Here is a 144,179-nt window from a genome sequence, read left to right as displayed (position 1 = left end):
ATATTGCAACTTTTCCAAACCGTTCTCTTGTTGAGTGGAAGTGGAATGTTCCAACAGGTCCAGTTAAAATAGAATCATGTGTAGATAGTGATAAACTTTCAACACAGGGATTGTCTGTTCATCTCCAGCAAAATGTTTAAGCATTGGACCCATGTCTCTTGAACATTCCAGGTAGGAGAAGAGACATTGACAAAGGAAATATTATATCAATGCCAAGAAATTTTGTGTATTTTTTTGTGGAAATAATATTTTCTTTTTGTTTCTATCAAAGTCTTGTGTTGGTCATTTGTGAATGAAAACACAGAGCACGAGTCTGGACACGATGTAGTGTCTAGTCATCGAGGATGTGGAATGGCGTCTTACAGTGAAGACTTTCCCAAGCACTCACTGTGGAAACGTGAATTGCTAGATTTTTTTTTTCAAAAAGCGTATTTATTTACAAAAGTACAGAGTATAAACGGGAACAAGAGCAAAGAAAATAAAGCCATAGGCATTCCTATTTACACAGAAGTCGGCAAAACTTATCAATAAGATTCTTTAAGTATTTCTACTTCCAACAATCAAAATCAATGTCTGAGAATAATTTTTGATCACCTTGGGAAGGATTTTTAGGAGACTCAATCTGAATGATTCAAACTTTAACCTTTTTTTTTTTTTTAAGATTTTATTTATTTACTTATCAGAGAGAGAGAGCACAACCAGGAGAAGCGGCAGGCAGAGGGAAAAGCAGGCTCCCCACTGAGCAAGGAGTCTGATGCGGGACTCTACCCCAGGACCCTGAGACCATGACCTGAGCGCAAGGCAGATGCCCAACCCTGAGCCACCCAGGCATCCCCAAACTTTAACAATTGTAATGAAAAAATACTTTGTATTCTTTGAAAATCTCCAAGTCCCTCCAGACCAAGTAAACCAGATCACTACCAATTTTTAAAAGACTCTGAAATTAGGAAGTCATAATTGTTTTAAGAAATTATTTTCAAGGGGCGCCTGGGTGGCTCAGTCGGTTAAGCATCCGCCCTGACTCAGGCCCTGGGATCAACCTCCTCCTCCGGCTCCCTGCTCATCAGGGATCCAGCCTCTCCCTCTCCCTCTGCCTGCCACTCTGCCTATGTGTGCTCTGTTGAATAAATAAAATCTTTTAAAAAAATTGTTTTAAAAAATCCAAAAATGTTATCATTAGCTGAGTAATGCAATATATTGTTTCTAAATCCATTAGAATGATTTCTGTTATCCTCTAGTGAGACCTTACTGCTCTCTAATGACCCACCTTAAGTCATTTACTGCTTAGCTCTTAGGACAATCTTATGTACTCAGTATTTAATAACATGATTATACATGAAAAGAGAAATTCATACACCTATTGCTAGTTAAATCCCTTTCACTTACGACACATCTCACTGCATATTTTACAGTAAACTACATGTTCTTTAGTGCAAATATTGTTATTACATCATACTTATACTTCAATCAAATCTCCCATACTGCATTTCATTCAGCAGATGTTAATGAGCATTTTGTTTATTATTATCAAAATATTTTGTCAAATATTTTAAATATTTCAAAATTATATTACAGGATCCTGAGACCTGTTGAAATGCCCTGAGAAGGAAAGAAACTGTTATTTAATTGTTCCTTATTCTTGGCTAAGTCATATTTCATTTTGGAGCCTTAATTTCCTTTTGTGTAAAATTATTTGCCTTGCCCTAGATCAGTCTCGGGAAACTCCATGGGAGAATGTTTAAAACTAGGCGCTTACAAGTCAAATCTCTTGGTCTTGAAGTCTGAATCTGCCCTTTATTAACTGTGAAGTTGGGTAAGTTTTTTAAGCTTTCCGTCACATCTGTGACAGGGATGCTTGAGTGCTAAGTGCTAAATGGCTGTGAGTGCACCTGGAATGAAAGTATATCTCTATTATTATCATGAATTGTTGAATATAAATAATTAAACATAAATAGTTAATAACTAGACTTAAAATTTTAGAAGAAATTACCTATAGGGTCAATTACCAGATAAAATATTTACAAAATAGTTCACATCAGCATATAACATAGGAAGCAACATAATCTAGAACATAAGATAAACTTATTTATTCAACGATCTAAATTGCTTTAAAGTGACACAAACCACTGCAGTTAAAAACCTTTTACTAACATCTTCAGCTTTTTGAATTTTTTCCTTAATAAATGGATTGTATCCTGCAAACCTATCCATTTGGTGAAGTCGATTTCCATGCATTTTTTCAGAAGATCCGAATACATTTTTCTATTTAACAACAGGAAGTTGAGAAAGCAGATGAAACATGAAATTGAATCTTACAAGAGATAAGGGGAACAATTATGGTAAAATTACTTTAAGGTGGTTCTAGCATCCAATCCCTCAAACAGCATTAACAAGAAAATCTTAGGAGAACTATGAAAAAAATATACTGACAATTAATGGAGGAAAAATACGTTGTAATCAAAAACTTCTTAACAAAGATTTTTGTATTTGGATTTCCTAGTGTGAACTTTAATGATATTTGTGTGTTGAATTTCTTTTCCCACCAAGGACTGTGAGGACTCCTATTTTTAGTTTATTTACAAGTGTAATGCTACATATTTTCACTTTGGTTGCTATATCAAACTCTGGCTTTCATTGTTCACTCTGGGCTAAATGGGACTGCCTGTGTTTTCCTATCTGTAGTGCTCCTGTAGAACATTTTGGGCACACATCCAAAATCAAAATGTGTGCATATGATCAAGTTCGCATTAAGAAATGTGGCCCTGTGGTAGAGAAACCGTACTTGGTGCACGCTTACCATTAATCAGTTCTTTCATCTAATGCTAACGTCACCCACTGATCCAAGAATCCAGCGATGAAACTATTGTTTGACATACAATCATATCATAAGATTTACTCTTTGTTTTCCTATAATCTGCTGTTTTTATGTTATAGTAGTGAAGGAGTGCTAAGCTACTTTGACATGAGATACTCAAACAACTTAGTGGCTTAATAGCCGTTCATTTCAGGGGTGCCTGGGTGGCTCAGTGGGTTAAAGCCTCTGCCTTTGGCTCGGGTCATGCTCTCAGGGTCCTGGGATCAAGCCCCACATCGGGCTCTCTGCTCAGCGGGGAGCCTGCTTCCCCCTCTCTCTCTGCCTGCCTCTCTGCCTACTTGTGATCTCTCTCTCTCTCCCTCTGTCAAATCAATAAATAAATAAAAATATTTTTTAAAAAATAGGCATTCATTTTTCTTACACATAATGCCTCAGCGTGAATGTTCTCTATCTGTGGGCAATTCCTTCTCATTTGTGGATGAAGACTCAGGACCTTTCTACAGGTACTCCATACTCTCCTAGGGCTTACTCGCTATTTACATGGTTAAGACCTGGTTGCCTTGTCTAGGCTACAGGAGGCAAAATGGAAATGATGTGGAGGTAGCCTGCCGCTGATGTCAAAGTCCTCGGTCAGAAACAAACACTTCTGCCCACACTCTGTGTCCTTCTCCAATAGTCACACCTGCATGGCAGGGTGTCTGAGGAACGAAGTCCATCTCCGTGCCCATTATGAAGGGGTGGGCAAACAATTCTGATGGACAGCTAACAGTCTCTACCACTCCATTAATTTTCTTGATTTCTAATGTGACAAATGTTCTCGTTTGGTATTTCACGTATTAGTGGAATTTCTTAGAAAGGGAAAATACCATCCCAACATATTTCATTGCATTAATTACTTAATACGTTCATGTCAAAATGAAGTGATACAGATGTTATTCATTCATGTCCTCATCCTGCGCTCACCTGACAACTCCCAGAGGACAGATTGTGCCTGTGACCTCAGCAGGTAGCACAGGTCTGGAGCAGACTATGAATGCGTTCAACACCATGATTATGGTATGAAGAGCTGTGGCCAGCCAAAATCATTGACATGATAATGACCAATTATCTTGGGGGGGGGGGGACAAAGGATTAAGTGAGGACATGAAAGTGGTTTCAAAGAGACATATATTGTGTTTCTGTGCCTTCAAAGAAAATATACACTTTTTAATCAGAAGTTCTTTGTTCAATTTAAATAAGTACATTCTTAGATATAACACGGAGTCAACCAAGATCGTGACAGAAGACTCTTTGCTCTCTTCCTGCCAGGAACATATTAAATGTATAGCCACATGAGGAGCAATTTCCTCTGAAGGGAGCCACTCCTATAAACCCACATCTAGGAAGCAGGGGAAGCTGAGGACACACACTTTCCATAAACCCCATTGCTGACACAGCACTGTGCCCTTAGGAGGGACCCCCCCCACCCAGCTCCAAGCTTCTCCCTGAGGAGTGGAGAGTTTGAATCCTGCATCTGTGTTTCAACTTTTAGGATTCCCACTGAAGGGACAGGCTTCTAAAACACCTAGTTTGACATCACTAATCATCAGGGAAACACCAATAAAAATCCACAGTAAGATATCACTTCATACTGGTTAAGAACAATTTTTATCAAAAAGACAGGAGTTAATAAATGCTGGTGAGGCTGTTCAAAAAGAGAGCACTTTTGCCCTGTTGGTGGGAATGTAAATTGACACAGTCACTATGAAAAACAGTATGGGGGTTCCTTGGGAAATTAAAAAGAGAACTACCATATTATTTAGTAACCTCACTTCTGGGTAGCCAAAGGAAATGAAATCAGTACCCTCAAGAACTATCAGCTTTCTGTCTTCATTGCAGCACTACTCACAGTAGCCAAGATACGGAAACAACTTAAGTGCCCATCTGTGGATAAACAGAAAAAGAATATGTGGTATACATAAACAATGGAATGTTATTTAGCCATTAAAAAAAGTAAATCCTGCCATTTGCAACAACATGGATAGAACTTGAAGACATTATGCTAAGTTAGGCTAAGTGAAATATGACAGAAAAAGACAAATACCACATACACCACATAGGATCATTTATATGTAGAATCTAAAAATAAAATAAAATACAGTTCAACTTATAGAAAGAGAAAGCAGCAGAGTATGGAAGGTAGGGGGGGATAGGGAGAAGTTGGTAAAAGGGTACAAACTTCCAGTTATAAAATGAATTAAGTTGGAGGATCTAATGTATAACATAATAGCTATAGTTGACAACATTGTATGATTGAAATTTGCTAAGAGAGTAGAGCTTAAATGTTCTCACAAAAAATGATCAGCCAATCAATCCCCAGTCATTTGAAGGTGTCATAAAATAGCTTTTGAGTGTCTCATAGACAACATCCCTGCATTCTGTTTGTTGTAGGATAATGACACTTCTAGCACAGGTGGAAATCTTAAAATTCTAGATCAAAGGATCAAAGCCAATGTAAATATTTAAATACTTTTACTATAAAGGTGAACTTCAGTGTGAAGTCTGTATCAACCTAAATGCTAGCTTCCTAGACAATTTTTCAAAGGAAAATGATATTTAAATAATTTCTAAAATGTTTCTACTAATTAATAAAAAGAATACATTGCCTCAGCTTCTGGATATGAACTGTGGGAATATTTATTTTTAATATAGAGAGAGTGAAAGTATATAATACACACACTATAACATAATATATGTATCTATAATGGATATCAATGTGCACATATATTCATATACATATACACAGTTGACCTTTGCCCAACACAGGTTTGATTTGCATGGGTCCACTCATATGCATATTCTTTAAAATATAGTACAGTACTATTCATGATTTTCTCTTCCTTATGACTTTCTGAATAACATTTTCTTCTCTCTAGATGAGTTTTTTGTAAGAACATGGTGTATAATACATATAACATACAAAATGTGTACTAATACACAATGTTATCAGTAAGGCTTCCAGTCAAAAGTAGGCTGTTAGGAGTTAAGTTTAGAGGGAGTCAGAATTTTTATGTGGGTCTGCAACTCCACAGGGGGTTAGTGCCCCTAGTCCTTGCGATGCTCAAAAGTACAAGAGAGATAGAACAGAAACGAGAATCAGTTCATTCTTAGAATTTTAGGCTGCAACATGATTGTTAGGCTAACATAGATTGTGCCACAAAGAGTATGAATGGGATCATGAAGAAAATAAAAGTTTATGTATGAGAAATTAATTTTGCCCGTTGAAGAAAAAAATTAGGGGGCTGAGCACAACAATTACTTTTATTTAGTTTTTTTAAAGATTTTATTTATTTATTTGACAGACAGAGATCACAAGTAGGCAGAGAGCCAGGCAGAGAGACAGAGGGGGAAGCAGGCTCCCTGCTGAGCAGAGTCCAATATGGGGCTTGATCCCGAGACCCTGAGATCATAACCTGAGCCAAAGGCAGAGGCTTTAACTCACTGAGCCACCCAGGCACCCAGGCACCCCACAACAATTGCTTTTAAGTAATCAAAAGGGTAGTCTTGCGAGAGCTATTAGATGTGTAGAATAAAATCCCAGATGGGAGAGCTAAAATTAATGGATAGAAATTGTGGTGTGGAAGATTCTGTATCAAAATAATATTCTAAAAACTACAGAAAAAAATGGACTAAAACTTTTCTAAGCAATTAACTTTTGATTATGAGTTCCTAGTATTTTATCAAACCCCATTATAAGTTGTAATTAATTCATGATTATATTTAATGGAATATTCAGGAACAAGAAATATTCATATACATAATATGTATTTCTTTATTCAAATGATTTGTACCATAATACATGTAACACTTTCATTTAGAAAAAATAATTACTGACAAATTCAAAACAGCCTAGAGGTATGGATTCATTTATAAAAATAAATACAAAATGTTACAATACTTCCTCACACTCAGTACTGCTGAAAGTCATGGCTAAGATGTATTGATGTTTTCTTCATTTTGCCTTTTATTTATTAGGGTTTTATTTTCCTACCATTAGTCAGTGTTAAAGTAACTTAAATAAACTAAACTAACATTGTTTATTTTGTTCTGTTTTTATGAAAGTTGGCTTTGCTATTTATAATAGTGATTAAAATTTTACACAAAATGCCATTTGTAAAATGCCAAGAAAAAAATGAAGACTTTAAATATTTATTTCAAATTTTCTAAATGAATTGGGTACCCAGGAAGCTTTCATCAACTTTAATTCTGTTATACTGCCAGTTAGTAAATATATTAAATTTGTATTGGCAAATATAAATTTCATCAATTTCACAATGTACCTATCTGTAAGCAACCTGCAGCATATGGGATACATAATTATTAGAAACCTAAAATAATTATCTCTCAATCTAAATATTTATAGCTTTCTTTCATTTTTAACAAATATGCTTCTTCGAATAATGCCTCAAACAATTTCCCAAGAAACCAATGATATATGACAACATTGAACATGAAAGTGTTACTCTATGTGAATGGTTAATTTTATGTGTCAGTTTGGCCAGACCATGGTACCCAGACACGAGGTCAAACATTATTCTAGATAGTTCTATTTAATTAGTTTTTTTTTATTAAGTTAAGATTAACATTTAAGTCAGTAGACTTTGAGTGAAGTGGACTATCCCCCATAATATGAGTTGACCTCATCAATCAGTATAATAAAGACTGATGTTCTGAGGAAGAGAGAATTCTACTAGCAGACGGGCAGACGGCCGTCAGACTAGAATGGGAGCACCAACTCCTCCCTGGGTCTCCAGCCTGTTGGCCTATCTTGCAGAATTTGAATTGACAGATACACACTCCTTGCCCTCTGTACAGTATGGTAACTTTGCCCTCAACCATGCCTGGGAGCTCCAATCCAGAGGCTGCTTTTTGTGTTCTGTGAGAAAAACCTGCTGGTCCTCAGACAGGGTACAGGGAAGTGACCTTAGGGTGCCGAATGGGACAAGGGATCTGAGGCCCTGAACTCTACTTTCAGAGATATTTGCCTTATCTTTCTGCACAATTTTAGCCTCAAGTATAGGGAAACCTGTGGCCACCAATTCCAAAGCCTTTTGTGAGTTTTCTCATTCACTGAGGTAGCACCTTGACCTTGTTTCTCTATGAATTTTAGGTTCTACTTTCTTGCATCTGCTAGGTCATTTGTCACTATTACATCACCTCCCAACTTTTGAAAATTTTTAGAAGATTTATTTATTTATTTTTAGAAAGAGAGAGAGAGCGAGCAAGCGCACAAGGGGGAGGGCAAAGGGAGAGAGGGAATCCCAAACAGCTCTGTGCTGAATGTGGAGTCTGATGGGGGCTTGACCCTATGACCTGAGCTGAAACCAGGGTCAGATACTCATTTGACTGAGCCACCCAGGCATCCCCCAACTTCTGGTCTTTTATTGTTTTCTTCATTTATATTCTCCATTTATTTGTGGAGACATCTCTTTAAATTCCCCAATATTGTCATTTTAAAAGGGGCTTCTTTTTTTTTTTTTTAAAGTTTATTTATTTTAAGAGCCGTAGAGAGAAGGAGTGGGAAGGGCAGAGGAGAGGGAAGAAGACAATCTGAAGCCGACTCTGTGCGGAGAGTAGAGTCCTACTCAGGCTCCGTCTCAATCCTGACCATAACCTGAGCTGAAATAAAGAGTGGGACGCTGAGCTGACTACACTACCCCATGAAGGGGATTTTCTGAGGCAAGAGCGATAATCCATATATTCAGTCCAGTGGTTTATATGAAATGATCATAAGGTTTTGAAAAGAGCATTTTTATAGCATTGCCTATCTATCCTTTATCTATATCCTTGAGGTGCTCAATACTAGAGGAGGAAAAAAAGAACTGGTAATCATGATGGTGGACAGAGAAACAGAATACTGTTAGAAAGTGACATTTCACACACAAGCTCCCTGATGTTAAAGTGCTTGAAGAAGACGTTTCTTTCCGAACTATTTGCTCCTACAGTCATATTCTATTAATCACACATATGAAAATAATTATGTAAGTTTTACCTCAATTGAAGTATACTATCAAAGCCAGAAAAGAAAAAGTAAGAGAACACACAAAGTCCAAAATATTTATGGGGCCCTAGATCATCTGGTACTTTCAATACTGTCAATTTTCTCTTCATGGTATATGAACTGTTCAAAGACGCATTGGCACGGGTGCCCTAGACTTATACTCAGTAAACAAACCTAAGTGTAATTGACTGGTAGGTCTCAAATATATTGAAATTGACTTGCCTTGTTTTAAACTAATATTTTAAAGTTCTTTTTCCAAATGTGGTTTTTTGGGGAGGAGGTATAAAAGTTGAATCTTCAAGAGACAAAATATGCTCTTTCAGTAATTAATGTTTTCATCTGAGAGAATTAGGATGTGTAAGTCAATTCAAATTTCATCATTTGGAACTATTGACCCTGCTGAATAACATAAAACCTCGCTTACAAATAATGAACCCCATAACTAAAAATTATACAATTTTCAGTAGTATGTAAACATTTCTTTTAGCTTTTCATTTGTTTATCATATGGGATGGAATCAAATAGGTGTATTAAGGAACTAGTGTTATTAATTATCTGGTAATTTTCTTGCAATTAACTAAAAGGCTTTTGTTGCTATGAAGGAGGCAATATAATATGGGAATAATATAAATATGAACTAAGGGTCAGCATCAGAATTCTGGGTAAAAGAAACTAAGTGTACCCGAAAAGCACTATTATTTCACCATCTTATCCCACAAGGTAATAAATTGAAATATCTACTCTATGACCTGCCGAGAGAGGGAATCCTCTTCCTTTCTGCTGAAGGCAAACATGACCTCTATCTCATTGAAACAAGGTCACCCAGTTTGGAGAAGAAATAAAACTTTGTGACTATTTTTCCTTATATACACTATCACACCCTTCACACACTCACCCCCCCCCCACACACACACACATACACAGATACAGAGTGAGTTAATTCTGAGGAAGAGAAGAAAGCTCAAATATAAACTCAGGAGTATGAGAATGCAGCAATATGGAGAAATCGCTGGATATCTTTAATTTACATCATTACATGTTTTTGGAATTAAGGGGATATCAAAACACATAGAGAAAAGTTTGGTCCCTTATGCAGATTTTAAAAATTAGGAATACATATACTGGGGCAAACATAAATCAAGTGTGATCCATCCACATGTATGCAGTTTCATTTACCCAATTTTATCCAGATAGTGTTTTAAAAGACTAGCATTTTGAACCCAAATCCCAAGATATATTTTTTTTTATTTCAAGGAAGATTAATTTCTTAATTTAGAATGAGACATGTTTCTGTTAATTCATGGTACTGTCTCCCAGAAGAAAATTCTTGATAGAGACTAAATTATAGACAAGAATGGTGCTAAATAAGGGGGAAAAATTAGACCAACAAGGAATATTTCCACAAAACAATGGTATACGTATTACTGCCATACACTAAGGCTTACTGTTGAGTTAAAATACAAACAATAACAACAAACACGAAGAAACTATTTCCTTTGTTATTTTTCAGTGATTTCCTTCTTTTTTACACAAAACATACCAATCTCTTTAAAAACACTGTTATTTCAACTACATTCCAATTTGAAGACATTATTATGTGAACTTAAATGCTCAGTTTTAGTCGTCATTTTTTAGCCATAAGCATAAAATGGACTATTGATAACAGTTTCTCCAAATGCTACTCCCATTTCTAAGATGATGATTTCTACTTGTAACATTTCAGAGGAAAAGGCATTCTATCTGGGGTATGTCACCTCCTACTCAGGGGCATTCAGGACGTAGCTCACCTCCTCAGTAGTGATTGATTTTTTTTTTCTTTTAAAGATTTTATTTATTTATTTGACAGACAGAGATCACAAGTAGGCAGAGAGGCAGGCAGAGAGAGAGGAGGAAGCAGGCTCCCTGCTGAGCAGAGAGCCCGATGTGGGTCTCCATCCCAGGACCCTGGGACCATGACCAGAGCCGAAGGCAGAGGCTTTAACCCACTGAGCCACCCAGGTGCCCCACTGCTTGATTTTCTAAAAACCTTAGCAATATGGATGAATCACAAACACACACAAAGCATATTACTCCTTTAGGAGAAAGAAATGTAATTTTTTGCATTTTTTTCAAAGTGAGAAAGTTGGATCCCACCTTAGGAAGGAAGAAATGAAGGAATAAAAGCAGGAAGAAGAAAAGAGATTACACATACCATGCCAAATTAAAAGTAAATTCTCTTCTTGGACTATATAACACCATGAGAGCAAGCCTTTTGAGGTTTACCAAACCTCCCTACACCTAAAAATTCAAAATAATAATAAAAAAAAATAATGATGATGCGGGGCGCCTCAGTGGGTTAAAGCCTCTGACTTTGGCTCAGGTCATGGTCTCAGGGTCCTGGGATCGAGCCCCACATTGGGCTCTCTGCTCAGCAGGGAGCCTGCTTCCTCCTCTGTCTCTGCCTGCCTCTCTGCCTACTTGTGATCTCTGTTCAATAAATAAATAAAATCTTAAAAAAAATAATGATAATGATAATAATAAATGTTAAGCAAGAATGGGCAATGGAGGTACAGAACAATATTTGATCAATGAACTTGTCTTCAAAGTTCAACATTCCAAAATCTGTTATTCAAAATTCTGGTGGCCATATATTTTTTCATCACTAATTTTATCCAAATAAAAATTATTTTATTGATACATAATGGCGAGATATTCTGATCCCTGGATACAAGACTGAAGAAATGACATATATTTCCATCTGCCAAGGACTGAGTGTTCATATCCTCATAAAATCCTTATGTTAAAATCCTAACTCCTAAGGTGATGGTATTAAGATGTAGAATCTTTGGGAGGTGATTAGAGCCTTGGTGGAGCCCTCATTATTGGAATTAGGGCCCTTACAAGACCCCTGAGAGTTGGCTTGCCCTTTCTGCCACCTGAGGGTAGAGTAAGACAGCTATCCATGAAGGAGTGCTGATCAGACATTGAATCTGCCAGCACCTTGATCTTGGACGTCCCAAACCTCCAGAGCTGAGAGAAATAAGTTTTTGTCATTTGTAATTCATGTCAACTGTGATATTTTGTTAGAGCAGCCTGAACAGACTAAGATACCAACATATATCTCATTTTAATTGTTACATATTTGACACCTTAATAGTACTGATCTTTTGATCCATTAATAGGACACATCTGCTTAAATGACACAGATCACCTTTAGTATTTCTCAGCACTAGTGTTCACTCTTGTCAGAGTTTTCCTACAAATTTGATTTTTGATATCATAAATTATTTTGATTTAGTAACAATTTCTGTTTCTTCATGGCTATATATAGAATATAACTGATTGTGTGTATTAATCTTGTATTTTACAGCTTTACCTAACTCAGTTTCAGTAGCTTTTTTTGTAGATTTCATAGGTCTTTCCACCTGAAATGCCACACCATTTGCAAATAGAAACAGTTTTATGATGACTGCCTTCATTTTCATTTTCCTGTATCATCTAAAAAGGAAGATACTGAAAATTTCCTGAGGACAAGGTGTCTGAAGGGATTTAAAAATATATTGAATAAAATAATAAGAAAGGGATTATATTTAAGGGTATTAAGAATATTAATAGAAATGACTCTAACTCCCTTTAATTACCGTCCTACAACTAAATGTGTCATGTGTTTTAGGTGTGCTACCAGGAATAATAATAGATAGTGCTTTTCCTTGTCATGCACAACAAAATAATTGACAATAAGTCTGACTCTACAAAGTAAAATGATTTTTGTCTGCCTTCGTCTTTGTATTAGAATGAAGCTACTTCCATTTCTCCTTCCACACATGAGATTATACCTGTGCTGCATGTTTCATTTTTTACAATACACTGTAGAGAAAGAGGATCACAGTTCATTTACAGGAGTCAGAGGGGTATCAAAACACTCGTCTGTGAGAAATGATTGGAGAAGGAGACCCACTTAATTAGCAGGAAAGAAAACTTGATCTGAAGAGAAAATTGCATATGATAGCTGACAGTGGAACCTACATATCTGAAGGGCAAGGACGTACCAAAAATCTGCCCCAGCCCACCTACTTGCCTTCCTGTTCCTTTAAGTAAATCAGGTAGTACTGGGTTTTATTAACTCAGTTGGCCTTCAAAGTTTTAACATGGTGACATTTGTCTGATTACCACCTTGCTTCTGAAAGTCCCAAATCCAAACTTCACGTGTTGGTACTGGTGACAATATTTTGGCTCTATTCTTCATAATTAGAAGAAAGATAATCATTAATGTTGTTGTTTCTTGAATTTGTATTTGGCAGAGGTAGAATTTTTCAAACTTTTCAGCATCTTGGCAAATAAATTCGAGATAAAGGACAATTACTGAAAGTTGGCAGGGTTGATACCATGAATTATTTACTAGTTTTTATTAGAAATACTTGAATAACACCACCAAAATTTATCACATTCAGAGGAAGGGAATGTGTGCCTATTTAGACAGTATTTTCAGAACAGACCTCAATTAAATTTTTATATGAAATAAATAATACAACTTTTAAAAGTTTTTTTTGTCTTTATTATAATTTTTCTACAAACCTAAGAAACTTTTATATTAAATATTCTATATCACTGAAAGAAATAGCCGTAAGATCTAAAAAATACTCAGATTCCATCCCCATGTTTTTCTAGTTCTCTTTTTCCCTATTTATGTGTACATCTCTCACTTTTAATATTATTTTCACTAGAAAAGTGGTTCTGATTAATTTTCATGTGGGCTTACATATTTTGGTAAGTATCACAGATAATTAAAACTGAGTGTTCTTTCAAGCTGTTAGTCTCTATGAATATTTAGTTTAAATCAACATAGTCCAATCATGTTTATGAAATATGCTCCATTACTGAGTAAATTTGGAGTATAGTCCCTTATGTACAATATTCAAACAATGTACACAAATAAAATAATAATATAGGTGAATTTAAACATAAATCATTTTCAAGACTCCATCAAATAACCAAGGCTCATAAAACATTGTTTTAGCCCCAGGAACTATTTGTTTTACATACATTAAGTCACTAAATGATTGCAGATTTATTATTAGTTCCCTCCTACGTAGAGAAAACCAGGACACAGAGAAGCTCAGAATCGCTCAAGCCAGAAATAGTTGAGCTGGGTTCACACTCAGGCTATGAGGTTTCACAGATGGCCTAGAAAGTATTTCCAATTTGCATCTTGTGGAATGCTTCTTGTTGAAATTAAGAAATATGTTTGTTGACTTTGCATTTTATGCAATGCCTTTTATATGATTAAAGTAGGGACTCATGTGCGTTAAAGTTTTGAATATGAGAAATTTATAAAGATCGACTCCAAGTTTCAACTGTTTTTCCACTTCACTGCAAATATGAAAAAAAACTACTCACTAATGTAAATCATTTCAATATCCATAACATACTACGGTATAAGGAATGTGCTCATCCTGCTAAATAAGTCACAAATTTTTCATTAATTTGCATATCATACTTCTGATAAACTTCAAACTTCAAACTGAAATCCCAATTTAAATATGAATCGTCAGCACTACTACTGTACAAACCAGGTAGCACTTTTAGAAGCTTTCTAAAGTCAGGCCACTTCCCAACGCTTTCAGTCATGTGTGCCATGGTAATACTTAATAAATTATAGAAAGAGTGTTCAACTCTCACGGAGATAACCTCATATAATTTTGAGAAGAAAAGGAATAAATCTAAATTATTAGGTTAAAGGGGAAAACCTTGCTGCAGTGTAAGTTTATTGATTCATTACTTATCCAGCATTTATTTCACATCTATTTTAAAGCTCACATCCATGTTATCCATGATGACGGACCATTGGTGGTATATCTAAATCGTCCAGGGAGAGTCCACAGTCTCCTTTTAGTCTATGTGTCATAGAAACTCTGCTACCAAGCTGCTCAGAAATACTTTTGTCTCTCTTCCTGAATGTCAGTGAGATCTGCCTTCTGCCGAAGGATGGTTCTTCTGTGGGAGTCCGCTACAATGGCCATATGTCATGTTATCTCTTCTCCTGTCGCTCTTTTGGTGTTTTTTTGTTTGTTTGTTTGTTTGTTTGTTTTTCTCATCCTGCTCATACCAGGTTCCTCTCTGGAGTGGAGATTTGACTTATTTACCTCTCTCGCCTTTTTTTCACTGTTGTCTATCAAACGTGGTCATTTTCCCCCATTTTTCATTGCATGTCTCTCTCTCTCTACCCAAATCTTACCTTCTTTATAGATGTCTAAGATCTTAATACAGATGATTGATCCTCTGCACTTTGCCTACCCACTCTCAGGATCATACCCTGAAGCCTGTCACTAATAAGTAATTATTTTCCCTGTTAAAAAAAAAAAAAAAAAAAGGAAATTTAGCTATCTCATGAAATAAACACCACCATAAAGTCTCCTTGCAGTGAATACGGACACCTATTTCCTAAGAGATTCTCAAACTAACTCATCTCTAGATCTGTCCCCTACAAAAACACAGCACACTCTCTACAGCTGAAATGATGGCTCTAGAAGGTACATATGGCTATAAAATACATATATCAAATATTGCACCTAATAAATGTTTAAGAAGTGTTCTTATTATGGGCACTTTTTTAAGGAGTTTGATTTTATATCTGAAATGCAAAGGCAGGCATGACATATTTTCAGCAGTGGTGGGACATGATGCAGCAAGCACTTGAGGACAAGGACTCTGCCAGCTGAGCAACTCTGAAGGAGACAGAGTCTGTATTAGAAGTGTTTAGAGACTAGATAAGAATAGTTGTCACAGTCCAGGTAAGAACAATGGCTGGGAACAGGCAGATAATGATAAATGTGGAGATAAGTGAATACATTTGAGATCTGTTTAAGAAGTAGAATCAACAGAACTTGATGATGGCCCATTGTGGATGAGTAAGAAATGGGAAAGATGATATATTACAACTAACAATAACCCTCATCATCTTCCTTCGCTCCCCGAATTAGGACTGAAATCACTGACAGTGCAATTCTGGTTTGAGGTTTTGCCAATGAGAAACTTTGAAAGGCAGAAAAGCAAAGGCAATTTGGAAGGCAAAAGACGATTAAAATCCATATTTCTCCCCTAGTGGTCTCAGGCATAAGCCAGGGCTTTGGCAAGCATAATTTGCAAAGCTCTTCTGGTGTTCCCCTAAAAATTCCCCTGCATGCTGCTATCGGCAATTACTATTATTGTCACAAGTTTCCTTGCATTTCTGCAAATTACTGATTTTTCTAAAAAGTTAGATGGAAATTGAGAGTCAGGAATGCTTTTCCAGGCCTTGTCCTCTCTGGCACTCGAAAGGAATTTTAAGAATGACATTGTCTGCTCTAAAGACTCATCTGCAGAAAAGAACGATTTCTTTTCTTTTTTCTCTCTCTTTGACTTACTTAGAGTGATACAAATGAAACCTCCATAGACTCATCACTTAGTCCTATAAATTGTATTTAACGATTACAAGATTAGGACATAGAGTCAGTAAATAAGCATTTGGATATTAACAACAAAACAACCACAAACTCGACAGTGTTTCTTATGATAGTCTTATGAGTTCCTCTGAATGATATGGGTGTTGTGCCTTTGTTGTTAGATGTTTGTTTACCTGTTAAGGAGAGTTTCTAAATAGAGTTCACAAGTTGAGACTTTAACGTGTGATAGTAGTGATTTTTCATAGATGACCATTGAACCCCAAACTTCTAAAATGTTTGCCCAGGACTTTAATTAAAAGGTAGTTTTGGGTTTTTGTTGTTGTTTTGTTTTGTTTTGTTTGTTTGTTTTAATATCATCAGATGCCACAAAACCGAGAGTCTGAAGGAATAAATTGTATACCGTTAAAAATTGTCTTTGCCTTGTGATTTTAGCCAGTTTACTACTTACATTTATTTTGACACTTGTCAAATGCAAAACTTTAATTTACAAGAAGTCACAGGAGATCTTTCACCTGCTTGGCACTTTTCTTATGTCTGACATAAGACTATATAAAAATAATATTGGTGTAAATCTATGTAATATAAATGCATGAGAGCATCCGGGCTGCAGCAGTTCATTTAATTCTTATTAACTTGAAATAGGAGGCATCTATGACCCAAAAAGAGCAATCATCTCTCTTAGCCCAGCTTTAACCATTCTTCCTATCGAATAAGTGAGCTTTGTAAGGATAATTTATACCTATCCTAAGAGCCTAATTTATGATTTCATTGATGACCTATTAAGCACTCAACTCTGTACTCTGCCCCGTGATTATTAAAGAGATAACTTTTTGGTGTGATAAATTAGGATCAATTCAGAAAGGAGTAACAGATATGAATAAAAAAATATAAGTGAACTAGAAATAAAAAGATAAGTAACCACTATATCTTCCTATGTCCTGTGAAGTGTCGCTATGGGACTTTGCAAATGAAGTGACTTGCATTTAATCCCTTTTCTAAATGTACTCTCTATGCATTTACAAGTTTCTCAAAAAGTGAATATGGATGGAAACAGGGCTTTAAAACCGTTTTGGAATATGCTCCACTGGTGTTAATTCTGAGATTGTTAAGAAGGCTGATTCACCCCGGACTATGCTTCAAAATAAAATTGCCCATAAATATACTATAGCTCTATCCTGGCAAATTCATGTTTTAGAAAAGTTTCCATAATTCTTTAGTAAAGCATTAAACTCACTTCACTGTTAAATTATAAAAGAACAAAATGATCTACAGGCTTTTGCTTTAAAGAAATGACAGGGAGGGTCACTACTGAAAGAAGATCACTTTCTTATGGGAAGTACTGTATATGATAATCACTCTACCAAAAGTGTCCATTCAAAAGAATGGCTGTATTGGGAGAAATTATCGATGAAATGTGGAGTTCTATGTGAAAATGTAGGTTATTTCAAAGTCATACAATCTTCTTTGAACCAAGCCAAGTTAAAGCAAAGCTGACCAATGAAGCCAGTGCTATAAGAGCATCTCCATCAAGGGATGAAAATACCAGAGAACCAACAATAAAAAGTAATTGCGAATCAATAAATAGACCAAGTAGTGGACCAATCCCTTTGAATATGTCCAATTCCAAGCTTAGATAATACTCACCTGGATATAAAGGACATAATCTGTTTGCTATTATAATTATAATAAATCTCAAGCATCCAGTATCTTATAATTACAGTATATTTTCAGATACATTTTCTGATTTGATCTTAAAATAACCAACTATGGAAAGTAGAGGTGTTTAATGAATTCCTACAAAGAACTGGAATTGGCACAGAAAAGTTATGACGATCTAATTTGTTTTTCTCCATCCTGTCCTCTTCTCTCAGAGAGATAGGGCTATATTTGATTTTGCACACGAATAAACTGAAGTAGAGAATTTAAATTACTTGTTCATACATGATAGAACCCATACAAACCCTGCTCTGCCATCATAATCCAGGCAAATTCCACATATTGTTTAACTCTTAGGACATTGAAAAGAAATCACTACATAAAGCAGTCAAGTATTAATAATAGCTGAAACCCTGGTGGGTTTCAAAAGACTACCTAAAAACAAAAGTTGGAAAACTTTGGCCTGTGCGCCAGCTAACTGATTTTACAAATAACATTTTCTTTTTTCTGTTCCCCCCCCCAATATTTTATTTATTTATTTGACAGAGAGAAACACAATGAGAGAGGAACACAAGCAGGGGGAGTGGGAGTGGGCGAAGCAGGCTTCTCGCTGAGCACGGAGCCCGATGCAATCCCAGAACCCTGGGATCATGACCTGAGCTGAAGGCAGACGCTTAGCGACTGAGCCACCCAGGCTCCCCTAAATAGGGTTTTTTAGAACATAGCAACACCCACTAATTTATGTATTGTCTATGACTGTTTTACTCTACGAAAGCGAATGTTGAAAGTAGCAATAGAAACCATACTGACAGCAAGCCTGCTGTGTTTACTCTTGGGTCTTTTAAGGAAAGATTTGCTGACCTAGGACTATAGGACTATTGGCTGTGCCTAGGACTCTAAGAGCCACAGACAATTTCAAATTACAACACAACAGTAGTGAAAAGCAGAAACTCAGAATGAGGAAGCTCAAAACCGAGAGCTTCTCCCCGAACAGTGAATGGCTTAAACCGCATATTGAGCACCCCAACATTTAAGATCTGCACCTAAGAAATAAGCCCCCCAAACATCTAGCTTTGAAAACCACCATAAGACCCACAAAATAGCAGTGAACTGAGAAGCCTCTCTTAAAGGGCCTAGACGCCCCAGGGCCCAGCCAGAGAATCCTTTGAAAAGCACCCAAAATTTACATGAAAGAAACCCATTTGCTAACCTTAAAGCGTTGGCTTGAGGGTCAGGGCCTGTGGACATGCTCCGAAGAGGGAAGCCGGTGGGCACCACCATTTTTTCTTTCTTCTTCTTTCCAGCTGGTGCCAATTTTATGCTCCCCGCTGCCTTGCTAAAAATTGGGCAGGGGGGTGGGATTCTGGCACAAGCAGCAAAGTATAAAGAGTTTCAAAGATATCACTCCTATTCTTACAATAATAGCAACAAAAGCAGAACAAATTAAAAATCACTGAATTCTCTTCAACACAGAGAACTGACCCCATGGCCGGGAATGTTGCAGGACAGACTGCCACGCTGAGAATCTGCAGACAGGTGAATCCAATAAGGCACAGCTTGATCTGCTCGCCTGGAGGATTGACTAGGTAAGGGGAAAGATTGCCGAGCAGAGACAAAGCCCCGGGAGCCGCATTCTTTTGTGGATTTGCTCTTTGGAATTCCAGCAGGTTCTCCTGGTAAAGGGCCAAAGCACCAGAAGAGGAAAGGAAGAGGGGAGGAAAGAAAAAAAAGTTTTCTTGTATTTCTGGCAGTAGGAAATGTGAACATATACCCAGAATGTTCTCTGTGGGTCCACAGAACGGCCTAGCTCCATGTTTACTCTCTAGGGGAGCGACCTTACCAGAGACATACCCACCTGGAGACAAGGGCATTTCTGTCACTCTAGCTCCCACTAGGTTTCTCTCTCACCTGAGGGGAGAGAGGAGCTAAGAAATACTTGTGAGGGTCAAAGAATAGGGACACAGTGTCATGAAAAGAGATTAATCACACACTGGAATTTAATCATAGCATTACAGAACGCTTACCCGCCTTCACACCTTATCACCACATCACCAAACACCAGTAAATGAAAGTGCGTTATAGATGAAATAATCACAAAGCATGGGCTCTATGCAAGGTAACAAAAAGACAGTAGAAGAATTTGAAGCAATAAATAGAAACCAACGACTAACATGATAGCTATTATTCATACATATGCATAATCACTTTGAAGGTGAATGGTATAAATATAATCATTAAAACATTGTAAGAGTGGATATAAAAATAACTCACTATATAGTTAATTGTAAAGACTCCAATAAATTAAAAGTAAAGGCATGGGAAAGATGTACTATGTTAATATTAATAATAAAAAAACTTTAATTAGTATATAAATTCCAGAAGAAGTGGATTTTAGAACAGAGGAAAGCATCAGATGTACAGAGGGAGATACAGATAAATATGTCTATATCCATAGATAGGGATATATATCTACATATGTATCTGTACATTTATCTGCATTTCTGTATATAGATAATAATAAATCTTTGTATCTATATTTTTATCTATCAAATCTATAAATCTATACAAAATCTTTACATCTATAGGTAGATTGATAAAGTAATGGATTCCCCATGAAAACATAATTTTCTAATATGTGTGGATCTAACAAAAAAGCACAAACATATGAGGGGGAAAAAAGCTTATAGAACTTAGAGAATAAATTGAGAAGTCCATTATTTAGTTTGAGGTTTCAACACCCTCTTTCAGTAATTGACAGTTCAAGCAGGCAGTAAATCAGAAATGATATAGTTGGCCTGACCAGCACTATCTTTCAATCAAATTGACATTTATAGAATATTCTATCCAACAAGAGTGGAATACATATTCTTCTCAAACTCCCGTGGAACACTCATTAAGGCGGACAATTGTCCCAGTGATCAGAATGCCTTGACAAGTTTTAAGGAATAGAAATCCCACAAAGTATATTTTCTTACCAAAATGGAATTAAAGGACAAGTATAAATGAAAGATACCTGAAAAATCCTCAAATATTTGGAGGCCATGGAACACACATCCAAGTAATATATGGGGCAAGGTTTATTTTGAGAATAAATCTCAAAAAATTTTAAAAATTAAAGCAAGTGTAATAAAATCACGATTTTAATTAAATTTAAATTTAAGTTAAAGTGTTATAAAAAACATGATCTAAAAACAATAATCTAAGTTTCCATCTTAGAAAACTAGAGAAAGGACAATTTAAGACAAAAGCAAGCAAAGGAGAACAAATCATAAAATCAGATAAAAAAAATCAATGGAATTGAAAAAAAAACATAAAAACAATTGACAAACTCAATAAGACCAAAAGGTGATTTCTTAAAAGGATCAGTACAATTAATACAAGTTTAAGCAGGACAACCAAGAGGGGAAAAACAGTGGAAACACAAATTATAACTATTAGAAATAAAGGGGGGTTATCAATATTAATTCATGAACATTAAGAGGGTGATAAGTGAGCACCGTGAACAACTGACCACAAATCTGATAAATTAGATAAAACAGGCCGATTCATTGTGACACAAACTGCCAACTCGCCCAAGAAATCTTACAAAAAGGAAAACACCAAGACCAGATTATTTCATATATGAATTTTATCAAATATTTAAGAAAAAATCAAATTAAAACATTGAAAGAAAGGAAAGCTACCAATCAATATGAATGTGAATACGAAATTCCTTAAACATACATCAGCAAGCCAATGTGCAAAGCAAGCATTAGCAAAAACAACGTATAAAAAAGAATTATACACCATGACCATGCAGGTTTACTCTGCTAAAAATGCAAATCTGGCTGAATACTTGAAAATCAGTAAATGCAATGCACAACATCAACAAAGTTAAACAAGAAAAATCAAATGATCATACAAGTTATTGCTTAAAAATAGCAAAATCCAACACCTATTCATGATTTTTAAAAAAGAAAAACTCAACAATAAATAAATAAAATCTTTTAAAAATACCCAGCAAACTAAGACTAGAGCAGAAATCCATTACATCTACAAAAAACTTATAGCTAACATCATATTTAATGTTAGAGCTTGACTCTTTTACTCAAGATGGGGAAAGGGAAGGATGTTCCTTCTCACCACTCCCATTCAACATCATATTGGAATTCCTATCTACTGCAATTAGACCAAAGAAAGAAAGAAAGAAAGAAAGAAAAGAAAAAAACAAAACTATAGTTTGGAAAGGAAAGGAAGAAGTAAAAATAGGTTTGCTTGCTGGTGACATGATTGCCTGTGTAGAAAGTCCCAAGCAGTTAAAAAAACAAACAAATCTGGAACTAATGAGTGAGCATAGCAAAGTTGCAGGATACATGGGAAAAAAAAAAAAAAAAAGTCAATTGCTATCCTATACACCTGTACTAAACAATTAGAATTTGAAATTGAAACTGGAGTGCATTACAATTTAAATTAGCACAAAAATACCCTTACATGTAAATCTTATAAAATTTGTGGAAATCCACAAAATCTGATGAAAGAAATCAAAGATCTAAGTAAATGGATATTCCTTGCTCATGGAATAGAAGGCATAATGTTAAAAAGGCAATTCTTTCCAACTTGATTTATAGATTCAGTGCCATCCCAGTACAAACCCAAGTAAGCTATTTTGTAGATGTAGGCACACTAATTCTAAGCTTTACATGAAAAGAAAGAGATCTAGGATAGTCAATACATACTGCAGAAAAATAACTAAGTTGGGGAATTCACACTACCAATTTCAAGCCTTGCTTTAAAGCTGTTGTAATTAAGACAGCATGGTATTGTCATAGATCAATGGAACCAAATAGAGAGCCCAGGAGAAAGAAATACACACAGACTCAACTTATGTTTGAAAAAGGAGCAAAGGGAAGTCAATGCAGAGAGGATAGTCTTCTTAGCAAATGGTGTTAGAACAACTGGATGTACGCATGAGAAAAAATAAACCTAGACAAAGACATCATGACTTTCCAAAATTCACTCCAAAATGGATATGGATAAATATGGAACAAAAAACTATCTCAGAGGAAAACTTTGCAGAAAATCCATGTGACCTTGAATCATTTAATGAGTTTTCTCAATACATCAAAAGCATGATCCATTAAAAAGATTGATAAAATACTTTATTAAAATAAAATCTTCTACTCTGCAAAAAAACACTGTTAAGAAAATAAAAGGCAAGTCACAGACAGAAATAAAATACTTGAAAAACATATCTGGAAAAAATATTTTATCCAAAATGCAGAAAGAGCTCTTCTTTTTTTTTTTTCCTGTATTTTATCCGAAATATAGCAGAAAGACTTAAAACTCAACAAAACACACAACCTAATTAAAATATGGGCCACTGGTCTGAGCAGTCACCTCACCAAAGATATACAGCCGGCAAATAAGAATATGAAAAGAAGCTCATGATCATTTGTAATTAGGGAGATGCAAATTAAAATGAGATACAACTGCAAACCTATTTGAATGGCTAAAATCCAAGAAGTTCCCAACACCAAATGCTTGTGAAGGTGTGAAGCAACAGGAACTTTCATTCACTGTTAATGGGGATTCCGTGGTATAGATATTTGGGAGCACAGTTTGGTATCTTTTTATTGAGCTAAACACAGTCTTACCATATGATCAAGCAATCACTCTCCTCCGTTTTTACACAAGTGATATGAACACTTATGTTCACACAAAAACCTGTACAGGAATATCTGCATGAGCTTTATTCGTGACTGCCAAAAAGGAGGGCAACGAAGAGGTCCTGCTATGGACAGTGGTGAATGGTGAATGGATAAACAATTAGTACCAGAAGTGGTACATCCTTATAATGCAATTCTATGCAGCAATAAAATAAATGAGTTATCAAATCACAAAAATATCTAAGGATGTCTTAAAAGCACTCTGCTGTGTGAAAGGAGACAGTCTAAAGGGCTGCCTGTTGTATAATTCAAATTATAAGATATTCTAGAGAAGGCAAAACTATAAAGAAAATAAATGACCAATAGCTACCAGATTTGGGGGGAGAGAAAGGGAAGAAGGGTTAAATAGGAAAAGCACAGGGACATTTATAGGACAAAGAAACCATTCTGTATGATAATGTGATTGAGGTTATATAACACGATGCTTTTTTTTTTTTTTCCCCCAAATCTGTTGAACTTATAGCACAGAATGAACTTGAGTATATGCAAATAGAAATATTTAGGAGGTTGAGGGAATCTCAGAATTGAATGCAGAATGTGACCAAACAGTATAACTGTACAGTATAACCACATAAATCCATAAAACAACCTCACTGAAAGATGGCGGGGGAGAAAGATGCTGACTTAAGTAACTTTGGAAATAACTAGAGTCTGTAAAAACTAAGGTAAAAGAAATTGTTCTTAATCCCTGTAATCTAGGGGATAAAGTTTTGTCTCAAAGGGGAGACTGGCCATAGCTTGACACTGGCTCATAGCTTGACACTGCCACAGATGTACATAGAATTGAATAATTAAATAAATGTCAGATATGAGAAGATAGGTTGCCTATTTGGGGAGCCGAGTTAAATATAATAATCGAGTGTAGAAGGCCAGGATGATCCTTGGGCTAGTGGATTAGTGTGGGAAACATGAGCATAAACTCATATTTTGCTTAATGCAGATGCAGGTGGTAATGTGTGGAAATATTTATGATATGATTAAGATCTGTGTATATACAAGTAACAGTAAACACACGCATATATTCCCTTGCTCTGTCAGCTGAAAGGACCTAATAGGAAAGAAATAATATCCCTGCAGCAATAACAACACCTATTGCCCAAACTTGGTTTCTAACATCATTCTCCAATAACATTTACCATGACTCTTTGGAGAAATGGCTGCTTCTGGGAGTGGAGCAGGGAATATACAGGACAAGCCTAGAGCATGTTATAGTGCTGAGAACTGAGGGAATGCTACACACACACAGACACACAGAGACACACACACACACACACACACACAGACACACACACACACACACACACACACACACACACACACAGGGGTATGTCATAAGGACACAAAAGCCAAATATAAGTACTCCCAGTGACCAAAGATGGAACACTTTGAGCAACAAAACAAAGTAATATTGTCTTAATCTCACAAAACAAACTGAGGGTTGCTGGGGGGAGGGGGTTTGGGAGAAGGGGGGTGGGGTTATGGACATTGGGGAGGGTATGTGCTTTGGTGAGTGCTGTGAAGTCTGTAAACCTGGCGATTCACAGACCTGTACCCCTGGGGATAAAAATATATGTTCATAAGAAATAAAAAATTAAAAAAAAAAGTAATATTGTTTTGTAACCCAAAATAGAACAGAAAGGTCTGTAAGTACATACTGATATAAATGAATGAATAAATAAGGGAATAAATTGGGAGAATAGACTCATATTCCAAACAAAATAATCCTAAAAATTATGTACTTACTCTGTCCTCAGTGAGGGGAAGCCTAACTTTCCATGCCCTAGGTGTGGGCTACACATAGGTACTTCCTTCCAAAAAGTATAGTATGGAAAGGAAGAAAAAAAGAGTAACTTCAGAGTGGAGAAAACTGGCAAACCCTACCTCAAGCAGGTAATCAGGGCCGACTTCAGCAGCAATAATCCATGCTGATAGTATGAACCCTTGAGTTACCATGTAATGAACATGGCGATTTACCTCAGTGATATTCCTCCCCCAAACCCATAACCCATGAACTTCTGATCATTAGGAAGGCACTAGTCAAAATCCAGAAGAGGGACATTCTACAAAGTACCCAACCAGAGCTACTCAAAATTGTCAAGGTCATCAAAAACAATGAAATCCTGAGAAACTGTCACAGCTAAGAGCAGCCTAAGGAGAGTGAAAACAAAGTAATGGAGTAGGTACCCCGGCTAGGACACTGAAACAAGAGAGACTTCAGGTAAAATCTAAAGAAATTTTGAATAAATTGTGAGTTTTAGTAATGATGTATCATTATTGGTTCATTAATTATAATAAATGTGTTGCACTAATGGAAAAATGTTAATACTAGGGGGAACTGGACATGTGTTTTTGTTTTTTTAAAGAATTTATTTATTTATTTGAGAGAGAGAGAGACTGAGAAAGCATGAGAAAGGGGAGAGTCAAAGGGAGAAGCAGACTCCGTGCTGAGCAGTGAGCCCAATGCGGGACTCGATCCTGGGACTCCAGGATTATGACCTGAGCCCAAGGCAGTCCCTTAACCAACTTGAGCCAACCAGGTACCCCTGAACATGTGTTTAATGGGAAGACTACACTTTCATCATAACTTTTCAGTAAATCTAACATTGTTTTTAAAAATCAAGTATATTCAGAATTTTCTTGGGAGGAAGACATCTGTGGCCAGGGTTATTTTGTAAATTAAACTCTGTACAATACCAACTGACAAATGAGTCATGCAATACAGTGCTCTCTTTCCACAGCCGGATTAAGCTTCCTACCTAGGTGTTTGCCTTAGCAACCCGACTGGTATTCACTAAGTGCAAGCCTAGCTTTGAAGTAGTTCTCGTGTACCTACCAACAGAGCAAGGTGTCACAAGCAAGCTCTAATATCCAAAGAAATTCCACTGTGTGGAGGTACGTGTGTTAGGGGTATGGTGTGGGATCTGCAAAGGTCATGTGAATGACCATATCCTTATCAATCTTCTTCAAATCAAGGCTCAAACGTCACCTTCTTGTGAAGACGGTCTCTGCCGTCTCCCCTACCGCCATGAGCCAGCGAGTGGTTCCCTCCACCATGTTCCAAGTCCACTTTATATTTACCTCCAGTAGCATATGGATTGTGATAATGTACTGCTGTGCACCTGCCTCTTGTTTAGAATGTGTTTTGGTGTCCAGGGACCTTGTGTTATTCTTCCTGATTGTCTCAGCATCTGCTAAAGCGCTTGCCATGTAGTGGGTTCTCAAGAAATATTTGTTTTTTGAAATTAAAAATGGAAGTTGAGTAAGTGAGATGGCTTCATGTCTTTAGGAAGACCCTAGGATGAAAATATAGCAGAACAGATTCTCACTATCTTATGTGTGACTTCTGCAGCCCATTATATATTTGTAACGGTATTTTACATTGCATAGCTAGGTATAGTACTTAGGGTAAGTGTGTGTGTGTGTGTGTGTGTGTGTGTGTGTGTGTGTGTTACTTAGTATAGTAGAACCAAATCATCCTAAAAATGAAATGATATAGGATCAATCATATTGAGATCGCATTCTAGATATATTTAATGGTATTTTTAAAGTGGATCATTTGATGAAAGTAATTGCTTAGGAAGTAAAATATCTTCTAAAATTTTCATTTTCACCTCTTGATATATTTCATAGTGGAAGGACACTTAAGGGACATATTGACTTACAAGTAGTTTAACATTGTCTTAACTGTCTGAGATTTAACTTTTGAAAAGATTAACAATGCTAACCATACGCTGTATTTCCCCCAAGGATACCTACTAAATACTTGAGTATTCCAAACCAATATCCCTTGACTCTTCTATTATTAATGCAAAGAAGTGTAGGTATGTTATTTAAAATTTCACTATTATTCTGATCTTTTCTCATCGGGGGCAATGTCTTAAGGCAAAGGCTAATTATAAAAGCCACATCTCAGATCACTTCTACTTGAATTAAGGAACTGCCTGGAAAAGAGAAGCATCTTCAATTGCTTTATAAAGGTGATGATGTTGTTGAGATCCCCATGTCTCTCAGTGGGGCTGTTGCCATGTTTAACATATTTAATACATTTAAGAAGCCTCCCTTTCAGAAAAGCAATTAGAGGTCATAATGAAATACTCTGATTTACTTAATGTTATATACAGTATAAAAATAAATGGCAGTGATTAGGGAAGGGAGAATTGGGGGCTGAAATCTACCTTAGGGAGTAGGAGACATGCTATAGAAAGTAGCATCTGGCTTTTAGCATCGTTTGGCATGTGACAAAACAAGACCCAACTTGGAAATGAATAGCTCTGCCTCCATAATGCTCTTTGAGTTCAAATCCCAAGGCTCCACCAGCTTTGTGCAACCAATTTAATTAGAAAAGAGAACACATTATAAAGTAGCAAATGATTTACAAGGGCAGAAACCCTTCTGCAGTCTGGAATGTTAAATACTCTAGGATGATTCACTCATAAAAGTCTAAGATATTACTTTCAGTTCTAGTTATCTCTACATATTTCAGTAAATCTATCAATAATTATTAATGTTACAGAACAATAGGAAAACAAAATTAGAACCTACAGGAAATTTGGGATTTTAATGTAATATAAAGTTATACAATTCTGTGTGGGTTGGTGTGACTTCCTTATACATATTCAATTATATTCCCTCCCTCTGAGTTGATAATAGTAATGCTTGCCTTGGACCAAGATACAGAAGGGTAGTCTTCCATCTAAGTCAAATGGGTAGAATGTACCTATTGCTGGAGCCCATCTTGCCTATGACTTGTCAACCTTGCCTTTGCCAGATAGGAGCCGAACCTCAGTTTAGTAGTAGGAACAAGGATTTTAATTACTTAGTAAGGAATACATTAGTTATTCCATGTTACAGACTGGCCCCCCTGTTCTAATATTTTCTCTAAAAATATAACAGAGAAGGGATTTTAGAGTACTTGCTTTCCACCAGGAAAAGTAGAAAGAGAGCATGGAAAGCAGTCTCATAAGCACAGTTGCCTTTTTTTTTTTTTCTTTTCAGCGTAACAGTATTCACTGTTTTTGCACCACACCCAGTGCTCCATGCAATCCGTGCCCTCCCTAATACCCACCACCTGGTTCCCCCAGCCTCCCCTCCCCGCCCCCACCCGGCCCTTCAAAACCCTCAGGTTGTTTATCAGAGTCCATAGTCTCTCATGGTTCACCTCCCCTTCCAATTTCCCTCAACTCCCTTCTCCTTTTTAAAACGGGTCTGGATCCACGGCTCCTGGATTTATTTTCTGTATCTGGTTTTCACCCTCACTGGGTTTGTGATTTTCAGGATTTTCCTGATTTGACCCTAATTTGACCAGAAGACATTCTTAAATCAGGAATTTCAAGTTAAAAATGCATATTATTAAATCGACTTGTATTGTTTGTCGGCCACCTTAAAAATCAATACCACATTCGAATATATTTGTCAAAAGGTCAGAAATAAATCAGTTACAGCTCAGATGTGCGAAAAATTGGGTGATGCATGTGCTTCCCAATGTGTTCATTTGATACTATGCATCGCTGGGAACCAGAGGGAACCTCCTCTATGTTTTTATCCCGAGCGAAGTGGTCGGGCGCTGGAAGAATCCGTAGGCTTGACCTAAAGTGCGCGACTGATCGTGCCTATTATCTTGGTATTTGGGGTCGTCTGTTGGCCAGTGCTGTCTCCTTTAATCAAGGAATACTACATCCCTTGATAGGATACAGACCGTGCAGTCTGATATCAGAAGGGAAAAGTTAAAGGAACGTGTGGGGCTTATTATCTTGCTTTTGTTCCTAGAGCACAGATCACTGCTGACAGATAAATCGGGAACCAGGCCTGATATTAATGTAAGCTTACCTTGTGTTACCCCCACGCGCAAATCACTCACCAGCCCTGTGAGGGAGTCTCAGTTCTCCGTTCTGTCTCCAGGAACCTCAAAAGCCTTAAAACCTTAAAAACAGCTAATCCCTGTCTCTAGCTGATGATTAAATGATAGAAAAGAAGACCAAAAAAAAAAAAAATCAAGCACATTTTAGTGTCAGTGGCATGTGATATGGAAAATGCCAGATCGAAGGAAGATCCCAGGAAGAAGCCGGAGAAGTCATGAGAGCAACGCAAACGAATGGCGGTTGTTGTCAATTCTCCAACACAAACTTAGCAGGGTTTTTAAAAAATATATTTTCTTTCCATAATCTTCTTTCTTTCTTCTGCTCATCATTTATTTGCTAATTATGATGATATAAAAATCGCACACAATTATTGATTCGAATATCCTTTATGGGAGGATTGTTACTATGGAGACAGAAAAATATAAGTCATATTAAAAAGCCTCCAGGTTAATAACCTAAGGAGTTGAAATCAATGGACGGACAGCACAGTGTAATGGATAAAAGCCTGGAATCTAGAACTAGCTTGCCTAGGTGTGCATTATTGCTACTTATTACATATATGACTTCAGGCAAAATACTCAGTGTCTCTTTGTTTCAATTTCCTTGTTAGTATCCTGGGAATAACAAGGGGGCCTCCCTCACATAACAAATGATTAAATGAGATAACACATTAAAAAATAAAAGAAAGAAAAAAGAAAACCACGAAGAATATGACTTAGAAATACATGTGCTTAAAACAAAAAGAATGAGAGAGATTTAGGGGAACAGCTTTGTTTGATCTATTCAGAAACATTTAAAAGAATACAAGTCCTCCCATCGTTAATATTTTCCTCTTTTTGCCCAGTAGCCTCAGTGGAGCACCACTAAGCGGCAGTATTCCTTCCAAAGCACAGAGAGGAGCTGGACTCCGCACCCAATGTCATGCTGGCTGTAATTCTGTGTATTCTGGTCCAATCCAGTCCCTTCGGTTCCAAGTGTTCCTAGCTGATATTTTTCTGGCAAGGACCCTGACATTTCCTTTGCTGAGTTTCTAGTCCCGGCTTATTACATAGCACTCCACTTACACATGCTCCCTAGATACCACCAATGGATAAAATCTTTGATGTTTGTTAGTTTACGTATTGAGAATGAGTGAACCTGATGTGAGACATACTTCGAATTTTTATAGTTCTCAATTTTTCTTAGCCTGTACCTTGGTACAGATTTCATTTTCAGATATTTACACAAAAATAAAGTACTATGCAGACCCTATTTTATAAAGAAGAAATTTTTGCTCTTAAAAACTGTGTTATGATTGAACAATGTGTGATAATGATAAGTTGCTATAGATAAGTATACTATGTGATTTATCCACTTGTAATTTAATTTATACATTTAGTGAAAAAACATTTTCAATCATGTGAAATTCTATGTAAACTGAATATATCAAGTGCAAGTATGTGTTAAGTTTTAATTGAAGGTTAAAATTAGGTAATTAGTGCTGTAGAAAAGCTTCCAGAATAACAGAGAGGTCATCTGGAATAAGAAAGAAGTATCTGAGGTGTTGGACAATCACCTAGAACTTGCTCGAGCCCCAAGACTGGATAAGACAAGGAAAGATGATAAAAATTTACTCAGCAGAGGGGTGCCTGGGTGGCTCAGTGGGTTAAAGCCTCTGCCTTCGGCTCAGGTCATGGTCCCAGAGTCCTGGAATCGAGCCCCGCATCGGGCTCTCTGCTCAGCAGGGGGCCTGCTTCCTCCTCTTTCTCTCTGCCTGCCTCTCTGCCTACTTGTAATCTCTGCCTGTCAAATAAATAAATAAAATCTTTAAAAAAAAATTTACTCAGCAGAGAACATATGGTAATGTGTTCTTAACTTTTCTTTTTTAAAAAGAGAGAGGATAGGGCAAGGTGGGGAGAAGTCAAGGGCGCAGCATTTCATTTTGTATTGTCAGAGGTGATTAGAACAATCTGTTCTGTAATTTGATTTTAAATTCCTAATATAAAATTAGAACTTTGGGCATCAGATGTCGTTAACAACAGGTTTGAAAGATGTCTTTCGGAGCTATTAGCATGTTTCTTCAATTTCTTCCATATAAATCTAATAAAACAGAAACAATTTCATTTGTGCATTAGTGATTACGTGAGGAAACCCCTTTCTTTTTTGATAGTTTTTTCCCTAAAATAGTCATACCTAAAGAAAGTTGCCATGATCTGTGTTTATTACTTAGCAGAGTTTCCCCCCCAAATAAATGTTATAGGGGAGTGATTTTCAATCAGAACATCTCATACATAATGCATAATTTGAGCAATTAAGTTTTTCCTTGATAATAATGGAACATTACCCAGGAAGGGTCAAGGTGGGGAGGCAATAAGTTACAGCCAGCTAATTATTGTCCTGCATTAATTCATTTTCTTCATGCCCACATTAATTGTAGAGTAATGAGCTTGGTCTATGAGCATTTCTAAAGATAAACTTGATAATGTCACAATGATTATGTTAACAATAACAGATTAAATGTTATAAATTCTCTTTGTTAGGCATAATTCATTCTTTATATGTATTATTTTTGCTGATTCCTACAAAAGTCTGAGGATGTATTTTTAGTATCCCTATTGTACAAATTAAGGTGCCCAAAGAAAATATTTAAATAATACATCAAAGTTTACACAACAAAGAAATGTTAGCAACCAGAAAATATTTAAAAATAGACTTCATCGACCACTTTTTCTCACTAGCATGTAAATGAGATAACATTACGGAAACATGTGAATACTTACATCAGCCGCACTCCCTTTCCTAGACAAGACGTTCTACAGATTTGTACCTGTATATAATCATGGGTATGAGTTATTTTCCATGTCCACCTTGTTTGTAGCTGAGATAAATCACTTAGCACTGCAGAACTCAACAGAACATACCACATTTTAAATATTAAAATGAATAAGCACAAAAGAATGACATGAAATAAAGTGAAAACTATTTTCGTATGCTTACAAATGTTTTAAGGACACTATAAATTAGGTCTACTTTTTTTGTAGTTTGCTTCTGATTTAGATGAGAATTGATTTTTGAATTATTTAAAATATATGAAATTCCAAGTCAACTTGATATCTTAATGTATCCAGGTTATTGATTAGTTTGAACTTGAAAGAAACATCATGAAAATGTTTGATACTACTCAGTTTTGATACACATTTGCATTGATCTTCCTGCTGCCCACCTTGGCCAAATCCCAGACAGTTTGCACAGCTTCTGGTCAGTGTCAAAAACACTTTTTAAATTATGTTTTTCCTTACATCCGATGTAAGGTTCTCTCTCTCACCCTCTCCCACTAATTGCTGCTTCTGGACCTCTGATTCCAGAGACAGAAGTAAGGGGCACAATAAACATGGCCGGCGCTTCCATAATCCCACAGCCGGATTCCTCCGCAATGTCACGCACAGAATGCTGGCGCTCTGTCCTGGGCTATTGTTAGGGTAGGTGGAGACATTTTAAGGACTTGAGGTCTGTATTTTTCTTTAGCCCGTATGACATATGCTGTGGATGACTGGTTTAAGCTTCCTCTCAGCACCTTCCCTCTGTGCAAAATTTCTAGAGCTGCCATCTCCTTAACCTATGGGAACTTCATGCAGCTTTGCCTTGTGAACAGCTAGGAGCTGCATCTTGTCCCGCTCCTGGACTGTCTGCCATTTCAGACCAGTTGGTCAGCCTTCCATCCTCAGAGCTCTCTAGGAAAAGGCGGCAGCGACACATTCTAACAGGTCCTATGGATCTGCTTTGTGACAGACGTGCCATTCTCCCCTCCTCCAGGAAATCACAGTTTATCGCAGTAGACAGATGATCGATAGATACATAGATGTATAGATGGACAGGTAGATATAATTGGAAATATAAAAAACCACATATTCCTTTCCTCCATTTCTTTCTCTAACTTGTCTCCCAGCCTTTAGTGTATTTGGTATCTAATGTCCTTTCATGTCATTCGAAAGATCGTGAAGCTACCTTGTAGGTTTCCAGTAGCCTTGCAAGTCTAACAATATATTTGTTGCCAAGCATTGTATTACAACCAGGAAGCAGAATCCTCACACATTGCACATGTTTTTATTTTCATCACACTTCATGGTAACTCAATCATATGAGAATTTCTACGGCATTTATCATAGGACCTGTTTTGACTCAACAGTTTATAGACATTACCTTTTTTCATCCCTGGGGATAATACCAATACGTCCAAACGAGTTAAAACGCCAAACTCATATACTAGAAACCTTTTGAAAAATCTTAGTGTACCTGAGAACTGCCCAGTGGTGACCTATTCTGAAAAATACATTAATTCCATATTATTATTTAACAAAACTCAATATGGTCCTATGCATGACCAAATAAAATAGATTGGGATTCATTGTTGTATTCAGGAATATTTATTGGTCCACTTACTATGTGCTACAAACAATTTCAGACAAGAACAAATGAACAAGACAGAGGACTCCTTGCCCATTACGGCTTACATTCTAATAAGTGATAAAGACATAACAAGTTAAAAAAAAAAAAAAGTAGGTATATATTGTAATACCAGGTGGCTAAGTGATTTGAATAAAAGCAAGGAGGAGCGAGGGCCACCGTGGAAGACGATGGAAGACGATGGCCAGGAGGCCTTTCTAAGGAAATCACAGTCCATCACAGACCTGAATGAAGCGAGGCAATGCAAAAGCGAAACGTCCGGGGGCCAGTGTTGCGGGCCTAGAACAGGAGACCGGAAGACATGAGCAGGGACAGAGGAACACCCGGCTTCCAGGTGGCGTGAGCAAGTGGACTCAGATCACAAACACGCTGTGAAGCCGCACAGAGCACTCAGTCCTGGAAGGGAAGGGGTCGGCGAGGTCCAGCCGCATCGCATCGGCTCCCACAACAACACAGTTCTTCCGTGGGTCAGGGACTGCTCGTCTGTCCCAACAACCGTGTGCAATAGCTGAACGGGGCCTTATTTTACAGATGACAAACAAGCCGGGCCAAGAGCAGACAGTTCGACAGAGTTCACACAGTTACTTGAACAAAAGCGCACTGAGTCATACTCGGATCTGCAGGCTCAAGCACGGATGCGGTGTGAACGCCTATGATTACTTAAAGGCCTTTAAATATTTTCTTGTTGCAACCATTAGTAATCCCAGACTTACACATACACCTGTGAGTTAACGGAGGGTAATATTTAAGCACTGCAAGTGTTAGTGCGAAGCTGTGCTATTTTCATAAATATCTGCACTGATTTAGCCTTAATGAAAATTTACGAAAATGAGATCTTAATACCATGACTTTAGGTTAGAATACAGCTGTGTTCTTGCAAAACCCAGGGGACCGCAAAAAGGTCAAGTGTGATTGAAATGTGACCGAACACAATTTATAGGAAATTTCAACTTCTGTACAAGAATCAGATAGTATTTTTTGATATTGTTTAAGACTAGCAAATCGATATGCAACCATCTATGTTCTTTTCCTATGTACCTCGAGTTAACAATCTCATCATCAACTAAGCCGAATTTATTTTAACACACCTGCTTAGTGCCACTGGACTCAAACGTGTGCATTTTTAAAAGTGTTCATCCAAATTGATAGGTTGTTCATAAGGCTTTCACCCATGACAAGACCTACTTGAGCCTCAGAAAACCCTATTTCTGTTTTTCTCATCTATTTTCCATGGACTGATTCATCTGCTGCTTTTTGTACTTTCCAATTCTTCAACCAAGATTACATATAGTACAATCTTTTAAATACAGGGAATAATCCTTTATGGAATAATCCCTGAAAATATCCCCAATTATACTCTTTCAATTTTTATGTTAATATGATAGAAATAGAAATGTTCTCTCAACTCACACATTTCTGTTTTACTTGCAAGTTTTTCTCTTTGAACATTTTGTTTTGTTTAGTATTCATACTCTTTCCTAAGTAAATGATGATATGAATGCCTAAGGATTTTCTATGACTTATCACTTCTCATCCACTTTTAATATTTTCCTAAATTGTCGTATTTCCAGTCTTGGGCTTTTTTAAAGTGTTGATACCTATGTTACTGACATAATGGTACCTGAATGGATATTGGTGGAAAACCTCGCTTCTATTACATGGTGTGGTTTGTGTTTGTGTTTCCAAGTACAGAGGAAAACAGTACTGTAGCTATTCAAACCCACCTATCTTTAAACATTATTCAAAATATTTTCTCTAAATATAAATGGTCGATTTGGTTCAGCTCATTTCCACATGCTGCTAAGAAGAAATGAACATACAGAACAACTTTGAGGACACTGTATCATTCACCATTTTCTTTCTGTTCCACCTATGAATTCTGAATTCCATCTTGATTTGTATAGAATAATAAGGATGGTTCTGAAAATGCTGGTTAAAATTAAAGGGTTTATTATCTGATTATCTGACGTTATCATAAAGCTTGTTATCTGGATGTTTCCATGGATTTTATCATGTCCGGCAGCTTAGCATACTTCCTTCATAATGTTATAATAAAAGTAACTATTGCACCTAATTTTATATCCCATAATAAAAAAGATGACACTGAAGAATCAGTTCTGGTCTAAGCTCTTAATAAAAAGGAAATGCTAAGAATTTTATCATGTCTCATTCTATGCGTGGTGAGAATCAGTACAGGTGATCATAATATTTTGCATGAATATTAATTCAACTTTGAGTCAAATACTTCTTTCATTTACTGCTACCATTTTTAGTGGCAATAAAAATTTACTTAAAATTTTCATGCTTTCCACAATTATCATAAAGTTCAAATTTAATGTTGAGTAAATTTTGACATGTATTTAGTTATTGCATTGTGCCATAGTAAAGATGTATTTTGGCTACATATAAAAATAACATTAAATGTCTCAGATATATCTTCATACTCCCTTTTTTATATAAATCTGTAATATCAAAGATAATACAATCTATACTGTATCTTTGATTACTCAATATACACTAAGAGTCTGTCTAAATTTGAAATCAGTTTTCAAGTATGGCCTTGACAGTGATTTTAAAATATCAAACTACTGTGAGTCATAGAATCTCAGAAAGTTGTTTATTCATAAAAAATAAGCACTTTTTAAAAGTTTTATATCATCACCCAGATTCTACTAGGTATTTGTTTCTCTCTGTACAGTCAGGAACTTAAAATACATAAACAATATACTCTCATTTTGTAAGATTAAAAAAAAAAGGATAACTGAAATAATATTAAGTTGATCTAGTTCAGGGCCTTTCTCACATTAAACATTCAAAACTTTGTATTGGATGGTAGTGAAAAAAATGCCAGAGGAATACTCCAGCTACATGCCACAGTTGGCCTGCACAGGCACACGAGAGCTGACTGTTAGCATCACTCCACATCTGCATTCGGGGACAACATGTGGGTAGCTGGAAATAACCAAGGGCATTTACTCCAAGGAAATCAGAAGATGCTGGAACTTTTCTGCCCGCCCCGAGAACTGCAGTACACAACTCTTTACTAGGAGACTACCAGTTTGCCCAAGCACATACTAGCATTTTTAAAAATTTTAAATAATAACAAAGCCCTAATTATTGGACTGCATAGCAGACCCAAACATGCATGCTAATCTTTTAAAGCGAGGTCCCAACTCGTTAAGGTAATCGTAATTTTCATCCTGATCAGAGGCTGCGGACCCTAAGGAGCTCAGGGACCCAGCTGAGGACCCTGTTCCCTCAAAAGCGTAGGTCTGGAGGGAGTCAAAAGGAGGAGCACAAGGATCAGTATTCGCTTCTTCGAGCTTTTCCAGAATGAACTTGCGGAAAACGGCACTATCGGGGCCCACCTGCAGAGACTGGCGGTACAGGCTCCTGATCTCGGCGGTGGCTCCCCGCGCCTTGCGCTCCCGCAGGACCGCGCTGCTCCTCAGCTCCGCGATGTCGAAGGCCTCGGTGTCTTCCTCGCCGCCACCTTCATCGTCGTAGCTGAATATGTTCTCGCGGAAATCTTCGCTTTTCTCCGGAAACAGAGTCTGCTTCCTTCGCTGTTTCAGACCCAGGATCAAAAAAATAAACCCTGACAAAGAATGAGAACATGAGCACATGAAGCGACACTCTGTAATAAGTATAACATAATACGTGACTATATATTAATGCAACAAGTTCATATTCATCAATATTATATGTTATTTATAATAAGCCTTGCAATCCTTGCTTTTGTTAAAAGCTCAGGACATGAGTTAGATTTTAGGATTATAAGAAAAGAAAACATAGAGTGGAGCCTTGAGTGGTGCCGGGGTTGGTGACGTCATCCCCTGTACAGTGGAATATCCCCGAATAAGGTTTGATTCCCCAAAGCTCAACTGCAGTATTTGTTGTTGAACATTTACAAAAGGGGCGTGCAGAATGACAGAAGGCAGTATTACTATATTTCAAATTATTTTTACATCATAAAAATAAGAGTGAACTGTTTTGTGATGATAATTCACTTAAAACTGTATTTTTTATATATTGAAAACAGAAAAAGGAAAGGAGCATACGGGAACATTTTCCAATCTATATGCATTTGTCAATTTTAGTAACCAATAGTCCATGTTAAGAGAAGTTAAGCACAACAGAGTCATCTGAAATTTCCCACTGAGACACATTCTGTGGCATAATTATTTTCTAAGTTAATACCCATTGACTACAAAGTATATGCCACCAAAAATCTGGTTTAGAACCTGTGCTCAGTGATATCACATTAATTTCAGAAAGCCCAAACTATCATTTTTTTAAAAATCGTAACACTGGTATGCCCACAATCATTATTTAAGATAATTTTAACATGATGTAGAAACAGAAAAATTTCAAAGCACTTTTTTCTATTTAGAGAAAATTGTGTGTGCATGCGTATGTATGTATTGAGAATAGCCAACCAGAACTTCACCTATAGGAACTGAAATAAACATGAAATGATGTTATTAATATCATCATTAATATTAATATTAATTATTATTATTAATTATTAACATTATCAAAAAGAAATATATTAGGCCATACTTTATGTAAATCTTACCTTTTAAAACACTGAAATAGTGTTCTTGAAATAAGGTCATTGAGTTTGAATCCAGATACTGTGAAACTCAGTTCAGATATATGGTTGGTATAGAGAGGAAGCTAATAAATCATTTTTTCAAGTTATGAATGGGAGAGAGTATTCTTGACACTTTCAAAGAAAACTACTGTCTGTTGGTTGACCCATACTTCCCACCCTCTAAATCTTAGTCATGACCTTGACTGCAAGGCTGTCCTTTTACTCATAGGGTTTTTGGTCTTGGGTTAGGTCTGTCCCTATGCGTAAAGCAGTACTTGTCACCCTTCAAACCCTGCACTGTTTTTACTACACTTGATTCTGATTCCCAGCTATGTAGCTCTGTATTCAGTTTTAGGATCAAAGACCATTAAAAATTACCATAAAACCTGAGGCTGAATAGGAAAGAATGGTAATTTGGATGGTAAAAAGGAATGCATGGTTTTTGAGCTTTGAGAAAGATGAGTAGAGTGAGGGCAAAGCAATCCCTGAAACACAGATGCCATTTGGAGCAGTGGGTTTGGGATTACAGAACCAGTGGCTGATACAACTGTTCGCAGGATTCAGTCAAGTGGTGTTGACCTTGACACGGAGTTGTAAGGGAAGAGAGGGTTTAGGTTACTTATACTGACTGGTTTGCTGAAGAAAGAGAGACGGTGATGCTAAATGAATTATTTGTAGTTGTGGAAGCCTGATAAAACATTTTGCGGTTCATCTGCCTCATCTGTAAAATGTAAAATCTGTAAAACATCTACATCTGAAAACAACAAACAAATAAAACAGAGTTTGGGGCGCCTGGGTGGCCTAGTCTGTTAAGCGGCCAACTCCAGTTCAGCTCAGGTCATGATCTCAGAGTTGTGAGGTTTGGCCCCACTCTCATGGCGCTCAGCCCTGAGTCTGCAGGAGATTAGCTCCTTCTCCCTCTGCCCCTTGCCCCGCTAGTGCACACTCTCTCTCTCTCTCCCTCCTGCCCCTCTTGCGCGCTCTCTCTCTCCTTCTCTCTAAAATAAATAAATAAATAAGTAAAATCTATTAAAAAGAGGAGCTATTTTACTGAAATTTCTTTTGTGTTTAGCTCTGATCAAGTAAAGCCCTCTTTTTGCATTCCCCCAACCTATCTGCTTTCTTCCATTGTGGTCCTACGGCTCTAGTGAGTTGCAGGACAGGGTTCAATAGACTGTGTCCAGTTATGGAAATTTAGTACATCTCCATGACCCTTTGTAAAGTACTTAGCACTTTGAATTTTACTTTCTTCATTCATACAACACAGGTGATAAATAGTTATTACTTCATATGGTTATCGTGAGAATCAAATTACATACTGCTTGTGAACACTCAAGACAGTATCCTGTAGCATAATAAGCACTCAACAGAAGGTCACTACTATTATTACTAATTGTTATATACTGTATATGCTGTCAACTGCCAATGCTTAGTGTCAAAAACATTCCTACACAGACGTGCACACACATGCTGACACACTCAGAATTCGGGGATCATTCGTTTTCATCTTGAGATGCATGGTCACTCTATTTTCATTTACTCCATGGTTTAAGAATTGCAACATATTCAGAAGAGCAATTACATACTTACACACACACTCACACACACCCCATACTGTGATGATGGAATTAACTACTTTTTAATTATTTTTAATAAATGAAGATAGGTTCAGTTCAGCACTACTTACCAAATATTATCATGACGCTTATCAAGACAGCAAGTAGGACTTCTGTTCTGAATCCCATGGCTAGCATAAGGTCCTTATTCCTGCAGGCCTGTGTACTGCCATGGTCATCGCAGTCACAGATGTGTATGGTAAGGGTGTTTGTACTTGTAAGTGATGGGATTCCATTGTCAGCAATTAGGACAGATATATAGAAGACAGGCTCTTCTTGAAGGCTAAAACCAGTTCTATTAGTCAAAATTACAGCTGTGTTATCTAAAACAAAAACCCATGTGCATAATTTTTCAACAATATAGAAGAAATTCATACCAGTCATATGTACTAGAGGCAATAACATAGATATATCAAGTAGGTTTAAATAATAAAGAAGAAATGTCAGATAAAAAGTCAAAAGATCCAGTCAAAAAGTCATTATTGATTTGGCATTGCCTAAACCATAATTACAATCTTAGATGAATTACATGAATCAGTTCTAAGATGTTTTTGATAAAGATAGAAAAAGTAAATGTGGAACAACAGAAAACAGCTTTTTAACCAGATCTCAGTATTTTATAGAGGTTACTGATATTCAATTTATGATCACAGTATGAGTTTCATTGGGGTTATTTACTCACTACACAGTGCTTTGTCTAATAGAAACTCATTCTTTTCACAAATACTATAAATACATAAGACTTTCCAAGTCATCTACCAATATCACAACAAGTGGTCTCAAATCATGTATTTACTAATGAGACAGAAGGATTAGTTTTATTTGGTAGGAAAATTCTATTGGGATGTTTCATTTTACTTTGACACTATTAACCCATTTTCTATTTAAAATTCAGGTAACAGTTAAGCCTCAGCAGCACTGATGGCTCTTCTAGACAGAACATTTAAGAAATTAGCAAAGATGAACGATATACATAGTTTGACTGTTCTGCAGTTGTTTCTCCCTGAATCCCAAAATATTCTAAGCTTTTTTGGTGCAATTTCTTATATCTGACTCCTAAATTTCCCCCTCCTTTTTGTATTGCCACCCCCCAAAATATTTTCTGTAGTAATCAAAACTTCGGATACACAAACAGTAAAAATGCAAATAAATGAAGTGTTTCAAAATGTGTGTGCTTGCCAACGACTTTTCCCAAATCATCTTTTAATCTTTTTTTTTTAAATTTTTATTTGTTTTCCAAATCATCTTTTTAAAATGAATTCTTCATCATGCTTTGGAACCTATAAAACTTGGGATTTTATTGACTAGACAGACTGAAAAGGTAAGAGAGTTTACATTTTTCAATTCATATCTTACCAGATTATTTTTAATCACAAACATTAAACCCAATTAATTATTCTCTTTGTTTTAATATACTTATTTTGCCTCAGTGACTTATGTTGATGTAAATAAATCTAAGTTGTAACTTATTTCTTCTATTGATATTTGCATTTTTTAATCCTCAATTTAGTTGAGTTTCCTTCACTGAGAAATTTGGCAAGGAGAAAAGGGAGAAAACATGCCTGCATTTATTGTCCACAAAAGATCTCCCGTAGATCGAAACCCAGAATCAGGTGTAAAAAAGGACATCAGCAGGTGTTTGGCTGTAGATACTTCCGTAATAAATCCTACAGTGTTTCTTATCTTCAAGATATAAAGTAAAATTAAAGTAGGCCCATATTATAACAAGAAAAGTGGCTTCATGCAAAGTCAAGTCACCTCTGCACAGAAGGAGAAAATACTCTGTCTCTCTACATGAAACCCTTTGGCACACTGTGTCTTTAGATTGATAGGATCACTTCATTTTGAAGGAAAGAGAATAATCTTAAACCAATTTTATATATTTATAGCTTCAAATTAATGACTCCAAATATCTCTGAATCAATCAAGCTAACATGACTGTAAGTATATATCATTTTCTTCCCCAAAGATTGAAGTTTGGTTTTACGAGACACGAAAGGAAGTACTGGCTTAGTACTGCCATTGTATCTGCAGGTTCATTCAGTTTTGCGAGGTCTCACAGCCACTGATGACTTGAAAAAGTGCTTCTAATTTAAAGAAATCCAGTGAGAAATGGGGCTCGTGCTTTCAGAACGCGATGTCAGGTTTTGTTTGCTGTTTCCACTGCTTCTCTCTGCTCTACTTCTCAACATTATCATACCGCAAGAACCTTACAAAAAGCAACATCATAAATCCCCTTAAAACCAAGCACATTTCCCAAAGAAAGGGTCAGAAGCCATTATGAGGGAATGGCATTACCTTCATTATCTACGATTATGAAACTCGAGTTCTTTGTGTCTTCCCCAGAGAGATGAAAGTAAAAATGGTGATCTTCTGGGGCGTCGTCTCCGTCCACTGCACTGATGGTCTGGATTACCTAGGAAAAGCAGAAACAGGTTGCTTGGTTTTTGATTCAGGAATATGATTACTATTATAGAGATTATTATCAGTATTAGTATTAGCTTTTACCAAAATTGCCTTATCAAAATTTTTGTATCTGTTGCAGAGGATCATTTAATTTGGGGAGAATGTTAAAACATTTTCTCAGGTTAAAAATAAGTTTACCTGCCCCTTTTAAAAGAGTGTTTTGATAAGGGTGCCTGGGTGGCTCAATGGGTTAAGCCGCTGCCTTCGGCTCAGGTCATGATCTCAGGGTCCTGGGATCGAGTCCCGCATCGGGCTCTCTGCTCAGCAGGGAGCCTGCTTCCTCCTCTCTCTCTGCCTACTTGTGATCTCTCTCTGTCAAATAAATAAATAAAATCTTTAAAAAAAAAAGAGTGTTTTGATAATACATAATAAATTCTTGTCGGGGGCTGAAATGATTTCTAGCAGTTAAGTTTGTTAGAATTTCTGAAAATACTGCTGCTATAAATCAAGATTTCCTCCCATCCTTCAGGCCTGATTTCCCCTTTTCTTCTTTTTTCCCTTCTTCCTTCCTTATCTGAATAGCAGCCATTATGGTTTGTTGAAATTATATATTCCCTACTCATTTGAGAGCATAGCTGTGGTAAACTTATTGTCTTACTAAAGTATTAGCTAAACTAATGAGTTTTCAAATTGATTTGAGCAAATAATACACTTAGAGCTTAGGGGCAATGTATATGATTTCCTTTGACCCATAAAGACTACAGCAAAAGCGTTCCACGTCAAATAAATTCCTATTTCAGAACATAAAAAAGTGAAGTAATGCAGTTATGAACACATCAGATCACATATAATTCTCTTCTTTCAAGACATGAATGTGTCAGTCAAGTGGTTCGTTATTGTCAAAAAAGAAATACGCTGTCAAGATCACATAGTGAGATTGTGATTAATTCTGGAAATTAAAGTAAATTGATTATAGAAGTTATTGTTTTGAATTTTCTAGAATTAAAGTGCTTTTAACAATGTGTCAAACAAAAATATCTTTAGTTGCAAGATGACAGACCCAAATTTTATAATGTTATACTTCAAAGAATAGACTCTCTCCACATGTAGTCTTATAAAACCAAAGTAATTTGTAAGTTATTGCTCTACATCGATTGATCTTTTTCCTTATGACACATTCCTAGTTAAATCATATTCATATGGTGTTAATTAAATAATCTAATAAAACATTTTCACTCAACCCATGTCTACAATAATAAATTTGCATTGTATTAGGGTAATGGTCTTATTTTGGATTACCATAATAGCCGGGGGAAGGGTAGGGGCATATTTTGAGTGCCTGGTGTTGTTTTGTTTTGTTTTGTTTGTTTTTCATATATATTTTATTTATTTATTTGACAGAGCTGAAGAGTGTGAGCACAAGCAGGGGGAGTAAAGAGGGAGAAGCAGGCTCCCCGCTGAGCAGAGAGCCCAGTGTGAGACTCGATCCCAGGGCCCTGGGATCATGACTGAGCTGAAGGCAGATGTTTAACCCACTGAGCCACCCAGACATCCCACTAGTTTTTTTATTCTTAAAATAATAGAGATACTAATACTTAAGTTTTAGGAATGATTTTTAGAATTTTATGTCATAGCTTGTCAAAGTGCTTGTCATACCGTCTGTACATGTTTATACGGTGTTTTCTTCACGAAAACATGTTAGTGTTGGGATTTGCATAGACAGAATGGTCTCCTGAATCCTGTGTGTAATCTCATCATATTTCCTTAACTAAGATTGATAGCAAATTGTAAAAACTCATGTTTACCTTGTTGACACATGCAGTCTTGAGTTTTAGACAAGGAATAATTTATCTCACTACCTGCCTTTCTGTATTAAATACATGCATCTGGGATGCCTGCGTGGTTAAGTGTCTGTCTTCGGCTCAGGTCATGATCCTGGGGTCTTGGGATGGATCCCTGCATCGGGCTCCCTGCTCAGTGGGGAGCCTGCTTCTCCCTTTTCTACTCCCCCTGCTTGTGTTCCCTCCCTCGCTGTGTCTCTCTGTCAAATAAATAAATAAAATCTTTAAAAAATAAATAAAAATAAATAAACAAACAAATAAATAAATAAATACACAAATCTGAGCAAACATTGAAAATGTTTCCCTTTTGGGTAGGTAGTTTTAAGAACAATGGTGAAGTGCTGATTTTGTATATATTTTTAAATGATTTTAATTAATTAAATTACTCCCTACATATGTACAGGTAAACTGAATATGCATAGGTTTCAATATCCCGGTCCCTCTTTAATGTACATCCCTCAACTTGCACTTGCTTTATAAACTAAACTTCCACATGCTTTAGGGATTTTATCACTTTACAAAATAGGAAGCCACTGATATAATAGAATCAGTTACCATCAGCAGGTACCATTAATTCTTTTGAACTAACCCTGAATGTGTACATTATTCTTGAGAACATAGATTTCTAGAAAAGAGCCAACATTAATGAGCACAAGAGTCTTGACTAGGAATGCTCATTTTTTTTTTCATTTCATATGACAATGGCAAGGTTTTTTTTTAATTTTCAAATAAAATTCTAAGAAAAAAATCTTGTTGCATTGATTAGATTTCCAAACTATTCCCTACATCTACTTGCTTGGGGCTTACCACTGTTGTACACGCTGATGAGAGAAGCAAAGACAAATCAAAAGCAAAGAGTAGACAAAGTAGACAAACAAGGGTGGCTATATTATGACAAATTCTGGGAGCTCAAATTTTTAAATTCCCCTTTGTCCTGGGTAGAGTTTTGTCCAATTTTTTTCTGAACCAATACATGTGATTTTCCATTTATAACACTTTAAAATCTATAATGGAAATACATTGTGATAATCTAGAAAGTCTAAAAAGAGTCCCCATTTTCTATTTCCTTAGATTAAGCTTCAAGTCACCTAAGTATCTCAGGTGAGTAAAACACTGGGTCAGAATCTGAATGCAAGCCGATGTCACTGCGAGTTGAAATGAGTAGCATGTGTCGCCCCCAGAGCACATTTTCTTCAGATGTATTGAGAAAAATAAAATTGATAAATGTTTAAAATGTACATCATAATGGTTTGAAATGCATATCCACCGTGAAAAGATTCTCTCCATGTGATTAATTACCATATCCATCCCCTTACATATTTATCATTTTTAAAAGTTCTACTTAGCAAATTTGTACAAAGAATTTTATCACCTATAGGCACCATGTTGTACATTAGATCCCTAGACTTTATTCATCTTATAACTGAAAGTTATACTCTTTGACCAACCTTTCCCCATTTCCCCCACCCTCAAGCTCCTGGCAACCACTTTCTATTCCTCCCAGGCCCATTGTTCAAGCCTTAGACCTGTTCTTGTTCATGAAATTGGCATTCAAAAAAATACTGTAATGTGTGTGGTGTGCAAGAAGCAAACAAAACCAAGTCTCATAAAAGACAGAGACATACAGAGAAATAGGTAATATAATTGCCGTAGAAGAGATATAAACCAAAATGACTGGGAAAAAAAAGAAAAAAGAAAAAATAATCTGAGTATTAATTTAGGAAAAAGAAATGATTTTCCAAGTGGAATTGAGCAAATGAGCTAATACTTGAGTAAAAAAAAAAAAATACGAATTAATGGGGAAAGTGTGATCCAGATAAAAGGACACCATGCAAAAACCAGGAATCCAGAGAGCATATATTATTAGGTAGGATTACATGAAATTTGCATTTTTTAGGTCAAAGTGAAATAAACACTGGCAATTTTCTAAGTTTCAACTTAATCATTTTATGGAACTACAAACAGTATTTGACTTTAAAGATAATCATGGGAAAAAAGATAATCATTTGTGTCTATCAATTACTTCACACTATGACTTCTTTTCCTTAAAAAAGAGGCACACTTGGGCCAGCTTACTAAAATGTCATCCTTAGATTACTATTATGTGGATTAAAAAATCACTACAACATTCATTTCCCACAAACTATAAGTATGACCTTTATTAAACATGCAACTTTTTTGATAGCTAGACAAAGAAGCAAGTATCCTACCTGGATTTGGAGCAAACAGGTCATACATTTGAGTCTGTTTCTTTACCTGAACAGCAGATATCAATGAAATCTACCTCCGGTATTAGTCGAGGAATGCATTTTTGAATAAGATTACAAACTATAAATTGAAAAATGAACTATAAATCAATATATAGGTATTGAGTATTAATATGTTATCAGTTTCTCAGAATGTGTTTAAGAAACAATTTCTTTCAATAGAAACATGTTAAATGAAAAGTGAGAATTGCAATAAATGAATACATGCAAGGATTTTTACAATTTCATCTCAATTGCTTACTAACATAATTATTCTAGGTATTTGTACCCTGCATCAAGCTACAGATGTGAATTATTCTTTGCATCGTCAAGAAATATTGTCAACAAATTTGAAGAAGTCTGTCACTTTCTTTACCACTCCACTGAGGAAATGATACAAAATGTGACTTGTTTAGATAAAATAAAGGATTTGAAAAGGTTGTTGAATATCCACTCAAAAGGTCAAAGTATTAATTAACACAATAAAATTAGAGCTAACAAGAAAATTTAGTCTATAGTCTCTTTTTTCTTTGTTTAGCATGTTATTAGGAGAAAAAATTTTGAGAAACTCATGGTATTTTAATATTATGGTCTGGACAGAAGCAGAGATACTCTGTTTCTAAAAAGGACTTTTTTACCAAATTATAGGTACTTAAGTGTCACAGATATGTAATGTTTTACAGATATCTACTTATACTCAGTTAAAATTTTTACTTTCTTAAATTTTTATTTCAGTATATACTTCATTTATTTTGTTAATTTTTAAAATAGACCTTATAAAGTTAATATAAAATCATCATATGTAAATAAAAAAGATTAAATTATGAAATTATCTGACTAATATACCAAAGGTATCCATTCGGCCAGTATTTCATTGGTATTTGGAGCATCCCACGCCATCTCAGGCCCTGGGGGTGAAACAGTGGCCAGCACCAAGTGTCTGTCAACACTGCTTACATTCTAATGGAGTACAGAGACATAATGCCTAAAGCAAAAAAGAAAAGTGCAGACTAAAACACCCACTATTTCGGGGTCAGAGGATCTGGCATCTAAACAAAAATTAGATTAAACTTCAGAAGTGAGCGGTGGTGACATCATGAATATTCTAAAAGGGCTTGTACTTCATTTTGAGGTCCCCCTCCAAGTTCTAAATTGGAAAAAACATGATTTTATTTTATTTAGGATTCCATGATCCAAATGATTGGGCAAAATTTGCATTTTAGCATGTTCATTCTGAAGACATCTTTATTGTGAATCTGGAAATAGGGAACCCAGTGACAAGCTATTGTCTCGATCCAGGGGAGCAACTAGTTTGTACTCAAGACCTCCTGATGTGATCTATAAAGACAACAACAATCACAGTTACAGAACATGAGCTCTTTTTAATGAGAAATCATACAGAAATTGCTGAAGTGTTTATAGAAACTGAAGCTGGTAACAACATGCTCTCAGGTGACGATATGGTTTCCCAGGCTCCAGATTTCCCACAGGGAAAGTTGTTATTGTCAAAGTAACACTTCACCATTTCAAAGAGGACACACAATATATTCTTCGGACTACTGCCCTACCACTAAGAACTGACTGCCTTGGAAATTTTCTACATGCCTTCAGACTTCACGAATAAAAATGACTAATGAGCAACAACTCTGGGTATATCCCTGCACGGGAGCCGTGAAACGGGATAATGAGAAGTTTGATTTTATAGGAGCGTCCTTCAGCAGAACTGTTCATGGTTCACTCCAGAAGATGTCTTGGGCCCCTGGTAGGGTCTCAAGAGGGAGGACAGAGCAAAATCGACAGATTAAGGGGGTACTTAGAGGATGGAACCCAGAGAATCAGTGACTGACTGGATATGAAGAATGCAAGAGTAGAATGAATCAAAGATGATGTCCACACATCCTTCCGGCACAACTTGGTGAGTTACGGTAATTTTGCAAGAGATGTTAAAATAACAACAGACAAACGCAGCAGGCTTGGAAGACAATTCAGCATAACCTTAGGGCATATACGTAGCAATCTCTAGTTAACTGGGCATACAGCTTGAAATATAGGAGAAAAAACTGGCATGAAGATCTAGAAGCCATTTGTGTATGAACTTTAATGTCTAATTAAATTTAATGTCTAATGTCTAATTAAGACATAGGTATGACTGAAAGCAAAGACAGTGATTTTGAAAAATAAATAAATAAAAGAACAGGACACAAGACAGAAAGGAGGTGAGAAGAAAACCAGACTATAATGCAGGATCATGGAAATTTAGGCAATAGAAAATTTTTACATGGAGACAATGTAAATGTCTTTACATTAGAATATTGTTATGAAAGAATCTAAAAATCGCTGATATTATACTTTATTTCTGGAAAAGATATTTGGTATCAGTCAAGATAATGGGAATCATTAATTTGAAAAATTAGAACTATTTCCCCCAAACAGGAAAGGCAAATTGCCCTAGTGTCAGCTCATTTATTATACTCATTCTGCAAACCACTGAGCCCTCTCTCTCTCCTCCTCCTCCCCACCCGGGGCACTTACACACTAAGAACAAAAACAAAATTTCTGTTTATCCATATAGATCATTAAGGAAAGTGCCTGATTTTCTCCAGAATGGAGAGCAACTATTCTTGCATTTTGACTTTCTACGATGAAGGTATTATCTATCCAAAGCAGATAGACACCTTTTAATTTATCATCCTGTCCAGCAATTAAGCCTGTGGAAGTAAGATCAAGAATGATTTTCACAGTGGGGTGTCTGGGTGTCTCAGTTGGTTAAGTCTCTGACTCTTGGTTTCAGCTGAGGTCATGATCTCAAGGTCAAGAGACTAATCCCCATGTGGAGCCCTGCCTGCAGGGCTCCGAGCTCAGCAGGAGGTCGGCTTGAAGATTCTCCCCCTCTGGTCCTCCCCCACTTGTGTGTACTCTCCCTTAAATGAATAAATAAATAGATAGATAGATAGATACATCTGTTTCTTTAAAAAATAACGATCTTTACAGTATGAGAAGACATAAAATACTTACTGATTTTTAATTTATTACATGTGAAAATGACAGCATTTTGTATATATTGTGTAGATACACATTAAATTGATTCTATTTCTTTTTAAAAATTATAAAAATTTAATTTGGTAAGAACATTTAACATGAGATCTACACTCTTAAGTTTTTAAGTGCACATACTGTGCTGTTAGTTCTAGGCACTGTGTGGGGCAGTAGATCGCTAGAACTCAGTCCCGTGGTATAATTGGAGCTTTGTACCTGATGAACACCAACGCTCCATTTTTTATATTTTTAAATGTGACTTCAAGAAAATTTAAAATTTTGTCATATTTATTTGGCAGTACAGCACTAGATCTCATTTTCTGACTAAATGTCCTTCTTTTTAGTAACTTTTTTGTATATATTTTACATATCATTGTATGGACCTGAGCTGCAGAAGACCATGAAGTGGTAGTGTGAAAGCAGAGATTTCTTCCTCATCATTGTTTTAAAGTCGGCTACCACACATTTCAGTATTAAGTGAGATCATGACTGTTGATTTGAGTGCAAGTATCATCATTTTATTATTACTCTATTTATTATGGCTGCATTTTGTCTTGGTTTATTTGTTACCCTGAATTTAAGTTTTAATTTTGTGAAAGGGCTTCTTATCATCATCAAATGAAGTTTATGTGCATCTTTTTGTTCCTTTGAGATATTGATATAATGGAAAATATTAACATTTTAAAATAGTTTGTTCTTCTCCTTAAAGACATTTTTCTATTCTTCATATCACCATTTAGTACCTTCATAAATTGTTTTTAATTATAATTTACATATAATGTTTACAGCCATATTCTTAACAACCATTTTGTGTTTATGTTTGCAGGTGTTTAATTTTGTCACTTTTCTTTCAGTAAAGCTACTCAGAGTAATCTGAGGAAAGCTCCCTCCCCCTTTGTTTTGAATGTTTTGGGAAAGTTTATATAGCATGGGGACTAGTAATCACTAATAATTTTGATTTCTTGGCCTAAGATATTCTTGATAATGTTAATGATTTTTCTTTGAATCTCTATTCCTATTTTTCTTACACCATTACTTTTGCATTTTATCACCTTTTATTCCAGCAAATGATTTTGAACTTTCATTTTGAAATAACTGTAGCTTCTCAAAAAATCTCAAAAACAGTGCAAAACACATTTTAAATACTTCTTTCAGCTAACCCAATGGTCATGTCTTACATAACTGTAGAAATCAAAATGGGTAGAATATTATTAAATGGATAATATATTCAGTTTTCACTGGTTTTTACTTCCACATGTGTGTGTAAGTGTGTGTGTTGGCATGTGCGTGTATAACTCAAAAGTTGGATCTCATGTAATGACCAGTGTCACCACACCCCATCAGGATTCAGAAGACTGTTATCACCACCTGTGTGAACTCCTTCATACTACTCTTTTTTGGTCACTTACATCCCCACTCCTTCCCTTGTTCCTTGGCAACAACTAATTCCTTCTCTGTCTCTTATAGTTTTGATTTCTGGAGGATGTACTATAAATGGAATCATAGAGCATGTAAGCTTTAGGATGTTGCTGTTTTCACGAAACGTAATGCCTTTGAGATTCATTGCGCTATGCGTGTATAAATAATCTGTTCCTTTTATGGCCAGGTGGTACTCCCATTTACGGATGTATCACACTTTGTCTAATCATTCCTCTGGTGACTGACATGTGGATTATTTTGGTTTTGGCTATTATGAATAAAGTTGCTATGAATATTTTTATGTGAACATAAGTATTTCTCTGACATGTGTGCGGCACTCTGCCCAGTGATGATGATTAGGCTGTACAGTAAGTATATACTGAGCTTTATAATAACCTGTCAAATTATGATCCATTTTTTATTTCCACTTCCTCTTCTCCCAGCACTTGAGGATGTCTGTGGGCGGCGTTATTCTAACCATTCTGGTAGGTGTGTAGTAATAGCTCATTGTAATTTTAAACTGCATTGTCCAAATACCTAATGATGTGCAACATCCTTTTGTGTGCTTTCTTGCTTTCTGTATAACCTCTCAGTGAAACGTCCTGTCATGTCTTTTGCCACTTTGTAATTGGATTATTTATTTTTTTTAACTGCTGAGTTTTAAGAGTTCCTTGTATATTCCAGGTGCAAATCCTTTGAGTATTCTTTGGTTTTCAAATATTTTCTTCCAACCTGTAGGTCATTTCTTTAATCCTTTTAACAGGGATTTACACATTTTTAAGTTTTTATAAAGTCAAATTAATACTTTCTTTTTGTTATGAATTGGGCCTTTCGTGATATATCTAAGAACTCTGTTTAGTCACAGAGAATAGGTTTTTCTCCTGCGTTTACTTCTAAAAGTTTTACAGTTTCAAGTGTATGTATAAATCTATGATACATTTTGAAATAACTTTTGTATAAGATAAGAGGTTTAGGTGGAGTTTCCTATTTCTTCCCTATGTATATCCAATTGCTCCAGCAAAATTTGCTGAAAAGACTAGAGAATTTATAGGTATCTTTGCATTTGTTCTGCAGTACTTTTCATGTCATCCAGATTTGCAAATTTATTAGGACATGCAAATATTTTATTATAAAATATGGGTTTTTTTTACATGTATTGATCTAATTGTTATTTCCTTTAATTTGCCTACTCAAAGGTAAAATTTTATCTTTTCTTGTATTACAAATACCAGTTTTGAAATTAAATAATCTGGTCAACAAAGAAAGCGGTATTTAATTACTTTAAGAAAAAAAATTGGCAAATGCAATTCATTGTTATTGCTCCAGAAATTTAATCAAAAATCAATAATCTGACAAAATCAAAACTTCCAAGAAGAAAACAAAACCAACCTCAATTAATGTTTATATTGAAGTTGTAACTTTTAATTTTTATTTTATAAGCAATGGATTCCTTTAAGTACAGGATAAAAAATTAATATTTTTAATTAATTAATTAATTAATTAATCTGTTCCCACCCTTATCTGTGTTGAGAGTTTTGTTTCTGTGCAATGTCAAGTGTACATACACACCTTTTTAGTTCATTTACAAGGGAATGAGCCCTGTGTCAAGAACTTGTAAGACTACTCTTAACTGTTAATTTTAACAGTAGCAAAATTAACTTTTAACAAAGACCAATTCTACCCATTGTCTTACTTAATAGAATTTTATCTTTACTAAATCCTTATAAGATAGGGCAAAAGTGTCTTTCTTTTTCAAATGAGGAGACTGGTATTCAGTGTGGTTAGATCATCATCTTATTTGGGAATTATGGGCGATAGTAAAATCCTCTTGTAACTATACCAGTCAAATTTTCTGTTACTGCTGTTTACTGTTGTTTTTGATGTTTCATGCCTAAATGAGGGGAAACATATTTGAATTAAAACCCATGGTTTTCTACATACGTGATTTTTAGATAATAATGAAGAATACCAATTAGCCCATACAACACCCCCAAATTAATAGTAGAAAACAAATGTTTGTTGCAGTCTACTCTAAAGGACTCTTTGTGTCTATAAAAACTGGGACAAAATAAACACATAAAAACAAGGAGAACACTTAAAGAATAATAAAGAAAACAAAAATTACTTTCCTATTCTGTCAACTTTTCTCAAATGGTAAAAAGGTAAATTCATCACATTCACACAAATACATTCAGTTATAATTTGAAAACTTAAGCTTTGTATTGTTTAAGACTAAATTAGAAGTTTAGTAGATAATACCACTCAAAAAGAGAGAGAGAGTATACTGAGTTAATAAATACCTATCTTGTCCTTGACTCTGGTCACTTTGGGGCCAAGAATGATAATTAGCTGGAAAATAATGACATTGTTTAGCTTTCTAATATTCTATTTTTTAAGGTTTTATTTATTTGTCAGAGAGAGAGAGAGGGAGCACAAGCAGAGGGAGAAGGAGGTTCCCCCCGGGGGGGGGGAGGAGCCCGATGTGGAACTCAATCTCATGACCCTAGGATAATGACCTGAGACACCCAGGTGTCCTAGCAGGAAACTACTGGGAGGGTTTTTTTTTTTTTTTTTTTTTTTTAGATTTTATTTATTTATTTGACAGAGAGAGAGTGAGAGCAAGCACATCCAGGTATAGAGGCAGGCAGAGAGAGAGGGAGAAGCAGGCTTCCCACTAAGCAGAGAGCCACAGATCATGACCTAAGCCAAAGGTAGACACTTAATTAACTAACTGAGCCACCCTGGCACCCCATAGATTTCTAACATTGTAATGCATTCAAGCAGTGTCCAATATCCCCAATGAAGTTGTCATTAAGAAATCACCATTTTGGAAAAAAAAAAAAAAGAAAGAAAGAAAGAAAAGGAAAGAAATTATCATTTGGGGAAGAAACCAGCAAAATTCTATCTAAAATAATAAAAAAATATTGTATATAATAAGACATTGTTTTAAGATATACAGATCTTTGAATGCATTTGGAAAGAAATTATCATTTGGGGAAGAAACCAGCAAAATTCTATCTAAAATAATAAAAAAATATTGTATATAATAAGACATTGTTTTAAGATATACAGATCTTTGAATGCATTTGGAAAATTTTAAATTTTTTAAAAAATGCTACACTTTTGGACTCTCCATTTATTCATAGATTTATATTATAAAAAGTGATCCAGCATAGCTTATGGATAATCTTATAAAATCTCACATACACAATCACATCACGAGCTTTAAAAAATGAGTTTCATAATTCAAAGTATCTTGCCCTAATTATTTGCAAATACAAATTTTAAAAATCTGATAATCTTGATGCCAAAATTAAGGTAATGAGGGAGAATGCTGCTTTTAGAGAATAACATCGGTTGTTCTGAAGCTAATTGCATGACTTCAAATTGTGTGACTTCAAGACTCATTAATTTGGTTGTTCTAATAATCTAGGAGCCAATTTCAAAGACTGGTTTCCTTTTTATTGGGTTTAGGGTGCTTTCTTAGGTAATTGGCATCCCCAAACACCTTTCACTTTGGTTGTTATTAAGATCTCTACATGCTCACATTTTATACTCATTTTGACATGCTTACTTTGTTAGTATTTCTATACCCATAAATAACTTATTAAAGATGTTTTCTATAGATCAATTTATTATCAATGCTTACTCCATAAGAATATTAGCAGTAAATATTCTATTTTAAAAGACTATGTAATAAAATATGGTTTCTTGATAAAATATAAAAATTATGCTGATTTTTACAAAAGTATATTATAGAAAATGATTTGGGTAAGTTCAATAGATCAACATATACTACAGAAAACATTCACATTAAGAAATAATTAAGATGTCATCTGTAATGGATTCAGAACACTTGAATACTTCTTCATTGACAAGCTCTCTCATACTATTTCTGAAAGATCACTTACTACATCAATACCAAGAACCTGCTGTTAAACAAGATGATTTCTCATTAAATAGCAACTACTACTGTATGTTAATACCAGAATGACGTTTTCAGGTTTTTGCAGGAGTTTATTTCCCCATTTATCTTTTGTCTTTATTTTTAACTAACATTTACTGATAAAGCCAAAAAGGTATCGAGTATATGAATATAGCTATTTGTAATTGAAAAATTTTTGTTGTTGTTGTTGTTCCAAGTTCTAATTTAAATTCTAGTCAGTTAACATATAGTGTAATATTGGTTTCAGGAGTAGAATTTGGTGATTGATTCATGACTTACATTTAACACCCAGTGCTCATCCCAACAAGTGCCCTCCTCACTACCTATCACTCTTTCAGCTCACCCTCTGCCCACCTCCCTCCTTCTACCCTCAGTTTGTTCTCTTAGTTTAGAGTCTTATGGTTTCCTTCCCTTTCTTTTTCCCCCTTCCCCTATGTTCATCTATTTTACTTCTTAAATTCCACACAAGTGAAATCATATGGTGCTTGTCTTTCTCTGACTTGTTTTTCTTAGCATAATACATTCTGGCTCCAACCATATCATTGCAAACATGATATTGCAAGATGTCATTCTTTTTGATGGCTAATATTCCATTGTATATATATACTACAGCATTCTTTTTTTGAGAGCGAGGGAGAAGGGGCAGAGGGAGAGAGAATCTCAAGCAGGCTCCACATCCAGCATGGAGCCCAATACAGGATTGGAACTCATGACACTGCGATCATGACCTGAACTGAAATCAAGAGTTGGAAGCTTAACTGAAGCACCCAGGCACCCCTACAACATCTTCTTTATCCATTCATCCATTGATGAACATTTGGGTTCTTTCTATAGTTTGGTTATTGTTAATAATGCTGCTGTAAACATCAGGGTGCAATGTGCCCCTTTGAATCAGTATTTTTGTAACCTTTGGGAAAGTACCTAGTAGTGCAATTGTTGGGCTGTAGTGTAACTCTATTTTTAACTTCTCTGACGAACCTCCATACTATTTTCCACAGTGGCTGCAGTAGTTTGCACTCTTATCAATACTGTAAGAGGGTTCCCCTTTCTCCACAACTGACACCTATTTTTTCCTGTGTTGTTAGTTTTAGAAGTTCTGACAGGTGTGAGGTGGTATCTCATTGTAGTTTTGAGTTGTATGCAACTGAAAAGATTTGCTAAATTTGACACTGCTTACAAGCATTGCATTTTTTGTACAATTTGTTTTTGCATTTTTTGTCTTCCATGATAGCTTCTAATGTTTAAGATTTTTTTTTTTTTCACTTTTTGGTATTATTACCTTTATAGACTGTCCATATACATTCAATCTTATTTAAGGTTAGAGAGTTCTGTACCACTCCTAGGATTTTATGTCTCTATTTAGAAATTTAAAGTATTTGGTTTAAAAAAGCATTTGCCATAACTTTGGATAGCTATACACAAATGTATGTGTACTGATGCACACATGTACACACATATGACAAAACTAGCCCAACTAGTGAACGATGAGTGGGGTTATCATTTGCAACTTGAGGGAAAATTGTTTGCCTCCGAATCCTTATATTTCTAATTAATGAAAACCTTCTGAAAAATGATCATATCCGTATTTCTCTAAGGTACATTAATTACAAATAACTGAAGAAATAACAGATTTTGTTGGAATTTCCCTTAGAGTGGTCTCCACGTTATTGAAAATAAAAGAGAACAGGAGAGCTATAAAATGAGAGCAAGAGAGAAAGAGAAATCAGGATTTTTCTTCGTTTTCTGGGACTGGCATCCCAATTTTGTTTACTAATCATTCCATCTGTATTTTCTGCAATATCCCACTAAAATATCACAAAACGTTAGGAAAGTGAATGCTTCCAAATCTGAGGCAGAGAATATAAAAGATGAGTTTATGTATTAGTCTGGGTCCAACTAAGGGAAAGGAAGCACACAGTAATTTAAAAGGAGGAATATTATTATTAAGAATTATTAAACTATACTAGGAGAGTAACTATAAAGATGCAATAAGAATTCCAAAGAGTACTTGGAAGTTCAGTGAAATTATCCAAAGACACAAATGTGGAAGATAGGGCCTCTCCACAAGACAAGTTTTAGACCTCCATGGAGAACATGTGGTTGCAGCATCTTGTTTCCAGAACAAAGGAGCTCACTGGGTTGCCTGAGTCAGAGCTAGCCCACATTCTCCAGGCAAGCAGAACAATCCTCCAGGGTACAAGTGTGTGGGTGGACAGAAATGCAGATGGAGTTGGGAGGCCACTGCAGATACAAGGCCTGAAGCTCACAGCATCCATACTGGGAGGGCTGCAAGACCTCACCGGCTTTGGATGGAGTTGCATGGTTGCTGAGGGAATGTACCTTTGGGACCTTTGGGGCTATACTTGTGGCTGGATAAAGCACCACATATATCTTCACACTGACCAACTCTGCAGGTTGAGAAAGGCAAAAATAAACATTCTACACAAAGGACAAGGAAGAGAAGACCTTTTCCTTCTTCAACGTTCATTCCATGCCCTCCTTTGACAAGGCTCAACATCGCATTCCCAGTAAGAGAAATGCTCTAAAGGGACCAATCCATTATCACGGTATCACGGAACAGGTATTTTTTAAGGCAGTACTGAGGCATGAATGTGAAGACAGAAAGCAGTAAATTAGTAAGAGGCAAAGCCTCGAACATATTGCTATACCAGAAACGATGAAAGCAATCAAAGACTAATAGGTCATGTCTAAAGTACACAGAAACTGATACAAATGTCTGAAGACCTATTCTTTACCACTCTTTGTCCATTTATAATTCTTGTTGATATGTAGATTGCTTATATTTTTTTTCTTTTGTTTCTACTTGTGTATGTGTATGCACGTATGGGTAAGCACATGTAAGCATGCTTTAAACTATATGGTGCCGTGTTTTTTGAGTATCAGAGAGGCCTGCTGTTTTATAAAGAGTGTTGTGAGGAAGGAGAGAACATAGGAGAAGAAAGAGGGAGCTCACTTTGGGATGCTTAATAGAAACAAATCCACACCAAATTCCATCTTCCTTGGTACAAAGACTCCTTCAGGTTTTGCTTTTATGAAATTTTATATTCCCTACCCCAACATTTTCTAAATTATATTTCTTTTTTTTAAATATTTTATTCATTTATTTGACAGATCGCAAGTAGGCAGAGAGGCAGGCAGAGAGAGATGAGGAAGCAGGCTCTCCGTGGAGCAGAGAGCCCGATGTGGGGCTCGATCCCAGGACCCTGGGATCATGACCTGAGCTGAAGGCAGAGGTTTAACCCACTGAGCCACCCAGGCACCCCTCTAAATTATATTTCATTTTAGCAATTTACTTGGGGGGGTAAGCCTCAGGCCCGGAGGGGCATCACTGAAGGTTCCTCCTTTCTCCACACTGCCTTCCTTTCTGACTCTTCAGTCTAGAGGAGATTCTTTCCTCTTTGCTTACACACCCATTTGCTATCTGGAGTAGCATATGCTGTTCCTGCATCCTTCCTTGGCTCAATCAAGAATTCATATCATGTGACATATATATTTCCCAGTTTGTGTTTTGATGGTGTAGCTTCTTTCTTATTTTGTTAATAGACTGCTTATTCCTTATTTTTAAATAGAGTAAAATGAATTCCCTCTGAATGTCTAAACAGAATACTCTTAATATTTTGCTTATAGGCACCATTATATTAAAAATAATTATGTTGTCTGCATAAAAACCATTTCAGTTACACAAGATATGCTTTATTATCTTTCAAAGCAGGTATTTTTTGACAGCTTATTCCACTAAGTTGTAATGTTCACACATTACTATCTAAGTTTTAGGAATGAGTAAGAGATTAAGAGTACTTTTGAACGTTTTTAATGTCACTCTAGGAGGTACATATTTATATTAGGGGCTTGGTTTCGACTGTACTTGAAGGAAGCCTATCCAGTAAATTTCAAACCAGAAATCAGAGACCAACTCAATCTGATTTCACATGTAACATCTGAGGAATCATGGTACAAACAATGAAAATCCAGGAACCACGATCGCCCTAACACCCACCCACTAAATAAATCATCACCAACTGTGTGTCAGGAAGGAAATATCTATGGTAATGTTGGATATCTTGGCAGCACTCAACCTGTACCTTGATTTCAATTCATAAACCACAACATATGTAGCAATGTGAGTGGGGATTTTTGGACTCCCCTTGGATTGGAGTGGAGGACCGTTATAGGGAGGCATGCTGCGTATCATTTTTTTCAGATACTTACAGATCTTGGACAAACTTCTAAATGTGATAGTGACATCTCTGAGTCCTCTGACTTATCTGATGATTTGTGGCATTCCTCCTTAAAGGACACTGATTATGAAATAGCACTAACCCATGTGATTTATTCTGAGTTTGAGCTATGCATCTCCCAGAAAGGAGGTGAGATTCAGTTGTATCAATTTCATTTTTGTTTTTGCCCTCACGATCGCAGTTATAATTAATTTATTGGTACAAAAATTAGAAAGAGGGGCACCTGGATGGCTCAGTTGTTAAACATCTGTCTTTGGCTTAGGTCATGGTCCCAGGGTCCTGGGATTGACCCCTGCATCGGACTCCTTGCTCAAGGGGAAGCCTGCTTCTCCCTCTCCCACTCCTCCCTGCTTATGTTCCCTCTCTTCCAGTGTCTTCTATCAAATGAATAAATAAAATATTTAAAAAAAAATAGAAAGAAAACTTTTTTTTTCTATTTGCTTTTGTATTGTGCAAATAATCTAAGGACAGCTAGTCTTTATAATTATCAGGGCATAGTTAAAATAAGCATCATTCTTGGAGAAAGAAACTATAATCCTTGCTCACTCCTAAGCTATATGATGTTGGAAAAGTTACCTAAACTTTTTGAGGCATAATAGACACATCAGTAAAATTATAAAAATATAGCATGTCATAGATTTCCCACAGAGCTTTGTTTGTAAACTCTAAGTCACACAAGAACTTAAAGTCACTATATCCAACAGACACCGCTCTTCTTCAGCAAAGTTCAACTCTCAATATGCCTTTAAAGTCTGTTGCATTAAAATTAGCATGTGAGTTTCTTTTTGAGCAGTTCTACTCATTTTTAAAGACTGTTATTTCATTTTTTGATTTTTAGAAGTATTGCTGATAATAAGGAAATATTAACTTACTATTAGTAAGTAAAGTAATCTTTCCATCAGTAACTGGAAAGGCACATTCATTAAATCTAGGCTACATTCTGGGAACCTAGTGACATGAACCTTTTTATGCCTTCAGCATTGTACTATTTCATCATCTTACAAATCATTTCATCATTACTCATACATTTCTCTTAATGTGCTTTTAAAAGACTTAAATGAAACTTGTAAGATGAATGGCCTAGAAGGATGATAAAATAACGAAGTAAATCTTCCCCACTGCATCATTCTCCTCTTCCTCTTTTTAAATGTGTTGCTTAAAGTATTACATCATTGTTCAAAAAGATCAAAAAACTGATACACTATCTTTTTAGTTTGATTTTATTTTTTCTTTAAAAACAGATGAAAATTCAAGATTTTTCATTTTACATTCATAATGCCTGAGGGAAAGAAATTGACAGAGGAAGTAATTTCACAGTAGTGTGTGAATAGAAGATGAAAACCAAAAGCAGAAACCAGCACTACAGACGCAAGATGATGGTGGAACTGATCATGTAAAAAAAGGTTTGAGACAGAGTCCTCAGATGAAGATAAAACAGATGAAGATTCTCAAAATCAAGAATCAGCAAATGAACAATATGATTTTAAGGATAAAGGAAAAATATAGTAATCATCCTTTTAGTCACTCAACAGGAAGGCCTTCATCACACGATATTTTGCGATAAGAATCTGGGCTGTTCTGTTTGGCTAAAAATAAATGTGACAGTATTTTTTCATCTTTTATAAATGTTTTGCACCAAAATCTACTTGATTTATCTTGCAAATGGAAAACTGCTGAAGGCAGAATGTATCTAAATGTCACTGGAAGGAAGGGAATGCAATAGGATTTTTCTTTTTAACTAGATTATTATATTTGCGGTTTATAAATTTAAAGATGAAATGCTTTGCAATCACAGAGCAAAGAAGATAGCCATTCTTTCTTCAACAAAAATATGAGCCGTAAGGGTATTTTAAACTTCTCAGAGTATTACATACTGAGAAGTACGTATTTGACATGTTTACATTCCGTTAACATTTGACCAAGAGGACTAGCATTCCCCTTGGCCTGACTCAATTTTAGACAGGATTCTTCCTGACTACAATCTCCTGACCTCCATTTTTTCTGACCAATTACAAGAGAATTTCTCATAGCAAATTATTCCTCTGACCCTTTGTAATGTAGGTAAATCTCCCAAACTCTTTTAATTCGGTGATGCAGTATCGTCTTTCTCAAAAACCTGAAAACCATCCTTCCCAAATGTAGACATCAACAGAGATAAGACCCCATCTCTCGTCTCTATGGGAGGGTAGGAGCCTAACTTCTCTTGGAGCCAGTCACACAGCTGTCCTAATCAGACTGGCCAACCTCCCCCTCCCCACACGCATTCTCTAGCACTTTTTCACTAGTTCAGCCCAGCGTTTAAAAACTCTCCTGAATTTTGTTTCAACAGTTAAGTTCATTTGTCTACCCTATTGCAATGGTCTTTATTGCAATAATCTGAATTACATCTTCCTTGCCATTGCTAACAAGTGCCCAGTGCAATTTCTCTTTGCCACATTTTAGTCAAGTTGTTTTGCACTGTCATTTTATTTATATAGCTGTGAATGACTTACAAAATTACATATTTTTAAAGAGTAAATTTGACCATATGGCAAACTGTGAGGATGATTTTTCTCCCCCCGGAATAGTGGGACTTAAGTCTGTTGACACTTCCTCCTCAAAAACTGTGGCACTCATGCATGTCCACATCAAAACTCTTGTTTCTCTCCTACATTACTGGTCCCACCTACTCAGTCTACTTTGCAAGATTCTCTATCTCTACTGAATCCTTAAATATAGCCAATCCCAAAGGTTCTGCTCAAGTTCGTTCATAGTCTCGCTTTTTATTTTCTTTCTGGGTGTTATTACATATACTACAAATACTACCTACAAATATTCTAGTGAGTCTAAAATCTCTATTGTTAAATTCAATAGTATCTTTTCTTTTCTGCTTTTACCTGACCTGCAAGCAGCAAATAAAACAGGTACTAACCACTCTTCCTTGGAATACTTTTTTAGTTTCTAAGGAGTTACTCTCCTTGCAAATTTTATTTTCTAGTGTGCCGACCCCCAAACACTGATACTAAAGTACCTGTGTCTCAGTCTTTAGACTGATTCTTGTCTCCGTCCATACTCTCTCTTTAAAGGATCTCATCACACTGCAAAGTTTAAAACATCACCTACAAGGCTAGTAATTTCAAATGTGTACTCCAGAGAATTACAGAAGAAACGCTCTTTATTTCAGGAACTACTGTCTTCAGGCTCTGCTCATTTATCCACCTAGTTATTATTGGGAACCACACTGCAAGTTGACAAGAATATAAAAATAAATCCATTCATTGTTCACAAGGATCTTGGAATCTAGAAAGCACATGAAACTAGAAATGACTCATTTTGCAAACACATAAGATATATTCAAACTATGGATAGAGAGAGGCAACAAAATATAATGGTAACATGCATGTATTCTGATGCCAGCACTCGGGATAAAATATCTCTCTCTACATAGGAAGGAGCAACTTCCCTGGGCCTCAGTTTCTTCACCTGGAAAATGAGACACATTATATATTTCCCTCACTTTTTTTTTGAGAATTTTTGAGAATTGGTCTAATGTTTATAATGATGCTAGAATCATGCCTGGGATGTTGCAAATATATATTTGTTTAAAATAGTTTGATTATGTGGCATGTGAGTTCAGTTTTGCAGTATAGTTAAAATTCCAATAGGAACTGACAAGGGCATTTCAGAAAGAAGGGTCAATATGAACAAACTCTAGAGAATGTAATTTGTATTTTGAAAGACAAGTAATTCAGAGTGTGAACAGGAAATGTGTGTATATATATATACATATACAATTGCAATCAAATCAAAGAGAGTGATAAATACCAGGCCAGTGAGTTTTGTACTTTTATGTGCTGGTATTGGAAAATCTATTGAAGTTTTGAGTACTGAAGTCAGAAAACTGTGCTGTAGGAAGTTTTGTCTGCTCTGCCCTTTGCTGTGAATTTATCTCTGCCTAATGCCTGAAGACTCCTGTGATCACGGTGTCACTGTCAGTGAGCAGAAGTAGAAAAAAAAAATCTCATTCTCAAAAAAGGGAGTATTCCACAATATTACATATGCACTGACCTCTGAGTTCTGACCTGTGAGCCAGATTCTGTGAAAAGAACGAATGATCCACTGAGACAGTAAGGATATGAGTGGACTCTAATGTAATCACCAGTTAAAGAAGCTCATTCCTATTAGAAATGTCGATTTCCATCTTTTCACATGATGCACAAGTTGAAAAAGATTATTATAAACACGATTAGTTAGAGTTGTTATAAATAGCTGGAGGAGTTAGAATAAAAACTCCAATATGGTCAATAGTGGTGGGTAGCCTCATCCTGAGAAGTGTTTACAAAATAGGGCGAGGGCACTGGTATTGAGTCTCTTCTATAAACTGTGTTGCTTCCCAAATCTTCTGTCCATCTCAGCCCAGATAAGACCATCAAACTTGCAACTTTATTGGGTAAGCGGATTTACCACCTGGGACATTTAAAAAAATAAGTGTATAGTAAATTAAGCCTATTTTTTTTAAGTTTGGGAATAGGTTGTCTAATTAGGGCAGTACTGTGAATACATGCATGTTTATGTAAAGCATATAAAATATTTAAATTTGACATATATAATTTTAATAACTATAAAATGTAATTGTACTTACAGTAACTATAAAATACAAGCCATCTTAAATATGTAAATGTAGTATGTAGAGATTTAGAAAATTGTGAGATAAATTATTTCCAAAATTGTTTTCATATTAAGCTTATTATGTGTCCAGATAGGCAGATGTGTTTGAAAAGTTTGAGAACATCAGATATGTTAAGCAGAGCCTTCGATAGCTCAGTTGGTAGAGCGGACGACTGTAAAACATCAGATATGTTAAATTCCTAAGTATATCAGCTACTTATAATTCCAAGTTCAAAGAAATGTTTAAAGTCAGTTTCTACAGGAGTCGTTGGTAGCAGGTCATCTGCATTCTGTTTTAGGGATTCCTTTACACCATATAGTCTGTCCATAGGTTTCTATATTAGTTCGATTTTGGATCTGGGGGAAGTGTTGCATGGTGAGAGTCTCTGAAAGTTTTATATTGACATTTTACTTTATCAAAATCCCTGGGTCCTACCAATTCAAATTAAGTAGCTTAAGTTTAAATTCATTTGTATATTTATTATAATTTTATTATTATTTTAAACTTAGGAAATGCTGATAGGCAGTATTTCAGTATTATTTCTAGAATACTATGTATTCTAAAATACATATGGCCAAATCGATTTCACAAGACATTTTAAGAGCTACTAATCATCCCCGTTATGTTACAATTGAATAATCCATGGTGATTCATGTATGCGTCATTCTTAAAATATGTCTATTTCCTAAGTCAATCCGAGGAAGACAATTATCATATGACCTCTCTGATATGAGGAATTTGAGAGGCAGGGTCGGGGGTTGTGGGGGAAGGGAAGGAAAAAATGAAACAAGATGGGATCGGGAGGGAGACAAACCATAAGAGACTCTTAATCTCACAAAACTGAGGGTTGCTGAGGGTGGGGGTTAGGGAGAGGGTGGCTGGGTGATGGACACTGCGCACAGTAGGTGCTATGGCGAGTGCTGTGAAATGTGTAAGACAATTCACAAACCTGTACGGTGATTCACAGACCTGGACTACTGAAGCAAATAATATATTATATGTTAATACCATTTTTAAAAATTTTAAAAAAGCAAATTAAAAAATGCCTATTTCTTACCATATTAAGTATTTGAAAATGAAGCAAAATGTTGGCTACTACTATTTACTGGCAGAAAATTAAGAGTTCCATTTTTGTGAAATCCGCATTGTTTTCACCTAGCTTCATTGAAAAATTCAAATCTATTGAGAATAATTTATTTCACAGTAAATATATACTTCTATATATACATATATACACACATATACACACCTACATACTCACAGTCAGGATTCTGAAACCTGTCTATAGATCTTTAAAAATGTTTTATGACGTGGAATAGGCTTCGATGATTTCAAATGATGCCTAAGAAAAATTTTCATTCACTGGAACTGAAAACAAAGAACCATCTACTTTAAGCTTTACATTTTGCAGATGAAAAAAGTGAGTTGCACAAGAGAAAACGTGTGAAATAAATAGTGAAGTGAAAATACACGAAGAAAGAACGAGAAAAAAAGAGCACAGAAGGAAGGAAGGACGAGGGACGGACGGAAGGCACGAAGGAAGAGAGCAAACGAACACGTGAAGAAATGCTGGTGTGTTTCCGCGTAAGTCTGCTCTCTGTTCTCCGCATCTCTAGGAACTCGTGTGACATTAGGGTTCTTTTGTGTTGAGGTGTCTGGTACAGTAGTTATTAGCTACACAACGAATTCCAGCTCCTTCTCTTCATGTTTCTGTTTATGCATCATGTTTCTTTAGGCCGGGATGAATCAAAATATAAAAAGTAATTGAAATGTGATTACCTATTCTATAGAATTACCCAAAAAAGGACTTTTCTTGAATAAACAATTCACTGTGAGTCCCCAGTGTTAGCAGAGTTTTCAAACATCTGAGGCATTTGAAAGTAGAAAGCTTGAAGCTTACATTTTATTTTTTTAAAAAGACATGTAAACTATACAGAGCTCACAACATAAAATAAAAATAGTCATTGGCATAGGTAAAAGAAGATTATTTTTATCGTTTCAAAATGGGAGGGATGGTAGCAAAAGTTATTAAATATAATATATGGCAATGTTTAGACATTAGCAATTTATTGTAGGTCCTTACCTGACCAGAGCCTGCATTTTCACAAACATATGTGTCATAGTATTCAGAGAACTCAGGAGCATGATCATTAATATTAAGAACTTGCACATACACAGGAACTGCAGAGGTCTGTTGCACATTGTCTGCAAATTGAATAAGCAGAATGAAAATAAAGAATGTTAATGCTATCTTTAGGGGCGAAGAAGGTCATGAGGATTGCAGTAGACACTGGGTGGCATATTTCTAATTTCCTTGAATAAAGGCTACCTGAGCACAGAACCTCTATATCAATCATATATTTATCAAGAATACAGCCTAGGAAAAAATGTTCTTGACACATTCAAATTAGCCAATACCTACCAAGTGCCTTTTCCTTGCCAGAGACTATAGATAGAGCTGATGAGAAAAAGTAATGAAAAAGATGGTCAGGTTTAGGGACACCCTCCTAAAATCCGGTAACTGTTGAATATACGTATATTAATGCATTTAATTCATTTAATAATGAATTACCACCCTCCCTAACTTTACTGATAAAAACACTGTGAATTTAGTTCCACAAATTACAGACAAATGGCTGGTCTAAGGTCATAGCTGAAGTAGAAAGGGCAGTTTAAGAAGCCAGCAACAAGTGCTCTTAACAATGGCACTGTTTGGTACAATTTTTAAAAACAAAAACAGAGAATAAGGATCTAGATAAATTTTAAAATAGAATAAACAAATCCAGGTAAAGCTTTATGTATACATTCAGTTGGGAGGATTTTCTTGCGAGCCAAGAAATACAGAAACTATGAAGGAATGGGAAGATATGGTTAAATACATTTTAAAATGCTGTCCTCAGCCCACCCCCACCCTTCCCCCCAAAATAAAAAAAGCCACAAAAACAAGAAGATACCAGCGAACTGGAAAAATGTTTGCATCAGAAGATGTAAATTTTTTTTAATAGCTCTAATTTACAAATTCTGACAGTTGATATGAAAAAAAAAGCAATTTGGGGAAATAATCACAAACTAGAAATTCATGGATGAGAACATTCAAATGATCCACGCCAGTTTTTCCACTTCGTCACTACTGATATTTTGGACTAGATAATTCTTTGTTTCAGGGGGTTCTCGTCTGCACTGTCCAGTGCTTAGCAGAATCCCTTCCAGGAACTTGATGGTTGTGACCATCACAATGGGCTTCACACATCGTCAAAGGTATCAGGAGGCAAAACCGTCCCCATCTGCTCTTCATAATATTCACACACACTCTGACTCACAGAAGGGCAGGTAGTGATGACTTAGTCTGTGGGTTCCGTGTTAAACACAGTGGGGCACAGTGATTGTGGAGCATGGAGAAATAGTAGGGGATGTAAATCTTTCCTGGAACTTAATCCGGCAGTCGATGGTAAGAGATAAGCTACACTTCTCTTTGACCCCAGAATTCCTTTGGGAAATCTATGCTACAGTCCAAGGCACTAGTATATTCAAAGAGTATGTGATCCAACTTATTTATTCCAGAAATTTTTTTCATCTCAAATAACTGAAAATAACCCAAATGCATATCAAAAGGGAAATGAGAAATAAATTACAATCTCACTATGAAACTGTGTGCACTTATTAAAAATGAATGACCTAATGTAATAAACATATGGATACAGTGAGCTTTAAAAATAATTTTAATCTTGATCCTCAATTTGACAAAAATGCTTAACCACTGTCTCAGCTGCCTCTCTGCAAATTGGAAAAGATACGAGTAAATAACCTTATAAGATCTGTTATAAAGATTAAATTAATTAAAACATATAAAGAATTTATAAGATTACTTAGGATATACATAAGCAATAAATGTTAAATATTATTATTTTATATATCTACTAATCAGCAGTGATAATACACGGCATTTTTTGAAATGATAAAGAAAGCAAGTTTCTGCTATTGTGTATTTGCGTATCATTATTTTAAATGATTTTTTATTTCAAAAAATGCTGTGGGAAGGTACATACAATTAAAGAGTGAGAAGAAGGTTACTTTGTTGTTTTAATGTCTTTATTTATAATATCCTCTTCTTATGTTATTGCAAAAGCATTATATTTGCAATTATAATTTGTATGGCAAATACATTAAAAAAAAGGCTTCATTCTCCCTTTTGAAATCAAGGAAAAGATTTTCCCTCTTTCCTCTTCTTAAAGCATTTACTTAGAAAACTTGTAATTTAAGTTATATTTCTCTCTCTCTCTCTCTTTTTAATGTAAGTAAACCCTTTAAAAGCTGAATAAATGTCTTGCCAACTTCACAACACAGGCTTGTCTTTCTCAAGTATGGAAGCCAACTCTATGAAATATAATTATCAAGGAAAATAACACTCTTTTCTCCTAATTTCTGTTGGAGACTCATTTCAGCAAAGCCTTTGACTGGCACTCAAAACCACCTCTTGTCATAAAGGTCTGAGAAATTTAGTTTTCCTTTGGATAAAGCCGGTTAGTAAAAACAGATGGTCATGTCATCTACCTAGTAAACATAGAGTGAACTATGTGCGACACCCGGTGTGAAGTCTTCCTACTTGAAGGCTAGTACTGGGTTATGTTGAGAACATGACGCTTGATTCTCCAATAGGGTGAAATTTCGTTCTTACTTCGAAATCGCGGCAGTTGCTGTAATGCACCATCACATTCGGTTTGAATGCTTTTCAATCATAAAACTGTTTTCTGTCTATTCCACTATTATGGAATTGTTTTCTGGGATGGCATGGTCTTGTCTGTAACGATTTTTCCAACAAATAACAGTTGCAATGATGACAGAAATTATAATTTCCAATTAATTAAAAATTATAATTTGCAAGGTTTATTACATACCAATAAATCTAGGTCTTAGGTTTTATCATCTTAAGACTTATAGTAAGAATTATCATCTTGAGACTCTTCTCTATTGTGTTATGCTCAGGATAAAAATAGATAAATAAAACATTAAGATATAGCAATTTCCAGAGATTACAAGATAAAATTATTCAAAAATTAAGGCTCATATATTTTATGGCTTAAGCATATACCCACAGATAAACTTTTTGCTTAAGTAAGTAAAGGAGAAAAATTATTTCACACACAAGTAATTAAAAAGAAAAGAATTGAGTGCTGTGAAGTGTGTAAACCTGGTGATTCACAGACCTGTACACCTGGGGATAAAAACATATGTTTATAAAAAATAAAAAAATTAATTAAAAAAAAAAGAATTGAAACTTCTATGGTCAAAAAATTATTTTTTTTAAAGATTTGTTTGTTTAGTTTAGGGAGAGAGAATGAGAGAGCGTGAGCCAGGAGAGGAGCAGAAGAAGAGACACTCAAGCAGACTTGCTGCTGAGCATGAAGCCCACCTTGGGGCTCGATCCCACAACCCTGGGATCATAACCTGACCCAAAATCTAGAGTCAGATGCTTAACCAACTGAGCCACCCAGGCATTTCTCAAACAATTATTTTTGATATTGATACCACATTAATAAGAAATTGGCACATACAAATATTTTCTCCAAAACTGTTCTAAAATGAGTTCAATGATGTAGAACAAGAAAAAAATTTCATAGAGAGGAAAAGTACATGAAAATTGGTTACTTGGTATTTCAAAAGTTTCCTCAAACAAATTTTTCTTAACATGACACAAAAAATTCAAAGTCTTCAAAGATGAGTTAAATATACACTAATTTTGTAGCTTTCTGCAAATGTTTATCTAATTATATTTTACTTTGGAATTTCATCCCCAATGCTGTAACTTTTCAGCTTTATAATAAAAATAACAGTGGGAATATAATTTTTTATCTAAAAGTATTATTTTTTATTCTAAGGGAAACTGATTTAAAATGCCAGGAGCAGAACAGCATGAACTGTATAATTCTTGTACTTGATAACATTTCTAATCACTTATTTCTGAAACAGTGATTAACTTCTAAGTATTAAATTCTGTGTAAAATTAATGTATTCAGTTTATATTCCATGTGCCTTTCATAGCATTTATAAGTGTGTTTTCCTTGACTGAATTTTTAATATTCTTTTATTTATAAATTATTATTATTATTATTTTAAAGACTTATTTATTTGAGAGAGAATGAGAGAGCGCACATGTCAGCACGGGCCAGCGGTGGGTGGCAGAGGGAGTGAGAGAGATAGATCTCCAGCAGAATCCCTGCTGAATGAGGAACTCCATGCGGGGCTGGATTCCTGGACCTAGAGATCATGACCTGAGCCAAAAACCTGGAGCCAGATACTCAACTGACTATACCACCCAGGTGACCCTAACTTATTGCTTCTAAATGTTTACATGTGTTTTATTTTGCTATCTTCCAATATAAAACAGTTATTATAATAAAAATATGTTCTGACTTTAATGTTTCAAGAGAAAATTTATTTTTAAAAAACATCTTTTTTAAAGATTTTTATTTATTAGAGAGAGAGAGAGCGAGCAAGCATGCATGTGCACAACCACGGGCGTGCACATATGTGTGGGGGAAGATGCAGAGGGACAGGATTTTGGGCAAACTCCCCACTGAGTGTGAGTTCCAGTCAGGGCTTGATTCCATGACCTATGAGATCATGACCTGAGCCGAAATCACAGGTAAGATGCTTAACTGACTGAGCCACCCAGGTGCACCCCCATAAACCATGGTTTTAACATAGTTTTGCACAATAAGACACTGTTCTTCAAAATCTATTTAAAAAAGTAATCGTCTCCCAAATTCCTCTTCAATGACTATAACATCACCTGCCACACGTGCTTTCATCAACAAGTGAATATGGATGAAGCAACAGCAGCGAACGCCATGAGCTCACCCCAGAGCACAGTCAGAACATGTATCAGAGGGGAATTGAGCTAACATACTTAACTGTTTGGGCCTGAGGAGGTCATACAACATGAACCGATTTAAACCTTAAGAGTCACTAAATAAAATAACTTTGTAATTAAACCTTATTTTTTAAGACTAAAAATAGAAGAGAGTTTGACTTCTTCTTTGCTAATGTGAATACCTTTTATTTCTTTTGTTGTCTGATTGCTGTTGCTAGGACTTCTAGTACTATGTTGAACAACAGTGGTGAGAGTGGACATCTTGTCATGTTCCTGATCTCAAAAGAAAGGCTGTCAGTTTTTCCCCACTGAGGATGATATTCACTGTGGGTTTTTCATAGACAGATTTTATGAAGTTGAAGAATGTTCCCTCTATCCCTATACTTTGAATCATTTTAATCAGGAACAGATGCTGTACTTGTCAAATGCTTTTTCTGAGGATGACATGATACTTTATATGGAAAACCCAAAATACTCCACCCTCAAACTACTAGAACTCATATAGCAAGTCAGTAATGTAGCAGGATACAAAATCAATATATAGAAATCAGTTGCTTTCTTACATACTAATAATGAAAATATAGAAAGAAAATTAGAGAACTGATTCCATTCACTACAGCACAAGAACCATAAGATGCCTGGGAATAAACCCAACCAAAAAGGTAAAGGATCTGTACTAGAGGAACTACAGAACACTCATGAAAGAAATTGAAGAAGATACAAAAAGATAGAAAACCATTCCATGCTCATGGATTGGAAGAATAAACATTGTTAAAATGTCTATACTGCCTAGAGCCATCTATATTTTCAATGCCATCCCGATTAAAAGTCCACCAGCATTTTTCAAAGAGCTGGAACAAACAATCCTAAAATTTGTTTGGAACCAGAAGAGACCAGGAATTGCTAAGGAAATGTTGAAAAAGAGAAACAAAACTGGGGACATCACGATGCCTGATTTCAAGCTTTACTACAAAGCTGTGATCACCAAGATAGTATGGTACTGACACAACAACAGACACATAGACCAGTGGAGCAGAGTAGAGAGCCCAGATGTGGACCCTCAACTGTATGGTAAAATAATCTTCAACAAAGCAGAAAAAATATACAGTGGAAAAAAGACAGTCTCTTCAATAAATGGTGCTGGAAAAACTGGACAGCTATGTGTAGAAGAATGAAATTCTACCATTGTCTTACACCGTACACAAAGATAAACTCAAAATGGAGAAAAGACCTCAACATGAGGCAGGAATCTATCAGAACCCTAGAGGAGAACATAGGCAGTAACCTCTTCAACATCGGCCACAGCAACTTTTTTCAAGATATGTCTCCAAAGGCAAAGGAAACAAAAGCGAAAATGAACTTTTGGGACTTCATCAAGATCAAAAGCTTCTGCACAGCAAAGGAAACAGTCAACAAAACAAAGAGGCAACCCATGGAATGGGAGAAGATATTTGCAAATGACAGTACAGACAAAGGGCTGATATCTAAGATCTATAAAGAACTCCTCAAACACAACCCACACAAAACAGATAATCACGTCAAAAAATGGGCAGAAGACATGAAAAGACACTTCTCCAAAAGAGACATACAAACGGCTAACAGACACATGAAAAAATGTTCATCATCATTAACCATCAGGTAGATTCAAGTCAAAACCACATTGAGATACCATCTTACACCAGTTAGAATGGCCAAAATTAACAAGACAGTAAACAACTGTCAGTAAACAAGTGTTGGAGAGGATGTGGACAAAGGGGAAGCCTCTTACACTGCTGGTGGGAATGCAAGTTGGTGCAGCCACTTTGGAAAACAGTGTGGAGATTCCTTAAGAAATTAAAAATAGAGCTACCCTATGACCCTACAATTGCACTACTGGGTATTTACCCCAAAGATACAGATGTAGTGAAAAGAAGGGCCATCTGTACCCCATTGTTCATAGCAGCAATGGCCACATTTGCCAAACTGTGGAAAGAGCCAAGATGCCCTTCAGCAGATGAGTGGATAAAGAAGATATGGTCCATATACATTATGCCTCCATCATGAAGGATGAATACCCACATTTTGTATCAACGTGGATGGGACTAGAAGAGATTATGCTGAGTGAAATAAGTCAAGCAGAGAGAGTCAATTATCATATGGTTTCACTTCCTTGTGCAGCATAAGGAATAATGCAGAAGACATTTGGTGATGGAGAAGAGAAGTGAGTTGGGGGAAACTGGAGGGGGAGACAAACCATGAGAGACTGTGGACTCTGAGAAACAAACTGAGGGTTTTGGAGGGGAGGGTAGTGGGGGTTTGGCGAGCCTGTGGTGGGTATTATGGAGGGCACGTATTGCATGGAGCACTGGGTGTGGTGCATAAACAATGAATATTGGAACACTGAAAAAAATAAAATGGAATAAAAATTTAAAAAAGAGTAAAAATAGAAAGCAGTGTAATTTCTCACATTCTCAGTAAGAAACACTGTGGCATAGTATGGCATAGGAATAAGACGGGTTTTAGAATCAGATATAACTGTGATCAATCTCTTGCTTCATTATTTAGGAGCTGAGCAAATAAACTGTGTAAGTTTCAGATTCATCTTCTCTGAAACAGGAATAATGTTTGCTTCAGATTTTTATTAAGACCTATAAAAATGCTACTAGAATATTACACAAAGTATATATGCAGATGCATACCTTTATAACTACATATATATTGATTTGCAATACAAGTATCTATTTAATAAATTATAATTCCTCAAAACTCATCAATACTCACAACACCATGTAAAATATGTATTTTATAAACAAATACCTAAACATACAAGAATTGACAAAGGTAGAATTTTTTTCCTTGTGAATCACAAAAGGTACCCAGTTTTTATTGTCATCATTGTATTTTTATTTTCCTTAATATAGAAATCATTATAATATCTATGGTCTTTTGTGCAAGCTTAAGTAATAAGTAATATTGTAATAAGTAATATTGTAAACTACGAATTGAAACAGTTCTATTTCCTGAATACTATATGCTTGCACACCCACTCACATATATAAACACGTTACAGAGAACACTTGGAGCCACTGTTTTCCTTAATAAGGTAAAACTGGAGAGGAGCAACAGTTTAGTAAGAACTCAAGTCTCACTGAATCTTTGGGTTTCACCTCTGAACACAGCATGTAGTGAGATAATTAAATTGATTAGAGAATACATTTTGTAGTATATATGCAAATATACATACATATGTCAAATCAATAATTTTGGGGGATAGCAGCTATCTTGCAGTCCAGAGATTTGTGTGACTGTTTTTATTTCATTTTGTGATGTTACATTTACCTCCACTGTATTAAAAAGAGGGCGGGGCAACACAAAGATACTTCAAACAATGTCTCTCCAGAGATCTCCATGACATCTTTTTGATAAAAAGTAATCATGTAATTAATGGGATTTGGGTATAACTGGCTTATCTTACAAACTTTTTATATCAATCAATCATCCATCCTTTTTTGTATTCATTCATAAAATATTAGGATTTTTTTGTCTCAGAATACACATAATACATTTTAAAGATTTTGCTTCCTAATAATGCATATTGTAGCCTTCCTAATTTAACAAAAAGTGAATGATATATTCTTACAAAAAAAAACCCCTTGTACATAAAGTAAACTTACATATGTATATAAAATGAATATAAAATGTTTATATGCATTTATTAAACATACTTTTGTAATAGCTGAAAAACCATTTTATAGAGAAACACATTTTCAAAGATGTCCACCCTTCTCTTGAACTGATTCGAATTCCTTTCTCTCAACAGTTTTGTAAATAGTGATATTATAAATAATTTGTTCTCAGAAAACCCAATGAATAAAAGCTTCTTGCTTTTAGAATAAGCATCTTTGTGTTTTCTGACACCAAGAGCCTTGGCATTTCTTCTGTTGCAGCAGACGTTTATTCCCTGTAACAGTGCTCCTCAGTCTTTGTTGTTAAGTTAAATGGAAAATTCAAACCCAGACTTAGGCCTCCTGCCGTGTTTCCATAGAGTTATTCAAGGCATGACAAAAAAAACTATGCAAGAGATGCTTTCCAGTCTACCATATCCCCAGCTACCACTCAATACTAAGGAATAAGATATATGTATAAAGGCTTTTAAAAAAAGCCAGAAAAGTAAACAAGATTATTAAAATTTACACAAAATCAGTTATAAAGGATGCATTCTGGAACATTTCATATTCACAAATTTAATTATCTACTGAACTATAATAACTATCAGTTAAATAAAGGGGATGATCCTGATAAGCTTTTATACTGTGTTATACCTATTCTTTTGAGATCAAATTAATTAACATGGTTGACTTAATACCAAATTGATTGATAATTTTGGAGACACTATCCAAGTAGTAAATTAGGATGATTTTATCTACTTTTTACAACCTGAAAATGGAATCACCTCCCTATCTGAAACAAAAACCAAAATCAAAAAATAAAAACGAAAATAAAAACACACAACAACTGGTCCCCACTGCTTACTGAAGAAGTGATCATTAGCACAGCTTCCACTATTAGCTTAATTTGAAAATGTCTGACTGTGATTTACCAATGAATATTTGTTGTTTGAATCCTTCATATTCTTTCCCATAATTTCATTGAAATGTGATTATTTTTAAGTGCCTAAAGTTTTAAAAGGCTGTGCTGGAGTGTTATCCTGTCCCTAATGTCCAAGATTACAGTTAACATGTTGTTCCAGAAATAGAACAAGGCACAGGCATTCTGTGTTTTATTTCTAGAATAGTCCTTTCGTGAACTAATACAGTCAGTCTAAACTGATTATAGTTAAATGGTATGATATTACTAGTCAACTTTAAATTACTTTAAACTTAAAATATTAATTCTCACCATTAGGTTTACTATTCCTTGGATGACAGTAAAAGAATGCATAACATTAATTAAACATTTCTCTAAATTAAAAAAATTTTCTCTAAGGGATAGATTCCTATGAAATAAGTATTATAATTTCTTTCTACTTATATGTATTTTTTAAGGGACAATTTTTTGGGGGGAGGTAATGTATATAAGACTTTCTTTTTTCATTAAAATCATAACTTAAATGAGAACCCATTAATATCTGTTAACTATATCTCGGTTAAATATATCTTGCAAAATTTATGTTTAATTTGTCATAATAAAAAGTCTTAAAATATTTAGTGGTAAGTGTATAAATAAGCTATAATAGGAATGAACCGACATTGGTTTATAAAATAATAAAATAAAATACACATGTATGAATTGACATATATATCATTTAACTCCAATTCCAACAAATTTAAGCTAGCTTCTTCCCCTACGTTTGGAGATTATTGAATGGTTTAAATATATGCTGAACCAATGTGTGGTCCTAAATGAGTACTTACATTTTTCTGTGGCTGTAATACTTAGGTTGTACCAAGCACTAATCTCTCGATCAAGAGGGTTAGTTGTGACGATTGTGCCATTGTCATCAATACTGAACACTTTGCTTCTGGTCATAGAATACCTGCACACACACACACACACACACACACAGAAAAAAAAAGTTTCACTTAATTTTATTATTTTATCTGTATAATTGTGATATGTAAAACCTTTTAGAGGCAATTAGACAAATTAAAATGCATGCTCCATATAGCAAATGTAATGCTGAACATTTTTTTAGAAAGGTACATGCGTATATTTAAGATTCAACTCAGTGAGGATGAAAAAGAAAAAAAAAACTACACGAAAATGGTCTCAGATTTAAACCGATGCATGCCAAATCTAAAACACATGTAATTCATTCTCAATCCCAAAACAAAATTTGAGTGAATGATTTAGCTAAAAAGAAATGGTACGATGTCCTTTGCAAAATTAAGAGAAGTACAAATAACTAGTGGTAAAAATTACTGCCTGTTAACTTTTTTTTTTCCCTTTGAAGCAACACAAAGCATATCCTCATCCTAAACTGCTGAGTCTCTTTCCTAGACCATATCAATGCTGCTAAATCTGGCGTTATACTATAATTACCTGATTGCTGATATATGAGAAATGTGTTATTTTGTTTGTTTAAAGAAAACGCTTTGATAATATTTGATAAAAATGAGATGTGTGTGTGTGTGTGTGTGTGCATCCCCTGAAAGTAATGATATTAGATGGAATATGCTGTTAGAGCATTCATGGAAAGAAGCCAGATAATAGAATTCCCTCATGCAAAGGCCTGGAAAATGATCTCAAACTCCACAATGAAAGGAGCCTTTGAAGTACTCAGCATGTCTTATCTGCTTGCAAATGATTAATAATAAAAATTAAAGAAGAGTAATAACTTGGGTTCAATGATGACTTCCCATTGCACGTATAGTCCTGAAAGACTTTGATGAGACATCAATGAGTCTGCCATAATTATGTGGCAAGAGATGAGAATATTTTAATCTTGAATTGACAGGTCTCTAAAAATATCACACTGATTTGTAGACTGGAGTTCAGGGAAGAATTAAAATAGAAATTGCAGAGAATTAACCTTTAAGGAATTTAGTTTTACCTCTACTCCATTTTAAAACTTTATAAGCAGTTTACTGACATATCCACAAATGGTCACATTTCCTACTTAAGAGATTTGTTGACAGAGAGCAATAATAGTTTAACAGTTAATATTTTGTATTGAACATCTAGAATATTCTGTTGCTATAATAAACCATTCCAAATAAAGCCAATTAAATGTCTGACATAATTTTCAAATAAAAGTTTTTAAAAATCATGACTTCATCATCAGTAACATTTTAAGTAACAGTCAATATGCCCCATTAGGAAAGAAGTGTGCAACACATTTTAGAAAGAGTTTGAGCTAAAAAGCTTAAAATGTGAAGTTTTGATGTTTGGTTCATTGTCGAATTCCTTTTCATGGAACTCTTCATTCCTACAGAATGCTGAATGAATACTAAGTGACTGTGGCACTGTTTCCTTTTGCCAACAGCTCTTGCCTGAATGATAAACAAAGGTTCTACACTCAGGCTTCTCCAGACACCTGTGCCTCTTGTTCTTAATCCTCGTGTGCCTCTACACAAAGACTGTTCCCACTTCACAGACAAAGCAACTGAGACGCATAAAAGCCAGCCCATTTACAAAAGCTGGATTTTTCCAAGCAGGCTGCAGATCCACTGGGTGTTTCAAGGAGTTTTAAGTGCTTCCATTAGAACACAGATGAAAGATGTTTAAAGACAGCCTCTTCCACAGGAGAACACCCCTGACATTCTTCAACACCCGCAAAGCTCTCCCGGTTTCTCACACACATGACTACTCAGGTTATTTATCTTTTTATATCAATGTTGGTAGTTTCCTTGACAGAATTTCAAGGAATTGGTCTGAATTCACTGGCTTGGAGTCGTTCATAATATTTCCCCATAATATTGTTTAATGTGTATGTGTATTAAAATTTATGTTCCTTATTTCATTTCTGATAATGTTAATTTTTGTCCATTCTTTTTCCCTCCTTTGGTTGTTTTACTAAAGATTGATCAATTTCAGGTCTAATTATCGCATTCTCTCTTCATACCTGCACCCCATTTTTCTTAAACATTTACCACAAAGTTTATAATTCATACCAAAGCATATTTTTGCATGCTTTTTTGCACTTAACAGTGACGTCAATGGCAAGAATAATTTGTTAAGCTGGTTTATCTCACTGAAGACTTTGCTGAAACTCAGCCTGAGAATCTCCACACTTCAGAGAAATACCAGATAGTTCTTACATGGAAGGAAAAACTAAGTAATGTGAGTTATCTGAATTATGTATAAGGTAATTTGTTTACTATGTGCTAATTTATGAAGCACTGAAGGCAAAGTAAAATGCCCTTTAATTTCCTTTGGTTTCCGTATGTTTTGCCATGTAACGAGTATTAAGGAAGATGTACCACATTAAAACTCAAATTGAAATCACTTAGCATTTGATTTCAAACATTTTTTTTTTTTTAGATCTTTTGCTTCCAAAACAAAAACAAACAAAAAAACCATTATGGACATTGGGGAGGGTATGTGCTTTGGTGAGTGCTGTGAAGTGTGTAAACCTGGTGATTCACAGACCTGTTCCCCTGGGGATAAAAATATATGTTTATAAAAAATAAAAAATTATTTAAAAAAATTAAAAAAAAAAACAAAAATCCTGGGGCGGGTGTACTTACTAGAATGTGTTCAAGTAGCTATTTTCATCCTAACAAACGTATGAAAAGCAGTCTTAATGAAACGGCAACTCTAAATGAAACAATGTCCATTAAAGACATTAAAAAATATTGTGTTGATAAGCACTAACAAAACACTTTAACGTAATTAATTTCAGCATAAATGTAAGAATTGTTAGCTAAAATATTCTTGGTAGAAAATAAAGTAGGGTGCGCCTGGGTGGCTCAGTTAATCATCTGCCTTCTACTCAGGCAATGATCCCAGGGTCCTGAGATTGGGCCCCAAATCAGGCTCCTTCCTCACTGGGGAGCCTGCTTCTCCCACTCCCTCTCCTTCCGCCCCTCCTCCTACCCCAGTCTGTGCTCTCTCTCTCCCCAATAAATAAAATCTTTTTAAAAAATAAAGAAGGAAAAGAAAGTAAGTAACCACCAATATTGATAATATAAAACACATAACCCCAGTTAATATTTGGGTGTGGCTCACTTATTTGACTCATAGAGAGGAAATATTTTACTTATAGTAAACTTACAAGTCACGTAATTTTGTTGTTTTTAAACCACACCATATTTTTAGCTATGTTCATAGGTATCACTGTCAAGCACTGATGATCTATGACCGTGATTATACCCCTATGACTAGATATTTAAATTGTTTCTAACACTTAATTGTTATAAATGATAATATAATAAACATCTTAATCCTTGAAACATTTTTTTAGAATTATGTATTCTTTAGTATTCTCAAAAAACAATACACAGGTGAATAGATATACTAGTTTAAAAAATCTAAATAATTCATTTACTGGATTATAATTATATACATATAATACCACACGTGTATTTACATTCATTATGAGAAATACTATTACTAAATATCACTACATCTACATATGAGAAGGCAGTGTTTTATGATTAGGAATTACATTGGAAAGGTGGGATCATTCTTCTGTCTCAAAAATGTGAAGAAGCTTCTTTGTATCATTGCCTGTACAAAGTGCAAAGCAACAGCCATCGTCTTAATAAATACATGGACGTTAGTAAAATTCTCGGAACTGTGAAGTGTGGAGAACAGGAGAGTAGGGGAAGGAGGTGGAAGGAAACATTTGGCAGGTTTTGTTTTTATGTCTCACCGGGTCTACAGTCAAATACTGGAAAAAAAAAAAAAAAGAAAATATAGTACCTGAAAATAACGGATTAGATTAATCAAGGATAAATATTGTTTAATTGCAACACAGAAGCTTACTTATTTCTAGCTGACTGAACTTACTTCATTACTATTAGTTAAGTGGTATCGTGTGAAAGCTTTCTCAATTTTTGACTATTAAGTAGTATTTAATTTTGGTGAGCTTCACCCACATTTCAGTCAGCTTTGCTTCTGACTTGGCGTAATCAATGGTTTCTTTTCCCTCACTACTTACCCCAAATTAGTAGAGATGATTTCACTGAATTTTGGCTGGCGATTGCCTATTTCTCTTACAACAGCAATTGCTTATTTCACTACAACTTTATCAATAGCAAGTTTCCTATTTTAACTGTTTTAAGTTGTTGCAAATTTAATAAGTACCATATAGAGGAATACAGATTTATCTTTATTACACTTTTATGAAATTATATTTTCAGGCGAATTTGTATTCACTCATTTAATAATACGAAGCTGGGCTTCCAAACATACCTGATGGGTGATTTCCTCTGATCTGGATCTATGGCAGACACCATGCCTACAAATGATCCATGTGGGCTTTCTTCGAAGATTTCAAACAGGTAATATGGGACCAGGAAAACAGGAGGTTCATCTTCATCTCCCACCTGGACCCTAATGAAAGTGGTGGAAGCTTCAACATGGTATTCCATGAGCTGCTCATCAACGTGGCGGTTTTTAACATTTGCTCTAAAACGATATTGGTTCTGGTGCTCAAAATCCACCCTCTACAAAGAAATACAATGTACAGAAGAAATGGCTTCAGTAACCCAAGGCACTCTTTAGAAAAAAAAGGGTTTGGGTTATTAAGTCTCAGTCGCTTTTCAGTCAGGTTTCCCTTCTTATGTACTTGATTGGATCCCTCTGATATTATCATTAAGCAGCTGCAGAGCGAATCCCTGTAAGTGTGTTGTTATTTATTTCTGTTATAAAATGTTTTGGAATAGTCACTACATTTTTTTTTTAGGATTAAAATTATACTTCTCTTGGCATTAATATCCTATGGAATTGAGAATTAATTTCTTTTTATTTAAGATCTTTCCAAAACGTCCTCTAAAAATCTTTAAAAACAATAAAAAAACCTGTTCTACAAATAATTTGAGACTCTGTAATAATTCTGTCTAATCTCTAAGTTCCTCTGCTTCCTAAATCATAAATCACAGGTTCTCATTTCCATTACTTAATGAAGCAATAACTAACTGGCTAAACAAAATAATTATATGCATTTCTGATTTGATTTTGTATTCTTCTGCAAAGTAAATATTGGAAATATATCTACCTTTTTTAATATAACTATTCCTTCTTGCGTCTTATTATTAGTAATTATGTCAAATGTTTGTGAATCATCTTCAATGCTGTAATCCATTTCTGCATTCTCTCCAATGTCATTATCATATGCCATGATTTTTCCTATTGAAGTCCCAGCAGGTGCCGATTCAGAAACAGTGAAGCGGTATAAACCTTTAAAAACAAAATTCAAGATATTTCACATAAATAATAAACATAAGAAATTCCCAATTTTAGCACCCTTTTTTTGGTGGACTATGGGAAAACCCATACTCTTATCTTCTACCAGTTACTTCTTCTAAATCAGTATCTGTCTATTACTTCTTTATTTTTGTAATCGGTATATTGTATTTCCCTAATATCCTACCTAAGCATCTATTAATGTCTCTCAAATACAACTTAGTGAGTCTTAGCACCAATAAATATAATTTCCAAATTTTTATTCATATGTATACTTTGTTGATATTTTTGGATTTATTTATTATATACTCCAACCATCCCAATTAAATTTGATAAAATAATTTCACTTAAGCAATCTCTTAAATCTAAAGTTACTAGTAAACGTAAATGTGGATTAGAGATGAGAGAGAATAAAGCAAATAAGTGAGTTTTAAGTGTAACAGTTTGATTTTTAGATCCTGAGCTGAGTGCAGGAGCCATAATGGAAACGAGGGGGAGGGGAAAGGATCTGCAGGAGTTAGTGAGTGAACAAAGGAGGAAAACCATGATGGAGTCAGATGACCCTACTGTTTTGGTCACGTGAAAACAATGGAAGTTATATTTGAAATACATAGATGTAAATAAAAATAAACGAGCTCTGCTTCCTTCATGTTTCAGAAGTAACTTGCCTAAAACTGATAAAGAGTTAGCAAACATTTGTAAATTATTATTTGTGGTTTATGTTAAAATGTGGGAATAATCATATATATCAATATTCTAAAGAATGGAATTTGGCGGCCTGGATGGCTCATTTAGTTTCAGCGTTTGAATGTGAGGCAGGTCTTGATCTCAGGGTCCTGGGACTGAGCCCCACCTGGGACTGCCTAGGGAGGGCCTGCTCCTCCCTCTGTCTCTGCCCCTCCTCCACTCATGCTCTCGCACCCATACTTTCTCTTTCAAATAAATAAAATCTTTAAAAAAAAAAAAAAGAAACTTCATAGAATTTTAAAAAGGAGCACATAATAAAAATTTTCCTTAAAGAGATTATTTATTTTCTTAAAATATAGCAAGTTACCTCATAGACTGCCTTGTGAGATGTCCTTTCTTTTTAACATGGGAGAAATGTTACTTAAGAGTTATTAATATTTTTATTATTTTTCAGGAAGTAACAGCTTAACTCTGTTTCAAGGCGTTTGTTTTATTTTTTTTCATTGTGGGAAAATGTATACTTGAGAAAATAGGATTTTAGGAAGAGCAAGCCAAAAGTCCACAAAACCAGGGGCTGAAGTTTTCCAGTGACAGAGAGTAGGTCAATTGTCTGTTGTTGGTTTGTCCATGAACAAGGGGTAGAATGCTAGTATGTAACTCCAAGAGGTAATGGAAAAGGACTGAATGATGGCCAATTATTTAGGACAATGGAAGTTTATTAAGGCCTGTGACTTTTTTCTCTGAGTGACATGGTAGACATTTAAGTGATCTGATCTGATCTGCATTTTAGTAAGATCATTAAAGTCGTGTTGGAAGTAGACCAGAGAACAAAGGTAGAAGCAGAGAGGCTAGATGGGAGCCTATGGCAATAGTGGAGACAAATTAAGAGGTAGCATGATCCAAGGTTGCAAATAAAATTGGTGAGAAATGTTCAGATTATGGATATTTTTAAAAGGTAGAGCCAACAGGAACCACAGAGGATTGAGTTTTGGATATGAGAGAAAGAACAGAGGGGAAGCTGACTTCAAAATCTTTAAACGAAATAGGTTTCTATTATCAGGAGAGATTGTGTGTGTGTGCATGCGTGTGTGTGTGTGTGTGTGTGTGTGTATGCACAGAATACTGAAAATCAGGGACTAGCAGGAATTGTGCAGAATTGATCATCACTTCAGTCTGAGTTAGAAATTAGAATTGACCTAGATTTAACCCAGAGTAATCCAAACCAGATTGTTAGAATTGAACTGAATTTGTATTGAATGGGTGAGATTTTGTCCTCAGCAATGTGAAACCTGGATTTGATAGTCATTGAGATGGGAAAAACTGTAAAAAGAAGAGCTTTAGAGGAGGAGTCAGGCATGATCAGGAACTCAAATATATGTCAAGTTTAAATGTATGTGACCTTTAATGAAGACACCGAGTAGACCGTTTTTGGATACCACGTGTGGGCTTCATTAGAGAGGTTCATCCTGGAGGTATATATCCGGGAGTTGTCAGCATAGAGATGGCATTTCAAGTCTTGTGGCCATATGAGAACATCAGAGTGAAGGCAAAAGGAAGAGCAATGAGGTTCTAAGGCCTGATAGCAGAAATGCACCAGACTTTACAGTATGCAGAGGTGAAGACAAAGCAAGGAAGACTATTAAAAAGTGACCAGTGAGATAGAAGATAAAGTACATAAGGATAGAGTAATCCTGTCAGATCCTGCTGAAAAATCACACTATATTAGGACAGAGTATTGACTGGATTTCGCCGCGCATGATAGAACGGACCAGATCAGTTTGGTCAAGGAGTGTGCAAAAACCAAACTGGAGTGGGCTCCAGAGATTTTAAAAGACTGAACAGGTTGATGAGTTCGACAACACTGTGAAAATTCTTTTCTCTAAAAGAAAAGAAGAAAGCATGACTAGCTAGATGAGGAAGTGGGGTCAATAATGTATTTTATTTTGTTTTTAAGATGAAAACAAGACATTTGAATGTTTGAATGTTAATAGTAATTAGCAGGCAGAGTGGAGCAGCCTTGACTGTAACGTGAGGGGAGGGGTGCGTATCGGAGGAGATGCGCATTAAATATTTAACACGAGAGGACGACAGTGGGATTATAAAAGGGAAAGTAGTTTGCACAAGAGTAAGGAGGTCAGCAAGCTTCTGTTCTGGAAGAACAGTCAATACACACATTTTCACATGATTATGGTGTGGGACAGAAACAGAGAGAACTATTTTAAAGAGTGAGGCAACTTTATGGTGCTAGAATCATGTTCCTCCACACTCAAATTTGAAAGTAGTAATGCTGTCACCTTACGTGTAGGGTCTGGGTAGCTATAAGAATTTTAGAAAGTATTTTAAATATTCTAATGTATTCAGATATATATATCAATATATACATATGTATACATTGTTATTTATACTTATAGATTGTTTATCAATGTTCATAGGTATATAGTTACATATTATATTCACACATTGTTATAAATTATATATGCACACCGAAGTTTATATATATATAAAACAATGTTAAAGTTGGCAAAAATTAAGAGAAGTAAGGATGGCAGCAGAAGCTGCAAGGAATTTTTGTGTCAACAAACATATCTTGGGGGTACTGCCTCTGAAAGTCTTCAATTATTATTTCACATCCATCTGAATAAAACATAGACTAGAGTTATTCAATATATTCACCTACTATTTTTCTACATTTATTATATGGCAGTCCTTTTTTGAAATCCTGGGTGTTTCAGATTTAATTACACATCATCTTCTTGTCTCTAGGACACACGCTTTGTAGAGATCGTCACATATATAATGCATTTAATACCCTGGTGATGGAGGTCACAAACTGCTGCTTTGTTGCCTAAATTCCAACCAAAGAGGAGCTGTTTCATTGACTCATAAACAAATGAGGAAATACGGCTCAAATGGTACAAAGAGCAATGATGTAGGATGAATAAAAGTTTAGAAATCTAGTGTACAGCTCGGTGGCTATAGTTCATAATGCTTCATTGTACAGGGAATTTTCTGAGAGAAGGTCTCCGCTGCTCGCACCACCACCCTCCCAAGTAACAATGTGAGGAGATGGCTATGTTAATTAGTTTGACCGTAGTAATGATTTCACAATGTATATGATAGCAAAACATCATGTTGTATACCTTAAATATATACAATTTTTATTTTTTAAAAATGGCCACATTAAACTGAAAAATTTTAAATTTGACAACAGCACAGAAATAAACATCCAGATTTCTAATATTTTTTGAAAAGTCAAAAGATCCGATAACTTTGGTTCTGGCACAAATAAGCTGAACTGAATCTTGTCTGTATCACTCAGAGGTGTGTGTGTGTGTGTGTGAGAGAGAGAGAGAGAGAGAGAGAGAAACAGAGAGAGCGATCCACTTTTCTCTTTGATACATGCTTAAATAGTCCTCCTATCATGATAACTGCTCATGATTTCTAAAATTGCTTGTAAATATATTTCTGTAGCTAAGACAATCCTCTGGTGGGGGAGGAAGTCCTAAGAAAAAAACAATTTCTCCTAAGAATTTCATAAGAAATTCCTTCTGAAGCTCACCAAGTGATTTAACTTGTCTTATATCTTAAATTGTGAGAGTTGGGGCCTATTCATGCTACAAAAGTGAAAGATACCCACACATATATGGTCAATTAATTTATGACAAAGGAGCCAAAAATATGCAATAGGAAAATGTCAGCTTCTTTAATAAGTGCTGTTGAAAAAAATGGACAACCAAATGCAAAATAATGCAACAGAACCATTATCTTACATCATACACAAAAATTCACTCAAATGGATTAAAGACTTGAACTAACACCTGAAGCCATAAAACTCTTAGAAGAAAACACAGGGAGTAAGCTCCTTGACCTAGATCTTGGTGATGATCTTTTTAATCTGACACCAAAAATAAAAGCAACAAAAGAAAAAATGAGTGGACTATATCAAACTAAAAAGCTTCTGCACAGCAAAGGAAACCATCAAAAGAATGAAAAGGCAACTTACTGAATGGGAAGAAATATTTGCAAATCATATATCTGATAATGGACTAATATCCAAAATATATAGGGACTCATAGAACTCACTATCTAAGAATAATATTAATAATCGACATAAGATCTGAATAGACATTTTTCCAAAAAAGGCATACAGATGACTAACAGGTACATGAGAAAATGCTCTATATCATTTATCATCAGAGAAATGCAAATCAAAACCACAATGAAATATTACCTCACACCTGTTAGAACAGCTATTATTCAAAAGACCAGAAAAAACATGTGTTGGTGAGGACATGTAGAAAAGGGAACTCTGTGCACTGTTAGTGGGAACATAAATTGGTGCAGCCACTATGGAGAGAGCAGTGTGGTGGTGGTTTGAAAAATTAAATACAGAACTACCTTATGATCCAGCAATTCCACTTCTGGGTATTCAACCAAAGAAAATAAAAACACCTATTAGAAAACATATCCGCACTCACATGTTCATTGCATTATTATTCACAATAGCCAACATACGGAAACAACATAAGTGTCTGTTCGTGGATGAATGGATGAAGAAATGATGATACACACACACACAAATATTACTTAGCCATAAAAAAGAATGAAATCTTGTTATTTGCAACAACATGGATGGACCTCAAGGGCATTATGCTAAGTGAAATAAGTCAGAAAAAGAAAAAAACGGTATGATCTCTCTTATATTTGAAATATTATATATGATATTTTCATATATATAAATCATAGGTGAACACAAAAACAGGTGAATTGTGTTTATTTCTGTTTTTAGTTTTAATATATTGAATACAAATAAAAATTTAAAAATATTATCATTTCAAATCATTACAGTGGTAGGTAGAAAAATGAATCCCCAAAATATATGCGCTCTAACACCCCAGAACCTATGAACGTACTGACAAAAGGGAATTAAGGTTGCGGATGGAATTCATATTGCTAATTAGCATATCTTGCGATGTCGAGATTGTATTGGTTCCTCCAAGTGGACCTGATCTAATCACATTAGTCCTTAAAAGTGAAGAAGAGGCAAAAGTGTGGGTCAGAGAGATGACAGTATGTGTAGGATTTGACACCTTTTGCTATGTTGCAGGTGTGTGAGTTATATACAAGAATCAGAAAGACGCCTTAAGGAGCTAACAGTGTCCTTCACCTGACAGCCATCAAGGAAACAGTGACCTTAATCCTACAAACATAAAGAACTGAATTTTGCCAACAACCAAATCCAAAGAAATGGATTCTCCCCTGGATCCTTGAGAAGGGAACACAGCCCTGCAGACCCCCTTGAACTTAATATGGTGACACCTGTGCCATTTCATTAGGATAATAATTTAAGACATAAAGCTTGTGGAAATTGTTATAGAAGCAATTAAAAGAAAACACATTACTGTTTCATTTGTATTTGACTTTTCACACTAATAAAAATAATCACACAGAATAATTAACAAATTATCTTATATAATTCTAGTGCTGTTCCAGTGCTAATATGCGATGACATCTGCATATATTTAACATACGCATAATTATGTTATAATGAAAATTCAAGACGTTTTCTACTTACGATCCTTAAATATAGGTTTATTGTCATTCACATCAGAAAGTTTAATTAATACACTTGTTGTTCCAGACAGTGCTCCAGGCAGACCAATCATATCTTTGGCTTGAATAATGACCCAATACTCATCTTGCAGTTCTCTATCCATTTTAGTAGATATTCTTATGACTCCTTTAAAAATGTAATAAAAATATCAATTATTATTTCATTATTAACCATGGTATCCACCTAGTTAAATTCCTAAGAATTCAATCATATAATCGTTCTTTTGACACATTTTAAAGCACTACAATGCGGTAGACACTGCCCTGAAGAAAAAATAATAATGATAATAATAAACACCAACTCTGCCTGGAGGTTAGAACAGTCATCGGATACTAAGAATACTAGCAGACCCTTAATAAAATACCCATGTTAATATAATCTGCAGGTAGGGAAGAGGAATATCTTATTTCTACCTCAAATTATTTTCTGCTGTCTTCTCTAACATAATATTAGTGTGCTACAATTAACTTTTCCCTTAAGTTTGAAAGAAGTTAATTATGAATAAATGTGTAAATTACAACACCAAATTTATGCAAAAAATATTGTGCACCTGTGATGTTAAAGTCTATTTTAAGTCGTGGTATGTGAAGAAAGGTTTGTTTTTGACCAACAGTTATTCATACATAATCTACCAATAGAGAGAAATATACACACATATTTTCAAATTCAAGATGGACCATAATAAATGTAATAAATATCAACTTTCTATAAAATTATTTACTGAAAAAGTAATTAATGATCACTGAAAAAAAGAAAACTAGGAAAAATTCAAGGCAGTACAAAGGGCAAGGGGATGCTGGCCTAAGGATTCTGGAACACTAACACGAAGACCGAAAATGGCCAGTCCTCAAATAAGGCTGGGGAAAAATGTTCGTTAAAAAATTGTGAGACCTATAAAAACAAAAAAGGGATGAATTAGACCATATTGTGATGGCATTTTAATTGTGGATTAAAGAGTTTTACAAGTATAATCTTTCATATGAATCACTGTAGGAAACGGTGAATGTATTAAACAGACGCTGCTAGAATCTACCTACGTTGGACTCTGGAGAGAATTGGGTGTAAAGGTGTTGCATTTCTCATGTGGTTTTAATCTGCATTTCCATGATGACTGCTGAGGTTAATCATTTTTAATATGCTTGCAGGCTTTTCGTATATCAAATTTTAGTCAATTGTTTTAAGTGCCTTTAATGTATTTTTAAATTGGGTTTTTTCTTTTTCCAGTTGGTTTGTTATAATCTTTACATATGTTTTATATCTTATACACAAATGATTTGTGGTATAGATGGGGAAAATTCAATCTCTGAAAGTTAGAAAAATCAGCTAAAAGCCTAAAAAGAATTAAATGTTTAAAAGTACAACGCATTTATTTATTGAAACATCAGGTTTACTGTACAACATGTTTATAATAAGCAGATGATTTTTTTTCTGACATCTGCTTACTTAGAATACTGTTGAATTACACTTTATTTCATTCATAAATACCTGTTGTTGGTTCAATGGAGAAATATGGTTGGCCTTGTAGTAAACTGTACAGGAGACGAGCATTATTGCCACTTGAAGGATCATCAGCATCATTTGCTGTCACTTGGATGACTAATGTTCCTGAAGAAAATATAAATGGTAACAAGAAATTAAGACTGTGGTATTATGGAACAATGCATTCAGTTCTATAAAGCATTCTCTCCTTAGCAAGCAAGACGATGATACACATGAAAGACAAGCCCTCCTTATTCAGAATAAACTAGTTATAAAACTAGTATCATTCTGTATAAACAAGATAATATAGCCCCATGCAAAATAGCCCTAATTCCTCTATGCAATGTAGATTTTAAACATGTAAATCTATGCAATAATGAAATATAACCATTAAATGATCCACTACAAGAACCATTCAGGAGCTTTCAAAGGTGTATTATTGGTGGAAGACTCAAAACGGAATTGGAAGCAGTTTACTTTAAAAATCATATTGTTTTGTGAGATTGAGAGTCACTTATGGTTTGTCTCCCTCCCAATCCCATCTTGTTTCATTTATTCTTCTCCTACCCACTTAAGCTCCCATGTTGCATCACCACTTCCTCATATGGGGGGAGGGGGTTTGGGAGAAGGGGGTGGGATTATGGACATTGGGGAGGGTATGTGCTTTGGTGAGTGCTGTGAAGTGTGTAAACCTGGTGATTCACAGACCTGTACCCCTGGGGATAAAAGTATATGTTTATAAAAAATAAAAATTAAAAATCATATTGTGACCTGTAACTCAAAAAAGTCACAGAATGTTGATAAAATGTTAATAAAAATTATTGAAATGTGCTTGAATTAATATCAAGTTTAGGGAGGCCATAATTATCTACCTAGTTTAATTCCCATCTCTAAAATTCTTTCTTACTTCGAAGAATTCTTTTTTTAAAAGTACAAAGCAAAATCTACCAGATACTGATAAGGAAAGTGTTCTCATGAAAATTCAGTAACAATCAATAAAACACAATGTAAGTATTTGTGCATTTAAATTCCATTCTTAAATTAAACATATTTATTTAAAAATATTAAGCTTTTTAATCATCTTTATGTAAACGTGGAATAGCATTATGGGTCTTGTTGGAAATCTGCATTTATTGAAACACTATATTCCGTGTCAGTAAGAATGGCAACATGAGCATCACAGAATCAAATAGCCTATGTGCTTTTCTTTATAACTAGCATCATTAATATTTTAATCACAAGCTAATTATAAACTGAGACACTCTAAGAGGAAGCCCTTCTATTCCTCTGTAACAAAATTGTTGAAATTTTTACCGTGGCCCTCAAATGTATGTGATCTTTGCTCTTTTGTTTCAGTATTTTGTTAGTTACTTAACACTTGTACAACCGCACAAAATGTAAACACCCTAGTTTCAAGCGTCTTACAATACATTACTTCCACTTGTGACAACACAGATGGACCTTAAGGGCAGTATGCTAGAACCAAGGCAGAGAAAGACAAAGATATCACTTACATGTGCAATCTAATAGAGCTGAGCTCATAGAAACAGAGGTTAACAAGGTCTTAGGGTGTGACAATTGAGTAAATACTGATCAAAGCCTAGAAAACTAGTTAGAAAACAAATAAGTTCTGGAGAGCTTATGTACAGCATGATAATTACAGTCAACAGTATTATATTGTATATTTCAATGTTACTAAGAGAGTTTATCTTAATTTGTCTCCCGCCAACCTCCCCCACAAAAGATATGTGTTGAAGATGCTAGCTAAAACGAGGTGGTAACTATATATTGCAATATATAGATGTACCAAATCAACATATAGTAGACCTTAAACTTACACAACATTATATGTTGAATATATCTCAATAAAATAATAAATTAATAAATAATCAGCAAATAATAAAAGGCATTTCTGTAGTAACTGTAAACAGTTACTCCAAGAAAAGGATTCTTAGGGACTCTCAATTCAATCACTTTGTATTGGGCAAGAGTTGTTCTTTAACTACCCTCTGTGCACACATTCATTTACTTTTTCTACATTTCCTCGCCATGTCTCCATTTCATTTCTTTATATAGGAGAGCTCCATCCCTAGATTCCAGAACTAGACTACCTGTCTACTCTAGCTTCAGGAGCAAAAGTTAAAATCATTATATATTAGTTTATGACCAAAAGAAATTCTTACAATTAAGACTTTAGACCTCTTTACCTAGTACTTTACAAAATGAGTACCAGGAAGATCATGAAAAAGCACTGACTCACAGATCACCCCATCGTTTATAGAAAAACAAGTTACAAAATTAGGGGTTTTTCCCCCCAATTTTTTCAAGCACATTTTAAATTGATGCTTCATTTACTTCTAAGCAGAACATATTCCTTCACTGTTCTAATGTGTCACTCCCTTTCTCTCTACTAAATGGAAAACCTAATATAAAATATTGTGGGTATTATTCTACATAAGAACATAATTTATACAGGCCCATCTCAAGCATACTTGTCAAACTATTTTTAAATGTTTATTTTCACAGGAGAAGACATTTTGAATTTTTGATTACTAAAATTAAAGGATGTTTTAACATCAGAAAATGAACATAATTTGTGGCATTAATGGCTTAAAAAAGAAAAATGTAAAACAAAAATTCTTATTAGATATATAAAATAGATCTGAAAATATTCTATTTTTATTTTCAGTAAAAACTCAGAAAATTAGGGAAAAGAATGCAGCCTTCTAAATCTGATAAAGGACATTTTTTAAACTTTGACAGCAATCATATTTAATTATGAAGATTTAGAACTTTTCCTTCTGGAGTAGTTAAAAAGCAAGATGTTTATTGTCACTGCTATTTTTTTTTAAAGATTTTATTTATTTATTTGACAGGCAGAGATCATAAGTACGTGGAGATGCAGGCAGAGAGAGAGGAGGAAGCAGGCTCTCTGCTGAGCAGAGAGCCCGATGCGGGGCTTGATCCCAGGACCCTGGGATCATGACCTGAGCTGAAGGCAGAGGCTTTAACCCACTGAGACACCCAGGTGCCCCTCACTGCTATGTTTTAAAGCATTGTATTGAACCTTCTAGACAATGTGAGGCAATGCCATGTATACCAAAATGAATGATTAAAGATGATGATGACAGACCAATAATTCATATATGATGGATGGATAGTTGGATAGATAGATAGACAGATATCAGAAACATTTTTTTTTAAATTACAACAATTATTCAAAGGTGACCGTATTTTTGTTAGAAAATCAAGCAGAATATTCCTAAGAAAAGTTTACAGGCGAATATTAAATTAATAAAATTAACAAGGTCGCACAAAACTCCATTTTCATGTACACCAGAAATACATATTTATAAAATATTTCAATTAAATGCATAACATACATAACAAATAAAAATATCCAGGAACATCTAAGCAAAAATTATTAAAGATCTCTACAAAAAAACTAAAGAGATATTAATGATCAAAAATGAACAAAAATACTGGGTTTATGAATTTGATGACTTCATAGAAATATCAACAAATTGATCCACAGTATAAATGCTATCCTAATCAAAATCCTAGCAAGTTGTATTACTGAATAAATTAAAAAGATGATTATGAAATATGCCTGGAAATGCGAAGGAGCAAGCAGGCCAAGACGATTTTGGTGAACGACATCTGGAACACTTGTACCGACAAACAGCAAGGCTTAGGACACAACCACATCAATGAAGACAATATAGTGTCAGTCCCTGGAGCAAAAAAATACGATAAAACTGCCGAGAGGCTCAGAACCCAGAGAATACACACGTGGTGAGAACTCATTTATGCAATGGTGGCACAGCTGAGCACTGTAGAATCATTTCAGTGAATGTTGCGGGCTCAAGTGGCTATCTCCATGCATCTACGCATCTGTCTGTTGGTTATCTCTCTTTTGACCTAGGATTTGGCACGTGCTTCATACCTTTCGCAAAAATTGGTTTAAAATAAATTATAGAGGGGCATCTGGGTGGCTCAGTGGGCTAAGCCTCTGCCTTTGGCTCAGGTCACAATCTCAGGGTCCTGGGATGAAGCACCACATTGGGCTTTCTGCTCAGCGGGGAGCCTGCTTCCCCCTCTCTCTACTGCCTCTCTGCCTACTTGTGACCTCTGCTTGTCAAATAAATAAATACTCTTTTAAAAGATAAATAAAAAGTAAATAAATTACAGATATACACGTGAAAGGTAACAAATATAACAGAATAACGAAATACGAAATTTTTTATATAACATCAGGGCAAAAAGACAAATGCCAAACTTCTTAATCAGGATCCAGTGATTGATAACCTGATATTCATCTCAATGCCCAAATCCCTGTTGGTGTTAATTAGACATACTCGTTTGTTCCTTTTTCCCATCCTGGATTGGTGGCTCTTACTCTACTGAAATGCCATTCAGTAGAGTCTTATGCTTACTGGTGCATTTACTCAGTTGGTGTATGAAGCATGGTACATGCCTCACATATGAACCAACCTGCTTAGCCTCTTCATTCATTTCATCAACATTTTATTGTGCTCTCACTAAAACTGACAAAGTTGGTTTAGCAACATTAGTGGGTCAAAAATGAAAGTTTCTTTAATTATGTCAGTAATAAAGTTATTTCTAAAGGACAAGTGTACATATGTACATTAATGAAAATACTTTATATAAATTAACATTAACTATATCACTGGATAGATATTTTTCACATATAGTTTCATTATTTAGTCAGTTTTTTAGTTTAATTTTGTTTTTATGAACAGCGCCCTGGGTTATCACTAGCTCTCTTTTAGATTTAATCATGTCTTAAAAGGAGACATTTAATTCAATGCCCGTATGTCTCATACGCTACTTCTCACACCCCATGGAAGAGCCATGAGTATGAAGTAGATGTCCCCCATATTCACTCTGGCTTACTATAATGCACTACTAATAATATTTTTAAAAATAAAAAAATCAGGACCAAATGCTTTCTGGACAAAATACCCCCCCAAAATAGGATTAAGCAGAGCTGTCCTAGGTGAAACTAGAGATCTGATCACTATTTGTCACAAAATCTTCCTAATTTTCTTGGCTGTAATCTGAAATAGGCCCCTCCCAAGGAGGGCAGGAGGAAACCAAAGAAAGAGGCAGACCATTCTAAATTGGTAGGTAGTAGTTGTATTGTGCAAGAGAACTTATTATGAGGCTTGATTTGGGTATCTGTAAGACCAGCAGTTTTCTGGATCTGCCCACCAAGGCTTGAAAGTTACAGAGCCTCATGTAGCTTCTATTATTTATACCTTCCTGACTCAACATTACATCTCCATCTCAGATCTGGATGTGTGGGGCAACTTCTGAGAGGAACCAGGCTAGTGGAACCCACATTCCAAGGACAGGGGAGGGGCTGAGGAGCCTCTGATTTCTGAGGCCCAGCACACAGGTCAACTGGCAGTCACATCCTCTCAATGACCACCCCAACGTCCACAACCTCATGACCTGTTCTTACAATCTTACATGCTTCCTCTGTTCCATGATGTGGCCTGAGCCATCAGCAAGGGGCTTCATTAAAACGGAGGTAGCTCCTTTGTCAGCTATCAGGCTGCCCTGAAAGCAGGTAATACTGACATATACAAGAAAAATACAGATTAAGAATAATTCCCCAATCAGAGACAACTGTTTGTACCAAGAATCCTGTGATCTGTACCACTCATTTGCTAAGTCCCCCAAGCGGGGGGTCAGATCACTTGTATCTTCATGTGATTTAATAAAGATGACAAACTAACAGAGTCATGAGGTATGAACATATAACATTTGTTTGAATAATGTCACAGGCACCTCCTTGTGAAGCTCTAAGTGTCCAAGGCTGTTTTACTTTAGAGGGCAGCTTTTATCATCCGAGACATGTCAGCGTTCAATTAGGGGCAGACTTTGGTTGCTATCATCCAAGTCTTGCTGGGTGAATGTAAGGGCTTCTGTGTCAAGGTCAATGGGAGGAACAAACAAAACAGCCAAATGATTAAACTAGCAGGAAACAATATGCCCACCTGGCCTTGAGGAGAGGGAGGTCGGCAGCTTCAGGAGCTTGACCTGGCTGTGCATACCACGTGTTTGCTGGGGGAAGGAAGCACTATCAGGAGTAAGGAGACGATCTGGGGGTGGCATATTGCAGAGCAGACCCCAAACCTCCTTCCTTCCTTCCTTCCTTCCTCACTCTCTTTTTCTTTCTTTTTCTTCTTCTTTCTTTTAAAGGACAGTGTTCTATTCCAGGGATAGTCTGTTTCAACAGGACCAGTTACCGCAGGACAACGGGATCCCAGTGAGAAGTAAACAGTTTCCATTCACCCAGAGGGGCGAAGTAACTCACTCACCCTGGGGGGGCATCTCATTGCAAATTCCGGTAAATAACTTTTCCCAGGCGTGATGAGGCTTGGTGTTCTCAGAAGCGTAGTATGTGAATTTGAAGTGCAGAATTTGGGGCAATGGTGGTTTCCCCTGGCTTCTATACCTTTAGGGTATTGGTGCCTCAGCAGGGGTCCCCAGACGGGCATATGGAGCAACACTCTCTACTGGTTGGTCATTCAAATCTATGAAAGCCTGGGACAGTACTTTAGCCCACTTGGCCAAGGTGGTTGTACTTGTTAGTAATTTAATCTGCCTTATATTTCTTTCTTTTTTTTTTTTTTTTTTTTTTCTTTTTACCAACCCTGCTTTTTGGGCATTATGCAGGAGATAGATCCTCCATTCCAAATCATGTTCTTTTTCTGGTCTTGCATATTATGACCTTTGAAATGAGACCCTTGATCACAATCTATCTATACACAATGCTCAGTTTCCCTAATTTCCTAGTAGTGACAGCCTGGTTCACATAATGACAAGGGAAAGCATGTTTCCACACAAAACCAGGCATGTTTAAAATTCTCACTCCGAGGGAGGGGACCAATATAATCAATTTGCGAACCTGTCAACAACTGGAAACTCCACTGGGTGGCCCCAGACTCCTTTGGCAGTTGCCCTGGGCAGTGTTTAGAACACACATGACATGCTGTTACTGTATTAGCCAAGTCACTGTCTTTCAAGGACAATCGAGCATCCTTAGCAATAAGCCATCCTACCTGAAGTGGACATTCTTTTTATCTGCTGTATCTACTAAAAAGTCAGTTGCTAGGGAGAATACCCAAAATAGGGCGTCCGCTGCTAGACTGCCTTTTGGTGACCGAAGGGTTCAAAAGTCAGCATGTGTCTCTGAGTTGAGTCATTATAGCTTGATCAGAGACAGCTGTATTGCGTGGAAATGAAAAGAGACCATATGATTAGACTCTTATAGTCTAAAAATCGTCTTAAGTCAATTTGTATCTATTCTAGCAATGAACAAAAGTTTAACTACAAAAAATTCTCTCAGAATCATTTTTTTTTTTTTAAGATTTTATTTTAAAGTAGTGTCTACCCCCAGGACAGGGCTCAAACTCACAATGTGGAGATCAAGAGTTGTGAGCTCTAGTGACTGAGCCAGTCCGAGGCCCCTCAGAAACATGTTTTCAGAAGAGGAATTTCTCAGTTTACTTGTTCCGATAATAAACATACAAATGTAGTATTTAATGCTATAATTCTGGGTTCTATTATTACATTGATGGTTGATATTGTTTGCTATATTACTGCTGAGACTTACATAAATGGAAATTTCAAATCAGTTTTGTCTTTTAGTTAGATTCTGAAATTTTTTTTTTTTAAAGATTTTATTTATTTATTTGACAGAGATCATAGGTAGGCAGAGAGAGAGGAGGAAGCAGGCTCCCCGCCAAGCAGAGAGCCCGAAGTGGGGCTCAATCCCAGGACCCTGGGATCATGACCCGAGCCGAAGGCAGAGGCTCAACCCACTGAACCACCCAGGTGCCCCAGATTCTGAAATTTTTAAAGTTAGTTTTTGTAAAAGGACTTTATGAAAAGTTTAAGACAATATTTGACTTTACCCATTTTTTGTCAGCAATACTATATGGTGAAAACTTATTATTATGTAGGTTACACATGATGTAAACTTGTACAAATTCTTGAGAGGAAAATCATAATTTAGTAGCCCAAACTATGGGAACTGGGAACTGCAGTTTGCCGATATACTTCATTTGTTTTGACACAAGCTATGAAATCATAAGATAATGGTATATTAATATGAGATAAAATATTTATTGGATATGAGAAATTACATATAAACTATGCTTTCTGTGGCATTGTTAATAAGTGCTAAAACTTACAAAACAACATGAAATTTTTAAAGCTCAAAAGCATTACTGACAGCATGAATATGATTTCCCCACACATTAGACATATTCTCCTACCAAAAGTAAAATCTAATGTAAGAACAGTGTAATTCCATCAATATTGATTTATAAATGGATTTTAGTATTAACCACAAGTATTACAGAAGACTGAATGATTCTCACTTAAATGTTAAGTTTAATATTAGTAACAAAACTTTATTAAATGATATCTCATATTTCACACTGAATGCTTTATCTTCTTTCTAGTGATTATGGGAGATATCCATAAAAATGTAAAACAGTGATAAATTTTGATATGCAGACTAATTTAGATATCCTGCAGGCAATAGAGAAGTCAGCAACCTGTGACAAAGACATTTTGTATGTAAAGTTTCCACTCATTATAGAATACTAAATAAACAGTGTGGCCTAGTTTAATATATGTTTGAATGCCAAGATCTGAACTGTAGATTTCAAAATGACTCATTTATTTTAGTGTGTAACTTTTTGTGTGTTAAGTTCAGTGGTAAAAATATTAAACAGGCTTTTCTTAGAATGAAGATATAAATTGTGAATAGGCTAGCTATTTTTACATGCAGTTTTAGTACAAGTATGTTTTGACTACGCTGAAGCAAATTTATTGAGAGGATGTTGAATTGTGTAATGGTCAAGTTTAAAGAAGCCCAAATTAAATATTATTTTGACCTACACTCTGTGTCTGTGATTTTTATAACATTAAAACAGATATAAAATATTGGGTAATTTAAGGGCATCTGGGTGGCTCAGTGGGTTAAAGTCTCTGCCTTCAGCTCAGGTCATGATCCCAGGATCTTGGGATCAAGCCCCACATCCGGCTCTTCGCTCAGCAGGGAGCCTGCTTCCCACCCTCCCCCCACACTGCCTCTCTGCCTGCTCTTGATCTCTGTCTGTCAAATAAATAAATAAAATCTTAAAAAACATATATATATATGTATGTATATAATTTAGTAAATTATAATTTTATGCAATAAAATTCACGACAGAAATAAGGTTTTAATCTGTGGATCTGCTCATCCTTTCACACCAGGCACTTATTTTATTAGTGAGGATCATTATTTATTTACAGGGACCGATTAGCACACCTCTCCGGTGTTTATATTTGATATTCAATTATTTTACAACCTAGAACCTCCAAGCAAAACTCAAGAAACAGATGATATTTTCCCACTTGTCATCTTAAACATGCAAAATATTTTTCAACTTTTTTTGTTTTTTCTGTCTACCATCACCTGAAAATTAGGTCATTCTTATTCTTGTGTTGTATTTTTGACACCTCTACTTTTCATAATGTGAGAGAATCTATGTCAGACAGATGGACTGTGTTTAAGAAAGCAAGCAATATGTTCAGAGAAAATACAAAGAGTAATCCATCCCAAACTCAGTCACATTCAAGTCATATCTCCAAAGACAGAAGTTTCATAGAAGATAATTTTCAAATTTGATGTATTTTAAGAAATAAGGATTTTTATATTTCAGATAAGTTTCTGCTAAGTGTTGATGCTTATTAAATTTATGAATTCAAAAAGTGACATCTAAATTTACATGTACTTTACATAAATCAAATTCAATCTCTTCTTTTATTACAGGTGACATATTATTTTGATGGTAAATACTATTAAAGCGAATTTCTTTTTCTTCAAGCTTTACTGAGATACAATTGATATACAACATTGTGTAAGTTCAAGGTACACAACATGATGGTTGATACAAATATATTGAGAAATGATTACCACAATAAGGTTAGTTAACACCCCCATCACCTCATATAATTACAATTTTACCTTGTTGTGGTGAGAACAGTTAAGATCTATTGTTTTAGTAACTTTCCAATATGTAATACAGTAATGTTATTATTATATGATCTTTCTACTTTATTTGACTAAAGTCGTCTATCATGTTCGATTTGCTTCTGTTGAACCATCCTTGCATCCTGGAGCTGAATCCCACCTGCTCAAGGTATATGATCTTTTTTTTTTTTTTTTTTAAAGATTTTATTTATCTACTTGACAGACAGAGATCACAAGCAGGCTGAGAGGCAGGAAGAGAGAGAGAGGAGGAAGCAGGCTCCCGCTGAGCAGAGAGCCCTATGCGGGGCTTGATCCCAGGACCCTGAGATCATGACCTGAGCCGAAGGCAGAGGCTTTAACCCACTGAGCCACCCAGGCGCCCCAGGTATATAATCTTTTTAATGTGCTGTTGAATTGGGCTTGCTAAAATTTTGTTGACAATTTTTGAATCTGTGTTCACTAGAGATACTGACCCATAGTTTTCTTGTGGTGTCCTTATCTGGTTTTGGTATCAGGGTAAGGCTAACTTTGTAAAATTAACTTTGGGAGTTTCCATCCTCTTCAGATTTTTGGAAGAGTTTGAGAAGGACTGATATTAATCCTTCTTTTAAATCTTTGGTAGAACTTACCAGTGAAGCCAATCGGTCCTGGGCTTTTATTCGTTGGGATGTTTTTAGTTACTGAGTCACTCTTACTAGTAATCTGTCTGCTCTGATTTTCTGTTTCTTCGCGATTCAGGCTCAGTGGGTTATATATTTCTGGAAATTGAAATGTTTCTAGAAGTTCTGCACTGGGAAATTTTACAATTGAGGAATCACTATTCAGAGACTATCTGCAGCACTTTAGGTCAACTGTGTGCTCAACGGACTCCCATAAAGCTGCCCTGGGTTTTATAACCACTGATATCCTCTGTTCATCTCCCAAGCCTCATTTAAAAATAAATCTTATGTTTATAAGGTTTATACATAAACCTTATGTAGTTTTTTGCCCATCCATGTACTCATTTTTTTAACTCAGTCATCAAAAACTTCAGGTCCTGTGTGACTCCTAGCCTATTAGACCTTATATTTTTGTGTGGGAGAGAGAGAATAATTTTGTAATTCCAGACTAATGAGTGGAAAGACAATATTTCATCTCAATTCTATTTGGTAGCTCTAGTATTAGAAGTAATTGCATTTTAAATATAAATCTTATCAGTAAAAGCACACTATAAATAAATATGTGTTTTAATAAGCAACAAGTAGTTTGTAGTTTTCTTGGTTTTCTCTTCTGATGACATCCTCAAATGGAGATTCCTTTCAGTACTCTACCAAATTCTACATACAAAGTACAGATTCAAATATAATAACTGGTATTTGACTATAATACAACACACAATATTTAAGACAACAGAGAATAAAATGTTTGCATCTGTTGCTTTGTAAAGGATAAGAATGGTGGGTAGAGTGTTTGGAAGCAAGATTAACATTCGAGAACCTATAAAATGGCATTAATATGGAAAGAACATGAAGAATTAAGTATATGTTCAGGTAAAATAATTCATATTATTCATTATTTAAATATTGAGATTGAGGAAAACAGAAAAATCACACATAATATTGATTGATTTCTTCAACGCAAAGCTAATAATTCAAGGAATGCTTCAGAGGGAAACCATCTACACTCAGTTGACAGAACAATGGGATATTCTTCTATCTCCGTATAAAATAACATTTCTGACAATAGCTGACTATTGTTCTCTTGGCCACTTAACTTGCACAGAAAGGAATAAAAAGTGCTTATTGATTTTAGTATGATTCCATAAAATGCCTGAACCCAGACTGGCACTCCCACAAGTACACAGATTAACTAGGTTGATATATGCATGAACCTTGAATTGCACAGCAAGAGATCTGTGCTAGTCAAATACCATACAGAACAAACCAAGGTTTTGTGATGTCTGCTGAATCAACCACAGTCTTGTGGCCACACTGATGCCACGATGCAAAGACGGTCCTGCACATACTGCAATCTCCTTGTGGATCCACTCTCCAGCTCCACATAACAGAGTATCTCATAATAGAGGACCTCCTCCTCCTATCAAAAATCCCACCCATTTGCTCTCAATTAGTGCCTTTGTCTCATATCTAATGGATAGAAACAAGCACTTATTAACTGGTTTCTTATCAACCAAAGTGTTAACTTAACCTGAATCTGTCTCCTCTACTATTGCTCTAGATTCCATGGGTCCTTTCCTTCTCAAGAATAGTTTTCCATCAGTTATAGCCCCCTGATTTTCTTCCAAAATACCCTTCTTTTGGATCACTGCCTATAGTATATAACTGTGCTTTCAAAATTCCCATCCTAGTAAGTGCTTAAATAATGATAATAATAAAAAAAAATCCTATTTACCTTTATCTCTCTCTACCTAGTGTCCACATGTCTATTTTCTCTCTGTAGTATAATATCTGTTAAAGTTGGCTAAATTCACTGTAACCTCCTCTTCTCCATCCATTCATGCAATAGAATAATCTCCAAAATATTGCAGTCCCATTAATTCAACCGAATTTCTCTTACCAAAATCACTAGGAGCCTTCAACTTGCCAAATCAAAATCACTATACTTTCTTCATTTAATTCAACCTCACAGCAGCATTCCACAGAGCTGGCAGACCTCTTCCTTCGCAACATCTCTTTTCGTGTCTTTCTATTTTTCCTACATCACTGGTCAATCTCAATCATTCTAAATTACAAGTCAATCCCCTTTTGCTTAACAGTCGACTCATCCTGTTCATTTTTCTCTTTTCTACATACATTCTCTGCCAAGGCATCTCATCCATGGCCATGCCTAAATGCTTGCTATTTGACAATAACTCCCATATTAATAATTAATATATGCAATCCTCTTCATACTGTATGGGAATATTTTCCTAGAACATGACATGATTGGACTCTTTGTAAACAACTTCAAATATCATCTCCTAAAATGTCCCACTTCCTCCAGTCAATTAGCATCATACCTTACCCAAAATTAACACTTTCATACACACAGTATCAAATATCACCTTATTTAAAAATAGTTACTGCTTGTGTGGTATAACTAAAACATAGGTTTCATACAAGCAATTACCTCCAAAATTACATTTCAAAAAATATTCTAGTAAATGTTAGGTCCATAAGGTATGCTATTTAGGAAAAAAGAGGAGTAGAAGGAGGAAGTCAACGAGGAGGAGGAGGATGGAGTGGAAAGAAGAAATGTTTCACTGCTTAGCTACCAAACAGAAAAATAAAAACGTGTCATTTACATCTAATGATTATTGGTCATGATATATATTCACAGTCGAATTTGTTTATGCTATAAAGACTTATGTTCTGAACACATGTAGAAAGAAGTCTTTAGATTGCTTCCTGGAACCTCTGGCACAAATAATAAATTGTATGTTAATAAAAAAAATTAAAAAAATAAATTGTTTCCTAGAATATTAAAAAACAAGAATCAGGAAAATATACAACAGAATATATATCTTAGATTTGGTGGCTAATAAATCAAATGTTTAGGCAAAGAAATTTTGGAGTATGTTAGCATAATTTAAAATGGCCATTATAGAACAGAATTTATCACACTTAAGTAAATTTTATTAACTTAATTTTAATATATATTGAGCTATCAAAATTTTCTGACTCAGTGAGTGAACAAATTTTGCATAGCCACACCATAATTTCCTCTCTATTAGAAAGACATTTCTGATTTTCAATGCCTTCAGTTCTTATAGCTTATGGAAAGCACTTGCTTCTATATGCAATATATTTAAAATATTTATAAAAATAACACTGGAATTGAAAGGAACTTTGAAGATAAATACAGTTGCACAGAAGTGTTCAACCACTTTGTTTTTAGTCTTTATGTTCCATGATTTTGATGCAGAGTATTTGTGTCTTAAAAATTGGTCTTCTACTACTCAAACATGCATATTTTTCAGGATGATCTTATGTGTTTTTAAGATACAAGATTATATCCTGTTTTGGAAAATGCATTTTTATAATGGAGAAACTAATAAGTGAATAAGCTAAAGAATTTTATAAATCACTAAAACATACATTTTTTTAAAAGATTTATTTGTCAGAGAGAGAGGACAGAGGGAGAGGAGAGACAGCATGAGTGTAAGGGGGGGATGTCAGGCAGAGAGGGAGGGAGAAGCAGGCTCCGCACTGAGCAGGGAGCCCGATGCAGGACTCAATCCCAGCACCCTGGGATCATGACCTGAGCTGAAGGCAAACACTTAACCAACTGAGGCACCCAGGCATCCCTAAAATGTACATGTTTAACCCTTTTTTCTATTGCCTTGAGGAATGAGATATTTTAACAAGACAAATAATGTATTAATATACAGTACTATTGTTTACAAAATTTAAATAATCATCTAATTTTTAAAAAATATTTTACTTAATATATTTGTAGAAGGAAGTACAAGTGTTGAACTTTCAATAATTCACTTCCAAAAACATGAGCTCAAGATTTTAAATCTGTTGTCATTGTTAATATATCTTTGATGTAAATTAATATGCAATACCTTCTGGAGACATCTCTGGTACAATGGCCTCATAAGGTTCATCTAGGAATTTGGGTTCATTGTCATTGATATCCGAAACTCTGATGACAAACTCGGACTCGGGTTCCACAGCCCTTCCGGTAGTGCTGTCTATTACCTGGGCTCGTAGAGTGTAGAGGGATCGTTCCTCTCTATCAAGCTTCTGGACGGCATATATGTCACCTGTTCTCTCATCAATGACAAAAATACTTCCAGCTCCAGCTCCCAAAAGCTTGTACTGGAAAGAGTTGTTTCCATTGTCTAAATCAGATCTTAGCTGCAAGTGCAAAGAGGGATAATTAAGTTTCCAAGACAGGTTTAAACGGACAAATCAATTTTAACGATTTTATTTTCATGTCTGTTAATTTTTCCCCAAGTTAATAACTCCATGTAATTTCCACAGTATATTAAATCAGGTGAAATATTAATTTTAAGATTAAATTCTATCATCAGTCAGAGAAGTCTGAAATTTCAATGTAAATCACTACATAAATTTTATTACTCTAAATAGATTATTCTAATTAGAAACTATAGTAATTGGAAAACAAAGTACCTTCCATAAATTCTGCACAACAAAACTGGTTCAAGTTTACTCTATGACTATATTCTTGGTTACTAAAACCGTACTCTCAAATATTTGCATTAGATTGGGATGTAGAGACAGATAGGAAGATAATAATCTAGGTAAATTTGAACAGTGATGTTTTATCTCTAGGCTAAAAACACATAGGAAACACTGAAAATATCACCAGGAAAATAAGAAAGAATCTTGAGAAGATAATGAGAGCCTCACCCTTCCTTGTTGGCATTTATAACATAACATAAAATCTACAAGTTGCTTTATATATGCTTTCCCAATAAATTCTCATAACACTGTGAGATATATATTATTGATATAATTATTTATACAGAGAAAGAGAGACTGAACATTTTTCAAACTTTCGCAGAGTCATGGTTTTTATATAGGTTTATGATTTAGACAACAGGTCTGTCTGACCCCACAGCTTCCACTGTTCTGAGTGTTGCTAAATTAGATCTATTGCTTTCCAACAAATTCAACTCAGTCCTCAAATGCATCTTTTCTTCTTGTGCCCTCATTATTTTTATTTTTTAAAGGCAACGTAAATTTGTTCATTCATTGTGTTAATGGAATTTTGAATTTTATATATAAAAACAAGGGTTATTATGATACAGGTAACATTGGTTGGTTGGGTTCTCATACCTAAATTATTTTTACATAAAGAGAAGAAGTATGCCATAATCCCTTAATTATTGTGAATCCATAGTTTTGATTCATCATTTAGGAATATGTCCTTCTTCGAAGTAAGAGCTTCTCTGAAAATTTACAAAGCTAACCAAAGAAATAAAATTCTAAACCAATTCATAACTTTTCTGATAGCTCAAGGTACAATGGACTAATTAATATATTCCTCTGTGACTGGGTAGAATATCTGAAGATATCTAAAACAATGAATTTTAATAATTTTAATAACATGTTGAATAACACTACTATTTACTGAAAGAAACAGATTGGGAATAATAATAAAGAGATAATAAAGTTATAGCTCTTTTCATCTGATAGCTCTTCATTACGCATAAGATAAAACAGAAGTTTCCATGACTCACTAATAAGAAACTGAGGGAAACGAATGTCCTTTCCAATAAGTGAATCAAATGAAAGTAACGGGCGGCTGTGTTTTTCAAATATGATTTTGATACAGTTTGAAAGTTTTATTAAGTATTAGAATGAGATGATAAATCAAATTAGGTAATGAATACATGTATTCCAAGTATATATGCACAGTATAATTTTCATGGATCAGTAAGCCTGATCTTTTTAAGATATATATATGTTTACTTATTTTTTTTAAACATCAGCCTCTTACTGTCACAAAATACACAAGTTAAACACATTTTAATTTCATGAATTCCGTATTATGATATTTTCTGTATTTCTATTCAAAAATATTTTTTAAAATTAGGCAGTTACTATTGGTTTGGCAAATCAATATGCCTTTAATTTTTTACTTAATTGTGCTTTCCAAACTTAATCCCTGTTAACAAAGAGTTCAAAAAGAAAGTCATCTGGACACATCAGCTACATTTTATTTTTACCAGCTCTTTAACTACAGCACCTAAATATTCATTATTACTGTCTTTTAAACCAGTTATCTGTATGTTATTTAAGACTAATGACATTGTTTTAGGCGAAAACATCTGTTAGGATACTTTTGTAAGTATTTTTATGGAATGAAAAAAATAGGCAAAATCAATCACGATGTGAAAGGAGGCAACAGGAGCTGTGCCCGGAGCACGAAAACAAAAACTAGAAAATGTGACAGTCAGCCAGGGAGCTAGTCTCTGCTCTGCTTGTACTGATGCGCTTCCCTGTAGAGCCTTATTCACTAAAAGTCACCAGCCTCTGTTAGTCTGTCACCTGGCTCATTGATGGGAGAGCATACGGGGCTCTGTGGAGTTCACTGTAAATGTGGCTACAGAGACTCAGTTAACTAGCACACGCTTAACCAAGGACCTCGTCTTTGCCATCCTGCCTCTGATTTACCTGCAGTCATCTTTGAGAATAAAAAGATGTGAAATTGCCTCAAAGCAGGCACACGCACATACACAAATGTTAGAAATCTGTTTGCCTAAGATCCTAACCTGAGCCTTCGGTTGAATATACACATATACATTTGCTGAATGGGACAGATGAACTCCTTTGGAATATGGACATCACGCTAACGCTGCAGCTCTCCTGAAAGGGCTAGGAAAAGGGAGTTAATGAATTTTGAGTGCTTCACCCTTTGGGCCCAATTAAATTTTAGTGCCAGTTAATTAGCGGTTAAACTTATTTCAGTTCATTCATCTAGAGAAAGATCCTGACAGAAGAGGACACGGTATTGTAATTACCTCTGTTTAAAGAAAATTGAATAATAATAAAAACCAAAAACATAAATAGGGAATGTTCTATCTCATTAGGGAAATTTTAAAAATATATATATTCTTATAAAAAAGAAAAAATAATTATTCTTTATACTTCATAATCAAATGAAGTGTGTAGGCTCTTGAAGCTACTTAGCTGTAAAAGGGTTTGGTATTAATCTGCTTCATGAAAAATTAATGATGGGTAAATCAACACCTACTGAGCATAATAGAAAATCAGACTAAATGCTGTTGGTAAACGTTATTATTCTCAGTGTGGTTGCTTTGATCCATTACCAAAAATAACACCATCAAATTTCCAGATGTTGATAAATGAGGGCAGTATTTTCATAAGGGAGACAAAAGTAAAATTTGAAAGTCAGAGCTTTTCTTCTTCCTCAAGTTTTGCAAATATTTTAGGTGCTTGAAAATCTGAAACAATTAATTAGGCTGATGTCTGAAGCTTTCTAAGGGTTCCACAGAGAAAATGTAGAATTATCAAGTGACTTAAAACTTCCTCAACCCATCCATTTAGAGTTCTGTAATGTTATTTCCTGTAACACTTTCACAAAACCAGTACCTGGCCAATGTGATAATTAGTCTCGTTCCTTTCCTCTGGTACAAAAAACTGGTTCCACATCCAACCACGCTTCACTCGGAAGTGAGAACCCACGGGGTGCTCAACTTCCTCCGTTGGAGAGATTTCTGTTGCTGTAAAGCAAGGCCATATGAGAGGAATTCCCAAGATAAAAGGTAGCAAGAAGCAACCATTCATTCTGCTCTTTGGATTCCAACTGGTGTTGTTCAGAGGAAAGTGTAGTTGCAAATAAAAACCGTATCTTCCTTTATAATCTTTTTAAGTCTTAGGTTTCTTTCATATTCCTAGGGAACAAGAAACAAACAAAATTTAAATAAAAAATAACACTTTCTCACAAAATTGCTATAGTAAGGGTACAACTTTTGCATTCATAAAAACAAAACAACAATACACACATAATATATCTTCCAAGCTGGTTATATTTTGTTATATGTTTGTTATATATATTTGGTTATAGCTCAGCAATAATTTGAATGGTATAATTAAAAACTTCTGCTCAAGCATCGTCCATTTTAAGCTATAGACATAAATCTGCCTGAAGGTTGAAAAGTTGGTCTGGCAATCTCATTGATTGACAGGTGACACTGAGATAGATTTTTTTGGTTTAATTTAACCTGCTTACATCTTCTATTCTATCTTGGTAAAACTCAACAGTCAAGCCAGGGGAAAAAATGTGATCTTTCTTCTTTTTCTAAATAGCATTAAGTTTCCTAATCCAATTTCCCAAGATACAGTATTAGATAAACAAAATGACAATTCAGTTTGAAATCTGGGGGATTTAATAATCAGTTATATTGATGTTATAAAACAGTCTATGAATAGAAAACCCATGCAAGATATTTGCCATTTTATATTATGAAAGATATGAAAAGAAACGTTTTTCATCTTAACAAAGAGATTATGTTATTTTTAGAAAATAAATACAAAATATAGTGCCGGGGTAAATATGGCTGTTTATAACATATAAGACAGAGATAAAAGATAGCCTCTATTATCAAAATACTAAAAAAGAAACTTCAACTACTGAATTTTGCATGTAAAACTTTTCATTTAACTGATACTTATTATACCAACTCCTTTGAAATGACTGGTAATTCTCACCCTTAAAGAAAATTGAATAGCTTTGCATTTACGACATTGACATAGCACTTCCATATAACCAAATTGGATTTGTTTGTTTGAGACTCATGAAGAAAAATAATTTTGTCAGGTATGTAGTTTAATACTACATGATCAACAGAAAAGCCAGAGTCCCTGTGTCTGTTAGGAGTTTTCTTTATGATCTCATTTTGAATCTTCTCCACACATTTTTGAACAACCACTGAGAGATATTTTAGGTCTCTGATTCTTGTTAGAAAAAGTCGTTAAAAAACACCTAATTAAGAAAGAACAGGCTGTCATAAATGGAGATATTGCGGTGCCTCTGAGTTCCTTTAAGCAGATGTTTTCTTTGTTATATATTTCCTTAATGAAGGCCATGAAGAAATTCAACTGAGGTGAAAATTAAAGATGAATTTCATTCTTACGTTGAATATTTGAAACTTAAATATTTGTTGTTTAGAAATTGCTAAAATATACCTTTTGATAGCCAGTAAATAATGAAAATACTCAGAATAAGTTCAGTTTCTTAATGAGGAAGTTATTTTGTATAAATATAAAAAAAATCACTACCAGTGGTGTGAAATATAAATTACAATGTTGGGAAAATGTATTTATGTCAATTTTATATTATGATATTTTCATTCATCTAGGAGAGAAGTGAGAGGTTTTAGGGAAGATACCGTATTAGATTAAAAGTTATTTAAAACACACAAGAACAAGTGTAAAATAAAGACATTGCTTAGAACTTAATTTGTACAAACGTATTTTTATGTTTACATTTTTTTATGAATTTGTGGCAATCCAATATGATAATTCAGTACCTTGAAATGACAGAAAACATTGTGGATTTTGTTAGTTATAGAAGTTTCTTTGTGGTTAAAAATAAACCTACTTTTGATCATGTATACTGAAACATTTTGGTGTCTAGAACTTTTTTAAAACATTTCAGAAATAGTAGGAGCTCAGGTAAAATCATTGAGGCAAAGGCTTGATAATTAATTCTTGAAATTGGGTCATGAACATTTGCATGGCTATTATTTTATTCTTCACTTGTGTTTAAAATTTATAAATTAAAACAACAACAAAAATAACAATTTATTTAGTATTTTTTAAATCAATATGGTGGACAAAAACCACTAAACAATTTAATTTAGTGATGCTACTAATGAGAACATACACACACACACACACACACACACACACACACACACACAAACATACGAACAGAACCCCTATATGGTGCTGATGAAACTGAAAAACTGGACAGCCATTTTGAGGAATAGTTAGGCCAAATCTACTGTATTTAAAAATTAGTTGAATATATAAACTAACAGCTTTTTTTATTGCTTTATATCTAGAGATATTCTCAAATTTTTCCACTGTGAGGCAAATATAAATTGGGTTAATCAGAAATATATATATATATAGAAAAATAAAGTTTAAATCACAGTACTATATGATACCAATTACAAAGTGTTTTAAAATTACAAGATGATGCCATATGAGACTGTTGTCATACATAAATTGTGTAAAGCAAGTCTAGAAAAAGAAAAGTGATACACAATATTTATTATGGTAATTACCATGCTAGTAGGAAGAGAAATTGGTTTAAAGATTGAAGTTTAGAAATATGTCTCATTTTTCTCCCTCTAAACAATCTCAAGTAAATATGTCAAATAATAACACTCATTAAATCTGGGTGATTTTTCTACCATATGTTAGATTTTTTTTTTCCAGATAAAGTACATGACGTAAATATTTTGCAATTAAATTTAAAATTAAATGTTAAACTATCATTATTTTATAATCCTAAATGATAAAACATATAGGAGACCCTTTTATTTGAACCTCTTAATATAAAGATACAAGAATGAAATGGTAGCAGTAGGTATTCCTGAACTATGAAATATTATGGCTTTGTTTATACTTTTCTAGATCCCAAATTGTCTATAATGGTCATACATTTCAGGGTAAGGGAAAATGTTTCAAATAATCGTCCACTTCTGATTGAAGAGTGTTGACAGCTGTCAGCAGTGCCAGGCTGAGAAATATTCAGGGAGAATCTGGGCTAATACGGAAAAATGCTATCAATTAGTACGTCTGAAATGGGCCCTAGAGAAACAAGCAGTGGCATTTCCACCCTCCATCTCCAGTCCTGTCAGGTGAATGTATGGATGAAAACTTTCATAATATTTCAATATAGGAAAAACACTAATACTGTGTCTCATGTTGATTTGTTTAATCTCATTGCTCATAACTAGGCATATTTATAAATATTAAATAAAATGCAGTGTGAACTACATTTCCTTACATATCTTGAATATATATATATTTCAAAATATATAATGTATAAAAATTAAGTGACATTGCTATTAACACAAAATTGCAAAATAAATTAATATTAATATCTGAATAGCACTATTATAAAATACATCAACATATTATGTTCAAATAGGATCACATAATTTTAATATCAAAATCTGTACTTTCTCTAATGTATTACTTTCACATAGGAAGAAATTTATATCAAGACATTTTAAGTGACCTGTCCAGTAGCACATAGTTATTTACCAGTGGAAATTGGACTGGAAATCTGATCTTAAAGGCATGGTGTGTTCACTGTGTCTTACTGAAGAAGGAAAACATGTAGATGTCTAACACAGTCCATGGCACTTGTCATTGATAGTTCTCCTTATTTAAATATATAGAAGTTGCATTTGAACGTCTGGACCAGTCTTGAAATTAGATATAATAAAATGTTTTCTATTATCTCTGTTTAGAACACATTTTCCCCCCTTGTTCTAAAGATTCTTGAGGTTAAAAAAAAAGCAAGAATGAGTCAGAACAATGGATTTGGTGTCTGTACGGAAGAAGGTAGAAGCTGTAGCTCGGAAAATGTGGATGGGCTAAATAGAAAAACTTAATCCTATCTGCGATCTTTTTAAAAATCAAGTGAAACTTGGCAGCCTCATAGAATGACAGCATCCATAAAGGCTATTAAATGGCTTTCTCAGAACACTAATAGGAAATACAGAAAGAAATGCTCGTGGATATAGCTCGTATACGTAAGTGAGAAGAAGCAGTACCTCCAGACCAAGATTTATATTAAACCATGGGCCAACTCTTTCTCTGCAGATGTGGAATGTAAAACATCTTTCTCTGTCCCATTTATATGCATTCGTTAAACATGTATTTTACATATTTACTGGCACAAATAAAAGCACTGTGCTACAGCTAAAGCAATAGAAGGTCAGAGCGTCTGTGTAGGAGCTCCTCAAGCCCGCATTGGCTTTACGGCCTTCCCTATTCACTCTCTGCATGATGTCCTAGGATGGGGAACAAGGGCCATTTCATCCCTGGGCTGGCTACTGTGAACTCTGTTTTTGGCAGTTGCAGAGGACTGTGGATTAATGAGGACTGTGCTCAGTGCTAAGCACTGACAAAATTGAGCCTGAAAGTGAAAATATTCCCCAACGAGAAGAGGCATATTCCAATTGATGAAATACCCATTGGCAAAATATCACTTTAAAAAATCTATCATATGATCTCCCTGATATGAGGAAGTGGTGATGCAACATGGGGGCTTAAGTGGGTAGGAGAAGAATCAATGAAACAAGATGGGATTGGGAGGGAGACAAACCATAAGTGACTCTTAATCTCACAAAACAAACTGAGGGTTGCTGGGGGGAAGGGGGTTTGGGAGAAGGGGGTGGGATTATGGACATTGGGGAGGGTATGTGCTTTGGTGAGTGCTGTGAAGTGTGTAAACCTGGTGATTCACAGACCTGTACCCCTGGGGATAAAAATATATGTTTATAAAAAATAAAAAATTAAAAAAAAAATCTGGTATCCCACCTTTTTCCATCTTCCACAAGTTACCAAAACGTGATTTCTCATTTTTTCTAAGCTAAATAACTACCTAACGCTGTATTGAAGATTTGCCTAAAAGGCATATCCTTCATTATATGATGCCCACGCAATTAATCAGTATGGGACTTCATTATATCTTGCCATATTAGTAATGATTTTAATTTGGCCACTGGATGTCAACACACTCTTTCTTACACTTAGTTTTCTTGTGTGATTGCAGTCAAACCTGTAAAATATTTTCTTTAGGGAAATCTCCTTTTCTCTAAATGTTCTTGTGAAAATATACAACGTAGAAAAATAAAAGGAAAAAAAATAAAGCAATACTTTGTTTCTAAATACTTTCTAAAGCAGTATTCTAATATCACTTCATTATCCCAGGAGGTAAACCCACATATATTTATCCAGGCTTCTGGTTTCACTCCATAATTTAAAAACACCAGGAATTCCCTGAATACTTTAAATCTATTCATTTGGAGAGATACAGAAAATTGGTCTCACGGTTAACAAAGAACAAGTGAATAAAAACAAATTTCAAAATTTGTGTTAACATAATGTTATTCGGCCATTAAGTGTGGTGCTCTAAAGTGATTTAATGATATAGAAATATGGCTGTAACACTTTGTTAGATGAAAGAAATACCTACAAAGAAAATTATCCCATTTATTTAGGGAAAAAAGTATGTTGACAAGTGCAGAAAAGAAGGCCAGAAAGACTATGACCTCAAATGTAGATAGAAATTGTGTCTGCATTGAGAAATTATAAATGACTTAAAATTTTCCTCATGTGTATTACCTGTGTTAGTATTTAGTACATGTCTATACATGATTACATAAGAAAAGTTTATTTAGTGCCATCATGCAGATGAAGAGAGCACCACTGACTGCTTCTGGGGTTGTTTTCCCAAATTTGTTGAGATGAAACGCTCCCCAGGCAGCTTGGTGGAGTGAGGGGTCAAGGAAGAACTGAATACACAGTCTTGCCACCCACTGCTATAATACTTGACAAAGGTTAACCTCTGGGTACCTACTCATCTCACTTGGAAAATTAGTTTAATACTAGTGCCTATCCCATGGAGTTATCTTGATTAAATGAGTTAATATGCTTAGATACTGTCTGACAGACATTAAGTGTTTTTATAAGAGTTTTTAACTACACAAAAATAGCTACCTATAAGTGCGTGGGAAAGAGCTAATGATTTATTTCTAAACTTTGAAATATTCAACAACTGTTATTTCTTCAAACAATATACACATATTAAAAAAGACTTTATGAATGACTACTGCAAAAAGTGTAAGATATATGGTTCTTAACCTGTATGTTCTATATATTTATTTTCAAATCATTTTAATGTCATTTTTTATTCTAAGCATGGCTATGTGACCATGACATATAAATATCATGATGCCTGAAATAATATGTGATATTGCATGGACATATATTGGCTAAAAATAATCTCAGTGTGATTCAGAGCAATTATGTTTTCAAAGAGGACTAATTATGACTTAAGGGATGAAATATATTATAATCTATGCACTTATACAGTTTGTAACTGAATCTAATTATGAATTGTCTTTTCTATGACCTCTTCTTGGTTACATAAAGACAATTATTCCATCTGTGAAAACTTATAAAAATATAATGTATTCTGGAAGGCTTGTGGAAAGCTAAAACAAGGCTCAACTAAGTCAGCTTCTCATAGAGAAAAACAGATGGCAATTAATATAATGTCTCCATCTTCAGAAAACTGTGAGTGGCTTGGTCAAAATGATATATTGAAAGACTAATAATTTGCAATGGTCAGGACGTTCTAAAGCTTAGGGGAAAAAGGAAAACTCTCAAAATCATGGTTTCTAAAACACTGCTTAAAAATAATATAAACCATTTCTCTTCGTCACCTTATTTTTTTAGGTCTTTGCTTAAATTCTAGTTAGTTAACATATAGTGTAGTACTGGTTTCAGGAGTAGAATTTAGAGATTCATCACTTTACAGTAACACCCAGTGCTTATCACGAGGGCCCTCCTTGATGTCCATCCCCAGTCTAGTCCATGCCTCACCCATCTCCCCTCCAGCAACCCTCAGTTTGTTCTTTTAAATAAGCACATCTAACTTCTGAACACACAGGCACCTTGAAGTGAGTGATAAACAGGCAGGGGCCCAACCCAATAGATCCAGAGAAGCAAAATTTCAATGTCTGGAATTGCAGATGTTTTCAAGCGCTGATAAAGATGCAAAATATTTAATTAAAAGCTAACATCATATTAAATGATTAAAATAAAACTGATTAAAGTAAAAAATATATAGCTCTATAAAATTAAATATAAAGGCAGACATGAAGGCGGGAATTAACATAACAGACAATACCGATTTCTCAAGATAGTTCAGCTGAAACAGTTCAACAACCTAACATTTCCCAGCATTAATATACTTACTTTTGTATTTAAGTAAATAGACAAGGTTTTAAATAGGTTTACACAAATATACAGTACATTTTTTTGGAATGGATATTGAACCTGTGTCTGTAATATTAAAAAAAATTAGACTTGGAGCTATAGTCTATAACCTCTCACCAACCACCCATGCTACTGCTCTACCAGACATTATAAAGGGACTCAAGGGATAAAAGAGGAGTGTTAATACACATTTCAAAGCCTCCATTTTTTTTCTTTCTATAAATATATAACTCCTTGAATTAAGAGAGAAAAAAATTCTTTTTTTTTTTTAAGATTTAATTTATTTATTTGACAGAGCACAAACAGTGGAAATGGCAGGCAGAGGAACAGAAAGAAGCAGACTCCCATTGAGCACAGAGCCGGACCCTGGAACCCTGGGGCCATGACCTGAGCTGAAGGCAGAGGCTTATTAATCCTCTTAGCCACCCAGGTGCCCCAGAAAACAATTTCTAAATACTTCCTCTGTAATAGTTTAATCACTCACAGTCCTAAGAGCTGTATTTTACCATTTGTTTCACACTGATGTTTTATAAAATTTGCTTGCTTCACACATTTAGATCTTGGTATCAGAGATTCAAGGTGCCGATGTATCTCCCAGCACTCAGACTAATGTGAAATAGTACAAGTAAGAGAATCAATAAATAACATGGAACTAGCACTGACTAAACATGATGGCCAACTGGATTTCAAGAGAGATGGTGTAGGGAATGTCAAAAGTAGGTTTAGAAATACTGAGGTAGCTACCTGTAAAACTTACAGGCAGAAATTCTAAGTGAGCACTTGGTGATTCTATACTCAGATATGTCATTGTTATCATGATATCTTCCCTTTCACTCCATTGCTCTAAGAAAACATTACCTTTAATTCGTTAGGATTTCATAATCCATCCCTAACCTCTGGATGATTAGTACACTGAAGTGGCAGGGAAGAGACATCAGAGAGTAATAAAAATAACTAACATCTTTTAATCACTGTAGGAGACATACTATTGTTCATCAGTATCATTCCTATAATTTGGCAGGATTGTGTGATTAGTTTCCTAACTATCTGTAAGTAATTGATGGCTTTCACCTCAGAAATAGAGCAGTAAAAGGCTTTGTTTTTATCCCTCCCTTCTTTTGGCACTCCAATATTCTAGCTATGAGACAGCAGAACCTCAATCAAGCTTAGGGCACTGGTAACTGTATGGAACTCAATAGTGTACCCTCATGACTTTCATTAAATATTTGTGGTATGAGGTAAAGAAGTGGTAGCTGCTTGGCTAGATAGCCTAGCCCCCTAATACAATCCCCAACTATATTCCTGGAAACATAATATGTACTTCATGTTTTCTCTTGTTAATTTTCTTTGTAATTCTGTGAGATACTAATTATTAACCTCCATTTAAAAAGAAAAGAAAGAAGATCAAAGTGAGCTTATATAAACTAATGGGAAAAAAGGAGTCACAAAGGCCAGCTATAGATAATAACTGGAATAAAGTCTTGTCAGAGTAATTAAAGAGATAAAAATACCTAACCTGAAAGAATACAAGTTGAACAGGGTCAGGGTTGGAGAGAAATATGATGTGCCCAGGGACAAGTACATTTGCATATTAATTTCAAAAACATTATTCCAAACAACAGTCCAAGATAATCAGCCATTTCTAAGTTAAGATATTAAGGTTCATTAAACAGGGTAGAAATCTCCATAGCCCATATAATTCAGCTATTTCCTTCCTGTGTGTATGTCAAGGCTTGGTTTCTGTAATTCAACCCAGTCTTGATATTTCTAGGGTATCTGCTCCACAATTTTAGGTAATGAATGAATTATCTGGCCATTTGCTCACTAATTATTTATTTTTGTTTTTATTTATTTATTTATTTTTGACAGAGATCACAAGTAGATGGAGAGGGAGGGAGGGAGGGAGAGAGAGAGAGAGAGAAAAGCAGGCTCCCTGCCGAGCAGAGAGCCCCATGCGGGACTCGATCCCAGGACCCTGAGATCATGACCCGAGCCGAAGGCAGCGGCCTAACCCACTCAGGAAGAGAGAGTGGGAGGAGGGGCAGAGGGAGAGGGAGAGAAAGCAGACTCCCTTTTGAGCCCAGAGCTCACACAGGGCTTAATCTCACAACCCTGAGATCATGACCTGAGCTGAACTCAAGACTTGGATGCTTAACCGACTGGGCCACCTAGGCAACCCCCTCATGAATTTTAAAGCAAATAGTTAAAATATTTCATACTGAGTTTAATTTCTCCTTGTGATTTCAAATAATAACCCTTTGTTATATTTTAATGTTTACATTTTTAAAGATTAAAACATAGATATACCTAAATCTCCAACAGTACTAATAATTATATTTCTTCCTTCTCCTGCCCACTAAGCTAACTGTTAAACCCTAACCTCCTAATAATTACCGGACTGATGGATTCAATTCAACTTCTTTAGTTCGGGAAAACTGAGTTGAATTACTATCGTGGACACTTGTATGTTCAGTCCTGTAGATTTCTACTCCCAGTTCAAATCCAGAGCCTATAACCACGTGTTTGAGTTGAGTGCCATAGAGGAAACTTTGAAAAGTCAAATGCACATGGGATATGGTGGGCGACAGCCAAAGGCTCTCTTATCTCACAACACCAAGTAACAAGTAACTTAAAAGTTCATTACATGCAGGCATATATACACATATAAAAATCCAAAATTCCTACTTTTTTCCAAATTTTCACATGGAGAGGATTTTAGTGAGTATTTCTAGCTTTAAGGCGTTTTTGTTAAGATGTCTGGGTGACTCAGTCAGTTAAAGCTTCTGACTTTTGATTTTAGCTCAGGTTATTATCTTAGGGCCCTGAGATCCAGCTCCACGCTCAGCGGGGGAATATGTTTGAGGATTCTCTCCCTCCCTCTGCCCCTCTCCCACTCACATGTTCTCTCTTTCTTTCTCTCAAATAAATAAATCTTGAAAAAAAAATAAAGTTTTTGTTATAAATATGTGCTTATTTAAAATTGAGACTATGAATTGAGATTACCATATGGTTGCTTTCTTTTCCTTTGGTCTGATAAGGTACAGAATAGAGAGAATAGATTCAATAATACTGAGACATGCTTGCATTCCTAATGTATGCACACCACTTTGTATGTATAAAATGCATAACAAAACAATACATAAAGTATAATCTATATTATATATTATCTATGATATATGTTGTTGGTAGTATAAATGTTATATAGAATATAAATTCTAAGTTATACAATATAGACTATATAGCATATGGTGATTTCTAGCTAATATCATATGCAAAATTATTCTACTATTTCTTTCCTACATTGTCTTTTTTGGCATTAGGATATTATATCTATATAAATTGAGTTGAGGAATTGTCATAATTTGGATTACTGTATTATGTTTTATAAGAGTAGATTTAGCTTTAATTGATCCCAAGTATATTTTATTTTTATAATTAGTTGAATCTGATTCATTTTTAATTTTTATACCTAGAAGGAATCAAAGTTGCATTACACTCACCAACAAAAATTTTGTCTAAACAAATAGAAAGGGGAGCGTGGGTGGCTCAGTCTGTTGGGTGTCTGCCTTCAGCTCAGGTCATGATAGAGCCCTGTGTTGGGCTCCCTGCTCAGCGGGAGCCTGCTTCTCCCTCTACCCCTGCTTGTGCTCTTTCTCTCAAATAAATAAAATTTAAAAAACAAACAAACATAAAAAAACAAGCAGAAGGAAAACTTCATTTATGTCAAGGGTCATGCTGTGTGTGTGTGTGTGTGTGTGTGTGTGTGTGTGAATTCTATATGTGTTGAAGACTTAATTATAATTCACTTAGATATACCACTGATCCACCAATTAGAATATATAATATATATCACAAATTTCCTTTATTATCAGTTTAATCTTACACAGCTTTCAGATAATATAGAAACAGTAAGTAATGACTTTCAATGCTAAAAATAAGAATAAATAAATTTAAGAAAGTAAAAATTTCAAAGAATGATTATAAGGTGCACTTTTAGAGATGTCTTTCTTTTTAACAACGTTTATTTATCGTAGAGAGAGTGTGAGTGGGGGAAGGGGCAAAAGAAGAGGGGAAGGGAGAGAGTATCTCAAGCAGACTCCCCACTAAGCACAGAGCCTGCATGGAGCTCAATCCCATGATTCTGAGATCATGAGCTCTGCCAAAAATCTAGAATCAGATGCTTAAATGACTGAGTCACCCAAGCACCCCACTTTTGGAGATTTCTTGATCTGGGAAATAAATCATGCAAGTTTGACAAAATCACCAGTTACCATCTATGTAAAGAGTGAGAACTTCCACAATCATAGCAAAGTGAAGCATTTTTTGCTTCCACATTCTACAATCCAGAAACATTATTTGGATAAATATGAAAGCCTATCAGTTAATTATTCTCATCACATAAGTGGTATCTGACAAATTAAATTTATATATCACCATAGAAACAAGAAAAGAAAAAATATTTTTCTTCCTCACAACAATGCATCCTATTGTCCCAAGAACTTATTTCAGAATTATTTATTTGGTCTTCAATTTCCATTATGCATATATTATTTTGTTTTTCACTCATTGAAAATCTTTTTACCTACTGCTTACTACAGTAAATAAAGACACAGTTGCACTCTATTTGACATTTATTTTTTGCTGATATTGTATTAGTAGCTACATAATACCTAGTCAAATATATCATCTAAATGTTCCCTTCTCCAATTATCAATTGCTTTCAGTACATATTCTTTATAACTATAATAGCTATAAATGTATTCTACCATCAAAAGCAATACTTAGTAAGCACCACTGCCAAATGGTGTGGAAAATATAATTTTGTATTGAAAAAGGCATAATACAAACATGACTTTTTAAAGACCTAAATCTTAGTGAATAGAAAAAAAATTTAAAGTCATACACTCTATTTGTGTGTGTGTGTGTGTGTGTGTGTGTGTGGTGTTTGTGTGTAGAATCAATGCAAAACTTAAAACATTTTTAACAGTATCATAGAACCACATAGTACCTGATTCATATGAACTGGTTAAAATATTAAAGCATTTTAGCTGCCATGTGAAAACACTTTGACAATTGCAGTAATTATTATTTTAAAACATGAACAAACATGACAAAACTATTATTTCATGCTGGAGATGGTTACATTTTTCTACTTTAAAATTTTCATTATGCATGAAGAGAATCCCTTTTTCTTTACATAAGTGTAAAGTAATCAATAACTTGGTTGATTCAGTCCCTCAATTTCTAGGAAATGACTTACTCACTTTATTCACATTAGAATTAACCACAAAGCTAAATAAAATGTAGATTCCATATTCCAAAGATTCTGATTCACCATTTAGGAGATTTTAACAAGCTCCAAGATGATTATAAGGCAAATTGTCCAAGGATACCACCACCACCACAACCATTACGTCTAACATATATTGGGGGCTTACGTCATGACTATTACTATACAAAGAGTATGCCATTCTTTAAGTGATTTCCCTTACAACAGTTCTATGGTATATGTCCATTATTATTGATATTTCATAAATGCAGACAGTGAGCACACAGAAGTTAACTAGATTTGCTTAGCTATGTAATAATTTGTCAGGCTGGAATTAAATCCAAGCAGATTACTTCCTTCAGAGCTGGTTCCCTTAACCTTGAGGGAAACCATTTTCCAGGATATGGATGCCATTTTGGAAAAGAAAAAAGAAATATATGGGTAAATAATGGCCAGGGTTTATTTCTAGGACAGTGGTTTCCAAATTTTCATATTTATTCTCCTATGAAAAAACTGCTTAGGGTAAACTCCAATATTATAATACGTATTTATATACTAATCATTTACTTCTATAACTTTTACCACCATAAAGATATTTCAAAACATACTCAAAATTGAAATATAAGAGTATGAGGTAAAACATCAATATAGATAGATTTTTAAAATATTTTGCCACAGCTCAGCTGATGGTCTTGGGCACACTCTACATGACCTTTAGGAGACCACATGGGAGTCACTTGTCTGGAGATTGCTCTGCAAGGTGGAGGAGCACAACATGGCCATTTTGAATATTTCAAGTCCGTATCTCCCACCTTATCCTGCTTTTCTCTCTCTTCAAGAGAACAATTTGCATGGGTTCTCAGACTTTTACTCTATGTCCTGATTATGCAATAGTAACTTTCTGGTTGCCAAATTATACCTACAATAGATGGTTCTTATAAGTAATACAAACTGAAAATAGGAATTAAATCAAATGAACTATATAATTTCTATCTCGTTCTTTTTCTTAATTATAGTACTTAGTTAAATATTCATTTAATATTAATATTAAATTAGTGTTGACCACTCAGGAGAATCTGTATAAAATGTAAAGATTTGTGTCTCTATAATAATACAGCTGCATGACACTAGTCTAAGTACTTAAACACTCAGATTGAGTTTCTCCAACTGCAAAATGAGATAGCATATGTAACTTCTAGGTATGCTGTGATAAGTCACATAAAAATAACAAGCTGGACCTGAAGCATATCAAATGTTCAATAAACGTAGTTATTATATCACAAAAACGTGGCATTTATTTAAATATTTCTAATCAGATTTCTTCGGAAAATTTTAATTAATCTCTTCCTAAAGTGCAGAAGAGAGCCACTACTAAGTCCCCATTGCTACAAGAATAAAAGAATAAGAATAAAAGAAGTGACTGTAAATACACACACTAAATCATTCAGGTAAGAGCTCTGTCCAATTCAAGGCAATTGGGAATGGGAAATATTTCCTAAATATTATAAATAACTTCAGGTTAATGAAGTTAATGTGTACAGTTTCTATTATATGAAATGTCAGGATCTGGTAGGAGAAAGGAGTAGAATTGTGTATAAGTAGTCATGGGACCTAAGACACTTTAGAGATAGCAGAGGAATAAACCATTACTATATAGGTCTGTTGTCACATCTTAATATAGGAAAGTTGATTTCCATCAACTTGTAAGTTGAAGTCTCTCTCTTTCTCTCTCTCTCTCTCCCTACCTGTATGCCTATCAATTTTCTTTAATAGAGAAATATATATCCTCAAGAGAAAAACTGTAATATTTGAGGATCTCTAAATCAATCACCTTGGTCATTGCCATAAAAATATCTAATGAATTCTGACAGTATTCAGTCTCCATTCCCCACTCATACAAAAAGACTTCCCAAACAATTTTTATGTTCCTTATTCTTATATATACATGAGGTTCCATTTAGGGAAAGATGCCAGTTGAAAGAAAAAGTCCAAAACAAATAGAAAACATAAAAATATAACTGAAAAAAAGCAAAAACAAATGGCAGGAGTGGCAGAGAACAACAACAACAACAGAAAGGAAGAAACCCCAAATCTCCTTAGATAAATAAAGGACTTCCTCAATGAAAGAAGTATAGCTTGCTTTTAATAAGTGTGTTTGGAGAACACGAACTGTAATTCCTGGCTATTTTTTAAAGGTATGTATAGGAGGAAATTTTGAAAGGTAAATTTGAAGAAAAATCTTTATCAAAGCAGAAAAACAAAGCATGGGTATAGAAAATAAGATAAAAAGATTATTAGGGTATTAATTCAAAAGACACAACATAAAAAAATAAATCTCAGAGAAATGGAATAAATGTCCATTCACTCTCTCCATATTTTTCTCATCCAATCTACAGAAAAATGCAATCTGGCTTGTCCCTCCACCAATACTACAATGCAACCAGTCCATCCATGTTAAGAGGGGGATTTCTTTAACAAAATTCAATAAATTTTTCTTTATTTTTTGAAATTAACTTTATAGTGGCATAGCACATTGTTGCTTTCATCATAATTGCAGTTCCCTTTTTAAGAATTCTCTCTCTTTTGGCTTGCAAAGCTCTACACACTTTCAAGCTTCTCCTTCACCTCAAAATCTCTATTTCATTTTATTGTTCTCTTCCTTAAATACTAAAGATCCATTCTTCAAAATGCTTTGCTCATTCTATATGTGCAATAATATCTGCAGATTTTATGGCTTCAATTAATGTCTATATACCAAAGCACTACTAAGGATTCTCAGCGGTCCATATTTATCTCTTTTGTTATCTATAGATCTATTTTCCAAGATGCATTTCAAAGTCTCATGGCCCACAGAGAAACCTTTATCTCTTATTGCTCATTCCTCTTCATCACTTTCTCTCACTGAATGGATACAGGACCCATTCAAAAACTGTAACTTGAATAAGGAACCCCCCTTCAATGTTTACTTTACCTTCCATAAATATTCAAACTTCATTTATGGTCAAGTCTACATCTTAAATCTCTCAACTATATGCACTTACTTCTTCCTTTTTTAATTAATATATATTATTTGTCCCAGGGGCACTTACTTCTTATAACCTCAAAGCTCTTAATCTATGACTTCTTGTCATGAGCTGTTTCTCATACCAGCAAAATAAACTGAAATGATATGTTTAAATTAGAAAATATTTTTCAGGAGTGTTAAAGATTTTACACCATTTTATCTACTGAAATCATGTCTGAAAGTCTATCCTAAAGAAATAAATCAGAATTTAGAAAATGTGGTGTAAAACACTGTTTACCAGTGTACTATCTATTGCATAAAAATATAAAACTAATTTTTGAAGACAGTTAATTTTTGACATATATACTCAAATGTTTAAAGAGATTGGACAGGATTATGACAATTATAGTTGTATAGTTGACAACACTCATGGTATCAGGAAAGTAAAGTTCCATAGTGAATTGTATTTAATTAGAAGAATCAATGTTAACAAGTGAACATGAAAATAGGTATCTTTCTTAACTTGTCACCAAAAGAGGTCACACCAACATCATTGGTAATTTACCTATCACCAAAACTAACATGCACCCTTAGTGCCCAGATTTGGTTTCTCATACCATTTGTCAATTAAAAGAAAAACAAACAAAAAATGGTACATCTTGGTGAATAACTAAAGAGAAGTTTTAGGAATGACTGAAGCAGAAAAGAATGGACTGAAGAGTGATCAGAGTCTAGAACTGAAGAATCTAAGAATAGATGAGTCATTCAAAGTAGATGCTAATAGAAAAAAAGCAGAGATCTCTTCACTGGGGAGTATGGATTTAAGAAAGAATGTATTAAGATAAAAATTGCAGTTTTGGGATTCTGTTTGTAGGTCAATTAAATGGGCAAGAACAAGCAAAGATGTTACAAGGAAAAAATAAACCAAGCACCAAAGTAACCACTCTGCAAATTCTCTTTATTATGAATAATAATAACATATAAGTAAATAGCAATAATATAATCATTTTCCTTACACTTCCCCATGACTTGAGAGTTAAAAAATAAATTCAAGAAATTCTAAATTTTAATCTCTCAAATTATTCGACGTGTCAAAATGATACTGAAATCAATTTCAAAACTGAAAAAATGAATTGATAAGGAGTTTAATTTAGTATTTCAGTAGCCATTCACAAAAATTTTAGAGTAAAATGATAATAAATTTTGTATCCTAATATGGACTGTCTACCTCAAAGGAGAAGTTTTTAAAAATAAATGAGAATATATAATTATTTCAGTACAAAATATTTTTGCACAAACACCTCTGTGAAAAAAGAATTAGTTTAGTTTCAAATTATAAAATAAAAAACTCAATGCTTTCTTAATTTCTTTATATAAAACATATAAATAAAAATTCCATCTTTGTGCAGTGGCAGTATCATAGCCAATGAGGTTTATCCGAGGTATGATAATTGCTAATTGAAAAAATTCCATATCATTTATGTTTTTGTTTTCTGAATGCAGGTTAAAATAACTTAGTGACTAGCCCACATTATTTTTGACTAGTCCACATTTTTAAAGTACATCTTGTTGAATTTATTTAGAGTATGTGATCATGAAAATATATTTTGAAGACAAAACTTGAAACCAGATGAATTAGCTTAGCAGAGTCTTTACTACAACTATTTTACATTCTGGGGTTATCATCTCATGATTGTATGCTATTAGCTATGTACAGAGAATGACCAAGGAATGTATTTTAGTAAACGTAATACTGGAAACACCTCACAAGGAAGACTTTTTAAAATCTCTTTAACATGAATGGCATGCTTACAGAATAAGTAAACTCCTACTCCAAAATTCCCAAAATAAGCACTTTGGGTACATCACATTAATTCTTTTTTTCTTCTCTCTTTTTAAAATTTTCTTTACTTATTTGACAGAGAGAAAGAGAAATCACAAGTAGGCAGAGAAGCAGGCAGAGAGAGAGGGGAAAACAGGCTCCATGCTGAGCAGAGAGCCCGATGCGGGGCTCAATCCCAGGACCCTGAGATCATGACCTGAGCTGAAGACAGAGGCTTAACCCACTCAGCCACCCAGGTGCTCCACATCACATTAATTCTAAATAAAATGTATATAGGAAAAATGAAAAGAGATACATTTGTAAATCTATAAGACAGTAAAAGTGTACCTCCAAGAGATGGGATGGGTTAAACATACATATAAATTTCAGGAAGGGAAACCATCATGAATATAATTAATTTGAGGAACAAATGGATTTAAAAAGCAAGATGAAATAGATTCTTTAAGGTTTTGATTCCTTTGTAATTGATGCCAGAGAAGATAAAGATGTTCCTTTCAGTGCTTAAATGTAAAAGCATTCAGTATAGTTTGATGAATGAGTGAATTGTTTGACTGAAAAGATGTCTTTTTTTTCCTCTTAGAACTTACATTATGTGGACTATGAGCCACTCCATTTAACAATGTGTAGAAATAGTTAATATGTTCTGTGAAGAGATGATGTTCTTATATAAAATAATCCATGTTATTTCTTTAATCCAGCAAGCCTAGCATCATTTTGTTTCTTAATATGTAGAAAGCAGCTAATTAACAATTTACTAAAATTTGGATACTTAACTTACATATATACAGTGTTAAAAGTGTATTGCTTATTCCTGTTTCCCTACAATGCAAGTGTTCAATTATAATACAGTGTCAAATAATCTCATAAAAATTATACTTACGATTTAAGAGCTGTGTGTTTTAAACATTTGCTTAATACACACACACACAATGACAACATTGCTTCGTATCTTTAAAACAGTTTAAATTTAAATTTCATAGAAGTAACTTTATATATGTCATCCTCTATATAAAATGGCATGCAACACAAGGAACAACAGGTGTTGGCAAGGATGTGGAGAAAGGGGAACCCTCTTGCATTGTTGTGGGAAGGTAAACTGGTGCAGCCACTCTGGAGAATGGAATGGAGGTTCCTCAGAAAATGAAAAATAGAACTACACTACAATCCGTCAATTGCCCTAATAGATATTTACCCAAAGAATACAAAAATACTAATTCAGATTATCTGCAATAACCAAACTATGGAAATAGCCTGTGTCCGTTTATTGGATGGATAAAGAAGAGTCACACACACTGAAAGCTTACTGAGTTTTAATGCAATAATGGGGATGGAGCTAGAGAATATTATGCTAAGCAAAATAAGTTAGAGAAAGACAGGTAACATTTGATTTCACTCATATGTGGTTTTGTTAGGAAACAAAACAAACCAGCAAAGGGGGAAAAAAGAGAGAGAGGCAAAACAAGGAACAGATTCTCAACTATAAAGAACAAACTAATGGTTACCAAACTAATGGTTACCAAAGGCGAGATGGGTGTGGAAATGGGTTAAACAGGTGATGGGGGTTAAGGAGTACACTTGTTTGATGAGCACAGGATGATGTATGGATGTGTTAAATTACTGTATTATACACCTGAAACTAATATAACACTGAGTGGTAACTAAGTGGGAGTAAAATAGAAACTTAAAAAAATAAAAAATATGAGGCATGGGAAATTATAAAATGGCATAGAACTTTAATAATTTATGTGGTCTTGATATTATCAAGTGAAAAAATATATTTATATACACATAAAAAATATATATGTGTGTGTGTATGTATACACATATATTTTATATATAATATATATATTTATATATATATATAAAATCTGAAATCTGTCCATAGACAAAAAAGGCACATGCATATGTGTGTGCATGCAAATACACATACGCATTTTTATAGTCTTTATGACAGTCATTTTTAATGGCTATATATGATTTTATTGTGATAGAGGGCATATTATGTTACTCAATTCATCATTTATAATCCCGTTGTCGTAGATATTCTTCATTATCTACTTTTAGATTATTTAAGTATGATGAAGTCCCAGGAAAGAGACTTACTGGGTCAAAAATTCAGCTGCAACTTTGGTTGTTTGTTAGCTTCAGGAGTAAGAGAATTTAGTGATTCATCACTTACATACAACACCCAGTGCTCATCACAAGTGCCCTCCTTAATGCCCATCACCCATTTATCCCATCCCTGTCCACGACCCTCCAAGAACTTTTGGATTTTTCCCTATTAGTGAAGGTTCTTGTATGGCTTGCCTCTCTCCCTTTCTCTCCCCCACCTCTTCCTCTACATTCATCTCTTTTGCTTCTTAAATCCCAGGTGAGTGAAATCATAGGGTATCAGTCTTCATCTGACCGAAGTCAGTACTTTAGCACAAAACACTCTAGATCCACTCAGGTCATCTTAAATAGCAGGACTGCATTGTTTTTGATGGCTGAGTAATATTCCATTGTCACATATGCCCATTTATTATTAACTAATAATTTGGGGTCAAATCCTGGTATGTCTATATTTTACAAATGTTGGATAAAAGAAAGAAAATAACCAAAGAAAAACCAATGTTTTATCCAGACACAAAGACAAAAGCCTTATTTAGAAGGAAGAGAATTATATCCATCTGAAAAGTGATGTTATGGCCCCCCCCTTTTTTTTTTCACCGAATATTAAAGGGAAATTTTGTTTTACACTCTCTCTCTGTCAAATAAATAAATAAAATATTCAAAAAGAACAATATTTAAAGGGTACATGTTAAGAGCATGAGTGTCAAAAAATTCAATGTCAGTTTATATTTAGTTATACATTATCATCTATCTAATTATATGTATCTCGATTATGACAAATTCCTGAAAGATGGGTCAGATTTTTTAAGAATGCTTGGGAAACATTTATGCAAATCATTTTAAAACATCTTCATTTACGATAATTTAATTGAATTTTTTTTTAAAGTTTCCAGGAATAAGTACATTGGAAGGATTCTAAGGGAAAAACAAAACAAAATAAAATATATGAATAGATGAAATACCCTTTAAGATCTCCAGTCTGTATATGTGTGTGTTTGTGTGTGTGTGTGAGAGAGAGGTAGAGAGGCAGTGCGTTTAAGCATAGAAGTAAAACTATTTCAATATTTTATTCGGACACAAAGAATTACTAAAATTGAGAATGGAAAATGAAGATATAATTTACATAATGTTCTGAGACATTTCAGTCATTGTTACAAAGCCTTGGTAAAGCAGAAAATGCATATAAAAAAGAATAAGTCATCTAGAGATGACTTCTAGATTTTGTAAACTTGCTGTCTGTAAAAATTAAATAATTTTAGACTTTAAATTTTATAATGTTTATTCCTTTTGGGGAACAGCTTTATTGGTTACAAAATTTGGTAAACAGAAATGTCCACATTATATAAAAATTTAAATATTTTCAAACTAAAAATTATAAGTACATATCTATTTGCACATGTGTACTTAGACATCTAACATATAGAGTATTTGGAATAAAGGATATTATATGAATGCATATTATTTTATTACATTACTTGATATTGCAAATGTCCCCAAAATATAAATTTATATTGCTAGATATGCAAATATTGTACATAAATAATGTCTTCTGTATAGATATATTAGTTCAAAAAATTCTTTTGAGCTACAATATAAATTAACATAAAGAAAACATTTGCCATTCTATTTAGATATTTTTGTTGTTACCTCTTCATGTGTTTTTTATATGCTAGTTACAGACTTACTAAATCCCTTTGGCAAACTTACATTAAAATATTTTATTAAAATTAGAAACTTGCAATAAATTAAATTTACTTGCAATAAATTAAAACTGAAGCAATATTAAATATCTCACAATTTGCATTTTTGTAATTTACACTTTCATGTCTTTCATATTATTGTGTCTTTCATATCTCTTAAATCAGCTATTTTATTACATGTGATAGATATAATTTTTTTTGATGGATATAATTTATTGCAAATTAATACATGCACATTTGAATATGTTGTATCTGTTGATAATTTGCCCAACTGTTCACTTCTCATTAATATTATTACTATTATATTCTTAATTACTTAAGCTTTTTTGCCTTAACACTTTTCTAAAGTTCATAAAAGTTTGATAGCCCAAACAACTGACAAAAAGGAAGAAAATAAAGTATTTGTATGTCAACTTTGAGAATTGACTGTCCTTCAAAGAAAATTTAATTTTATTCAGATATGCAGAAAGCTCCATACTGAATATCATTTCCTAAGAAGTTATTAATTGAATTAAAAATATTTACTCTATATTTTCCTTGCATCTTTAAGGTGATTTTATTGTCCATAGCATCTGAGAGAACAAAGATAAATACATGATAAATTAAAAACAAAATCCTAGAGGAAGAAAAAAAATAATGGTGATACATTCCTCCTAAGAAATTTAACATTTTAAATGTTCTGGAATGAGCAACTTTTATTTTCCTCAATCTGAATGGTAGAGATGGCCAACTGGTCTCACAAATATTTATTTTAGAGAAAGTTCAATATATACATTGTGATTTTAAATTTTTTAGAATTTTTTTCTCTTTTGAAGCACCAAGTAGCAAAGCACTTTTAAAGTCCTTTCTGGCCCAATATTCATGATAAGACAATTTATATAATTCAAATATGCCTAATTCTCACATCCTTACCTCTGTGATCTTCAAGTTCTAGGAGTTCTGCAAACATTGACATTCAAAATTCATGGTAAACACAAGAGGACGAGGAGGAGAGATGGTTCTTATTTTGCTTCCCAGGCTTCTCCTCAAACATGAACATGTGTCACAGTGCTCTGAGCTGGAGATACTTGCTCGTTTAGTACCACACCACCAGCATGTCACTGCTTACAGAATGCTATTTTGGGTTCTCTGAGTACAGCCATGAACACTGAGCCTTTTGTGCAAAATATCATAAGGGCACTCTGATGTCCGTTCATAGGCTTGGATTAAAATGCAGACAGCTCTAGCAAGTGGTATGAGCTATTTTTTTTTCCTTTTTCCTAACAACAAGCAAAAGGAAAATAAAGTACTTATTGGTTTGAGGTGATAAGGAGGGAATTCAACTTCTGTAAGAGAATCCTACAAGTGGAAAGGACATGCCCTCTACTTGGGGATTAGCTGAAGAAACAAATGATCAATTTAAAACAGGCACAAAAGTTACTAAAAAGAGAAGAGCTTTTCCACTCAGCATCTATGCCTTCTGGCTGCTTCTTAATTCAGTCTTTCTGCTCAGGAATCTAGTAAAATACAGAAAGAGAGGGCAATGTCTAAATTAAACTCCTTTTCTTCTCCTTGGTTTATCTATTACCTAAATACACTTATTTCATTAAATTTATAATTAGATTCTGTTATAGCTATTATTTATTATGAGCTACATAATCCTAAATTATGTGTTGATTACTAAGGCTGTTTTTAGTTAAAAAAATTTTTGTACCAAATTAGAGAGGTTCAGAAATAATGAACAGCGCTTACGGTAAAACGGTGCCAAAGTTATGACTGATGTCTAAAAAACTTAATATTTTAAGTTTTACATATGCAATTATTATAAGGAGGCAACCACAGATATCAGAAAGATACAGTGTTGGGACTGTATGCATGTTCACTGCTTTTCATCATAACAGGGAAGGGCAGTAGGAAAGAAATTACAAGTAATGTCGGTGAGAACTAAATCGACTACGTGATGTCTAGTTCAGGCTTACTTCATATTTAAATTCACAAACAAGCTTTATTTGTTACCATTTGCTACATAAATGTTACATGCCTCTATAACCTGAGTCAAAACCAAACATAAGCGTTTTTCATTAAGTATTTTTTTTTAATTTAAAATTTTAAAATTAGGAACACACGAGACCTACCTTCTTTGATTGTAAAGTACATAACACAGTTTGTAAACGGCAGGCAGGATGTGGTACAGCCGATCTCAAGAATTATTTGTCTTGCACACGCTGAGACTTTACACCCATTGAGCAACTCCCCACACCTCCCTGTCCGGGCCCTGTTAACCACCGTTCTGCTCTCTGATGACTTTAGATACCTCACGTGGGTGGGATCATGCGGTATTTCTCCTTCTGTAAGTGACACATCATTTGCACGATGTCCTCTAGTTTCATCTGTGTTCTAGTGTGTATGTAGGAATCTAACTTTTTACGGCATATTGTCTCCTATCTCGATATCACATGAAGCTCCACTCTGGGTTGCAACTGTGCTTTTTTGATCTGCACGTGTATGTTCAACACTAGGTTCCAGGGCTTGTGCTGTACGGCATGAGGGCCCAGGTCAGCATTCGCTACGCTGATTATTGCATCAGGAAAAGGAAAATCACAACTGCAGAAGTTACACTGAGACAGGATAACGTTTTCTAAAGAACCTAGGGTCGGAACTTATGTATGTCAAGTAGAATACCATTAACAGAAATGTGTGATTTCATTAAATGGAAGATATGTTATAAAACACCTATGCAAAGTGGCCAACTAGATTTGCTTTTAATATAGACACAAAGTACTTCCTTTTCTTTTTTATTTATTTATTTTTTGAGAGAAAAAGAGTGAGCATGAGCTGACAGAAGCAGCAGAGGGAGAGGGAGAGGGGATTAGACACAAAGTTCTTCATTACTTAAGAAATGTTTGTCCTACCTGGAGGGTAAGAGGGATTAACATCAGATTGGCTGGAATCGAGCAGTCTTTATATCTATGCCATAACCAAAAACGTAGACAGACCTGGACTGATGGGACTAGTCATCATATAAATGCAGGGATTACTAGAACTGCATTTTCCTCACATGAGAAAAAAAAAGTACATGAAATCTTTCCCATACACAGAAAGAGCAAGAAATTGTGAATAGTGAATGGCGCATGACTGTGTAAGAATGGAGAGTCTCAGAATTAAGTACACCATTACACAAATGAGTGTCAATGCTGTAACACGAGCATTACTGGGGGGTCTTCACACCACCGAATAAGCATGAGGGAGGGTGGGTAATTCCTGAGACACTCATGCCGCTTCATATATAGAGAAACATTCTGAGAAATATACAGAAACATTCTAGTAAACAATCGTCAGCTTCCCCATGCAATCTGGGTAGATTCTACAAATGTCTTCTGCCAGAAGGCTGAGGATCAGAGCCGGGAGTTCCAGATGCTGTTAGCTAGGATTGTATTGAGTTAATCTAAATCAAGATTTGAATTAAAATATTATAATTCGGGACGCCTTGGTGGTTCAGTTGGTTAAGCAGCTGCCTTCGGCTCGGGTCATGATCCCAGCGTCCTGGGATCGAGTCCCACATCGGGCTCCTTGCTCGGCAGGGAGCCTGCTTCTCCCTCTGCCTCTGCCTGCCATTCTGTCTGCCTGTGCTCACTCTCTCCCCCCTCTCTCTCTGATAAATAAATAAAATCTTTAAAATATATATATATATTATAATTCATCAATGTCCTAAAGAGCCACTGATTTCTTTCTTTTTTTCTCTTTCCTTCCTTCCTTCCATTTTCCTAATGTTTTTTTTTCTTTTTTTTAATATAATTTTTTATTTTTTATAAACATATATTTTTATCCCCTAATGTTTTTTAAACCAAATAATTAAGAAATGTTAACCCACTGACAAACTGAAGACTGGACCAGCTAATGAAGGTCAGACCTAACAGTGGACGGACGAAAAAAAACACATATTATTCAGGTTCTGACCTGTCGCTAGAAGATCAGCCTTTAATCAGAAACTTCATATCTACTTCCTTCACAACATAACCTACTCAGGTGCCTCTAATTAGACACATAGGCTTAGTCCAATCAATCACAATCACAATCAATCAAACACAATCAATCAATCAATCACAATCAATTACAGTCCAGCTGTGGCCAGGACGAAAGCATATAAGGTCTATGTCTTCATCACCATAATCTTGGAGCATACTATTTCTCGATAAATTTTATTCATGAATGGTTTTGGAAAAAAAAAAAAACTCATGATACATGAAGATAGAAAAATTCAAAAATGTCCAAAAAGGCTTAAATAGAAAGGAAATGTGACACATTTATAGAAAGATAAAGTAGAGTAAGTGTTAGTTGATCTGATGACTTCACACCATTATTTATCCAGGTTCATTTGTTCTCTTCTTGTACTTAAGAGTAAATGATCTTTTCCCAAGAGCCCTTAAGACACTCTACTTTTGTCTTATTGGCTAAAATAATTATCTGTCCCCATATCTGAACAAAGTATGCCAAAGAGAAATGCTGAGAACCATTAATCCATTCCTGCACTTATGCAGTAGAGAAATGGATTGATTTCTCCAATTCAGGGTGGGGTAGTTGGCAACCAACAGTATTCACTATAGACATGTGTTTAAAAAGTTGAAAATAAAAATAATAATTTCTGCTATGGATGATTTATAGATGTTATTCTTTACTAATAGTCTAATTTGTTGTATTGTCTCTCTTGTTTTAAGAGTATGCATATATCACAATGATAAATGGGAGAAACTAAAATAATGATTAAAACAACAATAAGAGAAAACACTAGCTAATCCATATACTTCAAACAATAACAAATTCTTTTTTGTCAAGCTCAGTAAAACTTGGCTCCTGGTAAAGAATCATTTTATTGAATATGGTAACATGTTATAGTGTCTTAAAAGATTTATCCTTGAAGTTATAGTTGCAGCAGCCACTAGTTTGATATAATTAAAATTTATCTGTTTATATATATCCATATTTCCTTCTTTTATTTTTCTTTTGTTTTGTTTTGTTTTGTTACTGTTTTCTTCTGGGAGCAGACCTTGCTTTGGAGATCTGCATCCAAGGAATACCTTTGTTTGGTTAAACTATAACATAAACTACATCATAGAGGAAATTGGCAAATTAATAGATACATAAATAATGAACGTTCCCATTCTATAAAATGTATTTAATTGGCAATACATAAACAACTTAAAATACTGGAAATCAGAAGTATAACCCCAGAAATGTAGAATCATCACCCTTGACCCCTAGCTCTAGATCTATTAGTCAATCATCTATTATTTTTATTTTTGCAAAACATTGTGTTAAAGTTATTTCTATACAAAGACAAATAGGGCGCCTGGGTGGCTCAGTGGGTTAAGCCGCTGCCTTCGGCTCAGGTCATGATCTCAGGGTCCTGGGATCGAGTCCCGCATCGGGCTCCCTGCTCAGCAGAGAGCCTGCTTCCCTCTCTCTCTCTCTGCCTGCCTCTCTGCCTACTTGTGATCTCTCTCTGTCAAATATATAAATAAAATCTTTAAAAAAAAAAAAAAAAAAAAAAAAATACAAATAACACTCTGACCAAACCATTTCCTGAAAACAAAAAGCACAAATAATTTTTAAAGTATCAAACAGGAGTAAACCAAAATGAAAACCCAATAGAATCACATGGGAAAACAGGAAAGTCAACCTTCACTGAATATGTGATGAAATGTGAAATATGTGTCACTTTGTCAGGAGCTGATCATAGAGAATTTAAGAACTTAAATTGCAGCGTGAGTTTTACCGTACAACTAGATGTCCCTGTATTGCTTAAGTTCCCTGAAATATAATAGTATCTCTAAGACATTTCTGCATTACTAAAGATTTTGCATATATCTATGAAAATAAAAATCCTGCTTAAATGATATATATTTATATTAGTGGCACATGTGTGGTTCAGTCGGCTAAGCGGTCAACTCTTGATTTTGGCTCAGGTCATGATCTCAGGGTCCTGGGATCCAGTGCAAGGTCAGCAGGGAGTCTGCTTGAGGATTCTCTCTCCCTCTGCCCCTCCCCCTGCTTGTGCAGCATGATCATCCATGCTCTTTCTTTATCTCTAAGGTAAATAAATAATTTTTTAAAAAAATTAACTAAATGTAACATGCTCATTGGAAATTAACAGTGTTTTAATATTAATTAAACAATAAGCTTTCTTCAATCAGAATTTGCAAACTAAGAAGCCCACGTGCCAAGTCTACCCAGCCTTCTGTTTTCATTAAAACAAAAACAAAAAACATTTTATTGGAGCAGAGCCATTCCCATTTGTTTATAAATTGTTCAGATTGTCTGTGGTTGCTTTCATGCTATAATGGCAGAGTTGAGCATTTGTAACAGAGGCTCTTGACCTACAAAACCTGAAATATTTACTATATAGTCATTTACAGGAAAACTTTACCAACTCCTGCTTTATATTCATGTGATACAGTGACTTCAAACGTTTATACTCTGGTTTACTTAAGAATTAAATTATATACTTGATGAATCAATAAATGTATGTATTAACACACATAAATATATAAAAATCTATATAGAAGAAATCATCTTATTCTATATTATCTTGTCTGTCACTGAGTTAATGAATCAATATGGTGGAATGAAAGTTTTTTAAAATAGTTTAAATATACTTTATTGCAATATAGAGTGTCAAGGCATTTTCTTTAAGAGATGTTATCCTCAGAATGGGTCTCTGCATATTTTTCCATAAAACACATTCCTCACATGTCTATTTTCCAGTTTGTATCTTAAGAACCAAGAGAGAATTAAAAAAAAGAAAATATGGAGTCATATATGTGCAAAAACCTTTTTATAATAGACTATTTTAAAGAGCCATTTTTGGTTCAAAGCAAAACTGAACTTACAGTACAGAGAGTTCCCATATTCTTCTGGCCCCCACACATGCACAGTCTTTCCCATTATCAACAACACCAGCCAGAGTGGTACACGTATTATAATCAATGAAACTACACTGACACATCATCATCATCCAAAGTCCATGGTTTACATTAGGGTTCACTCTTGGTGTTGTACATTCTGTGAGTTTGGACAAATACACAATGACACATGTCTACCATTAAAGTATCATATGGAGTAGTTTCACTGCCTGCCAAATCCTCTACAGTGCCCTTTTACCCCTCCCTCACCCCAAACCCCTGGCAACCACTGATCTCTTTATGTCTCCATACTTTTTCCTTTTCTAGAATGTCCTACAGTTGGAATCATGGTATGAAGCCTCTTCAATCAGATTCCTTTACTTACCAATATGGATTTAAGATTCTTCTGTGTCTTCTCATGTTTTGATAGCTCATTTCATTTTATCCTTAAATAATATTCCATTGTCTGGATACATCCCAATTTATCCTTTCATCTTTTGAGGGACTTCTGGGTTGCTTCCAAGTTGTAGCAATTATTAATATAGCTGCTATAAACATACATGTACAGGTTTTTGTATGGACATAGATTTTTCCAGATTTTTAAAAAATATCTCTTTTAAAGTGTTTTTCATTCATAGCATTTTAACACCTTGCTTTTATTAAACATTTCCACAAAATTTTCTTAGATTTAATAGAAAAAATAAGGGCTTGTACCTTTCAGACATATTTCATTTGTTTTATTTTGTAGATTTGTATTTTTCATAATAAGAAACCCCGGCATAAACAGTTTTGCAAACAGATGTGGCTGGCCCTTTGTGTGGTTAAGAGCAAAAATACGCTCACGAAGTAGAAGGTGTTGTGTCAGGTGCAGGGTGTTACATCATGCAAAAGAAACAGAAAGCTCCAGTTATTCCATTTTCTAGTACATATGGGATAGCTGTACTATGGTAGAAATACGCATATTATCTTACTTCATTCTTAAAATATTCCTTCCAGGTAGTTGTAAGCCCTTCTTTACATCTGAGAAAACATGAGACAAATAGCAGAGCCAGGTCTTGAAATGTCACAAAGTCTATGTCGTACTTATTATAATACAATAATCCCCCTTTACTGAAGGAAACTTAAAATATTTGAATTCTAAAATTTCCATAGGAACAAAGTATTCTATGTACATCATCAAAGATCCTATAGTCACTTATCTTTGGACTCAACTTATCTTATACAATTTCCTGTGGTAATATGAGTAGAAGGTCTTGTATGCAATGAATGGTAATTCTCAGAACATCCCCTTCCAGCAGCAGTGGGTTAAAGGATGCTATGACACTTTTAGGTGACATGGAACTGTCAGGCATCATGATATATGCTGGTTGCTCTTCTTTTTATCTTCATATAAGGCATGAGGAAATTAAAACTGAGAGAATGTCACACAGTTAGAATGATTTGCAGCCAGATTTCAAACTTCTGTCTATCTGATGCCAGAAATGATATAGTTTCTACTCTAATACACTGTTTTATATTTCTGAGTGAAAGTGAATAGACAGTATTCATTCATCGAAAGAATGTTTATTGAGTGTTACTATGTATGATGCATTGTGCTATAAGTATACAAACAAACCAAAATACTCTTGTATGGCCATTCATACAAGAATCATTTCAACAACAGATACATGAAAAAGTGCTCAACATCAATGATCATCAGAAAAACACAAATCAATACTACAATAAGATATCACCTCACACCTGTCAGAATGGCAAAAATCAACATAAGAAACAACGGGTGTTGGCGAGAATGTGGATAAGAAGGAACACTCATGCACTGTTGGTGGGCATGTAGACTATACAACCACTCTGGAAAGCAGTATGGAAGCTCCTCAAAACGTTAAAAATAGAACTACCCCATGATCTAGTAATTGCACTACTGGTTAAATATAACCAAAGAATACAAAACCACTAATTCAAAGGGATGCATGCACCCTTCATTTACAATAGCCAAATTATGGAAGCAGCCCAAGTGTCCGTCAGTTGATGAATGGATAAAGATGTGATACACACACACACACACACACACACACGGAGGAATATTATTCATCCACAAAAACAATAAAATCGTGCTATTTGCAATGACATGGATAGAGCTAGAAAGCATAATGCTAAATGAAATAAGTCAGAAGAAAAAGAGACACCGTGTGTATGTGGACATCAAGAAACACAATAGATGAGCAAAGGAGGGAGGGTAGTGAGAGCAGCAAATCAAGAAACAGACTCTTTTTATGCAAGTTTGTATTTTAATTCCAGTTAGTTAACATACACTGTTATTTAGTGTCAGGGGTACAATATAGTGATCTAAAGGTTCCATACATCAGACTCTTAATTATAGAGAACAAACTGAGGGTTACTAGAGGGGAGGGGGCTAGGGAGATCGATTAAATAGGTGATGGGGATTAAGGAGTGCGCTTGTGGCAAGCACTGGGAGGCATCTGGAACGGCTGAATAACTATATTGTACAGCTGAAACTAATAAAACATCATATGTTAAAATAATTTAGAAATATTCATGGCATCTATTAGTTAAGGGTCCTTCATTTCTTAAACTCTTAGAAGTACTGTGATAGGTTTATCATAGAATACTATAAAAGCAACAAAGATATAGCTTAATCTACGAATTTTTTTTTTTTCAGATATAGTATGGAGACAGGAAGGCTTTCCAAAAGGGACAATGATCATATTGAGCCTCACGAACAAGTAGGTCTATTTACATCAATAAAGGTAACCATAAATGAAATATCATAACAAAGAAAAACATCTTAATGGAATGTCTAAAAAAACTGGCATACTTGGATTTTTAAGGTGGATGTTGAAAATGTTATGAGTTAAGCATGAAAATACAAGCAGAGGAAGAACATGGAGGTGCTGGATTTAGCTCTAAATATGTTAAAAAATTTTGGGGGAAAGGATTTGACTAGATCTGAATTTTTGGAAAGTGATTTAGACAACAGTAAGAAGGAATGATGTTCAAGAGTGAGGGTGGATACCCATTTATGAGACTTTGTAGTACGTCTCATATAAGATGGATAAAACATAAAGATAAGTGCTAAGTCACTAGCAAAAGAGATGAAAATGGCTTGTGAAGGTATTTATCATTTATGCACTTGGGGATTTGCTAATCCCAGGTAGTAAAAGAAAGAGGAAGACTGTTTTCCTGCAGGTTTCTAGATTGGCCAGTTGTGAGAAGAGTACAAAAAACATGGAATGAAGTAGGACAGGTGGGGGTAATACATTTCGGGTGTGGGGAAAGACTAATGAAGAGGCAGGAAGAGAAGAGAATGATGTTTTAGGCAAGGGATGTCACTGAATTTATAATCAAAATGGTAATAACTGAAAAATATAACAACAATGAATATCCTCACCTGAGAACACAGTACAAGTTTCCATTTATTTGGATTTCTTTAATTTATCTCAGCAATGTCTTGTAAATTGGTCTTGAATATATTTTGTTAAATCTGTCTATACTGGTTATGTAGTTCTGACATTGGATCTGGTAGCTTTTTTTGTAGATGTCTTAGAATTTCCTACATAAATGATTAATTTGAGGATAAATGTGTACTTCTTCCTTTCAAATCTTTGACTACTTTATTTCTTTTCATGCCTTGTTGCACTGAGTCAAACAGCCAGTATATTGTAGAATACAAATTCTGAGAGTGGATATTCTTGCCAATTTGTAGTTTAAGGGAAAAATACTAAGTTTTTCATGATTAAGTTGTAAATACACCCTTTAATTCCTAATGTGTTGAGATTTTTTTTTTTTAACCATAATGGATGGTGTAATTTGTCACATGATTTTTCTGCACCAATTGAAATTTATCAAACATTTAGCCTACTTTATTCTTTCAATGTGATCAGCTACATTGATTAATTTTACAATGTAAAACAAACTGCAGACCAAGGACAAATTCCACTTGTTAATTATAAAGTGAGATTTTTTTTTTATACTGAGAGATTTGATTTGGTAACATTCTGCTAAAGATTTTATCTATGATAATGTTATTTAGTGTTCTTGTGATTTTTTTCATGTTTTGCTGCAATTCTGATCTCAAGAAAAGGAGTTGACTGTTCCTTCTCTAGTTCATGAAAGACCTTGTCCATACTCAGTACAATTTATTCCTAAATGTCTGATAAAAATTACCGATCATTTGGTGACCATGTAAGTGTGAAGTTTTTCTGTGGGTATTTTAAGTTTTAAGGGTGGATATAAAGATATAAACATTTTCTATTCCCTTTGAACCCAGGTTGAATAATTTGTGTATTGTGAGGAATCCACTGAAGTTTTTCCTTTAAGATGCCAAGTTTATTGGCATTCTGTTTTTCACACTCATTATCTATTTACTATTTAGAGAATCTGTAAGGACATATCTTTTTCTTCTGCGGTGTAATATAAACTATGCTCTCTATTACTTTCTCTCATCATAAATAGAAGTTTACCAATATTATCAATATTATGAAAAAAATCCTTTTGTTTCTATTGATTTTTCCTATTGCTTCTATTTCATTGATTTCCATGCTTATCTTTATTTTAACATTTTATTTATTTATTTATTTATTTATAGACAGGGAGAGCCCACATACATGGAGTGGAGGGGTGAGGGAGAGAAAGAATCTTAAGCAGGCTCCATGCTCAGCAGGGAGCCCAGAGTGGGGCTCCATCTCACAACCCTAAGATCATAACCTGAGCCAAAATCAAGAGTCAGAAAACCAACTGAGCCACCCAGGCGCCCTATTTTCATTCTTCTCTTTATTGTTCCATTGTCTATTTACTTTGGGTTTGGCTTGCCATTTTTTGAAAGGGTTTTTTAAAATTTTTAAAATTTTTTTAAATTTCTGTGAGAGTGCGGAAGGAGAGACAGAATCTTAAGCAGGCTCTATGCCCATCAAGGAGCCCAAGGCAGGGCTCAATCTCACAACCTTGAGATAAAAGACCTGAGCTGAAATCAGGATTTGGAGGCTTAACTGACTCAGACACCCAGGAGTCCCTCCCGAGGTTTTTTAAAATAGGTCACTTACACCATTAATTTTAGACCTTTCTTCTTTTTCTTTTCTTTTTCTTTTTTCTTTTTCTTTCTGTCTTTCTTTCTTTTTTAAGGCTTTATTTATTTATCTGACAGAGAGAGAGAGCACAAGCGGGAAGAGCAGCAAGCAGAGGGAGAGGGAGAAGCAGACTCGCTGGGGAGCAGAAAGTCCGACTTGGGGCTCCATCCCAAAAATCTGGGATCATGACCTAAGCCAAAGGCAGATGCTTAACTGACTGAGCCACCCAGGCGCCCCTTCATTTTTTTTTCAATATGAACATTTACTGCTATATTATCCATCTATAATATAGTCATTCATTTTTGGATTCACATCTCTTATTTGATTTTCTATATACTTATTCTAATTTTAGAATTAATAATTGTTATTTGCAGGAGATTTTGCCCAACCACTAAATCTTGGATTGAATTACTAGAAGCCTGACACTTGAAATTTGCCTGTATTTATATACCAAATTTTATGAGCCTATAGATAGGGAGGATATAAATTAATATTTATTTTACCTCAACAGCTCTTACGTGTTCCTTCCATGTAATTATTTTAATTAATTATCATGACATCCCCATTAGGTAGACATTTTTCCCATGATAGGGTTGAGTAGACTGCAGGTCAAATCACTTCCTCGAAGTTAAACATTGAATAAATGACAGGATCAAAATTCAAGCAGCATGATACTAGCACTGGTGATCAAAATCTTTGGAGATTCTGTGAAGGGTGACTAAGGAGTTAGAAATGCACATGTGCAAGCAAGAGTGCATAGGACAGACATTCTGGTTTGCTTTCAAATGACTCAACTAAATTACCAGATAGAAGACAAATCTGGATATAGGGACGAATAACATGTAAATTGCGGAATACTCATAGCAGTGATATCAAACACCTTCTAAGTCCGTTCACATACATCTAAAATTAATTTTGTTGCTTTAAACACAGATTCCCTCTGATGTATCTATGATTCGAGCTAGGCTACTGATACAGATTTTCAGATTGTGTAATAAATACTTCGGGGGCCCAGTCACACTAACATTCTCTGAATACCTCTTGGGGTGTGTATTGTAAGTACTCTGTACTTGTAAGTACTCTGTATTGTAAGTACTCTGTATTGTCCTGTCAAATCCCAACGCCGGACCTTATTATAAATATCAAAACATGACTTGGATTGTGTTTTTAGCACTTTCCTCTAAAAAACAAATTGAATGTGCTTATTTTGAAAGATTGGTTATGTACGAAGCCAAAATCAGAAAAGAAAGAAGAACAGATGAAGACATTAGAGTATAGTATGTAAAAAATTTCCAAGGAGTCTCAAAACCACAGTCCCCCGTCTTAGGCCTACAGATTAAAAGGCCTGGATATATGGTTCAGGGTGGATACATGTGACAGTGTCCAGGCAGGAATAGCTCTTCAACTCATAAAGTTTCCATTTCACTTCCTCAAAAACAATGATTTTATTAAAATAATTAAATAATATTGACCAAATGTTCATAATTGCTCATTTATTGCCCTCTACTTTGCCCTGACCAAACTTCAGTTGGACTTATCTCCTACCTAGGTGTCCCTGACTCTCTTCACCCCTAAACCTAAAATGTGGATCATACAACTTTATCAGTTTTTCCCTACTATCGACTGACCACAGCAAGATGCTTTTCATGTCACACCCTACAGGTCATTACCCCTTGGATGGCAAACTTCCCTAGAAAAATACCTGTAAATCTTTGCTTACCCCTTCTTACTTTTTTTTTCTTTTAAAGGCCTTTTTCTTTTTTTTTTTAATTTTACTTATTTGTTTGACAAACAGATTATGAGTAGGCAGAGAGGCAGGCAGAGAGAGAGAGAGAGAGGAGGAAGCAGGCTCCCTGCTGAGCAGGGGGTCAGATGCGGGGCTCGATCCCAGGACCCTGGGACCATGACCTGAGCCAAAGGCAGAGGCTTTAACCCACTGAGCCACCCAGGTGCCCCGGCCTTTTTCTTTTATTGAGACACTGGCACATTTCTGAACTCAGAGCCTGCTCTCTACTACCATAATCCTACTTCTTAATAAAGTTTCCTCTAATCTAAGTCTGGATTTATTTTTTAATTTGAAAGTATAAATCCTAGTTCTAATCTATCTGGCATAAGAGTGTGGACATGCTGTTTGGTCCAAGCCCTGTATAATTATCAGATGCCACTGGTTCTCCTTCTAACTTCCTTTTTGAGCATTTGCTTAGATTCTTTAAAAATTTTATGTAATTTAGTTTTTTGTGTGTGTTCCAAAATTCTTTGTTTATGCACCACACCCAGTGCTCCATGCAATACGTGCCCTCCATAATGCCCACTGCCAGGCTCACCCAACCCGCCACTCCCCTCCCCTCCAAAACCCTCGGTTTGTTTCTCAAAGTCCACAGTCTCTCATGGTTTGTATTTCTCTTCAGTTTACGCCAAATCACTTCTTCTTTCCTTCTCCCAATATCCTCTGTGCTATTCCTTATGCTCCACAAGTAAGTGAAACCATATGATAATTGACTTCCTCTGCTTGACTTATTTCACTCAGCATAATCTCTTCTAGTCCCATCCATGTTGATACAAAAGTTGGGTATTCGTCCTTTCTGATGGAGGCATAATACTCCATCTGCTGAAGGGCATATTGGCTCTTTCCACAGTTTGGCGAATGTGGCCATTGCTGCTATGAACATTGGGGTTCAGATGGCCCTTCATTTCACTCCATCTGTATCTCTGGGGTAAATACCCAGTAGTGCAAATGCAGGGTCATAGGGTAGCTCTATTTTTAATTTCTTAAGGAATCTCCACACTATTTTCCAAAGTGGCTGCACCAAGTTGCATTCCCACCAACAGTGTAAGAGGGTTCCCCATTCTCCACATGCTCTCCAACACTTTGCTTAGATTTTAATATAATCTCCGTCATCTAAAAAAAACCTCTTTTTTTTTTTTTTTTTGGATAAACCCATTCACTTTTTTATTAGTCCTCCCTGGAGCATTTGTGGTTTTAAAATTTACTACAAAAGGAGGACTCCATAAGCAGAGAGGATATACTGACATAAGAAACTAGTCTCGGTTATTCCAAATATTGCAAAGGATAACATACTGCTATCACAAATTTTAAATATTGGTAAAAAGAATGAACAAAAACCCCCCAATATCCTAAAAATTTAACTAAATAAAACTGAGTGGAGGAGGGACAGAAAACAATGTTCTTTCCTAATTAATATTGAAAGTAAAGATGACAGTATTCTTGAAAATAGAAATGAAGTAAAACCCTAAATAAGGAAGAAAACAGTCCTCTGTTTCAGAATTTC

The 144,179-nt window shown here is 34.9% G+C and overlaps 1 protein-coding gene and 1 non-coding gene across 3 annotated transcripts; one reads left to right on the top strand and one right to left on the bottom strand.

The window, feature by feature from the left end:
- Positions 1-33,875: 33,875 nt before the first annotated feature.
- On the bottom strand, positions 33,876-107,860 carry CDH19 (cadherin 19). Of its 2 annotated transcripts, XM_032311017.1 has the most exons (11): positions 107,563-107,860; positions 104,043-104,337; positions 89,440-89,559; positions 87,916-88,080; positions 81,466-81,647; positions 80,661-80,914; positions 76,217-76,338; positions 66,036-66,157; positions 42,450-42,567; positions 40,223-40,474; positions 33,876-37,536 (listed from the first exon to the last, which is right to left on the bottom strand). In XM_032311017.1, exons 1-11 carry the CDS (start codon positions 107,755-107,757, stop codon positions 37,049-37,051), a joined length of 2,313 nt encoding a protein of 770 aa, XP_032166908.1. In that variant the 5' UTR covers positions 107,758-107,860; the 3' UTR covers positions 33,876-37,048. The 2 variants fall into 2 exon arrangements, with proteins under 2 accessions (XP_032166908.1, XP_032166909.1); XM_032311018.1 differs by lacking the exons at positions 33,876-37,536; positions 40,223-40,474; positions 42,450-42,567 and adding an exon at positions 65,454-65,681.
- Positions 107,861-124,672: 16,812 nt separating this feature from the next.
- LOC116572592 lies at positions 124,673-124,809 on the top strand. The gene has a single exon (XR_004278429.1). It is a non-coding gene; the product is annotated as a U4 spliceosomal RNA (small nuclear RNA).
- Positions 124,810-144,179: the final 19,370 nt, after the last annotated feature.

Source organism: Mustela erminea, chromosome 13 (assembly GCF_009829155.1).
Source record: "Mustela erminea isolate mMusErm1 chromosome 13, mMusErm1.Pri, whole genome shotgun sequence".
In the NCBI taxonomy this organism is placed as follows: Eukaryota; Metazoa; Chordata; class Mammalia; order Carnivora; family Mustelidae; genus Mustela; species Mustela erminea.
Note: the sequence above shows the minus strand (reverse complement) of the source record. Positions and strands in the feature narration are given on the sequence as shown.

What these genes read in the sequence shown, in the direction of transcription:
- CDH19 (XM_032311017.1), bottom strand. Translation starts at nt 107,757, where the DNA reads ATGAATGGTTGCTTCTTGCTACCTTTTATCTTGGGAATTCCTCTCATA. An exon ending in ACCAGAGATGTCTCCAGAAG is followed by an intron (nt 89,560 to 104,042) that starts GTATTGCATATT and finishes TATTTTCTTCAG; the next exon opens with GAACATTAGTCATCCAAGTG. An exon ending in CATAATCGTAGATAATGAAG is followed by an intron (nt 40,475 to 42,449) that starts GTAATGCCATTC and finishes TTTTTGTTTTAG; the next exon opens with ATAACACAGCTGTAATTTTG.